The 121,302-nt window shown below is 46.7% G+C and overlaps 5 protein-coding genes across 12 annotated transcripts; 2 read left to right on the top strand and 3 right to left on the bottom strand.

Moving 5' to 3' along the window:
* The first annotated feature begins 350 nt into the window (after positions 1–350).
* KCNS1 (potassium voltage-gated channel modifier subfamily S member 1) lies at positions 351–13,980 on the top strand. 7 transcript variants are annotated; one of them, XR_011682220.1, is made up of 5 exons: positions 1,323–2,480; positions 5,630–6,622; positions 11,211–11,699; positions 11,730–11,773; positions 11,863–13,980. XR_011682220.1 is itself a non-coding variant. In XM_071446623.1 (4 exons), the coding sequence occupies exons 2-3, from the start codon at positions 5,657–5,659 to the stop codon at positions 11,664–11,666; spliced, it is 1,422 nt and encodes a 473-aa protein (XP_071302724.1). In that variant the 5' UTR covers positions 1,323–2,480; positions 5,630–5,656; the 3' UTR covers positions 11,667–11,699; positions 11,730–13,980. The 7 variants fall into 7 exon arrangements, 6 of the variants coding, with proteins under 6 accessions (XP_071302727.1, XP_071302725.1, XP_071302726.1 ...); XM_071446623.1 differs by having other exon boundaries at positions 11,730–13,980; XM_071446626.1 differs by lacking the exon at positions 1,323–2,480 and adding an exon at positions 351–760 and having other exon boundaries at positions 11,211–13,980.
* Positions 13,981–17,470: 3,490 nt separating this feature from the next.
* On the bottom strand, positions 17,471–66,744 carry STK4 (serine/threonine kinase 4). Of its 2 annotated transcripts, XM_071446536.1 has the most exons (12): positions 66,599–66,744; positions 63,815–63,895; positions 62,852–62,980; positions 60,273–60,387; positions 59,578–59,742; positions 59,017–59,184; positions 58,313–58,450; positions 57,512–57,640; positions 57,032–57,085; positions 55,045–55,234; positions 42,808–42,965; positions 17,471–20,562 (listed from the first exon to the last, which is right to left on the bottom strand). In XM_071446536.1, the coding sequence occupies exons 1-12, from the start codon at positions 66,628–66,630 to the stop codon at positions 20,404–20,406; spliced, it is 1,518 nt and encodes a 505-aa protein (XP_071302637.1). In that variant the 5' UTR covers positions 66,631–66,744; the 3' UTR covers positions 17,471–20,403. The 2 variants fall into 2 exon arrangements, with proteins under 2 accessions (XP_071302637.1, XP_071302638.1); XM_071446537.1 differs by lacking the exon at positions 57,032–57,085.
* A 32-nt stretch (positions 66,745–66,776) lies between these two features.
* TOMM34 (translocase of outer mitochondrial membrane 34) lies at positions 66,777–71,469 on the top strand. Its single transcript, XM_071446538.1, has 7 exons — positions 66,777–66,909; positions 66,990–67,089; positions 67,228–67,380; positions 67,942–68,102; positions 68,369–68,513; positions 69,114–69,240; positions 70,402–71,469. Exons 1-7 carry the CDS (start codon positions 66,786–66,788, stop codon positions 70,498–70,500), a joined length of 909 nt encoding a protein of 302 aa, XP_071302639.1. The 5' UTR covers positions 66,777–66,785; the 3' UTR covers positions 70,501–71,469.
* Positions 71,470–74,145: 2,676 nt separating this feature from the next.
* Positions 74,146–85,559, bottom strand: PABPC1L (poly(A) binding protein cytoplasmic 1 like). Its single transcript, XM_071446841.1, has 15 exons — positions 85,367–85,559; positions 84,477–84,670; positions 83,872–83,987; positions 82,991–83,130; positions 82,111–82,205; positions 81,727–81,864; positions 81,145–81,240; positions 80,026–80,292; positions 79,093–79,183; positions 78,672–78,800; positions 77,565–77,704; positions 77,185–77,278; positions 75,911–76,041; positions 75,040–75,129; positions 74,146–74,474 (listed from the first exon to the last, which is right to left on the bottom strand). Exons 1-14 carry the CDS (start codon positions 85,557–85,559, stop codon positions 75,046–75,048), a joined length of 1,908 nt encoding a protein of 635 aa, XP_071302942.1. The 3' UTR covers positions 74,146–74,474; positions 75,040–75,045.
* Positions 85,560–88,610: 3,051 nt separating this feature from the next.
* Positions 88,611–102,552, bottom strand: YWHAB (tyrosine 3-monooxygenase/tryptophan 5-monooxygenase activation protein beta). Its single transcript, XM_071447123.1, has 6 exons — positions 102,397–102,552; positions 94,658–94,958; positions 93,519–93,642; positions 92,400–92,563; positions 90,969–91,064; positions 88,611–90,506 (listed from the first exon to the last, which is right to left on the bottom strand). Exons 2-6 carry the CDS (start codon positions 94,949–94,951, stop codon positions 90,450–90,452), a joined length of 735 nt encoding a protein of 244 aa, XP_071303224.1. The 5' UTR covers positions 94,952–94,958; positions 102,397–102,552; the 3' UTR covers positions 88,611–90,449.
* Between the last annotated feature and the right edge of the window lie 18,750 nt (positions 102,553–121,302).

Here is a 121,302-nt window from a genome sequence, read left to right on the forward strand (position 1 = left end):
AAAGAGCTCTCAGTCCGCCTCGTGCAAGCCTGGAGAAGGCTGAGAGCCCTCAGGCTCCAGCCCCTCGGACCATAATCAGCAATCAGCAAGCCGATGAAAGGGACGCAGAGGGTGCTGCGAAGTCTCGCCCCGTGCGAGCCGCCCGTGTGACACAGCTGCTCTGTGCTGGCTGCCGGAGCAATGAGCCATCGCTGCGGGGACATGCAGCCCCGGCCGTCACCCTGGGAAGGTCCCTTTCCCATCCCGTCCTTCCCATCCCTCTGCTCCAGCGGCTGATTTCGGGGGCGCTTGGTGCGCTGTGTGGGGATGGCCCCGGGCGGCGGCGGCAGCTCGCTGACCTGAAAGCAGCGTGTGCCATGCCCGGGGCTCGCTGCCTTCGCCCACCTCCCAGGGAGCCTTTGGAGAGACACCGAGGAGCTCGGCAAGCCAGGGCAGCGCTTCCCCGCGGGGCTGCCCCGGTGCCCCGCACACTCCCAGCTCCAAGGAGCAGGATGGAGATGGATCGCACGGAGGGCGACTGCGAGGGCAGGGGGGCATCGTGTGCCCGGCGCAGGGCGGCAGCGCTGCCCGGGCCCTGCTCGGCCTGAGCGGGCACGGCACGGCACGGCCCGGCCCTGCCGGCTGCGGGGGCTCAGCGCTTCCCACCCGGGCAGCCTCGCAAAGACCTGGGGTAGCCCAGGGCCGGCCGAGACGGGCACCCCCAGCGCGGCTGGCACAGCCATCCTGTGAGCTCTCCCGCCTCCCAAGGCACTTCCAGCAGGTAAGACTTCAGGAAAGCCAGGGGTACCCTCGCCTGCTCCAGATTCCCGGCTCGGTTCCGTGTGACAGCTGTGGTGGTGGCTCGGCGGGGACACCGCCAGCCTCGCACGGAGCTGTGCCGACCTGCCAGCCGGTTTCACCAAATTCAGCTCGCTGGTCTTGTCCAGTGCGTTCTCCCCGGGCATCCTCAGCCCTGTGCCCTATACAGAGCTCGGCAGGGGCTGGCGGGAGGCAGAGGCAGCCACGGTCTGGAACCGGGCACTGGGAACGGGGAATCGGGAGCCGCGCTCTCCCCGCCTGCTCCCGCGCCGCGGCGCCGGCGGGCGGGCGGAGGGCGGCACCGGGAAGGGCGGCGGGCGGGACCCCCGGCCCCGCGGAGCTCCTGCCGCCGCCGCCGCCGGCCCCGCAGGGCTCGGGCTCCGCGCCGGGCGCGCTCGCTGCGGCGGGGGCGGCGCCGAGGCAGGTGAGCGGTGGCGCGGGGCCGGGCTCGCCAGCGGGGTGCTGCGGGCTCCGCCAGCGCGGGGACCGCGGCACCGGCACCCGGGGCGGGCGGGGACGAGGGCAGCGGCATCCCGGGGCGGGGTGGGGACCCGCGGCATCGGCATCCCTGGGAGCGGCAGGCACCGGCATCCCGGGGACCCGCGGCGCTGGCATCCCGGGGTGCGGCGAGGACCTTAAGATCGGTAACACAGGGACCGGGGCACCGGCAACCCGGGTACCCGGGGTACCAGAACCCCCGGGCATTGCAGGGTTCAGTAGCCTGGGGTGCGTCGGGGACTCGGGGCAACGGCAACCCGGGGTGAGAGGGCAACCGGAGCAGCGGCATGCAGGGATGAGCGGGGAAGCGAGGTACCGACATCCCGGGGTAAGCGGGGAGCCGCCGTGCCGGCATCCACGCCCCGGGATGCTGCTGGGTGCCGGGGCGCAGGGACCCTCCTCCCCGTCCTTCTGCGGGCGGGTGTAGGGGAGTCCCTCGCCCCGGAGCCTGCCTTCCCCCAGGGCTGCATTCCCCCTCCCCGGGGAACGGAGCACGGAGGTCCCTCTGGAGAGCTGTGCACGCTCAGCGTGAGACCTGGGAGTGGAGGCTGGCACAGCGCTGGGCTGTTGGTAATCACCCTCTCCTGCACCCGAGGCGAGCAGGGAGTCCCCCGTCAGCTCCATCTCCAGCCCTGAGCATCTTGGTGGCGTCTCAGCATCCAGCAGCCGCTTGTGCTCTGCCTGCAGGGAGCAGTCAGTAGTGGGAATCCCCCTTCCATTCTCCCCTCTGCCTGCCTGGCAAACCCCCGCACCGCCCAAGGCAGGGCTTGGACCTGAGCATCTTCAAGCCGATGAGCACAGAGAGGCTCAGCAATGGGGATGGGGCTCTGCAGGGGCAATTTTGGATGGCCAGAAAGGAGATGTCTCCCCAGTCCTGTCCCAGCATATGGGGACAGCACCCTGCAGGAGCTGGGATGCCACCCAGCCCCACGGGCCCCCTCAGGTACTCAGCAGGGGACTCCCAGTCCTACCCCAGTTTCATGGATATCTTGCACAGGATCTCCTCAGTGGTCTGCAGCCAGCACCCCTGCACACCTGGGACATGCACGGTCACAAGCCCCGGGTGACAGGGCATTTAGGGTAGGCTACAGGCAAAGGATAAGAGGTTCCTCCTCCTCTACGCATTTCTAATGGCTCCTTTGAGACAAGCCACACGACTCCCTGCTGGGAAGCCTCGCTGAGCTGTAAGTACAGGGTTTTTTATTTGGACTGTTAATCTAAATCCATTGTACCTGGTTGGAAAAGACCCTGTGTGCAATGCTCCCTGCACTTGCTGCATCCTCACTTGAATGTCTATTAGCACCTTCTTTCCCACTCCCCTGAGTTCCCTTTGCCAGGTAGAATAAATATACATTACTTCCATTTGAAAGCCTTTGAGAAAAAAAATATGTTGTCAAGGGAAACTCTTCTAGCATTTCTTATAGACATGCTTGATCTGTTTTATATTTTATTTTTACTGTCATAAATGCATATACCAGGGATTTTTTTCTCCACAAGATAGATATTAATTTGAACGCCCAACACCCAGCTCACACTGGCTTGTGTAATTCTGACGGTTGTCTCAAAATAGCTTACAATATATTTCAACATCTATCAGAAAGAGACTGGCTTGATCCGTTCCCTTTTCCCAATCATTCATGGAAATTTTGGGTCAACTAAAGGAAAATTTTGCAAATTCACTTTCTCCCAGACAGACACATTTGTATTCTCTGTCCGTTGTGCTTTTAAATAAAAATCACCCAAGCTTCCTAAGTGAGCTTTTGTTTCCCAGCTGATTCCCCTGCAAACGTGAGTGGGGTGCAAGCTTTGATGGTCCAACAGGGGAGATCACACTGGGTCCCAGTTCAAAGCCCAGTTCTGTTCTAAAGCTGAGCTTAGCTGCTTGTGAAACAAATAGGCAAGAGAGTTATAAAACTATTAATTGCTGCTTTAGATTCCTAGATGAAAGCTGTATGTGGGCAGAAATAATTTGGTCTATTCACAAGTGAACATCATAAAGGAACACCTCTGGCAGTTCGTGACCCTTCTCCTCAGTCTGCTTCCAGTGCAGGAGGGATGGAGGGATTTCCCTGGGCTACAAACCTTGCAGGTCCTGACACCCACCTTTTAATTTTGAGCTGGGAGAGAGGTAGGAGCCATCCCCTTCTGGCTGTCAGGGTTTGGCACGTCTCACCCAGAGCCACAGCTGTGCACTGGGGATGGTCCTGCTGAGCTGGAGGAATGCTTCAGGCTTGTCCTGCCATCCTGGGCTGTTCTGTGCCCCAGCCCAGCCCCCAAGCCACCTTGCCTTCGGTTTTAGTGGCCTCACCTTTCAGAGAGGCTGCTCTATAGGGAGGGTGCAGAGAGAGCCTGAGGTTGGTTTTGGGATCAGCTGGATCCCACAGATGCACCTCCAGGGCCCCCCATCTGTGTGTGTGTGCTTATAGCCTGAATGCATGAGCATCCTTCTGGAAGGAACCTGGATTAGTCATCCCTACCCCACAGATGGGCTGTGTGATGTCTTCTCTGGAAAAGCCAATCTGACACTGAAATTCCAATTTATCCCTGAAAGAAGGGTTTACACCCCTTCTTCTCCCTTGCTTTTGGCTTAAGCATTAAAAATGGATCCTTCTCCTTCTTCCCTCCCGTTTGAAAGGCGAGACATGGAGTCCATTAAGCTCTGAGGTTTATCACCAGCTGGTTGCCTCCTCCAGACGTGGTATGATGGAAGTGCTGGTTGTGGTGCAAAGCTGTGTCTTTAAGGAGCCCCGGGCTGGGAGATGCAGTGGAGTTCACAGATGCTTTTGCCAGGCTGTTTCACACAAATCTGGCATTTCCTGCACCCACAGCCATGCTCAGCTTAAAAAACACCTCCAGGGCTCAACCGTGGCTCCGTTACCTGTTCCTCTGCAGCTCTGCCCTACCCTACAGATTTAGAGGTGACCATGTCCCCCAGGTCCCTCCCAGTCTGACAGACCTTTCACACCGAGGTTCTCAGACTGGAAAGCAGGCAGAGCCCTGGTGTTTGCCCCATAAACCCGGTGAGATGGCTGCTGAGGAAGAACTCATGGGACTCCCCTGGGTGTTGTGACCTAGCTCATGTCCCTGTCCTCGGTGTGGGACGAGGCTGTTCTCTGTGGGGTCTGCTGGCACCTCAGCATCACTGCAGGGGCTGCAGTCTTTTTTCCCTCAGTTCCTGCTGCCTGTTTGTGCCCTCTGTCCCTGCGGCCCCTAAAAGCTTGGAAAATTCTGTGGGTGACATAAGACAGGAAAAAATGTAATTCCTCCACCAAGAGAGCAAAGCAGTGTCCCTCAAACCCCACCACTCTGTGCCAGGAGCAGGGAGATCCTGTGAGTACAGGGCTGCTCCATGTGTCCCCTGGTTGTTTTGATGAATAAGGCAGGTGGAAAAATCTGATTTCAAGGTGGTGCATAAAGATCACGATGCTTTTTATTTGCCTTTTTGCTCTAAATTTCTGAGCAAGACAGGTAAATGCATCTGCATCTGGGAATGCTCCTCTTTCTTTGATGCTTTAATGGTTTCTCATTAGAAAATAGAATTTCTGCCGCACAAAAAAGCCCAGCTCCCTGAAACTTATAAATCCCTAAAATGCAATAGAAATCGAAATGCTGGGTTTTTATTTCCCCATCGACATACAGATTTTATTCAGTCATCAGTGATTCTGAATCATGTTTTTGCTCTGTTTCAACATAATCAAAATAATCTTAGTATTTTACATGGCAGGACACACAAGAGGAAACAAAACAGGCAGATGAATTGTTTTGACACTTCTTCCTCTCAAATTCTCCCTAAAATCGACACCTTCTGTGACAATACTTTGATTTTGGCAAAACTGCCTGTGCTGCTGGAAAGATTGCACCATCTAAGGACTTTTTGACCAGGTCTAATTAGTAGCGTGGGTAGTGGGGCTACAAAGCACTTTGGCAGAATCACAGCAGTGGTGATTTGACAAGATCTAATTTTTCCTCCGGGAGACTCTTTGGGGAATAAATCTTCTCTTCAGTAACTAATTACCTGTTTGAAGAAGGAGAACCCCATGGGTGAGGTACTGGAGGTGAATTAAACTGCCTTCCTTAGGCCATTAACAACCTGCAAAGGGAGAAATTTTAGCAGGTAAAAAAGCAAGGAAAAGTTTCACATGGAAAAATCATTGGCTTTTCTTTTTTTTTAGTTTCCATACCACAGGAGAACAGCAGTCTAAAGCTGTTTTTCTCCCCTTCTCTCTCCTTGGTCCTCACTTCTCAAAATGCAAACATCCCTCCTCATTCCCCAGGGTGCTTCTGCTCCCCCACATCCAGGAGCAGCCCTCCAGCCCCGCTGTCTCATCCACAGGTGGAACCCGCTCCTGCTCTGCTGATCATGGTCAACAAGACCTTAAACTACTGGGGTCCCAGTTTTGAGGAGGACGTTATCAACATCAACGTGGGCGGTCTGCGGCGGCGGCTCAGCTCCAGCGCGCTCTCCAAGTTCCCCGACACGCGCCTGGGCCGGCTGCTCTCCTGCGACTCGGAGGAGTCCATCCTGCAGCTCTGCGATGACTACGATGTGAGCGCCAGGGAGTTCTACTTTGACAGAAACCCCGGCTTCTTCCTCTACGTCCTCCACTTCTACCAGACGGGCAAGCTGCATGTCATGGAGGAGCTGTGCGTCTTCTCCTTCTGCCAGGAGATCGAGTACTGGGGCATCAACGAGTTCTTCCTGGACTCCTGCTGCAGCTACCGCTACCACGAGCGCAAGCTGGAGAGCCGGCACCACAACTGGGACGAGGAGAGCGAGGTGAGCAGCGTGGACACGTCCCCTGATGAGATCTCTGACATCAACCACGACCTGCTGCGCTACAGCACCCTGCGCTGCGGCAACCTGCGCAAGCGCCTCTGGCTCACCATGGAGAACCCCGGCTACTCCATCCCCAGCAAGCTCTTCAGCTTCGTGTCCATCAGCGTGGTGCTGGTGTCCATAGCCACCATGTGCATCCACAGCATGCCCGAGTACCAGGAGGTGGATGAGAATGGCAACGTGCTCGATGAACCCATCCTGCACAAGCTGGAGTATTTCTGCATCTCCTGGTTCACCTTCGAGGTGTCCTCCCGCCTCCTGCTCTCACCCAACCCCAGGAAGTTCTTCAAGCACCCACTGAACCTGATTGACATTGTGTCAGTGTTGCCCTTCTACTTCACCCTCCTGGTGGACGTGACCATGGGCAGTGACTCGGAGCTGGGCAACCTGGGCAAGGTGGTGCAGGTGTTTCGGCTCATGAGGATATTCCGGGTGCTGAAGCTGGCTCGGCACTCCACCGGACTCAGGTCACTGGGGGCCACCTTGAAGGTAAACTGGCTCTCTATCTCCTTACCTACTCCTTTAGACTAGTGCCTAGTAGGGCTGAGAGTGACCTGCTGAGCAGGTAGCAGGCCAGCCAGCAGCTGCTGGGTCTGCCAGCACCAGTGTGAGTGGCTCAGGGCTGCTCCTGTCCCCATTCTAGAAAATGGGGAACCCTCCTAAGGGCATGCTGCCAGCTGACCAGAGGCCAGTGTCCAACCCCGGGTATCTGCCCTTTTAGGGAAACAGAAATCCTGCTCCAGCTGAGTTGATACTTGAATGCTTCAGGATACAGTGAGGTTGGGACTGGCACAAAGCAGCAATAGAAAAGCAACGGGTGAGTTGTTTGGCATGGGACAACCAGCCCCAGGAAGGGTCTATGCCCTCAGCAGAGCCTGGGTTTCCAGCAGTTGCCCCTCAGTGTGATAGAAAAATTGGCATGCAGGGCTGAGGGAAGCTGGTCCCAGGACCATGTGGTCCTCAGGAGGAAGGTCTGGAGGAAATGCTGAGCAAGTGGAGGATCAGGATTCAGCTGTACCTAGATGTGGCATCCCTGCAGGTCTGGTGAGAGGGTCCACATCTCCCATAACATGCCCCAAGGCTGTATTTCTCCAGACCCCCACCCACAGCACCCCTGGTGTCTTCAGACGCACCAAGGGCAACTTGAAATCTGTCCTGCAATCCTCACTATCCTGGTGCTGCAGCCAGACCTCCATCACTGCAGCTCAGTGGCGAAGCAGGAGAGCTTCCATACCCAGTGTGGTTCTGCTCACCCCCACCATCTCTCCCCTCCATCCTTCTCCTGCTGAAGACCATGTTCCTGAATCTGGGGAGAAGGAAACTCCCCTCCTGTGCTTACACAGAAAATCCAGCCTGGTGAAGAGGCCAATTAAACTCAGCCTTTAATTGTCCCTGGTTCTTGGTGGTTGCATCAACAGGAATCCTAAAGCTGATCCTTGAGCCTGCTCAGAGTGACACATGCTCCCAATGCCCTTCCACGCACGGAGCTGGTGCTGGGCATGGGGGGATGATCACCAGGGGAAACACTGCCTCTTCTTGGGTCAATTGCACAAATATCCCTGTGCTTTACCCCCTTCAAATGACTGGTGTACCACACGAATGGCCAAGGAAGCAATCTTTGTAACAGAGCCTGAAATTCAACCAAAGGGCCACTCTCCTCCCACTCAGTGCCTGGCATGGGAGGGAGCTGCAGCTCCTGGTGCCGCTCCCTCTGAAGGGCCATGCCAGGGATGAGTAGCTGGGGACACCCTGTTTTTGCTGCTGCAGCAGTGACAGGGCTGGCATGGGGTGTACTGGCCTTGGCTGCTGGGGTTGGACCCGTTCCCGTGGCTGAGTCACGGAGGAAAGCAACCATTGAGTGTGAATGGGGGTGAGGATGGGCAGCAGGAAAGGTCTTCTGCCAGCTTCTGCTCTGACACAGGATCAGCCCTGCCCAGAACTAATCTTGCAGAGCCTACAGAGCATCAAAATATTCCTGACATCCTCAAAAACTGCTGAGAACAGGGTCCAGGGTGGGTTGCTTGAAATGAAGATGCCTGAAGTCCTACCTGCATCACACTTGCTTCTGAACACTCACCTTGAAAGGGCACTGACAAGTGACAGACCCAGGTAAAACTGCTGGTGAAATTCAAGTAAACTTGCACAGGTGGAAAGGGCTTCCTAAGTCCTGCTGGTGCTCCATCCAAGCATGAACACCACCTTTCAGCAGAGCAGGCACTGATGGACTCATGTGCACATTACTAAGCACTAAAGGAGGTCTGGGGAGCCGGCAGCATCGCGGCTCCGGCCGCTGACGAGCGGCTGATTCAGCCAGTGACGTGCTGGAAAGTGCCCCTTCCTGGGGACTCCGCAGCCAGCTCTGAACGGGGATGAGCAAAGACACAAATCTGATGCAGCAGCTTGGCATTGTGATTTAGTGGGCACATAAATTACAACGTCTTGTTAATCATAATTTACTTCCTATTGCGAGAGCAGAGAGCAGGAGCAGAGCAGTGGAGGCTGTTAACAGCCAGGAAGGGGGAGCGATGGCTCTGGCAAGCTGAGTGATTGTTCCCCTGCCACCAGAGTGCTAGCAGAGGGAATTCTGCCATTTGTGCACTGTAAACCCTGAACAGCCCTCAGACTGCTTGGGGCCTGATCCACAGCGTGTTTAATTTGAGGAGAGGCTTCCTACACGTCTCTGCTCTTCTTCCCCACTATGCCCGACATCCTTTACCACTACTGCAGCTCTGTGGGTGTGGGTTTGGACCCCTCTCCCACTGGCTGTTGATAGATGTTGGTCCCTGGGTAATTACAGCACATACAGGGATCTTCAGGAGTTGTTGTCTGTCCCCTCAGGGGCATTAATACATAAAGAGGTTGGAACTCTGCACATCCCGTGTCACCCTGCTGTCACTACCATGGGCCATCTTTGCTGGGTTTCCACACTCCTATTTCTAGCAAGACTCAAAGTGGGCTCTTCCATTCCAATTCTTCTGCTGTGCTGGAGAAAAGAAGTGCATTTGGCAGCAACCTAGAGAGACTGCTGCTTGGAGGGCTTTTTGCTGGAGTCTTTTATTACCTAGCATTGCCTCCCCCAAGGCTGGCTGCTTGCTAAGCCTGCAACCCACCCAAACCCTGGTCAAAACTGCATCCCACCCAAACCCTATCCAGGCCTGCATCCCACCCGACCCTTGGCTAAACCTGCATTCCATCTGAACCCTGGCTAAGCCTGCATCCCGCTCAGACCATGGCTAAAACTGCATCCCAGCCAAACCCCAGCTGCAGCTGCCTTCCCCCTCAATCAGTGAGCAAACCAGAAGTTTTGCAGATAAAGGGCTGCAAATAGATGGCAGCCAGTGCCTGAGGATCAGCTGGGAGGTTTCTGGAGCCTTCCCTGTGCTGCAAACCCTGACCCTATGTGTAAATTGAAGCAGCAGGAGCTATGGAGCTGCCTGACTTCCCCTTTGCCTTCCCCCTCCAACACATCCCAGGGCCAGAAGTGATACTCTTTAAAAATGCATGAGGTTATTTGGTGCTGCTGGTCCCCAGCTGGGATGTACAGACCTGCTGTTAACTTCCAGCCAGGAGCAGGTCATTCTTGGCCAAGTGATACACCCTTGGCTCTGAGCTGTTTGTCCTCTCAAGGAGCTCCCCTGGCACTGCTATAGGTGAGTGAGGAGAAAGGGAGGAGAAGGAGGAGGAAGGGGAGGAAGAGGAGGTTATTTGGTATTACTGGCATTATCTGAGCAGCTTTTGCCAGCTGTCTAAGCAAAGTCTCCTCATTCCCTCCCATGAATCCACCTCCTTTTAAGTCTCATCCTAACCACAGAAGCCTTTTCCCACATCTGCTGCTGTTTGCTTTGTTCAAATGTTGTTTCCTTTAGCCGTTATGTGGTCTCCGATAAAGCATTCTCTGCTTGTTAGGAGACTGGGAAAAAATCCCTATAATCAGAGCTCTGCTTTCCTTTTCCCAAAAGATGAAGAGCAAGCTGGCAGGTCAGTGGGCAGAAACATCCAAAAAATTCACTGATGGCAGTCAAGAAGTGATTGGACAAAGCCATGCTGGGAGGATGGTGGTGGCAGCCTGTCCCCTGGCATCCCTTCCTGGCATGACTTGCTGCCTGGTCCTCCAGCTGCCCACTGCCTGTTCCCCCTGGGCTCCTGGCACAGGTTTATACTTTGTTCAAATGTTAGGAATATAAAAAGAAAGATCACAGCACAACTGTTTTAGGTTGAAACCAGAGAAATGATGTCTTCTTCAAGGAGCATTGCATACCACTGCCATCAGGGTTGGGTGTCCCAGGGCTCTATTCCCACCAAGGCTCCCAGATCCCTTGGGCTGTATCTCATCAAGCTGGGGCTTGCAGCACCCTGTAGGATGGGTGCTAAGACCAGCCCATGCTGACACTGGATGGGTCCCTGGTCTGCCCTGATGAGCAGGGATGTTTGGTTTGGTGTCAGCTCTGTGTGATGTTTCTATGTGTGTGTAACAAAGGGTTTCATGAATGCTGTGGCTCAGTGGTGTGGGGGTACAGGAGGGACCCTGGGGCTCAGGGGTCCCCAGGGAGCCTGGGCTGAGACCTGGGTAAGAGCTGAGCTGAGCCCGCAGCAGAGACCACGTCCTCTCTGTGAGCAGTGCCAGCGACTCAGGAAGGTACAAATTGCTTCTTTTAATGGCTGCTATTAGGTGGTTTCTGGGGACCTGCCAAGATAAAAGGAAAATGTGCTAAATATTGTTAGCTGAGATCAGGCCAGAGTGAGTGCTGGAGGCAGGGGAGCAGCTTCTGCTGGGGATCCCTGGCTGGGGAGCCCAGATCTGTCTTCCCTCCCAGCACTCACAGGCTGGTGGAGTGCAGAGAGGCAGCTGTGGGTGCCAGGAACGATTCCTGGCTGCACCACTTGCTCCAGGTGTGAGTCACTCCTGCCCCACCCCAGCGCACCCCTGGAGCAGGACATCCCACAGCAGAGGTGGATGGAAGCACTGGGATCCCTGGGGAGGAGTGCAGGGAGGCTGTGCAGGGCTGTGTTTGCACTGTGGGATCCCTGTGTCCTGATCAGTGCCCCTCACTCACCAAGGCTCTGCTTTGCCTTCCAGCACAGCTACAGAGAGGTGGGGATCCTGCTGCTCTACCTGGCTGTGGGGGTCTCTGTCTTCTCTGGCGTGGCCTACACTGCTGAGAAGGAGGAGGACGTCGGCTTCGACACCATCCCGGCGTGCTGGTGGTGGGGCACGGTCAGCATGACCACTGTGGGCTACGGGGACGTGGTGCCCGTCACCGTGGCGGGCAAGCTGGCGGCCTCGGGCTGCATCCTGGGGGGCATCCTGGTGGTGGCACTGCCCATCACCATCATCTTCAACAAGTTCTCCCACTTCTACCGCAAGCAGAAGGCGCTGGAGGCGGCCGTGAGGAACAGCGGCAAGAAGGAGCCCGAGGAGGGCGGCAGCACCTCCAGCCACGACCGCGACTCCGAGGCCCTGAGCGAGACCTCCCTGGACAGAGCCAGCCCCGACCGACGTGGCCTGACCCCCGGGGCCCACCCCAGCCCCTGAGCCCTTGCTCTGCAGCCCTGGGGCACCTGGGATCTGCTGGGACTCACCTGGGGCCTGCAGGACCTGCTGGGACCCACCTGGGGCACCTGGGACCTGCTGGGACCCACCTGGGGCATTTGGAACCTGCTGGGACTCACCTGGGGCCTGCAGGACCTGCTGGGACCCACCTGGGGCATGTGGGACATGTGGGACCCACCTGGGGCATTTGAAACCTGCTGGGACCCACTTGGGGCACCTGGGACCTGCTGGGACTCACCTGGGGCCTGCAGGACCTGCTGGGACCCACCTAGGGCATGTGGGACATGTGGAACCCACCTGGGGCACATGGAACCTGCTGGGACTCACCTGGGGCCTGCGGGACCTGCTGGGACCCACCTGGGGCATTTGGAACCTGCTGGGACCCACCTGGGGCATGTGGGACATGTGGGACCCACCTGGGGCATTTGGAACCTGCTGGGACCCACCTGGGGCATGTGGGACATGTGGGACCCACCTGGGGCACATGGGACCTGCTGGGACCCACCTGGGGCATGTGGGACTTGCTCATGATGAGCACCAGGACACAGCAGAGGAGCCATGGCTGGCATCACCCTGTGAAGGACAGGAGGGGTTGGAGGCGATGCCCAGGGGGTGCTGGCTGCTTCCAGACCCTGTGCCTGCCTGGATGTGTCTCAGCCTTCACCTTGCTCACCTGTGGCTGCAAAGGGAGGTTGTGGTGCTGGATACACCCCTGCCAGAAAGGGAGGCAGAAAATAAGAAATACAAGTGACCCCTGATCAGGCACTGCCCCAGGGGTATGGAGGGGGGATTTTCCTCTGCCCTCATGTTTTGTGTTGTCCAGGGTGAGGTTAAATAGCTCAAGGATGAGGCAGCCCTCACCAGGCTGGCAGCCCTTAGAGATCCTGTGCCATGTCATCTCCAGCCCTTGTCCCAGCCCCAGCAGGAAACAGGCTCAAAAGGCTCAACTGCCCCTCCAGCCATAAAGGAAAGGGGCTGGGAATGACCTGTATGGGAGGAGAGGGAGTGTCCAGCTCAGGGTGAGCCCCATGGGAGTGAGATGGACTGAACCCCACCTTCTTTCCATTGCTGGGATTTATCTGCTCTCCTGCACTGTCACTGTCAGCACCCGCAGGGATCTGGGGCTGTGCTGGGAGCATGGCACAGCTGGGAGCACTGCCCACACATGGGGCAGGGACACTGCCCACACACCTGGGGATGGCCAGGATGGCAGAAGGAACACTGAACTCTGAGGCAGCAGCAGTCAAAGGGGTCAAAGCTGGGGGAGCTGAGGAGCCAATCCCAGTGGGGCTGTCCCCCAAACCCTGGTCTCCCTCACCACAGCCCCTAGCCTGGCTTTGTCCTGCCTCTTCCCTCCCTGTCTCAGGGCCAGGAGGGCTGTAAGGAGGGGGTCACACTGCCCCAGGTGTCCTCACAGGGATCTGAGCCCCCCAAGTGCTGCTGCACTCACCTTCCCCCTGCAGGGAGAGAGCTGGGGCAGAGGGGACCTTGTACTGCTTTTGTCACCACAGCCCTGAGCCCCTCAGAGCCAGGCAGGGAGGTCAGCCTGGAACACAAACCCCTTCCTGCCTGGACCCCAGCCCACCTGAGCACTTTCAGGGCACAGCATTAATTCCCTACAGAGCTTTTCCTCACCCTCCCACCCTGTTCTCTGTTTGGAAATGGTGCAGCTCTGTTGCACACAGAAGAGTGCACCCAGCACTGCCTGTTTTGAGCAGGAGAAATGTGCATCCCACAATCCCAAACCACCTCAAACACACTTTAAAGGCTGCAGGATGACCCCAGGTACCTGGACCATGGCTTTGCTGCTGCTTTCCTGGTTGGGTTTCAGCACAGCTGTATTTGCTGGTGCTGGCTCTGCCTGTAGCAATCTGCTGGTCACAGGCAAGGAAAGCCAACACTGGTGCAGGTCCTGCTTTTCCAAGCCCAGTGGGACTCAGGGAGGCTCCCCAAGGAGTGGTGGTGTGGGATGGGAGGGTGCTCACGCTTCTGGCATCATCAAGTCTTCCAGTACCAACTCCATGGTCCTCTCTGTGCTTATTCCTGCTGGGAGCTGGGACTGGAGAGCAGCACCCTCTGCTCCAGCCAGCTCCTGCTGCACTGTTACTTGAATACAGGAAGGAGTTTCCCCTTCTCAACATAAATATTCCAGTAGCAAAATGTATTCAAATGTGAAGAGTAAATTATATCTATTAATGAAAAAGCATTATGCAAATAATTAGAAGCATGTAAATTAATTTTCTATCTATGCATGGGATGCATACTGTATATTTTATTAAAGACCTCAATGACCTGCTGTGGATGCTGGTTTCTGTTTTTGTGGCAGCTGGAAGTGCTCGTGCAGCCCACGGGCTGAGCCAGGGCTGGCTCAGGGTGAGCAGGAGCAGCCAATGCTGCAGGTCCCTGTCAGGCAGCTCCAGCCCCACCTTGGAGCCCAGCAGAGCTCCCACCTCAGCCCTGCTCTGGATGGTGGGAGCTGTGGGATGCTGTGGGATGCTGTGGGATGCTGTGGGATGCTGTGGGATGCTGTGGGATGCTGGATGCTCTCTGGCTGACAGCTGTCCTCATGCCTGGAGCACTGCTGTGATCCTGGCTGCAGTAACTCACCTTCCTGAGGCTCAGTGAGCCAGGCATTCCTGGGGATGTGTTGGAGCTGGTGGGCTCTGGGAAAAGCCACTCACAGGCATCACAGCTGGGAGGGAGGGAATCCTGGTGCTGTCTGTGGCTCTCTGATGCTCTGAAATGAGGTGGGGTCTCTAGGCTGCTGCTCTGCAGGGGCTGGCTGGGGAGGGCACCACTGCTCTCCCTGTCTGCTGGGCACGATGGGGTAAAAACTGTTCAATCTTTATTCCTTTGAGAGCTTTCCCGTAAAAAAAAATTAAAAATCCACATTCTGCCGATCATTCCAAGGCAAAAGCTGCCCTACCTTGGGGGCTGTAAGCAAGGCAGGATCTGTGAGCCCCTCTGCCCCATGGCAAGGGCACATCAGAGGGGGCTGGGGCACGAGAGCTCCGAGCTCGGGCTTGGGAAAGCCACGAAAGATGTTTTCTTTTTTTAGCCTCCTGCTCCCTGTGAAGACATTAGGATTTGTATGGCTCTGAGTAAGTGCACCAGGAAAATCCTCCCACTGCTGTGCAGGCAGATCTGGCAGAGCTGGAGCTGTGCAGAGCAGGAAGGTGCCCAGCAGCAGAGTGGGTGAGCACAGCCCACGCTCCCAGCGAGGCTGTGCAGCTCTGGGCTGCAAGGACAGGCCTCTCTTACTAGTGCTAAGGCAAGCAGGAAACTCGTGTTCTTTTGCTAATCCCTAATCAGTTTTCCTGAGTGGCTGCATTTTCATTTGATACAGTGGGTAAATCAATTACACACTTTATCAGGTTATTCCTACAAAGCTGCTTTCCACATTCACCAAATGATTGACTAAAGCATGACTCTCTTGCCTCCAGGGAATGGTGATTAAGGAGTGACCTTATTAAGCTGTTTAATGCAGCTGAGAATTAGACAACTCTGCTCAAAGAGACAAAGTAAACTTCATTACCTTTGTTTAAAACTTCTTTTCCTTCGCCAACTTTCAGATCCATGACTACCCTGAGCATGGTCTGTGCACTTGGCTGGTAATGAGAAAACCAGGAGATTTTAAAGGGCTTTATTTAGAGAAAGGAAAGACTCCTCACTGGTAGTGTTTCTGGGATCTCTCCTGCTCACAGATTCCTACAACCCTGCTGACCTCAGCAAAAATCAGTTCTCACTGCTTGAGCACACTGCTTGACATGTTGAATCAGTGTTACTTCTGTTTGCTGAGCTATGGAAGGAGATCAGTAAAAACAAACAGTGCAGTAATTCCTTTTTTTTTTTTTTTACAAAATAATGCTAAACCACTTTTGCCTTGTAGTGAGACAGCCCCAAGGTCTGCATATACTTATGGGTTCACTTTAGCCTTTGCCTGAACCCAAGTGCTAACTTAGTTGTAGGAAAAACACAAAATCAAGACTTCTATTCTAACCATCTGAGAGAGCCAAATGAGCAGCCTTGAAGGCATGGAATGAAATTAACCTAACGTGCCTAGACAGGTCACACCATTTCAGGGAATAAAACCCACAGGTCAGGCATGCAGGGAGGCACAGCATCAGCAATGCATGTTCACATCCAGACCTGCTGAGAGCAGCACAGTGGGAAAGACTGCCCCACATTTCTTTCAAATCATACTCTCTGTAGTGAAGGAATATTGGTCCAGAGCTTGTGAGCCCCTTGGGCTGAGGAAAATGCACCCTACAGCTCAGTTGTCTGCTGGCTGTGCACAGACAGGACTGCAAGAGGCTCCTGTCACCGCTGAGGATGGGACTCAGGGGCTCTGGGCTCCCTCCACGTCCAGCACTGTATTTGTTTGGACAGCAACACCCTAGAGGGGAGCAGGGCCGTCCTTCATAGATAGAATTGAATTGTTTCAAAGTTTTTAAACACATTGGCTTTCTTCCTGGGCTCTTAAATTAAAGAGCAATTAACTTTCAGTCTAGAAAGAGCTGATGGGTATTTCCTGGTTTGACTCGTCAAAATTTTGCCAAAATGATTAGTGAAATGAAAAATTGTCAACTCTCGAGGCAGGGCTGTCAGCCAACACTCAGCATTTATCCAAGCTCAGACTCTTTTGGCCTCTGGACAGCAGGAAATGGTACAAAATAAAGGTGTAGGAAATGAGTACTTGGGCAAAAAGGACACTGGCACAGCAGCTCCTGTAGCTTAATGCTTATAATTATTAAAAACTGCTGGTGCTATGGGCTTAGTGAAGAGCTGACTTTTTCCTTTATGGGGGAGGAAACCAAGGCTAACCACCAGCCCCAGCTCATGGGTAGCTGCTGTTGCTGGGTTTGTTAGCCACATGCAGAAGTTTGTGCAGCAGGTGCAGTGCTGCCAGAACAGAGGGAGTGCACACAAACCCTCCCCTGCTATGGCTGCACAACCCTCCCTCCCTTTGCTCTGGGGCTCCACAATACCCTGGTAATGCTGCTGAGAAGATGTGAGAGCTCCAGGCTTCCCCAGTTACTAGAAAAGCCCGCAGCCTCCCTCCCTTTGATTTCCAAGCTCCTTCCCAACACTTAAAAGCTCAGATCTATTTTGTTTCTTCCGGAATTGCTAACCAAAGCTGACTCCTGAATGAATTCTGTCTCTGCTCCAGTTAGTCATCCCTCCAGGACAGATTTAGTAACTGCTCAGGGAAACCACATCGAAGCCAACAGTTCACCATTGGAAGGCAGCACCCACTCACTGTCAGCTTCATCTTTCCCTGAGCTAGAAAGCTCAAAGTGCAGCAAGTGAGCCAGAATTAGGAGTGAGCCTCCAGCCTCACCTGTTGTGTAGGAAGGTGGATAGATTGGTATGTACCTAGCCCCAAATGTGCCTGCAGGCTCAGGGAAGCTGCTGCAGACAGCAAGGACTACAGCAGAGCCCAGCATCCCCATCTGCCAAAGCACCCCGTGGGGAAATCATCCCTCCTGCATGGCTGGAGCTCCAGGCAGGGCTGCCTGTGCTCCTCCCTGTTGGAACTGCCTGAGCATCACCTCCTGAACCCAGCACATGGAACTGCCCCTCCGCTCAAGCAATCTCACCCCGAGCTGCAGAATTAGTGAAGTTCTAAAACCTGTTCACTGCCCGTGCTCCTGAAAGCTTGTGCTCTCCTCCAGAACGCTGTGTAACATTGGCTGAGTAGAGGTTCATCATCTTAAAACTTGTCCTGGTAAACAGCAACACCCCCAAACACTGCAGTGCATAAATATGAGACACAACACTGATGCTTTCAGGTAGGGACAGTTTATTTGCCCCTTTGGACAAATAAGGCAAGATATTTGAGAAAGATGAAACAAAATCTCCTGTATCAAACTGAGAGGAATGCAACAAAAGTTACTGTTCCATACATATACAAACTAAAGACCCAACACTATTATATACAAACAGCCAGATCTTACAAAACAGCATTTCAAGTCAGCAGTTTTATGCCAGTGTTGCTAATTTCTTTGTTACAAAAAAAGTTAAAGCTACAAACTTCACATTTGTAAGTCTCACATGACTGACACCATCAGTATCTCTGGGTTTTAGAAGCAAAGAGAATGGTTTGTCCAGAAGCCTTTCCAAATGCAGATGGGCCCAAGGAGCACGTGAATTCTCAATTATGCAAGTTTTTTGCTTAAAACTTTATCAAAACATCCTTCCCTTATGGTACCAGCCTTGGTCATAGCTTGGAGGACTCTGAGGAATGAACAGGTACTGTGCTCCCAGACATTCTGCAAAGGGACCAAAAGGGGAAACATTTTCTCCAACAAATGGAAAATCAGTGAAGGAGAAAATAATTCCTCTGCACTACAGCTCCAAATGCAAGAAACATCATTAAGTCTCACCCACTGCAAGCATTTTAGAAAGGTTCAAAGACAGTTAAGCCATTGGACCAGTTTTAGTTATTTTGGTTCGTTTGCTATATTTTAAGACAATCACGTCAGCAAAGCAGAGTATTTCAAGAGTGCTTACATTCAGTTACAGCAGTCACAGGTTGCATATTCTGTAAATAGACACCATCTCGTGGTGTTTCACCTTAAAGTTGGGGTTTCTAATGCCCTCTGATCTCTAGAGAGTTATCTATACAGTGCAGAGGAAAAATCCTTCCAGCAGAACAGGCTTGACCCACGCCACATGGGCAGTGCACAATTTACCATTCACAGACCTCTGTGTCTGTCACACCAGAGGTACTGGGCCAGATCCACCCAAATGACTTATACAGGATCTAACACTGACCAGAGAACTCCCTGCTGAGTTGGAGGAGTTTCTCTGATGCAAAGGATGCTCATGAAAATTGCTCATCATGAAGACACGGTTAGGGCAAAGCCCACTGCACAGATTCCAGATGAGCATGGCAGGAGCCCTGATGTTCCCCAGTACCTGGGGCTGTCAGATTGCTGCCTATCCCAGGATGTGCTCCTCCTGCAGCACCCTACACACACTGCTTACTGCCTCCCTTTTCCTTAGGGACAGCTGTGATCCCACTGCATTAGCAAACTGAGACAAAGCCATGCAATGAGGGTAAGGATGGCTTGGTTCCTTTCACAGCTGTGGAGCAGAACTGTGAGCAGCAGCTAAGAGCCTGCTCCAGTGGGGAAACAAGACCCTACAGAAACATGAAACAAACACATCACCTCTGTAGCAGCATTTGATTCAGGAGACACTGCTGTTTAATCATCTGGGTGATGTACCAAGGCCTAGTTCAGAAGCAGGATGGGGAAACCATTCCCTCTATCAGAACGAAATAAAAATAACATTGGTAGAAACACTTGCTTTGCCCAAACATTCCATCATATGCTAGGCACACCTAGAACTGCACAGCTGTGCTGTCAGAGCCCAGGGGGCAGAGGCATGGCTCAGTCTCTGCCCTCAAACAGGCCTTGTTTTACTCTCCACTCTGATGTGAGCTGATTGCACCATCCCCACAGCGATTGTACGTGCTTGGGGCATTGTGGCTGATTGAGCTATGCTGGGCAGGATGGCAGGGAAATTAAAAAAACAAAAACAACACAAGAGCATCCAGAGGAGCTGGAAGAGACTGAACCTCTTCCAGCAGGACACTGGTAATTGTCTTCTCATCCAGATCAACTCCGCCTTTGCTCCACCACCATAAATGCACATCTTTGTTAATTTAACAGTCCTTACTTTCAGTTTGACTCTCCTGATGTGCTAAACCTTGCAGAAATGTGAAGGATTGTGAAATCAAGTTTTTATTCAAGCATCCAAAGGTCTAAATTTGAAATGAAGCCTATAAAATATTTCACAAGCTGTGGAGATTTTTAAGTCCTCTTAGACACAGCTGAAGTACCTAATTCCTGAGAGAGGTTCACACAACTTCCACCCATTCAAACGCTGTTTCTTTTTCCCAGCACTCCATTCTCAGCAGGGTCTCCCTGAAGGACATTTCCAAACAGACAGACAAAGGGGTATCAGATCACTGACTGGCTTTTGGTTTTAAGTGGGTGTGGATTTTAAATTACAGAATGTAATTTCTTATGGAGGCACAACATGCTTTATCTACTCGTGTAAATTCATGAAGTACACAGAATGAGGACAAAACTGAGGTCTTGAAGAAATCACACTTGCTTAAAGCACACAGTGTAAGGCATGGGGCTTATTACAGGCTTTTTAAAAACTGAGATTTAAGTTTCTTTCAAAAGGCTGGAACAGTTTGTACATGTTCTCACCTGCTCTCTTCAGTGACCTAAAACTTATCAGTACCTTAACAGTAGAAACAGTTAACAGCTTGAAATCGAGTCTGTGCATTCACAAAGGAAAACAAAAACAAAAAACCCACAAAAGAATCAGCTGTTACAGACAACCATCTGTATTAACTTAAACCAAAATAGACTCCTGAAAGTTCAGTTGAAAAGAGAGTGAGCCAACTTTCATTAGCCAATTTCTATCTGGTTCCTCTGGTTTAAAAACAACCCTCCTAAAAACAGTAACAGAACTCTTTTGGAATTACGTTTTAAATACGTGTCTAACATTAAAACATAAAATCAGGATTTTCCACGTGACGGCATTCCTGAGTTCACAAAAGGTGCTATGGAAAAATAAACGAGCAGAAGTATTGCCCTCTATTTTGCTAGCATATTTCAATAGAAATCAATCTGTTCAGTAGTCATAAAAGCAAGGGGCTGATTGTTTGAGGCTGGGGGAAGGTTCCCCCCGTGGCTCAGAAGTTCTGCTGCCGCCGCTTCTTGGCTTCGATGGCGTCGAGGATGGGCTGGCGTTTGGATTGGTACTTCTGGCGAATCTCCTCGATCTCCTGCTCCATCATGGGGTCCAGGGCAGAGAGCCTCTTCTGCAGCTCATCCACGCTCCAAGTCTTCAGCTAGCAGGGAGACACAAGAGGAACAGAGACATAAATCAGTACAACCATCGCCTGCACAGCTGCAGGGATCCTGCTGCTCCTTGGACGGCCACAGAGCAACTTCCAGCAGGGAAAGACACCCGGAGCTCTGCTCCAGGCTGCTGCCCTCAGTGAGTGAGAGTGGTGGGAGCCCCAGGATACTGCTGCTGCTCATTTCACAGGTACATTACATGCTCTGGTTGCTGGCAGTGTGAGCACACAACCAACCAGTGAAATGTTTCCCCCATGGAGTTGCTTTTTTAATGCTTTGTTTTGCAGGCTTAGGACAGAAATGCTGCACTGAGATGGAAGGAAAGCAAAGTTCTCTTCTCCTCCCCTTTCTTTGCAATGAAACCTCCTTATGCTAAAAGACTAAGACATAGGGAACAGGAAGAAAATAATATCATTGACAAAAGCTGCATGTGAAAAAAAAGGCAATTATGTACAATGAGGCTGAATTTCAGTCATGGTGAGGAATTCAGACTGCTTCACCAGAAATCCCAGAGCACAAACACACACCAGGTCACTTTGGGTCAGCCTTGTACTGATAAAATATGCAAGTACAATTTGTATTTTCCTGTACACGTGAAGAAGTCAGGCTCATCTGGACGAGCTCCCTCTCCCTGAATTCTCTCTCTCTGCCTCACCTTTTTGTTTACTGGCTATCTTTTGCTTTGTGGCAATTTGCCAAGTAAAAGTTTTGCTCTGTGATTACAGATGCCAAGTGTGGCCTGGGACAGTGTAGATTGTCCACAGCTACAGCCTTTATGTAATGTTATAATATTATAACTGGTGCAACAGACAGGATTTTAGTATAATGTTAAAAATATGGACACTGGAAGTGCTTCAAATGTTTACCTAAGCACCAGTCCTTTCCCCATCCAAGACCAAGTGATCACAGGAGAGACTGTTTTACAGGCACTCCAGCAGGACAGAAATGACTCTGCAGCACCTGCTATCACTAAACACCTGCTGTGGATGCTAAGAATATGCAAAATAATGTGGGTTCTTTCTTGTGCACAAAAAACTGTCAAATTTTTTTTGTTGTTTTCAACAAATGTCATAATTAAGTGACTTATCTTTATTTTCCTGCAAGTGGGGCTGTCCTAGTTTAGCTGTTAATTAATCAGCTGTCATGATTTTTCTTCAAGCCATTTCTGAACCAAAACATGAAGTGAAATGTTTGCTGCCTACAATAAGGCAACAAATGAATGTTTAATGGCAGTTTGCATCACTCCTTAAAACTAAGATATGGAACTCCTGATGCCTTTTCCTGAGTGGAAGAGATACCAGTCCCTAAATCACAAAGTCACCTGCTATCTAATTTCTCACAATGTCTTTTGAAGTTCTTTAGCATATTCTGCTAAATAACTTCATATTCTGCTGCTTCAAGATCACAAATCCATTTTAATAATCCAGGCACACGTGAAACAACCTTTCTGCCCAGGGTATACAGTATTTCAGCCTTTCCAATCAGGCAACTGTTCATTAGAAAGACAAAGCACTTCCTCCACAAAGATATATATTATTTATACACATTAATGCAACTTTAACAGGCAGCAGTTTAAGTTGATGCATGGCACCGGTTGCCTTTTCACACTAATTTATTAAGGAGCAGGTAATTATTCAACATTCCACTTCCTCACAGTCCAGGGAATTGAAAAGTCAAATAAAAATGCAAACCAGAAGAAAATATTAATACAAGTACTGAATACATATACTAAGCAGCTACACCTCTCCCAGTGCTGGACTGCTTAAAGAGAGTATTGGAACAAATCTAAACCACCTTGCTCAAGGTCTAAGCCAACTGTTAGATGTGAGAAATTGCCCTAGGGCTGCAATCTTCCAGAAGTGCCCTTTGAGCCTTCTCTGTCATCCTCCTGAAGTGCCTGGGTGCTGCTCAGAGCCAGAAACAAAGTGCCTGAGCTGGCAGAGCAGATGCACAGCAATGGGCTCTCTTACACGTGGAGTAAGAAAACAGTGCCCTACAGCTGTCCTTGAACAGGATGGAGCATCAGGGACATCCTCCCCTGACACACCAAGCCTTCCTGCAAAGGGTAGGAGCTGCTTGCCAAGGGACACAACAGCTTTGACAATCCCAGGGACTGTGCTTGCCAGGACAGATGGCTGAACAGTGTGGAAGATGCTGGAGCACAGCTAAGTCTGGAGTGGGCAAAGCCCCAGATTTATGTGAGTATGAGCCAACTGGAAGTGGGTTACCTGCATGATGCAGAGCACAGCAGAGCTTACAGAGCTGATCATGGGTTAAACATGGCAGGGAGGCTGGGGGAAGGAAGGGAGGCAAGTCCATGTGCCCAGGAGCCTGGGAGCACAGGAACACCTGTGTGCAGGGCTGTGACAGTGAGCATGAACAACTCACAGTTTTCACCTGGAACAGAACACCTGTGTGCAGGGCTGTGACAGTGAGCATGAACAACTCACAGTTTTCACCTGGAACAGAACACCTGTGTGCAGGGCTGTGACAGTGAGCATGAACAACTCACAGTTTTCACCTGGAACAGAACACCTGTGTGCAGGGCTGTGACAGTGAGCATGAACAACTCACAGTTTTCACCTGGAACAGAACACCTGTGTGCAGGGCTGTACAGTGAGCATGAACAACTCAAGAGTTTTCACCTGGAACAGAACACCTGTGTGCAGGGCTGTGACAGTGAGCATGAACAACTCACAGTTTTCACCTGGAACAGAACACCTGTGTGCAGGGCTGTGACAGTGAGCATGAACAACTCACAGTTTTCACCTGGAACAATGGCACACAGTCTGTGAATGCCACACTGCTCCTGCAAGGGGGGGAGAAGCCCCAGGGCAGCGCTGGTGCAAGGCCCAGGGGGCGACTGCTCAGCCCAGATGAGCTGATGGGAGACTGGCAGGTGCCCAGTGAGAGCCACGAGAGCCACCCAGAGCAGGGGACACCCGGCCCTCTGCCCCTGCTGCAGCAGCAAGAGCCTGGGGACCCGGCCTGGGCAATCACTCAGCCTGTCCTTCCACCCACACACACATCTTCAGAAGGAAACAAAACCCCAGCAAACTGTTCAAAATGTGCTGGCCTCCATTTCACTTTGCTGCCTGGCATTGCGCTGTAAGGCAATGCCACAGAAATGAAGTTTTAGACTCCAGTGTATCTGTTTCTGCACTCCTGGGACAATGACATTATTCTCTTAGAGAAATGCCAGGAGCAAAATAAGGCAAGAAGGACAAGGACAGCATCTCATGACAGACAGTTACTCAGGGTAAAGTCTCAGCACTGAGCAGCTGCAATTAGAGCTGGTTTTAGCCACAGGCTCAGTCCCATTCCTCTCCTCACTTCTCAGCATTTCCTCTGCTCTAAGAAGTCTAACTGTCTCTATTTTTGTCCATGCTGATCAAATACCTAAGACAAACTTCTAAAGGAAGGAATCTCATTTCAAATGTAAAGCTGGATAAAAAATACTTGTTCTAAGGTTGGCCAAACAAATCTATCAAAATTGTGAGGAGGCAGCACATGAAACTCTTCCAGCTTGTATGTTGAGAAAGCTAATTTTTAACTGTTTGAGCAAAAGCTGAATTTTTACTTGAGATTTTGAGAATGATCTTAACTCTGTAAAAATGCCCAACTGAAGACATATGCCAGAGGTGGAAGTGCTCATCTGAAAGCCTCTCACCCACAGCTGTTGGATGCTGTTTGTTTTCTTCAGACACCACTGACAGCAACATCTTGTTTTAACATGCTGATGATTTCTACTGTATAATTCAGAAGGACATACATAATTATATCCTTTGGAAGGACATAACCTGCAGCCTTTCCATGCCTATGCAGTAGTGATGGACAAATCAGGAACAGATAATTTGAAATACAATTTCTTCCTCAAGGAGAAGGTTTGTAAGCTATTCATGACATTCCTTTGTCAGCATTTCTGACAGATTTGCAGACAACTACCCCACTGGATAATGTTCAACTCAGCAAACTGCTTCTGAGTTGCAGTTCTTTCAAATCAGCATTTTAAAAACAGGGGGGAAAAACCCCACTTGCATTTCTTACAGTCAGGTAAAGTGTCACAGCAACATGATATTCTACTGAATGTAAAGGAGCCTAAGCAGCAAAAGGAGAATAATCTAAGCTCTCTGCAGACACAGCCATGGGTTTGGCATTCAAGGGCACCATGGTCTGAACTTTATGCCTCTGCTGTTCTGTCCCAAGCAGGACACAGCCCAAAACCCTGCCACCATGCCAGGTTTCTGTTTCACATAAAACAAAAACAAAAAATCTGTTGTAAAACACAAAGCCTAGAGAATTAACTCATCCTCTGCCCCATCCCCACGAAAACCAAACAAAACCCCCAAAAATGGTGAAAACTTTTTGAATTAGAAGCTGATGCAAATAATTTATCCCAGTCCTTTTAGCACCCAGAGCCCTCACAGCAAGGAGCAGCCGTGCTGGTTTGCCTGCAGCAAGGTCTGCAGCTTGCCCAGCCTGGGGCTTGGCACATCCTCAGGTCCTTCCAGAGCCCCTGAGCAGCACAAGGTCACCACTGCCTGGACCAGCCTGCACTACTGACATAAATACAGCTGCCCAATGACCCCTGAGCCACTTCAGCCATCATTCTGATCTGCTCCTCTGGCAAAGCCACTGCCAGCCAAACCTCCTTGCTGCATGAATTACAAGCATCAAGCAGAAATGAGCTGTTTCCCAGCAGCTTTCACACATTTCTCTCCCAACAAAGAGTTTTGGCCAAGCTCTAGTTCACTGCCTGCACAGGAATCAAAAAAATATTATCTTGGGGCAAGTGGAAAACATGTTCCTCCTGAAACTTTCTTTTTACTCACTGACACTGAATTTGACCCCTGCAAAGCCTTTTCTTTGCATGTCTGCAAGGTTTCAAGCTATCTGGGCTTTGCTTTTAAATACTATCTTTGAAATCCTGAGGCTTGTGCCAAACAGGAACCCTCCATCCCCTGGGTGGATGCAGCTTTTCTACCATCACTTTTCAAATGTGCAGATGGACCCTGGCTTCTGGAGCTAAAATTGGAGTAAGTACGACACTGGTAAGATGAAGTTACTTTCCTCCTGCTGAAAGCATTTGAACAGTTCTTCAGAAAGAGAATATTTCCAAGTCTTGGTACTACAACCAATCCTACAAATAAAATTAGGAAGTTGTTTTTCCTTAGCCCTCTAGACATATTCCTCTACCATCATTCCTGTGAGTTTGAACACTTGTCTTCCACATGCCCATGGTGTTTTCCAAATTTCCTCCCACTGTCACCAAGAGCCTGTGGCTTTTTAGAAAGAAAACACCCAGCTGTAGCAATTGCTCTGCCTGCCTTTCACCCAGAGATTCCAGGTGGCATTTACTGCTCAACATAACTTGATGTCAAACTTTTAAGTTTTATATAGCCTTTAGAAAAACTGGCTTTGGCAATTATCACTTCATAAGGGGCAGTAGGAGTTTGAAGACTAAAATACAGAAATAATAAAATTGCAGCTTCCCACGCTACACAGGGAAATAAATTCTTAGTAGAAAAGATACAAGCTAGATGGGAGCCAAGGAAAAACAAATTAATTGTCTATTTAGCACAGCTTTTATTGTTATAGTTTCCTTTTAAGCCTAGTTTTATGCTGCAATCCAACAGCTCTTGACTGCATACCCAGTGATCAAAGCCCCCCACAAAACTCATCAATGCCATCGGCAGGGAGCACAACCCATCAATTTTTTGTGTGTATTTAGACAGGCAAACTCTAAGTGTGGCTTGAGAAGGAGTTTTACCCAAATCAAGTTACCCAAGCTATGGTAAACATCAAATGCCAAACAGGAATTTGCTGTTAGAGATAATGCAAAGCATTTCCACAGTAATACAGAAGCAACAGTCTGCTTTGGAAAAACAAAACCAGAACCAACTGGGACTGCAATGGTGTGGAAACCCCTCAGGGGAGGCTGCTGATGATCACACAGCAGAAGTGGCTACATGTGAGACAAGTATAAAACAATTCCTACAAGTTCAATTAAATGTTCAGGTGTCCTTTAGGAAGGGAGGCTCTTCACAGAAGAGAATAATTAAACTCTTGCTTCACTTGACCTTGGCTATCACCAAGGCTACCAAGATGCTTCCCCACTGATAAAACCAAGGGCACTGACACTTCACCAGAACCCTGCAGGTCAGTTTGGTGTGAATCCACCTCAACTCCTGAACTCTTCTGCTGTCACCTCCTCGAGAAGAGTTTTATTTTTGGGAGGAGCTCTCCCATGCCAGCCACTGTTTGCAGCAGGCACCCTGGGGCAGAGCTCAGCCTGCAGCTGCAGGACTGCAGTGGTGCTACAGAGAGACAAGCCAGGGAGGGGTGGCAGAACCCAGGGATTCACCAGTGGGAGCTCTGACAAGTGTAAGAGCAGAGATTATCCTGGAATTAGCTTCCTGTAACTTGAAAGACTGGTTAAACAAGGTATCCATTAAATGCTCACATCAAATATACTCTGAGGACACAGATTACTCAAAAGTACTATGCACTTTTTTTAAGCCAGAAAAAAAAAGTCCTCAATTTCTCCAGCCAAAATTAAATTGTAGTAAGGTAATTTCTCAGGCTCAGCAGTGCTCCAGACTTTAGATCTTGAAGATGGTGATATAAATTGGTGTTGGAATAGCATACCATTTTTTTCCCATAGCATTTTTCCTGAAATGCTGCCTCAATATCACTTGGCATACTTTCAATCACTGCTCTAAAAATTAAGTGCCTCGTTCTCGTTTACGTTTCCAGCACGAGAAAGCTTTGATGTAATGTATGAGCAGGCATTAACTATTTATTCACTTTAAGTTGTCAAATGCAAAGGACACAAGGACCTACTGGCACTTTCTGACCATTTCTCCTCATCCATCAGGTCCCTACAACTTCACAGATCTGTCAAGCAGCCATGCTACAGAGGGGCTGCAGTAAATCAGAAGGAGCCCTTGTGCCTACACAAGCACTAATTATCTTGCTTTTCCTCCCTTTTAGCATCAGCATGTCAGTGAAGTTTCTCACTGTTATGAAAGCAGTGGATGAAATGCACTCATTGTGGGATTTCATGCAAGATTAAAAATACAGATATTAATCTTTCAAAAGATTTGAAAAATAAGTCTCAGCAGCACAAGCTTCTGCTTTTAAAGCACCTTAATTATTTAGGCAATATACTGGCAAAGCACATCATGGGCTGCAGCATCCAGCACCAGCCAAAAGAGCACTGCAGCTACAACTGCACAAAGATGGAGAGATCACAGCAGGAGCTGTGATCAGGGCACATCTGGAGACTCTTCTGAGGCCCCCTCACCTGAGCAGCAGGTGGCTTTCCACAAATAAACATCTTTCAGTGAGATCATCAGGTGACCCACAGGTCAAGTCAGCTTCAGCCAGTTAAATATTTGAGTGCAATCACAGCATCACTTTTCTGAAAGAAAAGATGGACACTACCACACACTCAGCTTTTGATCCCCAGCTGAACTGGAGAAGTGCATCTCAACAGAGATTTATATCAGAGGGGACCCAGGGGCTCTCAAGAGAAGTGTTTGGGATGGCTCTACCTCACTGGCACAGATGTGGAGCTACTAAAAGTGAAGCACTTATTGTTATGATACCAGTAAGGATCCCAGGTCATTTTCCATGTAGCTCTGCTTACTTAATTAAAATAAAGGCTCGTGACACCAGACCATGGTATCTGTACTACCCCTGCAGAATTCCTGCAGGGCCATGTGTGCCATCCTTCTCCTTGCCAGACACACTGGGAAGATCATGTCAGAACTGGAACTGCCTCTGCAGGAATGACAGACCCCTCTCCCCAGCCTGGCAGCCTGAGCAAGGCTTCTCCCAAGCAGGCACAGGATCCCAGCTCCAGGGGCAGCTGCCCCTCTGCTCCAGCACTGCTCCACTGCTGGGGTCTCACCAGGGCCTGCTGGGGCCACTGTTTGCTGCTGCACTATACCTTATTTCAGGCTACATTTACACCCATAATGTTTGATCCTACTGGTTCAGCAAGGACCTTTCTCAATCCCACCTTGAGCAGCCCATTCCTTTGGCTGCTCTGGAACAGACACACAACTGCTCCTCACCAACTCAGAGGCACCTCTGCCTTCCCACCCTCCCCACACTTTGGACATTTTCCCCTATTCCTTGAAAGCCTTTAGGAACCAGAGAGCAGCTTTGCTGTTGGCAAGTGTCCCCTATGGCAGGGCAATGTGTATTCTATTTGCCATCTGTTGGAGGTGTGGCAGTTCTCTTCTGTTCATTGGGCAGTTTTCCTTAGCTCTTCCATAAACCAGTCCTCCCTCCAGGAGATCTCTTCTGTTCATGGGCCATTAATCATTAATTATCTTCTGTTCATGGGCCATTAATTATTAATTATATTCTGTTCATGGGCCATTGAGTCTCCCTGCATGGCTGATAAAATTCCATCATCCCATGGGGAGATGCTCTGCCCAGGGGAGGAGCCAAGCATTCCTACCTGGATACAATCTGAGATTCTGGGACAGCAGAGCAGCTTCTCCACTGGATTCCCAGAGGAACAGCAGCTGCCTCTTCCCCTGGATCTTCAGAGGAAGAGACTGCACCCTTCTACAGGATCCCTGCTCCAACAGAGCCACCCCTGACACTCCTGGGGGACTGCAGCCACAATTCCAATGGGACTGCTGCCAACACCCTGACCCACAGGGTGTCAGGCTGTGTTCTGACTCTGTCAGTGTTCTTTTGGTTTACTGCATTGTTTATTTTATTCTTTTATTTTCTTCCCTAATAAAGAACAGTTATTCCTGAAAAAAAAAAAGGGGAGCAGGAATAAGAGGAACGAGAGCCCCTTAATTTCAAATTTATAATAATTCAGAGGGAGGGTGTTTACATTTTCCACTTCAGGGGAGGCTCCTGCCTTCCTTAGCACACACCTGTCTTTCCAAACCAAAACAGCAAGGTATCAGGAAATTCCCAATTTCAGAGGATCACAGCCAACATCCCATTCCCCCTGGCTACCCTGACAGAATTGTGGGAACACCACAGCCTGGATCCACAGCACTGGCATCCCTGGGCTGCTCCCAGCCAAGAACTGCACTTCACTAATCCCTGCTGTAATCCTTACAAGGCTCAGGGAAGTTTTGGAAGCCCAACCATAGAATTCTGCAAGCTGCTACCACCCTCAGCATTGCCTGAAGTATTAAGGAAGAAAACCCATCCAAAGGTCTACTTGCAGATATGAGTGCTGAGTGATCATTAAAAAAATGATGCTTTTTTTTTTTAAAAAAAAGAGCAATTCATTTTAATCTTCTAAACTCCAAGATTAAATTTCCTTTTTTAGCCTTAGTGTCAATTATGAGTGTGAATAGCCCCACTGACTTCCAAAATCATCCCAAGTCCTGTGCACACTTAGTGTAAATAAAGGAAATGACAAATGGTCATGACAACGGTATTCTGCAGTACTGAACTTCAAGAAGTCCAAACCTTGAAACCCTTTAGCAACTTAGAAAGTGGCTGACTAATCCTATAACCACAAAGACAAGTTATCTCACTGCTATTCTTTTTTCAGTAACTGAATTACAAACCAAGCTAAAAGGTCAGCCTGTCTGGACAAGCAAGCAAGGGAAAAAAAAAAAAAAAGTAAAAAAACGAGCACCGTTTGCTTTTAAAAAGCACTTGCTTGCCAGAGGTTTGATTAAATAAAAACAGCAGGGTTTTTTTCCTTCTCTAAGTGATTATGATTTAATTTTCTTAAGTAAGAGTACAAAAATACCTCTGAACATGCTAAAATAAATCATGTCATTAGGCCATGAGGATCTGGCTAGCTGCACAACTCAGCTATAAATTACAGAGCTGACCAATGTGGGCTTTTTCTCCTTTTTTTTTTTTAAGAAGAGCAATCTGTCAGAAAATGCTGATTCCTTCAAATCAAACAAAATTTTTTTTACAAATCAAACGATTTTTTATAAATTCAGAAAAACTGGATTCCTTATTGGCATTCATAACAATAAGGTGCTTCACTTTAACAAAGTTCTTCTAGGAAGGGTACATATGTCTATAAAGGAGCTCCCTTCCAATTCCAGGTACCCTTCACCCCTCTCTCCCTTGTCCTAAGGGCCCTACTTGCTGAAGGATTAACAATTAATTTCTTCATTCAGGATCACCTATCCTGAATAAAGCAGAATAACTGAAGAAGTAAGAACACCTGAACTCAGAGTGATTAATTCATACAATATTTCTCAGTATGAAATACAAATGTAACTGAAGTGGTAACCAATTAATTAACACTAAATCAGTACTTGAATACAGCCTTTACTAATGATGTGGAGTAAGAAGCATCATTAACATATCTGAAGACTTCACACACTCAAATCTGCAAGGCAGATTTTTAGGTCTTTTCACTTTTAAGTGAATGCTTAAAACACAGAGTTCCCATTTCAAAGGCTTCAGACTACATCATCCATGGCAAGCAGCCATCACAGCTTTAAATAACTTGGGCCTATTTATCTTAAGAGTATTAAACTTTATTCAACAAACACTTTTAAGTCTTAGTCTCCCATTTTAGTTCCAGCTCCAGGAGAGCTGCTGAAAGGGGTTTGCTTTCAGGAAGACTCCACATTGTCTACCCCAAAGAGGGGCTCATTAAAAACCCTGCTCCAATGCTGCTCTGCCTCCCGTTTCACTCAGGGGAAGGAGGAAACAGCTGCAACTTGAAGGCAAAGAGGACAGGAAGGAGAATTAAAAGCTTTCTGAGGAAAGACTGAATTACAGAGATTTCCAGGGCATTCTGGAAAAATAAATAGCTCAATGTCCATGCAGTTGTCTTTAAAACCAGGGGCATATGTTTAAGAGGTGAATATTTTTTGGGACAGTCCCCAAGTGAACCATCTCCACAAAATCTGTCTTGAATTAACCTGCACAATTCACTATGAAAGGTTTCCCCAGTTGTTCACTTTTACTTGTGTGTCCATTTATAGCAATCCTGCATGATGGCAGGACACAAAACAAGGAATTAAACACTTCATTCCTGAATAATATTCCTTTCAGACCGTATCAGTCTATGTGTATTAAACTGCTCTTTCTCCCTCTTCCTGAAGGTGAAAGCTTTGATTATCAATCATAAAATGGTTTGGGTGGGAAGGGACCTTAAAGCCCATCCAGTGCCCCCCTTGCCATGGGCAGGGACACCTCCCACTGTCCCAGGTGGCTCTGAGCCCTGTCCAGCCTGGCTTTGGACACTGCCAGGGATCCAGGGACAGCCCCAGCTGCTCTGGGCACCTGTGCCAGGGCTGCCCACCCTCCCAGGGAAGGATTTCACCCCAATATCTGATCCAAGAACCCCAAGGTTACACACACACACACACACACAGAGCAGTGAGTGGCAATAGCAATGCCCCAATGGTCCTGCAGGTTTTAAAGGCACACAAGAAGGGGCTGCACAAGGTCAAATGCACCAGGTCCAGCAGTCAGAGCTGAGGGAACTTTGCTCCCCTCACAGTTCATCACTTCAGGCACTGGTCCAGGTGAGAACCTGCCCACTGGAAAGTGCTCACAGAGGCCTGATGGAAGCTTCATGCCCTGACTTTTCCAGATGGTCCAGACTCCATCCCCCAAAGGCAACCCAGAGCAGCTAAAATAAACTCTCCATGCAAAGAGTCTCCAAAAGGAGCCCTTTTTGGTACAGATGAGAAAAACCTGGACAAGCTTGTCTTTTCAAGCTCCATTACCCTTTGCAAACATTTGCACTGACAGATGAGCTGGAAGAAGATTTCAGAAGCATTTCAAATAGATCTTGTTTCAGCAGCAGTGTTCTTTCTTTAAGGGAGATGCTGTGCCAAGAACACATCCAGCCCTGAAAACAGATCTCAAGGCACAACAAGGCTCAAACAGGTTTTCTGAAGAATTCAGTGTGGTCAGAGAGCATTTTTCCAGCATAACACCTTCAGCTACCAATTCTTCTCCCCTTTCTCCCAAAACAGAAATGCATGTTGCAGCCTGACATTAACCATGCAGCAGCAGTGGAACAAACCCAATAAGCACAGACCCAGGATGAAATTCTTTTAGTTACTTAGCTCATCTGCAAAACTTTCAGTCAATGTCTTAGCAGATTAAATCTACAGTAGGCAAGGGGCCTCCAAGATAGTCCAGGAAGTTGAATTTACAAGTCTGAGTACTCTGATATGAAGTTGATTTCAGGTTACATTATTTCAGTCTCCATTAAGGGCTATGACCTAAGCAACAAACTACAGCAACTCATTTTACTTCCCATTCACTGCAGGTTTCATCTAAAAGCCTCATGTCACAGAAGGCCTGCTATATACAAAAATATAGCAAAAAATGAAAATTTGACAGCAAGCTGTGGCAGTAAGTGCTTTGCAGTCAATGTCAGTTTGCACCAAAGTGAAAGCAGGTGGTGAGCAATGACCCTGTTACCAAATGGGAGAGAGCAGGAATCTATTCTCTTCCCCAGCAGAGACAAGAGTCATGTCTCTGAAGTACCTTCTTCAATTTTAAATATTGCTAACAAATTTTTAAAACAAATGTGGTATATTCTTCTTTTGTTGTTGTTATAAAGGGAATTTGGAAAGGTTTATCAAACCTACGTACACAGAACTTGCTGTGAGTCACATTGGCCACAAATCCAATGAGGTTTGCAGTGAGGTTCAGAGTGTCTTCCTCATGCAAATGTTACAGAACATTCAAGACTACTTAAACAATAAAAAGGAGAAGCAAGCTGCTCCTGGGTTTATTTTTAAAAAGATTGTTTGACTACAAGGTGACAAGAATGAACCATTTGTCCTTAATAAAGATGTCACAAGTTAAAAAGTATTTGCTGGGAAGAACATACTAAATATGCTGGAAAGGTAATGCTTAAAAGAGAAATAAACAATTAACAGAGCTTTAACAATTCTTGGCAGATGGCTGAAGAGGAAAAAAAAAGGAAATCCATTCAAGGAATGTCAGTGTTATGAATCAAGACAGGTGACATTTAAAACCAATGAATAAAACATCAGGAAAACCTGTCTCTTTTTATAAATCATACTTCACAGTGGAACTACATCTAAGCAATACACTTCAAGATCCTCCTCAATAACCAGGAGATACCATGGGGGTACAATTCAGGTTTGAAAGTTAATAATTGTCTATCCTGGACTGCCTCCTGTTGTCAGAAAAACAGTCCTTTTATTCCAGTTTGTTTATTCCTCCCTCCCACAAAAAGGAAAAAAAATAGTAGCCTTAATGCTCTCCCACAGAAAGAAATCTTTATTTTAGATCCAGCACAGCAGAAACAAGTAGCTCAAGTTTTCTTGCTTCCCAGCCAGGAGCCTGCCCTAGTTCCACAGTGCCTGGACAGAGATATCAATCAGCCATCCCAGATCTGGCCTTATCTCTCAAACTGATGAATGCCTCAGCAAATAAGTTCACTTTATGTTCAAAGTAAGACTATTGGAAGAAGTCAGTGTCTGAGAAGTAATTTTTATTCCAGTCACCGCTGGGAAAAAGGAGAGTTCATGATAGATGAAGGGAAGAAACACTTGGACAGAGAAATCCCTGAAGATTCACTCAAAGTGTTTGGTTTAGTCTTCGAAAAATGTTTTGAAAAATGTTCTACTTTAACCAAACTTTTTTATTCTTCTACACAAAACTAATGTATTCAGACAAATTTTTTGAACAATCAATCTTGATTCATCACACAAGGGTCAGAGAAACTTGCTCTCTTAGCAAATGAAGAATATAATCTAAGTTTCATAATAATTCAATAGAAGTCACAAGATTATTTGATTTTCAGTGATGCTGTTTAAATGACCTACAAATGTGCACACTCTAACACAACTTTTTTTGCTGCTGTCCAAGCAGACAGACTTTCTGGTGTCTCAGTAACCAACTCAAATTACTCACTTGAGTAATTTGTCTGGGAGAAAGGAGAAACAGAAAGATTAGTGCAGAGGCCTGCATCTGACACCTTTACCAAGCTGCTTAAAAGGCAGAAGTAAAAAGAAGATAAACCTAAGAGGATCACAGCAAAGTCAGGAAACACTGTAAAATGATAAATTATAGAAAGTCACACACCAGCAGTTTTCCCATATAATGCAAGTATTCCTAGCATCTGCCTTAACCCTGCATCCTCACCGTGCCCTCCTCCTACTGCTAGCAAAGACCCAAAGACCAATTCCAACAAAATAAGAGCCAATTATTCAGTCTGCCATCATTTTCAAAGCTGGCAACGGCACAGAAAATACTCTCAAGTTTTTAATCGATTGAACTTTTAAAAGGACAAAAGGTAGTAAAGCTATAAAGCATCAATATTAGATTGCTAACAAATGCTATCCAAATGGATGTTCAGAGAAACCAAAGCCGTTGGATGTTCCAGGTACTGGCAGACAACGAGCTGTTCACAAGACAAATGACACCTTCACAGACAGAATGCAATAAATTAGAGACTCTGGTCATTGTAAAGCAGCGTGTGTTTACTGTTATTGATAAGCAATAAATCACCTGCCCTCCAACAGTTCCTCCCCATAAATCACTTGCAGTGAAGGAAACAGATGGTTCCAGTGTGCAGCCATGAGAGCTGGGACAGGGGCTGGGCGGTGCTGAGCCATGGCCACGTCCACTGCAGGTATTGCACAGGGCAGCAGCAGCTGCAGCTCCTGCACCTGGGGTTCCACTGGGACTGTGGCTGGGTGGGGCCAGGCTGAGCAGCACCGGGTGCTCCCGAGGGCATCCTCACTGCACCTCCCTTGTCAGAACTCAGGACATCCCTCTGGCTGTCCTGGAGTGCCAGGACCCCTGCCAGGGGGCTCAGAGACCCTGGCACAGAGCCCAGGATGTCTGTGGTTTTGGTTATGACCCATGGAAAAAATTACCAACCTTAGATGAGGATCTGCAAGCCACGAAAGTCTAAGTAGAATAATAATTAGTTTGTCATGGGTGAAAAATAGATTTTTGGGGTTTTTAGAATGGGGGTTCAGGGGGCAAGATGGAGGAATCTGGGCATGTCCAGCCTTTCTCCTTCTTCTTCTTGGCCTCCATCTTCTGCTGTGATGTTGGCACTTTTAGACTGGTTTAGAGTAGAAGCTAACATAGGTGAAGAAGTAGAAGCTAACATAGTAGAAGTCTAACATAGGTGATAGGTATTGGGAAGTTATGGTAAATAATGTACATGTAGTTTTTAATATGAAAAGATAACACCACCCTGGAGGCAGGCAGAGTGCCCCTCCCTGACTGTCCTGCTGAGCAGACCTCGGCTGGACAGGAGAAAGAATTTTATAGATAAGAAAAATAAACAACCTTGAGAACGAGAACTGAAGAGCTCTGACTCCTTCCCTGACTGCCAGGCTGGGAAAAGAGACTTTCTAACACATCTTGGGGTCACTCTGAGCAGCAGAAGCCCTGAGACTCCCTGGCCTGGATTCCAGCCCACTGCCATCCCCCCTGGCTGGGTCCTGCCTGACACACACAGCACACTCTGATCTGCAGGTGGCTGTCTACCCATAAAATATAGAATTAAATACATATAAACAAGATACCATGGTCCTGGTGCTCTGGCAGCCTTGCTCTGAAAGAATTCAGCTTTCTATACACTTCAGTTTCCTGCTATCACACCAATACCTAACTTGTCTAACCAGATTCACATTCCCATTTTCACTGCAAACAAACAGCCTCTTGTTCAAGCTGAAGACACCACACACATTAGACCAACACACTTCCCTTTTTTGCTGGTAAAGATACCAGAAGTGGGTTTACTCATTTATTTATTTATTTAAAAAATCTGTTTCCAATGTAAAGTTTTTGAACTACTAAGTAAAATCACAGAAATGAGGATGTGAATAATAACAGAATATCCCAGGTGAGATCACCATAATCAATCACTGTCTCCAGTAAACAGGAAATTTTATTTTTCTTTACTACTTCAAGAAAAATAATTATATCTTCACTCAGGGAAGAGGAAGGTTTGCTTTTATCTACATTATACTTGTAAAAAAAGAAAAATCTAAGCAGTAGCTGTTAAAAGCCCTAGCCAGAAGCTGCTTAGAGACAGAGAAAATATCAGTTTCCTATCAAATAATTATAAATGGACATGCAGTTATTCAGCTATTTGAAGGAGACTGTAGTTGTGATACCTTCTGCAATTTAAGATCTCCAAAAGAGGCAAATATACTTTTGGAAATTGGACTTAATTAAATTTTAAGAGTTTCCTTGATGTTTTGCTTCAACCACTTGTCGGACCACTGACTTGGTGAGCCAGCATCCAACTCCTACAGCTTCCAGCTCCAAGGAGCCCTGGGCAGCTCTCAGGGTAAGCAAACAGAACCAGAGTCCAGTGTGACCCTGTTCACAAGGGTTTTTGGTTGAGGGAAGAGACGAGGATCTGACTCCATGTTTCAGAAGTCTGATTTATTATTTTATGATATATATTATATTAAAACTATACTAAAAGAATAAAAGAAAAGATTTCATCAATAGGTTAGCTAAGAATAGAAAAGGAAGAATGATAACAAAGGCTTGTGTCTCAGACAGAGTCCGAGCCAGTTGGACTGTGATTGGCCATTAATTAGAAACAACCACATGAGACCAATTCCAGATGCACCTGTTGCATTCCACAGCAGCAGATAACCATTGGTTACATTTTGTTCCTGAGGCCTCTCAGCTTCTCAGGAGAAAAAATCCTAAGGAAAGGATTTTCATAAAATGTGTCTGTGACAGGCCAGAGTAAGTGCTGTACAGACACTTCTGATATGAAGATTTCTCATATCAACACTGGTCTGTTTTAAGGAGCTCATTCCACAGAGAAGTCACACATGGGCAGCAAATTGTGGCCTGAGACTTTGGAAGCAGCAGGTGAAACAGCTGGGAAGGGATCAGTAGGTGGGGAAGAGCTGGGTGTGATCCCACAGCTCCTGCAATCATATATATACTGAAGCTCCTTCTCTGACAGGCAGGGTGCAGACCAGAACTGTGCCTGTACCTGGGGGCTCTGCCTGTGCAGCCCTGGTAGAAGTGGCAGCTGATGAGCTCTTGCCTTCTTCCTCCCAATTAGAGGCAATTAACACCTCCTGCTCATCTTTTATTTCCCCCTGGAAAAATTTCCTAAGCCACAGCTCTGCTGCTTGCAGGACAGCCCTCCCCAGCAGCAGCAGAGGAGCAGATGACACTGTGCACTGAGAAGTGATGCAGGCTGCTGGGGAATGCAGGGAAATCACAGCAATCTTTGCTGTCCAAAGGAATTCCCATCAGCAGCCAGGGAGACACAGCTCAGAGGGAGCTGATGGGATGAGCCAGCCCAGAGAATGGCACCCCCAGCACGGACACAGAGCTGAAACAAACACAGGTTCAGCCCCAGCAGGCTGAGGGTGGTGGCACTGTGACCAAAGGCCACGGCAACTGTCACCTTCCACAGGAATGTGACACACTGGCCACGTCTACTGCTTCCACTTCTGCAGAGCCTGACATCCCCCAGGGTATACTGTGGTATTTTCTGGGTCTCCTGGATGAAGGAGGAATTGAGAATCTGACTCCATGTTCTTAGAAGGCATCATATCATATCATATCATATCATAGTATATTATGCTATACTAAAACTATACTAAAGAATAAAGGATATTTACAGAAGGCTTAACAAGAATGATAATGAAAACTTGTGACTCTTATCATATCATATAATATCATATCATAGTATATTATGCTATACTAAAACTATACTAAAGAATAGAGAAAGGATATTTACAGAAGGCTTAACAAGAATGATAATGAAAACTTGTGACTCATATCATATCAATCATATAATATCATATAATATAATATCATATCATAGTATATTATGCTATACTAAAACTATACTAAAGAATAGAGAAAGGATATTTACAGAAGGCTTAACAAGAATGATAATGAAAACTTGTGACTCATATCATATCATATCATAGTATATTATGCTATACTAAAACTATACTAAAGAATAGAGAAAGGATATTTACAGAAGGCTTAACAAGAATGATAATGAAAACTCGTGACTCCTTCCAGAGTCTGACACAGGCTGACCATGATTGCTCATTAAGTAAAAACAATTCACCTGTTGGATAAACAATCTCCAAACCACACTCCAAAGCAGCAAAACACAGGAGAAGCAAATCAGATGATTATTGTTTTCATTTTTCTCTGAGGATTCTCAGCTTCCCAGGAGAAGAAACCCTGGCAAAGGGAATTTCCAGAAAATATGACAGTGACAGTATTGTTAGTTTTCTTTTCCTAAGGACAGAAGCTCTGCTCCAATGTGTTTCTGCTTCAATGAGAGGACCTGTGAATGCAGATCCACTCCATTAAGCCAAGGAGAGAGAAGGATGGACCCATATCAGGGCTGTTGATAATTGCAGGAATGGGAACAGGTCTGACTCACCAAGACCTTGCAGATGCAAGAAAACCAGGGTTTTCCCAAAAGAAGCAGCACACTTCTTAGGAAAGAGAGATGTAAACCATGGTTGTTATCTTCCTTCCCAGCAGGATGGAGAATGCCAGTGCAGAAAAGCAGGAGTGCCTGCAGGGGAATGGCAGTGCCCCCTCCAACAGCCCAGCTGGCTCCTGCTGCTCTGCAGGGCAGCACAGAGAGCAGCTGCAGTTCTGGAGCGTGTCTGCACCAATCCAGCTCCCAACAGGCACCTCACAAGGCAAGGAATGCCTGGCAGATCCACAGGTGCTGGAATCAAAGAAAGCCTTGGAGCAAACAGCTCCAATTCCATCAAGATTTGATGTCCTGCAGCACTCTTGCCCTAATCTCTGTCAGAAGTTCATGTCCTACTTGACTTCACATCCAAAACAAGCCCCCAGGATAGCAAAAATTCACTGATAAATGAAAAAAAATATGACTTAGAATTACAGCAAAACCTGAGCTCAACACTACAGGTATTTTAAAAAACCCACAGCCACATCATGACAGCAAAATTTGAGACTGACTGGGGCCCAAGTGCCACTGATTTTTGCCTGTGGAACCACACTCATGGAATAAAATTGAAAAGGTTTCAGTGCTGTCAAAGCTCCCACAAGCCAGGAGTGGCTGGCACCTGCTAATTTGCTAACAAAACAGGCTTTCAATAAAAGGATTACTGATGTAATACCCAACATTCATGACTGGCTGATCCACAAATATGTGCTACAATGGGTTTGGCAACACTGAGGGCCTTTCAAGCAGGGCCAGAATAAAAACAAGTGATTGTACTTTAACCACAAGTGATATTAGAATACTGACGTGCTCAGAGCAGTTAAAAGGCTTTTAAAATAGGAATAAGTAAAGGATTTGTTGTGTCTAAGGGCAGGAAACACTACACAGCTAATTTTCCTATATGTTACAGTACTACTGAAAGATTAAAGTGAAAAAATGTAGGACATTGTCTAAACAAATCTTCTAGCATTATTAAGTCTGTGCAACAGCATGTGACTAATGTTCACTGGCAAAATCAAATGCAACAACAAAAATTTTGAGATCTGATTATGGCAATTAGGAATTATCCATACAATGCAGCCTGCTTATTATCAGCCTACCCCTGCAGCAATCTCTGCTAGAGTTTGTTATGTTCTTCCTAAAAGCAAGAATTTTTGCCCATAATTAGTATTTTTCTCCCCACGTTAAATAAATCATAACGTTGTTGAAAATATTGTTCACAGTCAAACAGGGCTTAAAGATCCTTGCTCAAACATGAGAGGGAATAAACATTAACAGCATCAAGCACTGAGTAATCATTTAATAACAACTTCTACCTCAGAAATCCAAGGCTGGAAATACTTTTCTGGAAATACTCTGGATTAAAGCCATCTCTGACCACAACCAGAACACTGCCAAGCATCACAGTCAGGAGGAATTTAGGAGTTCATCACCTTTCAGAAGAGGATCTCTGGGTTTTCAGCTCTGCAGTGGTTGGGGTTGACTCAATCTAACCCTCATCTAATGTGACATTGCCATTGTGATATAAATAGTGTCTTATTTGCCTGCTTCAGAACAACAATGTTAGTCAAGAAAAGGTCAAATGGTTTTGCCACAGGCAAAAAAAGAGTAAAAATCTTTTGTAATTTAATATTGCTTTTTTTTTTTGTTTTGGAAGACAGGAGACTCCAGGTGCTAGTCACAGAGGAGGGAGAGGAATACAGAAAAGGAGAGAAGGCAAATTTATCTAGTCTGCAGTAGCAGAAAGCAATAATATTTCAATCATTTCTTAAGGCCCAGAGGAACAAAGATTTACCTGGCATCTCACTGATCTCATCTCTGCTTGGAATGCTGCAAACTATAGAAAAAGGCTGCTCAAACCTGCCTACTTTGGCAATGCAGAAATTATAGCTGCAGGCAGGTACAGAGGTACTGGATACACCTGATTAATGCCTTTTTTTTCGTATTCCACAGTGCTTATTACATTGATGCTTTCAATTAATAAATCATTAATAAACACGACTTTTACCCATAGATAGTCATCAAATCAATCAATTTTTAGCCAAATGGGAAAAATCCATGATTTTAAGTCTTTGACTACATTATACAACGTGAGCTTGCACTAAACCTCAGATAAGGGCAATAAAAACACCCACATTATTTATTAAGGCTGCTTTCAAGCAATTTTCTCATCCTACAGGAAAAAAAGTAGCTCTGTTCCAAAATTTATATGCAAGGCAGGCTGGTACATTGATACACAATTGAACTAGAGAAACACACAGAGCTGGGAAGTGAAATTTCTACAAATTCCTTCACAAAGGTGACCCAAAGGCCAATTAATTGCTCACTTCTATTGCTTCCAGCACAGTGGGAATCTGTGCACATGGCAATACTGCAGTACTAATGGAAATCAGTAAACAGGGTCACACATGGCACAGGAGTTGCTTTTCATGTTCTAAAAAATATTTGTGGGTCCTGCTTGCTGGAAAGGCAGAGAGCTTTGCTTGTGCTGCCCGTGCTGGCTGGGTGCTCCCTGCACCTACAGCTCCCAGGGGAGTGCATCCCACTCAGAGGAAATTCACTGCTAAACTTGTTATCAACCCAGTGAGAAAGTAAAATAATTACAGCAAATTTCCCCCTGGGCCATCCCCTGCAGGCTACAAAAGACTCTGAAGATCCTCTGAAGCAGCCCTTGTCTCCTGGGAAATGCCACTCATTAAAAACCAATTGTTTATCATTCAATTAAGGTACAGCATGAGGTGAATGAGATAAATGAAGTATCTGTGTGTTGGGCCCAAGCCCTGTGAGACACAGGCAGCTTGAGGGTTATTTTTGCACAAACCACATTTATGCAGTGGCTTTATGCCTTGAGACCAAAGATAACAAAGATAAGAGTGCAAAGGGCTAGGAGGGAGGGAATGCAGGAGGTCCCCTCAGCTATTCTTTGCAGCCTGAGCAAGAAAATAAGAAAAGCAGGAGCAAAGACAACAAAATAACAGCAGTAAATCTATACAATCTACAGAAAGGGAAAGAAAAGCTCCAGCTGTTATTCCAGCCTTGAAGGGAGGCATCTCCTCGAGTTGTGAACAGCAGAGGGAATTTGCTTTGCACAGTTTGGGGAGTGAGTATCACCAGCTACTGCCAGAGTGACAGCCTGAACCACTGAAAAGGCAAAAAGTGGAAGATCACTGTAGAAAAATGAGGAGAGAACAATGCCCAGTATCTCCTGGCTTTCTGAAATCAAACATGAAATTTTACATCCTCAAACATACACACACACAAAAATTTAAATCAAATTTATGAATAACAGGTCTTTCTTTAAACTTCTGAAAAGTTCCTGAAACTTCTGAGCACGTCAGCCTTAGGAAGGAAGAATGAAAATAAGGATTTGAAAAGAGAAATGAAGACAAGCTTGATGTTTGTATAATAAAACAAAAACCAGTGCCAAAGCTTGAGAAAAACAAGGAAATTTAATAGTTCTAATGCTGTTCTTTGTCAAACACTAGACACTGAGGATTTGCATTTTCCAACTGCCATCTGGAATTATTTTTTTTTAATTTTAAATGCATAATGGGGAAGTAAAGCAAGACAGCTTATACCTTCATGTCCTCAGGCTTTTTTGTTCCTTTGTTTGCTTTTAAACAAGGAACATTTACAGATAATGACTGGCTGTGATTACTGAGAAATACATAAAGAAAACCAGTTTTTCAAAATGCCCCATCCAAATGCATTAGCAATTAGAACCTCCTCAAGTTTCCATTAGTCTGTCAAAACAAGAAATAATCTCATGGCAGCTGACTAAAATTCTTCAAGATTGTCACATTGATTGAATTTCAAAGTATAGACTTACAAATTCGTAGTCTCCATCCTGTGGTACTTTCCAATCAGATGAATTTTTTGTCTGGCCAGAAACATTCTTCCCAAAGCTATTGATTTGATTCTCCTTCTCTTTCTGTTCAAAGTATTCAAGGAATGATGGTCTGGCTGGCTGCATTGTTTCATCCCTCCCTGGAAATATTAAAAATAAGAAAAAAAAAGAGTTGTTTTGAAAAATACAATTTTGGTTATACAGCCCTACATCATACCCAGAAGTGATTTTATTTTTTTAGCACACACTAAATCACACAGTACTGCTAAAGCACTTGCTAAAATACTATTTTCCAGCAGCTTTTCCATCATAAAACTGACGGCAGAGAGGGAAAAGTGGAGAAGGAGAGCTGAGAGCCCAGCACAGAAGTGATTACAGTGCTGGGGGCCTTGGCCTCTAGACCTGCAATCCATCCCTGCCAGAACACTCAGGTAACCAAGTCCATGGCCTGAGAGGCAGAACTGAGCAGCTGCTGGCCACACAGGCTGGGCTCCTCCATCCCTGCCAGGATGCACTGCAAAGGAAGCAAGCTTCAAAAATAAACAGAGCTGTTCTACAAGAAACTCACCTTTACATTTGTGAACAGAACAGGACAAAAATGAGGCTTTCAAAGACCACAAACAGCTTATAAATACCACAAAATTTGCCTTGGGTAGAGGCAGTCAACTTTTCTATATTGTTTGGGTGGAAAGGCTTATTTAGCTTTCAAAATTTGGGGTTTTTTTTTATTTTTATAAATAGTCAGTAGGTGTTCAAGTTTATTGCCGTAGTTTTTGTAAATTAGCTCTTCTGAACCAACTTTCTTAGTGGAAGAAATGCTTAGACTTGGACTCAAACAAGCCAGCTATACAGATTAACCATTCAATTCTAGGCTGTAATTAAGAAACTTGGGGTAACAAGAAATGGAAGGATGGCTTCATTTGTAGGGTGATGACAACACAATAAGGAAGGAAGTGATGAAATACGAGAGGATGGAAAGGCTAATTCCCAACACAGACAGCAACAAAAAAAGCCAAAACAGGAAGAAAACATGAAATTTAACTTCACACCAAGTCAAGGTTACAAGGCTTCCAGCATCTCCAAGGGAAGATTTCTTCAGCAGTGCAACCAGTCCAGCCCCAGATGCTGCCCAGGCTGTGCACACTTCAACTGGGCTGCCCTGAGTTTCAGCACAGCTAATTCCTAAAGAGTCTCACCCAAACTAAGAGGCAGCAAATGTGCTTCAGCAGGGCTGCAGCACAGGACCATGAGAGCTGCAGGCACAGCTGAAGGCTGCTCACAGCTCAGTGCCACTGCCCTGCTCCTGCAATCCCCAAAAGCTGTGAGCAGCACGGAAGCAAGCACTGTAACCCACTGAATGCTTCTGTTCTGTAACACAAGGTTCTCTAGAATAAGTTACTCATACTTGAAACATATGTTTGAGGTGATGCAGAAACCATAATTTTCAGAAAGCAGGATCAGGACTGGAGTTAGCAGAAAATGGCATCAGAACAGCCTGAAGTCTGGAGTGCAGAAATAAGTTCAGTGCTGAATGCCATACGTTTGAAATAAATATAATCTGTCAGGCAGGCAACCAACCAAGAGTTTAGAGCTTCAAACAGGCACACAGGGGATGTCCTGTGATGGGTTGGCAAGGTCTGTGTAATGCAGAGACTCTCCCACAAGAGTCTGTACAGAAGGCAGGCTGTCACAAAACAGTCCTCTCTGAGGACATTCAGCAGCGCTTTCCTCTTGAAAAAATATTAGCTGCTCTGGAAACTCATTAAGATTTAATCACAGAATATTATGCTTGCATATAAAATTGCCACCCAGTGATCCAGAACTTCCCTGGCAGACTCTGTCTGAACCTCAGAGAAGTGGATGAAGTCCCTGGTCAGCTACAAGATATTCTAGGAAATTATTTGTCTATAGGCATGTTAAATGCAGAACAAATTTCTACAAAGTATGAGAAATCTTGGCAGGATATTTGGGTTGTGATACTGAGAGAAGTGTGGTTCTGCACAGCCTAAATGTCATGATGCATTTTGAAAAAGCCCTGCATCTTTCTGCCTCTCCAGGGCCAGCTAAAAGCTCAAGCATGAACTGAAGTGCTGATACTTTTGGACCATGACAACTGGAGCAAAGACAATTTATTATACCCCTGGCAGTAGTTCCCCTTTTTTAAAAAAACAAAACTAAAGAACTCATCATACATAATTAGATCAGGAAAGACACCTTCAGACCAGCAGCATGAAGGTCAGGCAGAGAACACGTCTGCAAAGTGGAGAACAGCTTTGCTGTTGGGAATAATTACTGAAATACAATCACAATCCAATTACTGCTGAGTGATAAAACATTTATTTAGAATGAAGTAAACACACCCCTTGTACCCTGCTGCAGCTCAGCCTGCTTGAAGCAGGAGGTAAGTTATTATGGACAATCATGGCAATGTCTAACACCAACTAATTTTGCAGAAAGAGAGGAATTCATAACTAGTCAGGCTAATCTATACACAGCTCACTGATAGCCAGCCTGAGTCTCAATAATTAAGACTTCCTAGGGGGAGAAAAAGAGAAAATCTAAATCATGTTTGTATTTTGTTTTGAAGATCACTGTTTGCAGCAGAAGAGACTGTGAAAGCAAATGTTTCACTCCAGTGACATTGGCTTATTCAGTTCTTGTCTACTTACTTTCTAAAAAACTAAAAAACTATTCACTCAAACCAGAGCTTAATTCAGGGTGTCAGTTAAAATAACCACGCTCATTTCCTCACATCTTGTGTTTTACCAAGAACTGCAGCACTTGCACTGGGCAGAAGAGATTTGCAGAGTCCCACGTCTGCAGTGTGCCCAGGTCCCACGGGAGGGCATCCCTTCCCTCCAGCATGCCAGCTGCACCACTCAGCTCAGGGCTGTCGGTGACAAAAGGAAGAACAGGGAAAATTATGGACCTATACAAGATTTTCTTGCTGCCCTTGATGTCCCTGGCCATACTTAATTCTGTCAGGGGTTCAGCATTCCTAACGTGATCCCTGGCTGCTTGGACAATCTATGTGAATTTCCCCCATGCTACCTGTCCTTGCTTTTACTCTCTGTAAGGGTAAGCAAGGCTGCAGGCTTCCTTTTTGTGGCTGAGTTTGTCCAGGAGATCCTTGTTCATCCATGCAGTCCTCGTGGCATTTTTGCCTGACTTTCCCATTGTCAGGATGCATTGCTCCCGAGCTTGGAGGAAGTTAGCCTGGGATGTTTGAACCAGCTTTTTGGGCTCCTTGTCCCTCCATGACTTTATTCCATGATAATCTACCAAGCTTATTCCTGAAGAAGCCAAAATCTGCTCTCCTGAAGTGCAGGGCAATGAAGTTTCTGTGGGATCTCCCAGTGAGAGGACGAGGGGAAATGAACTGCTGCAAAGGGTAACTGGGCTGGGCTGAACAAAAGGAAGGAAGTTTCACAGCAAGGATGGTTGTGCAACAGAATGGGACTGGGGCGACTTTCAAGGCCTCAAGCAACCAGATCTGACTTTGCACTTGTCCCATTCCAGGGACAACTGCACACAGGGAATCAGCCTGATGAGCACCAGAGCTCCCTGCCCACCCAAGTGCTTTTGTGGCACATGCTCTTCACACCCACCATCAGACACCTCTCACCCTACAGCCACCTTAGGCCTTGCAAACACAAGCAACATTTAGTCACCAATTTAAATACATTTAGTCACCAATTTAAGTACATTTAGTCATCAATTTTAGTACATTTCCACACGTCAACACATAACACTGTGTCTTAGTGCTTCTTTGTTTTTTAACTGATATAAAGCAGAGATTGCTAACTGACAAAAAAATGGGGGAAAAAAGAGATGGCAATATAAAAGGAGAAATAGCTGTGATGCAGATCTAAGATATCTGAAATTTTAGTTGCTGCTATGATCTCTGTAGGGGTGTGGATGCAGCAAGATGGACAGAAACGCTCCTGGAGACAGAAAGACATTACACCAAATCAATTATCATCCCAGCACAACTGAACTTCTTTTCATCAATCTTAGCACTTAGCAGCAGTGTCATCTTTCCAAAGATGACCTGCTATTAATTCAACACAAGAGTCACACCACTGTATCTTTAAAATTTTGGTAACAGGCAGCCAAAGACCAAAATCGATCCCTGCTATTTGCAGAAGCAGATGCTGCTGAAAGATGACACCGCACCAAACGTGTCCGTGCCAAAAAGCATTTAACTTCCTAATTTTATAGGGTTAGGCTAAAATATGAGCATTTGACAGAAAGTGAGATCACAACTGTGGTGGAGAAGAGCCTTTTATGAGAAGGTCACCCCGTGGTGACAAGAAAGGCTTCACTGTTGCATCTATTTTGGAATCTAAAGAGTTGCTTCTAAGGATGAGCCATGAGAGCTCCCTGGAGCCATTAAAGGTCTATCATTTAGATATGCAGTCATTTTTTAGGAGCTATATTAATTACACAAATGGAACACCACAGCTCTGCTGGGGCTGGTCCAACTGACTGCAGAATTGCAGGTTCAGAGTGGCTGTGCAGAGCAGGGAGGGCTGCTCAGAGCTGCATTCTGTGATGAGGAGCAGAAACCCACCATGGAAAACTCACAGGTGTGGGCTGGTTTTAAAGTCATGCTTAAGAAGTATAAAAACACCAGTACTATTGTGTATGAGAACAGAAAAAGGTGTGAAACTAGAGGGTCCAAAGGTAGAGAATGCTCTAAGTTGTGCACAACAAATATCCCTGTAAACTTGAATTTCTGTGTTATCCTTCAGCACTGGAAAGCAATGTCCAACTCCACGTGGCAAGGTCCCTCTCCAAGCACAAACAGCCCAAACACAAGTGACAGGTACAGGCAGGGCTCTGCAAGAAGCCAGCACTTGGATCCCCTCCTCTGCCAGGCTACAGCAAGGACAACTTGTAAGGAAAAAACTGAACAACAGTCCACTCCTTTCCAAAAATGCCACCTGTCTGAATAGTTGAGGGAATGGAATGGGTCAGTCTTAGATGCTGGCTGCAGCATACAAACCACCTCACATGAAGCAAAAGATGACAAAGGAGGTGTGGAGAGCCTCCAAGTCATTTGCATTTCCATATGATGCTGCAGAGAAAGGAGAATGATAAAGAAGAAACAGCCCAGTCAATCAAACCAGCAACAGATTTACTTTTCATACACAGCAGTAAAGAATATCCATGGAACCAGATCACTTGTTATCATCTAGCCCCAGAAATAAAAAGACTCATTTTGTTGATTTTGCCAAATTAGCTCTCACAATTGAAAATTTTCAGAAGCTTACAAGCTTCAAAGGATGCTTTCAAAAAGAAAGGGAGATTTACAAAGGCCTTCTATCTATCTGAACAAGCTTGCTGAGCAATGAAACTAAAATTTCTGCTTTTCTCTAGAATTATTCTTCTCTACTCAAACTTGACATCAGAAGAATCCTTGGTTTATTATTCTTTCCTCTTGAAAGGGATTGCTAAGGTCTACCTGGGGTGAATATTCTGGAGTTACAAAGCTTGTCATGAGAGGGAGAGTAAGAGAACCTCAGGAACACATTTTGTGTGCACTTTACTCAAGGCAGCTTATATAGTTAAGACTTAAAAACTTGTTCTTGAAGTCACAATGATTAGATTTCCTCCCTGTACCACAAAAATTGGAGCTGGAGTTATGGCTGGGCACAGTCAGGAGATAATGCTACAAATTAATTTACAATGAAGCTGGCATAAATCAGCAACAATTAAGTGATCAACTAAGTGATTAGTGATTTCCAGCTAAGACATGATCCTTGGTATATGTATGTGCATTTGTCAAAAATTCAGAGGCTGCAACCTCTACTAAGCCTTAGCCCTCACTAGTCTCAGTAAGCTGCTGCTTTATATTCAATTATGTAACTTTGAGACTGAAAATACATACTTAGGATGCACAGAAAAGTGCCTGATGGTCATGTGTAAGCAACACTTCATTAATATTAAATTTCAAATGGAACTGCAGTTTTCTTTGCTTTGGGCTATTTTTTAGAGATCACAGATGAACTTTAGCAGCTGGACAGCATAATTTGTACAGTCTGAAGAGGACTGAGTCATTTTAAGCAGCAGAGCAGAGAGATGTCAAATTATTCAACCAGAGCAAAAATTGCTCCATCGTTAATAAGTTCATCCCATGGCAAGAGGAGCTGAAATTTCCACGCATTAAAAGCAGAACACGTAACACCTTTTATCTCTTTATGAGGACAAGTCTCCCCATAATTATGGCCTATCTCAAATTAAATCAAACCAAAACACTCCCAACAGCTTCTGCTATTAATAAGAAACTCCTAAATGAACATAAAAATCAACCTATGAATGAATAAGGTGTGAAAGTCATCTAAGGAGAAGAGCACCAACACTTACCCAAAGCTGCAACATCTATAGTGAGAACCCTTCCAAAAATAGGGGAGGAAATCCTCACAGTAATTGAAGGTGCTTAAGGTCAGGTTACCTCCTTTCATGTCTCCCCTGCTTTAAATCTCAGACATGATTATAAATACAGAGCAGCTTTCTCCCTCCATCACAATTTTCAGTGGCCAGCTCACGTCTTTCACCTCATTAGCCTGAATTGCTAATTCAGTCCAGCAGCCACTGCACGTGACAGGCAGTGAGATGTGAAGGTGCATCCACAAAAAGTGAACATTTCCTATTCTGCATCCTCTGGCTCAGCTCCTCATAAATCTTCATGAGAAACACCCTCATCAGCAGGGATGTAGGCTTCACATCCAGCACCTGTGGGTAACAGCTCAGGCTCCCCAGATGGCACAGAACCAAGTAAGCACTTCCTAACTCCCTTTCTATTCATAAGCCAGAAACTCATTTGCTTATCTAGAGAGAACAGAAAACAACATTGCAATGAACATTTTTTTCCCCCTGAAGCTTGAAAATCTGCTGGCAGAAACAAATTTGGTTTTGAACCTCTGCAATGAAGGAATTTAAGAATTTACACTTTTTCTTATTCCTGCTTAGGAGTAAGGCTTTCTCCAGGATTTATTTTGATCCAGTAGGGAATAAGTTTATTCTTAGAAGAGACAGGTAGGCTGCAGTTTGCCTGTATGTGCAAATGCATGAATGTGCATGGGACAGAGATGTACTTAGTAGGTGATTTACTACTACTCTGTCTCTTGGTTGAGTCTCCTGAAGCACACTGCCTCCTGTACAGTGCTCAGGACCCTGTTAATCACATCTCCCATCTTCTCCAAGAAAAATGCTTCTGTCCAGAAAAAAAAATAAAAATCCCCTACTTTCTAATTAAATACAGGAGTGCTCAATAATAAACTGTTAAAACCAGCAAAAATAGCTCTGTTAAACACATACATCCTTTCTCCAATTTCAGTATCTCTGACACTGAGATAAACAGGTAATAAACTTTGTCATGGCAATGAAGCTTTGTCAAATGTGCAGGACAACCAAAGGTGGACGAGCATCCCCCTTAGATCCTGGATTAACTTCCCTTCATTCTCCAGCCTGCCCAGAGCCAATATTTCAATGACTCGGGCCAGTGTTCCAAAAGAAAAACAAAACACACAACAAAAACCCCACAACAAAATGACAGCACACACAACACCTCCCATCCCTAAGAAATGCTGTCTTCATGTTCACACTGCTTAATACTCTTAAACAAATTTTGCTGGCCACTGCTTATGTCAAGCTTGCCAGCAAGGCTGCTATTAAAGTCAACAAGCAAGAGGAACATTTCTCTGTGCAGATTTGTATTCTCCACACCCCAAGAGTGGCAGTAGGATGATTCTTACAGCTCGAGAACAATTTAATCAATGTAGGAGTTGGTATAAGCAGCATGTTATTTAAATGCATTATAATGCTGGGAGTGTTTTATGGTTCAATTATGACTAAATGGACCAATTTGCTTTAAACACAGAACTGCACCACTGGACATTAATAACACTAAGTAGTGGGAAGCTGCTGCAAAGAGCTGTTGTTGTCCATGGAGAAAAGCAGAGGCAAAACCAAGAGCCTTTGGTCAGTATCTCTGACACACACATGATGGAAATCCTGACAAATGTGGAGTTATTCTCCACAGTAGCTGCATGAGCAATTTGGATAAAGTGCCACTGCACTTTTCTGGACAACTAATGATATTATGCTACCTCAGCTATACATCAGTAATACTTCAGTCAATTACAATATTAATGCAATCACATAATCCTCCTGCCACCCATTCTCATTCTGCTGCTCACACTGCAGGTTTTACAGCCATTGCTTTATGTGAAAAATCTCAGGTTAATTCACGGGGAAAAAATGTTTCCTGAGTCTTGGCAGAAACATTTCTCTGGCTCAGGTTTAAGTGTCACCCACTGGATGTCTCACACAGCCACCAAGATGACAAGCTTACTCTGAATCATTTTTCAAATAGGAAATTGCCAAGTTTGCATCTTAGCTCATTTAATTTGCTAATGAAGCCCAATTCCCCCTCAAAAGGGGAAATACTTTTTTAAAATGACACAACCATGCTTAGTGTGGGCATGGTAAAAGCACAACAAAACCCAAGCCACTTCAAACTGTGTAAGAATGAAGCCTGGATTTTTTTTATTTTGAACATTTACAGACTCTAAAGAATTTTCACCAGCACATTACATTATCAAGGTAGAGACAACAGTGTTATTAAAGCTTCTGGTTTATTTCTGCACCAGACCCTGTAGTGAATGTGTGCCTCATGAAGAAGAACCCCACAGCCACAATCCTTCCCCTGTCTCCAGATTCCTCATTCACCTCAACCCAAACCCCAGACAGCCCAACTCACGCTGCTGCTGGCAGTTCTGCATTCTCCAATGTAATTCACCAATTATTTGATGCTTAAACAAGCAAGATGTATTTTAACAGAGAAAATAGGGCAGACTATAGTACTAGACAAACTAGATCCAATTTCACTTGGATCTGATTGTATTGCGGTGTTCAAGGAAGGCAACATTATAATAAAATTATGTTCCACTCTTTAAATCAAAGAGACAAATTCATGCCAAGATTCCACTATCTAAACAAGTACAGCAAGTAAAGCAGAAAAAGCAAGAGTAAAAGCACAAAGAATAAAAAATGCTTCACTGTTTACTAGCACTATATATTCTCCAATAGAAAAAATTAAAAAAGGACATTTGCAGACATATTAACAGCCCAAAAGTTATTCCAGCTCTCAAGCACAATGGAAATGCCTGTTATTACAAATCATTGCTCATCTATAGTTCTCCAGCTACATTTAAAGTTTTCCTGGAATAGTTTAACTGCAATCCATAACTAATCTTTCAGCAATCGATTTCGAAGTAAAATGTGTCGCAGCACAATTTAGTACCTGCAGTCTCAGGCAATCACTTGAGTGCTTTCACAATGTGTAACAGAATGTCACAGTGACATTTTTAATGATGCCTGACTATTTATATTGAGTGCCCAGAATAAAGCCAAGCAAACGAAAGAATTTAAGCAAACACAATTACAGCTCAATTGACTGCAAAACAAAACTTCTCCCCCAATGTAAAATACTGGAATTTAAGATTCCTCTGAGCCTAAAAAGTCACAAACTGATTTATGCAAGAATCACTTTCAAGTCTACTGGAAGTTGTTTTTACTTTCAAGGCTATTGGAAGTTGTTTGCCAGAGATTTCTAAGACAATCCTATCTATAAAACACTGAAATACAACACTTTACACACTTTTTACATTAAAAAGAAATACAACCAAACAAAAAACTCGTTAAGACACAGATTTATACTTTTTAATTAGAAAGAAGGGCTAGAACACAACTTCAGAAACCTACAGTTAAAAAGCCCAGGACACCTAGGGAAGCTATAATGCCGTGTAAAAAAACAAACCAGAAGTTTTTTTATTGACTTAAAAATAGGTTCTATTGTGAGTCATAAGACAAACTGCCAAAAAAAAATTATAGGTGCCTTTAAAAATATGATTCGATGAAGCTCCTTAAAACTCAGTTGTCCTCAAACAGCATTATTATATTTATATTTAAGATTACAAAAAAGCACTTTCTCCAGAGGGTTCTGCAGCAGGCTGATGAGCTTTAGGGCTAAATGCATTTAACTGAATGTTATGAATATGTAAATGGCAAGCTGAAAAATGGAGCTGCAGGGAATCCTCACAAAGGGCAAGCTGCTCAGAGACACTGCCTTGCATCCCCAAAACAAACTGAGAAGTGCTCTGTGCAGCAGCCAGCATTTCAGAGTTACACCACCAGAGGAGGAGAAAAGGGTGTTAAGATAAGGTTATCATTATCATTAACATCAGATTTGCTGGAATGGAGCTACAAACAGGCAAAATGCAGAATAAATGGACTGAGCAGGCATCACTGTGTGAAGCCCATGGCATGGAAGTGGTCCCAGTGCCAGCCACCACCTCCAGGGCTGCTGCCACACACCTGGCTCTGGACACCTTGCACAGCAGCAGCTGAGGAGCAGGGAGCTCTTAAGGAGCCTGAAGTCTCAGGAGGGTTTAAAGTAAACCTGCACTTTGCAGTCACGGAGCTCTGGTGGTGTCAGAGCCTGGTGTGGAGCTCCCTCTGGAGGGGAGAGCCTGCCCTGTGCTAAAGGCATCGCTGCATCCCTGAAACTCCCTCTGCTCAAAACCTGAGCGTGTCCTTGCTAAAGAGAGACTCTCAAAGGCATCTCCTCAAGCCTCTGAACACCACTTCACACGCAGCACCAGGTGCTTTTGAGATACAAGCACTGCAGCCTTAAAAAGATAGTGAGAAGATAAGCACATGTCAAACGTGGACGATAAATTCAAGAGGTGCTTTACTGCCACAGTGCAGGAGCACCAGACAGCAAAACCTCTGATACTGTGAGCCATGAAATGGAACAATAATACACACTGAGGATGAGAAACTATCAGTGCTGGCTGTTAGTAAAGAAACTGCAGCTTCCCCAGGTTTATTGAATACCATTGAAATGTCCCTTTCTTTGGATGCCATTTTTGCTGCATCCATCTCCTTGCTAGACCAACATTGTTCCACCACACCATTGTCTTTGCTGCCCCAAGCTGCTACATGGACTGACACCTCTGGGTTTTAATGTGATGAATCATGTTTATCAAAGTTTGGAAAAATCTTTAAAGGGATTCTGCTGAAATGTCCCTCTCAAACCCAACATTGTTTCACAAGCTTCAAAGGGCCCTGACAGGGAAGAAGCTTTCAGCACAGATATTCCTGAGGAAAGGATTCTTCCAAACTCCTGTGAAGAACAGCTAAAGGCTCAATACCAGATGGCCAAGGAAGCCTTTGGAAGCAGTGCCAGAGCCAAAAGAACAAGCCTTGCATGTGGTGATCACACTTGAGTGTTGCTAAGCCCTCAGTCAGCACTTTCTCCAGTCCTTGAGCAAACAAACATCCAGGCTGGCCATCGAGTCATCCCTGACTGCCTCTGCCTCAGGACTGGGAGGTTAACAAACCAGTGGAATGGATTTCTGTGAGAATCCACAATTCAGAAAAATTCCTTTTCTTGTAGTCATACTTTTCTACTTCCTGCCATTTCTTTAATCAAAGAAATATTTTCAACCTTTTTCCAGCTCAAGCTGTAAGACTATCAGTCACAATTTTACATCTTACAACCTCTGACAAGGCTTGTGGCTTTAGTAAGCTCTCCTGTTTTAGGGCAGCATGGATTTCAACTCAAATGTCTAAAACAGCAACACAGCTCACTGGGCTGTCCTCAGTGACTGCAGTAACACAAAAGAAGAGCAGCACTCCAGAGAGATGCCAACCCCTCCCACTGCATGTCCTGATGTGATGAAGCCTTCAATATATTTGTCATTTCATAAATCTGTCTCTTCATTGAATGCACCACTCCTAAAACAGACTTTCTGCTTTCAGAGCCAGGTTACAGCCAGATCATCATCTAAAGCAACAAACACCTTGTGATTAACCCCTTGTTAGAGTCCCCTCTACATTCTGTGAAAAATACAAGACCAGCAAAATAGAACTGACAAAAAAAAAAACCCCCAGATTACTACCAAGAATCAGATCTCATTTGATTAACACAAAAGCTTGTGGAAAATGTGGAAATTGCACTTCAGCTATACCATGGCTTGAAACTTGGGCCTAGGAAGGTTTCTCAGAGGGCACTGACCTAAGAGTTCTGGCTCCCTACATCCGAAAGACACAATAATCAACCAAAAATATCAAAGCAGGTTGGGAATACATATCATAGCCCACATGAAGCTTTAAGCAATATTCTAGAAGTCAGAGATGTTTCCTTACTTTTCATGGTGCCCTCCTCCTCCTCCTCCTCCTCAGTGTTGATGACCATTGTGCCCAGCTGGGACTCCAGGGTGCCATCGTGTTCTATCATGGTGTTGGCTCCATCACTCATGGTGTTCACAGCTCTGATTGTGCCAGTTTCATCTCCACTTGCCCTCACCATGGTGCCCGAATCTGTCTCATCCTCCTCCTGTTCAAACATGCCACAAACACAGATTTTACTGATGAAGTGCCATGAAGAATGGCTGTGTTTAAGTCACACTAATTCAGAGGGTTTTTTTACAGACACACACAGAAGCAACGTTTGGTTTATGCACTTTGTTCTCTCCCTGTCATCTCCAAACAGGTAATGAAAACTAATGAATGCTTTTCTGCCAGCATGATAAGTAAGAGAACAGATAAATAATCAGCAGAAACTTCTCAGTGCAAGTTGTATCTCATTTCTGAGCTGGTGAAGTGTCTGTAAGAGTAGATTAGAGCACTCAATCAGTCACCAGTGTTTCTATTCATGCAGGCAGTTCTGAGAGCTGACCCTAACCCACTGTTCTCCACTGGTACAGCTCACTGAGGAGTCACCAGGTCTAAGTCTGGAGAGTATGTGACACATGGAAAGAAAAGCCCCTCATCTTGTTTTTTTCCATTTCTAACATTTAGGGAGTTCAACTCATTATAAACTTCAGGGGCACTGAAAAAAAAAATTAATTACATTTGCAAATCTTTAAAAAATATTCAAACAAATGATCAAAGTTGCATAACTTTTTTCAGTGAAAATTACTTTTTATCTTTCCATTTGCTTAAAGGGACTAATAACAAAAGTTGGAATTGCTGCTGCCAAGGCTTAGGAGACTGATTCTGTAGGAAAACACAACCTCTTCAAAGCAATTCTGGCTTGGGAGAAGAACAACTTCCTGGCAGAGTTATGTTAGCCAAAGGTGGCAGTTTCAGCAGGTGGTGTGTGCCTCACTAAGTGTGTATTGTGACTAGGACTTCATGAAGAACAGGGTCAAGATTTCCACAATCCAGTTGGTTTCTTGAAATTGTGGACCAGCTATCCAACTGCAGGAACAGAAGTCCCTTTCCAGGTTTACAGTAGAGTTTCTAGGCATCTCACCTTAGCTGAGATGCTCGTGTTTTGTTCTCAGAATGAAGTTCACATTCTTTATGTGACCATTGCCTTACTGATCTGTGTTAGTGGTAGAAGGAAAACACACAGGTGTTGCACATAAAAATCTAATATTCCATCTCAATATCATGGAAAGAGAGAAGTCACCTCTCCATGTTCTGATGTTCCCAGCATTTTACCTGTTCTGTCAAGAGTGTCTATAAAATTTACTTTCCAACCTCAAAACCGATAGCAAGAGAGGAGAAAACTACACAGATGCTAATAGAGGAGAATTAATTTTGTGTGGAGTTGAGTGGGTGAGAGGAAGTAATAAATTTGTTAGCTACACATCATTTAACAAAGGACTGCATCAGAAGTTTTCACATCACTTGGGAAGTGTTTGGGAAGCTTTTCTGCTAGCAGACATGGAGTAGAGAAGCTTCAGGAAAACACACACACCAACAGAGAGGACTTAACTCCACCACACAGACACCACCTGTCAGCACTGTGACCCCAGATCAGTCAGAAATGAAGAAAGGATGGCAAAGACAAAACTCAGGGTAGGGACAGTACTCGTAGAATTGACATCATGGCAATGTGACCAATAAAGTTACTTCCACACTGAATAAATATCCAGTCCTAGAGTGCAAAACCAGATGCACAATGTGTTCAGCACAGACACCAGGGACCATGCTGCTCAAGTGTCACCCCTGGGCAGGGCTGGCATACAATGCCTTGTGCTGCCCATTTCATTTACTCAGGCTGAAGCAGGCAGAGGCTCAAAAACCAGCTTTCAACATGCTTCCCAAATCCACATGCTGTAACCACTGAAACAGAGCCAAACTGAAATTCACAGCAAGCCCTGAACACTTCCCATGCCCTCACCTCAGGCTTCTGTCGGTTGCTCTTGTGTAGAAGAAAGTTTCTATAAGGGATGTTCTAAAGCACAACAGTAAAACAACACAACAGACTTATATCACAGTGCATCAGAAATGATATTATTATTCTGTACAAGGAGAGCAGTCTAAGACCTGAATCTACAATGAAAACATTCTCACTACTGCATAAATAATATAATCCAACTGGGAAAATGAATCAAGTCTTCTGCATACAGCACTCTGTAGCCCAGCCTCAAGCTACACTATAAGGTGAACAGTACCCCACTCATGCTGCCTGTCCCACTCAAATACAGCTTGAGCAGGCACCAACCATCAGGTTACACAGTCATAAGGTAGAAAACTCCAGAACTAAGTCAAATCCACTGGCAATTGGACAAAATGTTGCAAAAACAAAACCCGAAGCAGTTAAGCCTTCTGAAAGGAGCGAGAGTTTGGACTTTGCACACTGCTGCTATTGAATACTCACTGAATTTTCTTCATCCTCCTGATCCAGTTCACGCTGCTGTGCCTCTTGGCGTTTCAGCTTGATGTCCATTGCTTCATTAATCAGGTCTCTCAGAATTGATACTCCTTTGGCACTTTTAACAAATGGATGCTGAGAAACATTTTAAAAACAAATAAGCACTGCATCCAAAGCAGGACAGAACAGTAAAACACTGTTACTATGGCCTACTTCAAATCAAATTAAGGTTTAACTCGAAACATTGCTAAAATAATTACCCAGTCCTTCTGTTTGGCACAGGAGGGAGACCTTCCACCCCCCAAACAAGATCAAGCTCCAAGGGCACAACTGATGTGAGACCTTGGGCTCATTCACCACCCACAGCTCTAGACTTCTTTCCTTAGCTTAGCTGTCAAGAACCAATTACACAGACCATTACCATGCCTGGAACATTCTGAGCAACCACTTAGACTTAGCCTGCCCTGTTTTGTGTTTTAAGAGACACTTTCTTGGCAGTGCTGGTGGGAATTTGAAAGTAAAACAACAAATCCAAACAAAACAAAACCAGCAAACCAGCAACAAACTCTGAAAGCCAAAACAACAAAAACACCCCAGAGAAGACAAAGGAAGTTGAAGTCAGACTGGTTCTTGGAGAAGAACTGAGAAGTTGAAGTCGTGTGAAATTTTTACAACGAGTTACTAAAAAGTAAAATCTGCAGTGAGCAGGAGCAGCAAGAAACGAAACCAACATCTCAAGAGCCACACAGCACAGCCTACCCTGGGCAAGCCTCCCCCAGAATTCATGCTCTCCTAAGAAAAGCAGACCTGCAGCAGCTGTGTTGCAGTGGCTCTCTGCTCCGGGCTCTTCACAAGACACTGCTTCACAAAGTCTGTAAAATTGTCCGACCACAGCTCCGGCTTCCGGAATGTTGGAGGAGGATTGGTAGGAATCATGAAAATTGCCTGAAAGCAGAAGAGCATTTCAGATTTCCACAACAAAGCTTAAAACCAGCAATTCAACATAAATACACCCAAACACATGCTGGTACTAAAGAACAGTCTACTTTTCAAGGTGCTGCCTCTGAGGAGTTTGTGCCAATATTACACACAAATCTGCTCACAGGGATCAAGTAGCAGGAAAACAGACTTTTCTCCCTAGGTGCTCACACCTGGCTGAGCCATTATGTGCCCCAAAAGTGTGAATCTGACATTTTTCAGTCCCTAAAATTTCTGCTTGCATTAAAAAAAAAAATTTAAAATCCACTTTGCATAAGCCAGCTGAAAATATCCTTCACGTCCAACACAGAGCACCAGCTATGTCTTAACATAAGAGAATTGTGATTATTTTATTCCCATGCAGATTCTTCTTGACAAAGACCTGTTTTTAATTTAATCAACAGTACAAAGAACTGACAGAAAACAACTAGTTCTATACATTAAAAACAAGATTGCATGCTGATATATGATTCAGCCAGCTGGGATATCAAACCTTTTCCATACAGCAATACATTTAAGGCCACAGTCCTTACCCTCATGGGATGAATATCTGCATATGGTGGCTTTCCTTCAGCCATTTCTATTGCAGTGATTCCCAGGGACCAGATGTCTGCCACACAATTATACCCAATTTCCTGAATCACCTCTGGAGCCATCCAAAATGGGGTCCCTATGACTGTGTTCCGCTTTGCCATGGTGTCCTGAGGAGAAAAGGATAAAGATCCAGACAACAGCAACTGTATTAGCCACAAACAGTCATTAATGATTAATCATCATTAATTATCACCCTAATTATCTTGCAGATTATTAGACTCAGCAAGACTAGAATACAGAAGTCTGCAAAGATCAATTAAAATGTGCTCACAGAACTTATAAGTATACTAAAAAAAGCAGCAAATGCTATTGGAAACCATTAGTTAGTTGTAACAGCTTCCACAGAGGAAGATCTGCTCTGATTTGCTGCTGGTTTAGCATCTCATGGTGCAAAGTGCTAAAAACCAGCTATGAACAATTTGTCCAGCTCCACATTCCCATCACACACAGAGGTTAAAAAGATAAATTGAAATGCACACAGCCACCCTGGTTTTACTTACTGTAAGTTGTCCTGCCACTCCAAAATCAGCAAGTTTAGCATGTCCCTCTGTATTTAGCAATATATTTCCAGCTTTGATGTCCCTGTGTATTTTCCTCATAAAATGCAGGTACTCAAGTCCTTTCAGAGTTGATTGCACTATTGTAGCAATTTCCTCCTCTGTGAGCTGAAGAAGGGAAGAGTTACTGCCAACATACCAGTGGATGAGACACAGCACTACTGTGCTTTGATCTGTATTTTACTGAGATTCACTAATTGCCACGTAATTGCCTTCACTAAAGGTTGCCATACCAATGGGGAATCAGTTAGTGACTTACAGCGTTATGGAGCAGAACTAGATCACAACCAGCATACACAAATAAATAAAAACATTGCCACATTTCATATGCCATAACCCTTTCTCAGCTAGTAATTCTTATCCTGAAATAACCTAAGTAAGGCAAAGTAGGGTCTTACTTGGAATCAATCTGGGTTTTCAAGAAAACCAACATACCAATTAAATTGTCCAAAAAACCAAAACTCAATGGAATCAGTTTTCTCATTTTCAGAGTAACAAAGGACCTGCATCTCAAACTATGACCAATGGTTGTGTCAGGCACTGAACTCTGAGAATTATGCCCCAACTACTCAGCTTCCTTGAGCTGCTGGACAGCCATAGTCCCACCCCTGCACTCAAAGGAGAAAGGACACACGTACAGTTTTATTTCGTAACCGAATAATGTCAGACACAGATCCAGCACCACAGTATTCCATGACTATCCACAGGTCTGTGTTCTTAAAATAGCTGCCGTAGTATTTCACCACATGAGGACTAGGAAAGAAGAAGGATAAAACAAAGGGTCAAACACCAGGAACCAGCATCACTGAATAAGCACAATACACTGCAGAGACCCTAAGTATGTTTCAGAAACTCAATGCTGAAATGCCAACCCAGAGCAGAAGTATTCCAGAACATCCTGAATTCTGCACAGGGCTCCCCAGTCCTGCCAAGCCTGTTCCCACAGCAGGGCTCATATGACCTGCCAGTAAGTCACTCCAGGGAGCTAAACTGTCCAACAAATCCCACGGAAACAAGGGGTGATTAGCCTTCAGTCTGGTTCAGCTCCCTGAACCAGGTTACAGCAGGGTCAGGGCTGGGGCAGGACAGGGAATGGGAAACAGGCCACAGCAGCCCCTGGAAAAGGTGCTGCAGAACATTTACGAACAAATAGAAACAATAAATAAAGCCCACAATGTGCTGGAAAATAACTGTCATGCTCATTAAGAAAAATGTTCCCCCACTACCACGTGAACCTACTTGTCTCTTTGATTTAGTCCAGGATATATTTTAGGATCTCAGCACAACCTAAGACTGTCTCAGTCAGCTATCTGTCTGCCCAAAAAGCAAAAAACCTAGTAAAGTATACTGCTCAGAAAAATCATGTGTCCTCTGGAAAAAGTAAAGCAGAAGCTAACAGAAAGACTGTCCCTGATATGATGGGAATGGAGCTAAGGACAAAAACGTGTTTAATTTATTTTCTGCTGAACATTTTCTACTGAAAAAGCTTTAAAACTAGCAGGTCAGTCACACTGCACAGTGTCTCTTAATGCTTGCACAGAAAATGTGATGCTCCAGTGATTCACTCCCTCTGCTGCTCACAACTCTAAGGTCTCACTTTAGGCCTTACAATACTAATATTTAATTTAAGAGGAAGTAGTAATGCATTTCAAGTTACACAGTAAGATTTTTCAGGAACAATTTCTTTTCAAGATACACTCTGCTGCCTGCCCCTAAGTCATCTTCATGTAACTACAGTGAGAGTGGAACGCAATAGAGTAAGTGACTGGGACCACAGTTTTATACTGTTCATGTAATTTATTTTAAATGGCTTTCCACACAGGAAGTCTCCTTCAAAGTAGTGTTTCCTAAGGCCAGATTCATAACACCAGAAGAAATGAGTGTATTTAAAACCTTCAGCCTTGGACTTTGAGAGGGTCTTCCCTACCCACAAGCTCTTCACTGGCTAAGTCACTGCAGCACCTCTTCCTATAAAAACGTGCACAAAGGGGAACAACAACCATCACAGAGCTGCCAGCAGGTTATTCAGGGGATGCTCAGATCAGCAGAGAGCTTGCACTGCAGCAGAGCCTGCAGAGGCAGGAGGGGAGCAGGAAGGACAGTCCTGCCATGAGCAGGTGACAGCACGGAGCTGTGCACACGCAAGAGCAGTCATGCATTAGCAGCTCTCATCCACGCGCCCTTTAAAAAAGAAACAAAAAACCTCCCTCTGACAGTTTTCTATGTCTTGCTGGGAAGGCACCACCACCCCTGTGGGCAGGGCAGCTGCTGTCCAGCACACAGTCAAGGTCCCACTGTCCAAGAAGTGACGGTGCCCAGGCAGGAGGCAGTGACTGCTCACAGGGCTGGCTCTCAGCTGCAGCCAGTGCAGGGCTACTCCTCTCAGCTGAGTGCCCTCTCCTGCTGCAAGCTACACCTCTGCTCTTACCTTTGCACTACCCAAATGGCCAGCTAAGGTGGCTCAGTTGATACCATGTAACTTGATTGTACAAGTCCAGCCTTTCAAAAAACATTTAAGGCAAGATTGTTGGGGAGGATGAAACAGGAAAGCCTTATCAATATGATTGTCTGGCAAAAAATTTTGAGAATACAGAAACTATAAGCGAGATTGAAATGAAAGCAAGCTTTGAGATCCCTCAGTTACTGAACAACTGGAAAACAATGCTGTGGCTGGCTGAAGGTAATCCCCTTTTGGTGAAACAACACCCTCTGCTTGCAGACAGATCCAAGGGTCAGAGCAGACCCTACTAGCTTAGCAGAAGGAGCCCAAAGAGGAGTTTTTAGGGTTTAAAATGTAACACAGGATGGTAATGTAGTGATTCTTATAGGCTGTGTGTAAATCCTATAAGATTTGTATATTGTACTAGATTGGTTACTGAGAATTAGAATATTCAACACAGAAGAAGATTTATTGTATTGTAACGGGAACTTCGCTCTCTTACCCTTTTTACTCCCTTACTCTCTCACCCTCTCATCCTCCCTACCCCTCTCTTCTCTCAGTCCTGCTCTGAGCTGTGGCTGGCAGCTCCCAGCAGGGCCCTTTGCAATGAACCCCAAGTTCCAGACCTGGCTGCAGAGATCTCTCATCTCTGTCCGTCCCCACCGTCCTACCCCCATTGCTCCTACACAAGATCAGGGCTCTTATTTGATTAAATGCCAGGTCATGGGTGATGCTTTTCCTTGCATGCCAATAAAGGGTTTTGCAGCACACACTTACCTGTCACATTGTTGCATTATGGATATTTCCTTGATGATTTCTTGCAGGTCAGATTCCACAGGAACTTGTTTAATTGCAACGACTTGACCCGTTTCTTTATGGATGGCTTTGAACACACTGCCATAAGAACTGGAAAACAAAACATTGAACAAATACTAAATGTAGTAATGTTTTAAAAAATGCACATGTTTATGGCTTTGCTTTTTGTAACCACCAGGAAAATATTAACTATCTTTTTATTTAAAATATTTTGTATTTTAATGTAAATAATCAGCGCACTAGCTTTTAAACATTGTAATACAAATAAGTCAGAAAACTTAGACAGTGAGGAAAGAGCACACCATCATTACACTGACCATAGCTTTGGAATGGCCTTTCACACAAATTCAACATCTAAAAAGTCTCTTTTTCCAGCATAGAGTAAAGCTGAGCATCAGGAAGAACTACAGCTCTGGTCACAGAGGTTTGTTCCTGACAGATATTATCACTCCTATTTCCAGCTTCTTTACTTACAGCAGCCAGGCAGATTTACACCTCAGTCTTTTCAAACTGCTCAAGGCAGTGAACATGTCACTGCAGGAGTGTTCCCATGCTGCTCTGCCTCACCAAAGGGCACAGCATCACAAGTTCACTCCCACCAGGCAGATCTTCCTCAAGAGGTACCAGGGATGAACTACAAAATCTCTCGAGTTCCCACAGGGCTCTACCAACTCCAGGCTGGGATTTTGGACAAACTTTGAAACTCCCTACTGCTGACCCATAACCTGCTATTTGAATTAAGCTCCTGGGAATCAAATTCTTTATTCTGTTATTAACCAAGCAATGTAACTATGTCAGTAGCTACCTTTCAGAAAGAGGACCATGACAAAAGTGAAACATCAGAGTCCACTGAACACATCTCTGTTACACAGATGTGTTTCCCTAGAGAAATGTACACTTGGCCCACTGGAACACAACACATACCCTTCTCCAAGCTTCTCCAGGACATCAAATACTTCTTCAGGTTGTTTGGTTAAACTGTCTTCATCTAACTTCTTCAGCTGCCTGTATGGGTAAGAAGAAAGAAATTATTACATTTGATTTTATGGCAGTTTGGGCTCTGCTGAAAGAGAAGAATAAATAGCACCACTTAAACATACAAAAAGGTTGGCATGAAGTAAATTGATTATGAAGTAAGTTTATTTCACCTGATGAGGAGACCCATTATTATTAGCATCCAATAGCAAAAAAGGACTGGGAATTACAAAGAATAGAATGTGAGCAGGCATATAAATCTACAGGTCCTCTAGGCAGAAATCAGTTTCAGGATCTATATGCTGGTGGTCACATCTCAGCATGGCACAGTCTTGAAGCCATTGAACATATCTGCTGAATTTCAATATCTGGAATGGAAGGATACCTACCAAAAAAAGGGAACTTCATGGGCCTGGACATATACTAGGAAAAATCTACCAGGAAAAAGGAAACTGTATCTGACTCTCAGGATCTTGATGCCATCCCTCTTAAAGTATTGCTAATAAGAGTCAGTTGAAATAATTTCTAGGAATAAAAACCTGCCATGTGCTGTGATTCTTCACGTGGCCACCCTTTCCCCCAGTACAGCTTTTAGGGAGATCCTGTACACAAAGCAACAAGAAGCTCAATCATATTTGTTTGAGTCTACACTGGAGAGCTGTTCACCAAACCTCCTGAAACAGCTAAGGACTACATAACAAAAAGGTCTGAAAACAGTATTTTATTGTCAGTGGTAAGAGTATCCAACAGCCCACAAACAAGTGCTCTTTCATTTTCACATGAACTAAAAAAAAAACTGAAACAACAATAAACAAAACCAAAAACCAGCCAACAAAACCCCCTCCAAACTCCCTAAATCAGCTCGTTCGAGTTTTTTAAACACAGAAACCTAAAAGAGTCAGAGTTTTTAGCACTGGCTGGTGTTTAAAGTAAAACATGTGGTTGCCAGCAACTGCGAGTTGCTCCTGAAAGCTCTTAGAGCTGCTGCTAGAGATCAGGACTCCAGTCACAGGAACACTAATTTTTATACTAAATATATAACTTTTTAACCCAATTTCTTCAGAAATAGAATGAAAAACCATTCATTGACCCCTGGCTATTATGTTTATGTACAAAAGCCACACGGGAGGAACAGCTCACGCATGGAGCACATACAATGGCTTCCTGAAGCAGAGGAAACATTATATAGAAGCAGACTCAGGAAGTGGTGAAATACTGAAAGTAGCTGCTAGCTTCCCTGCTCAGATAAGCATTAAACAGAATTTACTTGTCCCTGTGAAAATGGAGAGGGAAGAAGCTGTGGGAAAAGGGGAAAAGCAAGTAACACATGCACCAGAAAACACATAAGCCACCATTTCCAAGGAGCCCAAAATGTGGTGACACAAGAGGCAGACCCTTCTTGTTTAAGTTGAGGCCTAAATTCTACTAGCATAAAAGGAAAAAAAAAGGAAAAGACTTTTCATATACCCAAACACAATAACCAGACAACTACTGTGCTTGCAGCAAACAGCCTAATTTCTACTACAGACCAGGAGCCCAATTACTTTGCATTGTCCTGCTCCATCGAGTGCACTCACTGCTGTCTGACACACTCTGCCTTTCTCCTGGATGTTTATACCACACAGATGGAACAGCAACACAAACCCAATCTCACCTCTGTTGTTATTCAGATCTAATCTTAATCACCTGCCCCATAAGCAATTATAGAATAAAACCAAGCTTGTTTTGTTTTTTAACAGAATACACATCACTGTTTAACCAAAGGGGCCAATGCCACAGGGGACCAGCGCCAGCAGCTTCCTTTGTTCGCTGCCGAAGCGTCCCCGGGCCCCAGCTGCGAGGCACTGATAGGATTCTGACACTGACACTTCATCCCAGCTCTGCCCCGCAGCCCGGCCCGGCCTGGCAGCCCGAGATACGGACCCACGGCTTCGTGCGGGGGTCGCCCCGAAACCCCCGAGAGTCCGGGATCGGTGTGCCCGGTGTGCCCGGGGTGCTCGGTGTGCCCGGTATGCCTGGTGTGCCCAGTGTGTCCGCTGTGCTTGCTGTGCCCGGGTGTACCCAGTGTACCCCGTGTGCCCGGTATGCTCGGTATACCCGGTGTGTCCGGTGTACTTGGTGTGCTCAGTGTACCCGGTGTGCTCGGTGTACCTGATGTGCTCAGTGTGCTCGGTATACTCGCTGTGCACAGTGTGCCCGCTGTACCCGGTGTGCTCGCTGTGTCCGGTTTGCGCAGTGTGCCCGGTGTGCCCAGTTTGCGCGGTGTACCCGGTATGTCCGGTGTGCTCGGTGTGCCCGGGCACGGAGGGAAGGCGGCAGTGCCAGGGTTGGGCACTGCGCCCGGACACGGCACCGGGGGCGCAGACCCGCACAAAACTCACCCAAAGAGAGACGCGACGGGAGAACAAGTGACCGGGGCAGTGTCACCCCACGGGCACGGGCACAGCACAGCTCGTACAGCCGCGGTAGCCGGCGGGAGCTCCCGCAGCAGCGCGGGCAGCGCCTTCTCCCCAGCGTTCCGGTTTCAGCCGTTTTCCCGCACCTGAGTGCGGGGCTGTCCCAGCAGGCGCTGCCCGGTGCCAGGGGCTGCTGCCCACGGCCCCGCGGCTCCAAAGAACCGAGGGGGCCGGAGCTCGGCGCGCCCGCAGCTCCGCTCCCGGCCGCGCACCGCCAGCAAGGGGGTGACACGGCCGGAGCATCCCCGCTCCCGGCAGGGACACAGCCCGCGCTTACCGGCGCGGGTTCCGCAGCTGCACCGTCTCCATGGCGGTCTGTCGGCGAGCCGCTCCGTCCCTCACTGCTCCATGGCACCGCTCCGCCGCCGCTTCCGCCCGCCGCCGGATGCCAGTGGGGAGCGCCCGCCCCGGCTCCGGCGGCAGAGGCGCGGCTTCCCGGGCGCGGCGGCGGCTGTGGCGGCGCGATGGCCGCGTCCCCCGGCTCCCCCGGTGCGCTGCGCCGGGCCGGCAACGAGGAGTTCCGCCGCGGGCAGTACGGCCCGGCCGCCGAGCTCTACTCCCGGGCGCTGGCGCAGCTGGAAGCCGCAGGTAGGGCACGGCCCGGGGCGGGCGGGCGGACGGGGACACCCCTCTGAATCGCGGCTGAATCGCGGCTGTGCCCCGCGCAGGCGATGCCAGCGCCGAGGAGCGCAGCGTGCTGCTGGCCAACCGCGCCGCCTGCCACCTCAAGGACGGCGCCTGCAGCCTCTGCGTGGCCGACTGCAGCAGGTGAGCGGCGGCGGGGCCGGGGACACCGGCCGGGGCCGCGGGGAGCGCTCAGCCGCTGAGCCCGGCGCGGTCGGGGCGGGCGGAGCGCGGCGCAGCCCCGGGGCGCGCTGGCTCACGGCGCTCTGCCCTCCTCCGCAGCGCCCTGGAGCTGGTCCCGTTCGGGATCAAGCCCCTCCTGCGGCGGGCAGCGGCGTACGAGGCTCTGGAGAGGTACTCGCTGGCCTATGTGGACTACAAGACGGCGCTGCAGGTGGACTGCTCCGTGCAGGCGGCGCACGATGGAGTCAACAGGTAAGGAACGGGGCCCGGTGCCCGCAGTTGGGTGCTGCTGCTCCAGCCGTGCTCACTCCTACTGCCCTGGCAGGACCAAGCTGGGTCCCAGGCACACGGGTCCCTGGCTGTGCTCCCTCTGCCTGCTGGTGCCTTTCGGGGTGCTGGTCGAGGTCTGGGAGTGAGTGCTGTGGGACTGTGTTTGCTCTGCTCAGTGCCTGGTTTAAAGGAAATAATGAACTAAAGTTCAATATTCTATCCTTTAAGACTCCCTATGTTTACAGGCTGCTATAGTCCTGTTCTCTTTCTGATGCCCTCTGCTTGCCAGACCAAGGAGTGAAATGCATCTCTTGCTCACCTGAGCAGTCACAGCCCCAGCCCATGTCCAGTTGTATTTTTAGCCCTGCTGGTGTGAAGATAATCTTTTTGCAAATGTCCTGTCTGTAGAATAAACCTAGCTGAGATGCATGTAAAGAAATTAGCAAACAGAGAGATGCTGTTCTTAATACACAAGCCAGGTTAAAAGTGACCTGGCTGGTACTGCATGGCCCAGCCAGGGTGACTGGGAGCTGTCTCTTCCAGGATGACTAAAGCCCTGCTGGAGAAGGATGGTGTGAACTGGCGTCAGAAGCTGCCACCAATCCCCACAGTGCCTGTTTCTGCCCAGACGAGGTGGAACGTTCCTTCTGCCCAGGCCCCTGGGGCAAACACTCCTCCTGCAACTGCACCACGGGGAGAAGGAGGTGGGAATGTGCCCTTGGGCTGGGCAGAGAGCCCTGGAGTCCCAAGGGTGATGAACAAGACAGCTGCCACACCTGCTTGGTGTGTTTGCAGCCAGGGCTGAGGCCTGCAGAAATCCAGGCCTGGTTCTGCCACAGCCTTTTCTGTTGATTCTGGTTTCTTTGATGTCTCTGTGTCTTGTCTCTGGTATGGGGATATTTGTTTTCTGTGAGGCTGTGAGATTCTTGTTGGTTTTATAGAGTTCTGTATCCTTTCACACCATTTCCAGACAAGACTGCTGCTGGCGTGGAGAGAGCTAGAGTGCTTAAGGAAGAAGGAAATGAATTAGTAAAGAAAGGAAACCATAAAAAAGCAGTTGAGAAGTACACTGAGAGTTTGAAGCTCAACAAGGAATGTGCAACTTACACCAACAGGTACTGTTCAGCTCTTTGCCCAACTGTTTCTTGGCCTGTATAAAAACCACCATGGCACTTCCTGGCAGAACTGTTTAATATTTGCTCCCAATCTAATAAATAAAACAAAACCACCCCCTCAGGTTCACCCCAAGTGCAGCTCCCCCTGTAGTGTAACATTCTTTGATCAGGTGCTACAGAACCCCTTGGAGACCCTTCCCTCTGGGCTGCCAGGGCATTTCTCCCTTGACTACTTTGTCTCTGCTGTCCTACAGACCTCAAACTGCAGATTGCTGTTCTTAAACACTCAAAGTACTTGTATGGAGCTGCAGCAGGCAGAGCAGGTGCTGCACTGGCAGAGGCAGAAACCTGCATCCTCCAAATGCAAGTGCACTTTGTCTTTAGGGCAGGTTGCTCTAAACATCTTCCTTTTTGTTTCTTTGAAAAACCATTTCCTTTTTTTCCTCCCTGTAAACGAAACAAACTTGAGTTCCAGAGTAAGATGACACAACTCACAAGGATGGTTCTGGAGCCAGCTTTGTGCTGCCCTGCCAGCTGCTCTGTTGTGGCTCTGGATGCTGCTTCCAGCCAAAGGTCTCTGAGCAGCTGTGTGTGTTGCAGAGCTCTCTGTTACCTGAGCCTGAAGCAATACAAGGAAGCAGCACAGGACTGCACTGAAGCTCTGAAGTTGGATCCTAAGAATGTCAAGGCACTCTACAGGCGTGCTCAAGCACTTAAAGAACTGAAGGTAAGTCAGGAGTTTCTGCAGGGCTTCAGGCTAGGACTAGATAGCTGTTGCTGCATGATCAGAGCCAGAGATACCCTTTAGGGCTTGTTCCTGTGCTAGACAACCTCTGCCATCAGACCTTTAAGGACCAAGAGTCAGACATCAACTTTGCTGTTTGAATCTCATAAGTTTATCTGCATTAGGTCCTATTTCTAGAGATGCTGAAGGCAACTGCTTTTCACAGAATCACAGACTGTGCTGAGCTGGAAAGGGCCCGTAGGGACCTTTGAGTCCAACTCCTCACCGTGCACTGCACCACCCCCAGCAATGATACCCTGGGCCTGAGAGCTGAAGAACCTTTTCCTAATACACAACCCAAAGCTCCCCAACACAACTTCAGGCCATGCCCACAGATCCTGTCCCTGGTCACCACAGAGACCAGGGTTGAGCTTTATCTTTTTGTCTCGTGAGGAATGCTGGAGTCAGTACTGGAGTACATATTGCATTGGTGTTGGAGTCAGAATGCACTTGAGTGATGAAATTATCATTTCAGCCCTAGCTGGAACATGTTTTAGAATAGCTACATCAATGTCAGTGCTTGAGCAGTCACAGAGAGGGAGGCACAGGCTTGACTGTGCTGTCTTTGCCTCTGTTGCTGGGCAGTAGTTCTGCCTTAGACTTTTTTAATGCACTACCCCTTCTGTCATGGACATATTTTATGAAAAATGCTTTCGATAGGATTTTTCTCCTGAGAAGCTGGGAGGCCTCAGAAATGAAATGTAAACAATGATTATCTGCTGCTGTGGAATGCAACAGGTGCATCTGTGATTGGGCTCATGTGGTTGTTTTTAATTAATGGCCAATCACAGTCCAGCTGTCTCAGACTCCCTGGTCAGTCACAAGACTTTATCATCATTCCATTCTTTTCCTTGCTAGCCTTCTGATGAAATCCTTTCATAGATTCTTTTAGTATAGTTTTAATATATAATTTTCTTTTAATATAATATATATCATAATACATCAGCCTTCTGAAACATGGAGTCAAGATTCTCATCTCTTCCCATCTCAGAGGTGCCTGCAAATTCAACACCCCTTCACTTTCTAGGATTTCATATTAATGAAATAAAATATATATGAAATAAATTATTAATTAAATAAAAATATAAAATATTCTCTTTCTAGGATTACAAATCAAGTATTGCTGACATCAAGAGCTTGTTGAAAACTGAACCAAAGAACACAGCTGCACTGAGATTACTCCAAGAACTGAACAGAGCCTAGGGTAACCAAGCAACCAGGAAAGCTTTCTTTTCCACTGCAGAGAAAAGCTTTCTCCCTTCTGCTGTTGATACAGGGACCAGTCAATGCAGGATTGGGGTTGAAATCTTCCAGTGCTGCTGAGATCTAAGAGGTTCTGTACCAGCACAGTGATTGCTAAGACATAATCTGTATCAAGCTCTATTCAGCTGGCTCTGTGATCATGCATAGCTTTAGTGCCCCTCTCCAAGAGGCATTTAGGTTCATTTTCCTGGTTGAAGTCAACTTGCCTCTAACTATTGGCCTCAGGGACTCTTTACATGTTGGCTAAGATGCACAGGAGTGGCTGTTCCTGTCTGAAGAGCTACAAGCAGAGGGGTTTTAGTCCTTATTCAGGTGGCAGTTTTGCTGCATTTGTGCTGCTATTACTGAGAGAAAGTCGCTGCAAGAGCTGCTGTAGTTGCCAGAGCACCACATACCCCTCTTGTGGCAGGGGCACAGTTACTGCACAGGGCCAAGCTTGTTCCCTCTCCCCCCGATGCCTGCTGGCCCTCAGCTGGGTTCTGCTGCTTAGTGTGGCTGGGCAGATGTTTACAGTAGCAGCTTTCTTTAATTATTCTGCACATTTAAGAAAACAGCAGCAAGTTGGGCCTGCCTTGTTACACTGTGCACTATTCTTTCAGATTCCGGGTGCTTGGGAATTTTGCAATGTTTTTTTTGTCTTGTGTTTTTTGTAAAAAAAAACCAAAAAAAACCCAAAAACACTTTAGCTCCTCTGTGCCTTTTGGAGCAGTTGCTATGGGGTGTTACAGGGAGGAAAATACACAGTAACACCCCAGCTGAGGTCTGGCTTACTACTTCAATGCATGTTTAAATTTCTCCTGATCTGATATTGATGGCACTGATTTTAAATGGTAGATAAAGAGATAGTTGGAGTTACTTTGTGAACTGTTAAAACCTGTTCTCATTAAAGCCATGTTTATTTTCACTCTAGGACTGTGGTTTTTGTGATGGATGGAATAGGGGAAGGGAAACACTTGTTTAACCATTTCATCCTGTCCCCTCTGTTTGTCAGAGGACTTCAGGCACTGTACAGGGCTTTGCTCTTTCAGACAGTGACCTCAGCTCATAGTTGCCCTGCAAGTTAGAGTTCAGAGAGCCAAAAGCTCCAGGGACACTGGGGCTGGGAAAGGCGTGCCAAGGAGAGCACAGCACTGCATCATGGTTTCCAGCCCTTGCTCAGCCTTGCCTTCTGCCTCAGCTCATAATCCAGAATAATCCAGAATAATTAATAACTCATAATACAGAATAATAAGATAATAAGAAGCTAGCCCTTGGTCAGGGTTCAAAAATATTTGTTTCCCACCTTGCCTCTCCCAGCAGTGTTTCAGGCAGGTGCCTCACTGAATTGAATTTTGGGAGCAATTGAATAGAGAGCAATCCTTCTAATGCCATTGAAGACAAAGACCTCTTACCTTAGCCTGACATTAAACAGCTTTTTGTTGTTCCCAGGGCTGTACTCCATCAGCTGAAATGTGCCAGGGCTTGGAACAAGTCCTCCCTGAGGGGCAGAAATTGCTCCATTCACTCCATTCCTGCTTCTAAGCTTAGCAGCTCCATTGATCCCACAGCCAGCCCTTGCCCAGGCTCTTGGGGCAGGTGTGATGGATTCCAGGGTGGGGAAGCACACAGCAGTACCCAGATAAGCAGAAAAGCACTAGGAGTGGGAGTCCAGGAGTCCAGAAGTAGGACTGGCTTCACTTAAGAGCTCTCCTTTTGGCAGCCCTGCTGTACCTGAGTGGCAGACACCTGCACTGTTCGACAGCAGCTCATTGCAGCACCCCCAAGCAGCAGCAGCCACCATCTCCTTCCCCTCAAAACAGCAGTTTTGGTTGTGCCTGACACCAGAGATTTCCCCAGCAACAGCAGCAGGTGGACAAAGGCCATGCACAGCAGTGAGACACCACTGCAAGCTCAGGGGCACTTCTGCCTCTGCTCCTGCTGAGGTGCTGCTGTCTGTGCTGACACTGCCCAGGTGGGCAAGGGTAGTGCTGGCCACAGGGCAGCAGAGGGGTTTTGTGACAGGGACTCACCTTCATCTGCCCCTCTCAGACACAGCAGCTGCTCCAGACTCATTTGTGTTGCTGCCTCAACTCCCTAAAGCCTCAGACTCACGCAGGACTGCAGCCAGGGAGCCACTCTGAATCATTTCCAGTGTCATCAGGGATCCAAGGGCCAGCTTCACCTTTTCTGATCATTTTGAATCCTCTTCTCATTGTTCATATCCTTTCAGAGGCTATTCTGATATCCCTGTGTTCCCGGGCCCCACCTCTGGTTTTAAGGAGGGCTCACCCAGCACAGCCACCTGGCACTGTAGGTGGTGTCACAGGCACCCCTGAAGTGCCCTGCTACACCTGAAAAAAGGCTGCAGCCAAGCTAAACAACAGCAGAATGAAGTTTACCTGTACAGCTCCCTTCCAGCTCTCCTTTTGTGCATTACACTCCTGCAAATAGATGTTTTTCCTCTAGACACCAAGAAGAAAAGCTTCCAGCCCGTGACACTTGGAGAGAAATAACAAATCAGGGTCCTGTATATTAAGTGAATTAAAGTCCTTTATAAGCATCTCACTGAGAAGATGATATTTAAACAGTGAACAGCTCAGGCTGAGGCATCCACTAGGAGGAAAATAAATATTTAAGGACATCAGAGGAAGAACTGGTGAAATGAAGGTGAGAAAAAGCAATGATGAAAAGCCCCCGTGAAGAATCCCAATGGAGCAGAGCAGACACCATGCAGGAGCAAATGTGTAAGTGGTTCTATTAAAATGCTGGAAGGAAAACAAGAGGTAGGAGGGGTGACTCAGCAGGGAGCTGAAGGGAGAGTATGATACAGCACAGAAGGAAGATTGAGACAGCAAAACCAGCAGAAGCTGCACAGAAAGCAGGTGGGTGGTGCTGGTGGAGGGGTGCTCCTGCCAGCTCCAGGGAGCAGTCAAGTGAGGTCAGTGCATCACCAGCCTTGAGCACTGAGGAGTCTCTAGGGACTGAGATTCCCTTCCTAACAAGGAAGAGCAGAGCACTAAGGCCAAGGTGGTGACAGCAACACAGGGAGCACAAAGACAGCAGCAACAGGTCCCAGCTCCCCCTGCAAGCAGGAGGTGTCCTTGTAGGACACGATGCAGTCATGAATGCTTGCAGGCTCTCCAGTGACTCCTGGGAAACCTCTGCTCAGAGACACATGGGAAACACAGCTTTGATTTACAGCTGCCTCACAATTCCTCAGAAAGTTGATCTTGTGCAGCACAGAGACACAGACAGACCCTGTGGTGAGCAGCAGGAGACACTCGAGGCCATTGCTGCAGGTCTACAAGGTTCATTACTGGAGGAGAACAGCAGCAATCCATCCATCCTGTTTTGCTTAACTCCATCCTCCTAGGGAATCAGAAAGGATTAGAGGAGCCTGTTGGTTGGCAATTTGTTAATGTAATGCTGTATGTCCCTTCTGTCAGCTCTCCAGACTGACACCCCACCAGCACCACCAACTTCAATCCCTAATTACTGCAGCCTGAGTCCATCCTTCCACCTGTGAGAAGCAAAACCTTGGCTTGTCCTGCCAAGGGAACTAACCCTTTGTGGGGGTGGAAGTATCAGCTCTTTATTAGTGTCAGCTACATGAACAAATAAAACTACAGAACCCAATAAATTCACTAAAATGATGATTCATCAGCACTCATCATTTTCTGGGCAGCTGCCCCAGTCTGGGTTCCACACCACATTTCACAAGGTGCTTTCAGTGGTGAGAAGAGATTTAATGTGAGGATTTTTACAGGTGTAGGAGGAGGCAATTCTACAGGGGTTACAATACACACAAACAATAGGATGGGGCATGTGAAGACTAGCCAGGGTCACTGTATGGGCATGATTCCAACAGCATGGTGGGGTTCCTGCTCCTGTTCTTCAGCAGCAACACTCTCAGGGCTTGCTCTCAGTCCCATAGTCTGCAAGAAACAGAGAACCCACACATGTCATTTTCAACTGCTAAAGGAAGAGTTTAATCCAGAAAACATGAAATTCACCTGAACTTGGATTGACACTGTTACTTTGATATCATAAGTCAAAAAGATGTCTGAAATATCTTCAAAGTGGTAGATACAATCTGAATTGCTTTGTTAGTGTGTCTATCCCAGCCTCAGCAGCAGGGCCAGTTCCCTGATCAAGCACACAAGGGATATTTTATAGGATATCTACCAAAAAAACCCCACTGGGAACTCCCAGGAAAGATTGTGCTGGTCTCCACTAGACCTACAGAAAAGCAAGGATCTTTCCTATATTCCTTTCTGGTAGCAGAGTCATTGCCCTCATCAACATAGAAAGAGCCCACACAGGTCTCTGCAGTACGACTAAGTCCAGAAAATAGAGGATGCAATTTAAGAAATGGAATATTACAGTCAAAGACACTGATACTGCTCATTAAACCTCGCTTGGCCTGGATGAGAAACCCAATCCCCAGTTGCAGAGTTGAGAGCCCAGAGGCTCTGAGCACAGCAGGGCCCCAGCACCCACCTGGAGTCAGGGCAGGAAGGCCCCAGCAGGGCCCTTGTGGGGTGTCTCGGTGCTCTGGTGTGCCTGGAGAACAGTCACTGCCTCCTCGATCTGACAACAGAGCACAAGGGGGAGGAGTGGAGCTGCTCCAGTGGAAAACTGCACTTCAGGTCCCAATGCAGCCCCCACACAGAGCTGCTCTCAAAAGGTAAAGAACTGGAATAATTACAAAATCCAAGCTTCTGGCAGGAGACTGAGCAGCCCAAAGACCTTCTCTGTCTCTTACCAAGGGAAATTCTGAGGCATCTCTCCTTTATTATCAAGTCAGAACTTGCTAGACAGAAGTCAGCTTTTGCAGGTGAAGCTACCTGACACCACCCAGCAGAGCCCAGGCTCCTCAAAAATACAGCAGGGGAAGGGTGAAAGCAGCTCCTGTCTCCAAGGAGCAACAAAAAGATGCAGTCAATTCACTTCAACTACTTTGATGGGAACCAAAGCTAAATATTTACCAGAAGTAAGAAGGAAACTGAAGAAATACTGCAGAGAGGCAGCAGTTTGCTGGTTTCTGTTCTGAGGAAAGAGCTGCTTCCATGCAGAGATACCACCCTGCTTTTCCCCTCTTGCTTCCCAGCCACCTCCAAACCACCCTCAAGCTTGTGCTGTGCTTTCAGGGAGCTGCTTCCAGCCTCTCCTTTTGCTGAAGGCAGGCAGACATTCAGGCACTGGGTGTGGTGACATCAACCCGGGGCTCCTTTTTCACTTGAAAATAAAACCTGCAGCTACTTGCTCTTCCTGCAGTGATCAGTGTCCTGGGCTGTGCTCCCCTTCCCTGGCAGCAGCAGGACATCAGCCCCTTGGAGAGGGATTTGTTTGGGCACTGGGTCTGTCCTACCTTGGAGCGCAGGGACTCTGGGGACTCCAGGAGCAGCAGCAGCTCAGAGTTGTCAATCTCCAGCAGCATCCCAGTGATCTTGCCAGCCAGTGAGGGATGCATCACATGGATCAGAGGGTAGAGGCGCTCACCTGCTCCAAACAGCAGCCAGGACATGAGAACCATGCAAGCCCCCAGCATTTTAACCCACTGCAAGCCCTCCTGCCTGCTCAACTGAAATGGGACACAAGGGTGGTGATGGTGGTGGGGAAAACCACTGCTCACAGGCAAAGCTGCTCCAGCACATCTCAGCCACAGGAAGCTGCCGGGTGAAGTCAGCAGCAGGCACCTACAGTGGGCACAGGGCAGTGGAGCTGTGCACACCTGCCCACCCCTGCACAGTTTCTGCAGGAGCAGTTTCCTCCTGGGAGCAAAGAGCTGGTCTGTTGTAGCTATGATATTTTCTGAAAAATCTTGTCTTTAGGATTTCTTCTCCTGAGAAGCTGAGAGGCCTCAGGAACAAAATGTAACCAATGGTTATCTGCTGCTGTGGAATGCAACAGGTGGATCTGTGATTGGTCTCATGTGGGTGTTTCTAATTAATGGCCAATCACAGTCCAGCTGGCTCAGACTCTCTGGTCAGTCACAAGCCTTTGTTATCATTCCTTTTCTATTCTTAGCCAGTCTTCTGATGAAATCTTTTCTTCTAGTCTTTTAGTATAGTTTTAACATAATATATACCATAAAATAATAAATCAGCCTTCTGAAACATGGAGTCAGATCCTCATCTCTTCCCTCATCCCAAGACCCCTGTGAACACCACCACAGTCTGTGACCTGCTGTGCTTTGGCCAGGCCAAGCAATGCTGTCCCACACCAGGGCACTGCCTGCTCCACCACAGAACACCTGAAACCCAAGGGCTGTGTGGCACAGCTGACCTTAACCCCCATGGCCACCAAGCTGTTCATCAGTGCAGGATGGTTCAGAGCTCAGGGGAACTGGAAATGCCCTGGCACAGCCTGGCAGCACCTGGATGGAGCTCTGCCTCTCTGCAAAGCTTCACCAGACACTTCTCACTGTCAGGCAGCTCATGCAGACAGGGAGTGGCTTTATTGCTCCCATCCAGTTCCAACACAGACTGAATTTATTTTTTTTTTAAGCAGCATAATATCAGAGCAATCCCACAAAGCCTTAGAGCTTCTCCCATCAGTTAATTTTGCCCTGGTGCATACAAGCCCAAATGCCCCCAGGGCCCTGCAGCTGGACCTGCTCCAGCAGAGCAGCCTGGCACCCACCAATCATTTGCTTCTGTTCCTGAGGGGGGGCTGCTGCAAGCAAGGATGCTGTCAGTGGCTCCTGCCCCTGGACATGCACAGCAGGTTCTCCCACCTGGGGGAAAAACAGGGAAGAACAGCAATCAAAGGCTGGAAGGGATGTGAGTCACCTGACTTGCAGGAATGGTGCTCAATACCAACCACAACGGGGCATTTCAGCCTTCCAAGATGCATTGTCAGTTTGTATCCAAACAGCAGCTTGCAGAAAAGCTGGAATCAAGCACTGGAGCTGTGTGGCTACTGGATCCACAGCCCCACAATGGGGATCCCAGGGCTCAGCAGTCACAATATCCCAGAGCAGGACCAGGAATGTCACATTCTGGTGGCTGCAGAGCACTTACCTGTGGGGCCATCACAGGTGGCATGTGCCCCATGGGCTGCATGTTCCTGGCAGAGGAGGAGTACTTGTACTGCTGGGCCCCCCGTGGCAGGGCAGACGAGGAGGGCATCCGGGTGCTCACTGTCTGTGTCCCGATGTTGGCTGCAGTGGGGACAAGAACATTTGTGAGGAGGGGTCCTTAAATGCATGCCTGTGCCAAGGAGGCTGAAGCCACAAGGACAGTGTGCTTGTTTGGAGAACCTGAAAAGTCCTACATGGGCCAAAGCAGCCCCCAGGTGAAAGGCAGCTTCCCCAGGACAGGCAGGCACTGCTGCCCTTGGAGGGGGTGGTCTGGTGTTGTGCAGAGGGCAGGAGAGCTGGCAAAGGCACCCACAGCTCTCCTGCAGAAACCCATCAGCATCAGGAGCCAGAGAAGGGGAACAGCTCTGGGCAGGGTGGGCTGTGAGAGCCTGCTCATCCCAAAGGGAGGTGAAGACAGAGAAATGAGAGGACAACGACAAAAAGAGAAGGGACAAGCCACAGACAGCCCTCCTGGTCCCACTGCTCACTTCAGCAATTAGACACTCAGTGACAAAGATAACTTTGGGCAAAATCCCATGAAGATGGGAAGGCAGTCACTGCCCCAGCTGGTCGTGTGTGAAGGGGACACCCCAAGACCCAGGGCCAGCCTCAGCACAGCCAGGCACTGGGGATGCCAGCACAGTCTGGGTCTCAGCTCCAAACCCCTCTAACATGAGGTGTGGCACTGGCACAGTTCAGCCTGTAAGATCCCCTTCCTGTGTCCCAAAGATCCTTTCCCACCCCCTGCCTTTGTCCAGGCACTAAGCCCAGGTGCTGTGGCTGCATCACCATCTGCTTTAAGGATCATATTCAAGGCCTAGCCACCAACAAGACCAATCTGCACATCAGACACCTGTCCCATTACCTGAAAGATCCCAACCTTCCCCAAAAAGTTACATAGCTCCTACAGACATTGCTCCAACTCCATCACACCATCAGACTCCTCCATGAGCAATCCCACAAACCAATCCATCCTGTTGGAGACCTGAGCTCACAGTAAGCACCCTTGCCACCCTGGTGATACCACGGGGGTCCTTCCCCCACTCACCCACTCTGTGGGCCTGGGGGGGCACTCGGGGCACCTGGGTGGAGGCCTGTCTGGTGGTGCTGATGTTGGACAGCAGGCGCCGGGGCGGCACCGCAGCCCTCAGGATGGGGGTGGCTTCAGGGTACACTGCTGCAGAGAGACAGAGAACACACACAGTGAAGCTGCTTGGTAGCAGAGGCATGGAAGGAGACATGGGGAGAGTGGCTGTGGCTGGGGACAGTTCAGGAGCACCTCACCTCTGGTGTCACTGCCAACATCTCACCTCCTGGTGTCCATCACCGTGGGCCTGCACCAAACCCCTGCACACTTTTCCAAGACAAACCCTCATGGTCACACACTCCCTGCTGCCTTTAAAGACCCTCAGTCCCTGACTGAGCCCACCTGGTGCCAAGAGCCCCCAGGGAGAGGCAGGCAGACTCACAGGGAGGCCGGGAGGGCTGCGCACTCCAGCGAGTGGCAGGGCGGACTGGGACAACAGGGCTGGGGCCGTAGAAGGCAGCTCTGGTTTGTGGCTGGGGAAGAAGAACACATCCAACATGACTGGGGAGCTGAGCTGAGCCAGAACTAACCCAGAGCCTCTTGGTGGCTGCTGCACACAGACAGACAAGCCAAAACCATGGCTTTGGCAGGGTGCCAGAGCACTTTAAAGACTGAGCTCCAGCCCTGCTGTCAGCATGGCCTCCAGCAGCTCTGCTTCGTGCCTCCTCAGGAGCTTCTGCACCTCTGTAACCCTTCTCCCTTGCTCTCCATGCTTCCCTCCCACCAAACTCCTCCTGCCTTCCTTCCATAGCAGTAACTATGAAATCCCAGCCCATTTCCTGCAGCACCTGCACCCCACCCATCAGATCCCACTGGCTCCACAGGGTGTGCTTGCCTCAGACATCTTTCATGAAAAATCCTTTCCTTAGGATTTTTCCTCCTGAGAAGCTGAGAGGCCTCAGGAACAAAACGTTAACAATAATTATCTGCTGCTGTGGGATGCAGCAGGTGGATCTTTGATTGGTCTCATGTGGTTGTTTCTAATTAATGGCCAATCACAGTCCAGCTGGCTCCGACACTCTGGTCAGTCACAAGCCTTTGTTATCATTCCTTTTCTATTCTTAGCTAGCCTTCTGATGAAATCCTTTCTTTTAGTATAGTTTTAATATAATATATATCATAAAACAACAAATCAAGCCTTTTGAAACATGGAGTCAGATCCTCGTCTGTTTCCTCATCCTCAGACCCCTGTGAACACGGTCACAGTGTGCCCAGACCCGCACAACCCAAGCTCTGCTCCTCAGCCCCACTGCCAGCCCGCTCCAGGGCAGATTTGGGTCCTTGTGCAAGGCTGCCATTGGGGAGCAGGACTCACCTGAGGCATGGGGGGTAGGAAGTACCCTGGGGGGGTCTGGAAAGAGCCCAGGAGAGGGCCAGGCAGGGCCCTCATGGTGGCCAGCCTCTGCATGTACTGGTTGGTGAGGATGGCTTTCCGCTCCTCCTTCCTCTGCGCCAGTGCCACGTAGAGAGGCTTGGTGCTGACAATGCGCCCGTTCATTTCTGTCACCGCCTTGGTGGCCTCCTCTGGGGAGGAAAAACATACAAACCCAAACCCTTTGCTGCGGCCACCCTCTGTCATCACCTAAAACAGGATTAGAACAAGACAGCTCAGTCCACAGATCGCTGCAGCATCCACAAAACACAGCGTGAGGGGGGTGAGTGTGATCCAGCCACAGGCAGCCCATCTCAGCCCCCACGCCCAGGGTGGGATGGATGGGACTGCGCCGCTCCCACAAACAGGTTTCTCTGGGGAAGGGCAGGAGTTGCTCAGGCAGTAGGTTTGGGAAATGAAGATGGCAGAGTCAGGACCAGCCTGGGATCAGGAGCCTGTGATCATCTGGGGGTAATCTGTGCCTCAGTCTCACAGGAGCCATGGACCAGAAATGCTCTGGTGCTTAATGCTGCAGGAGCCAGCAAGGGATGGGGATCAGTGGGACTCTGTGCCCTGATAAGGGCCAGGCAGCCTCTGTCCCTGGCAGGTTACAGGCAGCTGACCTTAAAGCCAGACCCTTAGATGTTGCCCATCCTTTACATGTTGCCTTCCAGAGAATCCTGACACCAGTGCCAGTGAAAAGAGCGATGTGTCCCTGGTGTTCCAAAAGGCCAAACACCAGCCTGTCCCCCCACTGTCCTGAGAGAGGTGGCTTGTGGTCATTTTCATTTGTACCAGTGTCACAGAGCAGCTGGGCAATACTCAGAATGCTGCAGCTTTAAGGTCCCATACCTGGCACCTCACCAGGGCTGAGGTAATTCAACAAAGCTCAACAAATATTTGCTCCTCAGGACAGTGTGAGGTGAAGCAGCATGTCCCTTACACCTGGCTTGAGATACAAGCCATCAGCAGGGAAGTGTAATTCAAGAGGATGATAATCCCTACCCATCCCCAAGGGCTGAGTGCACTGGTTTACTGACCCCAGGAGCTCCAGTCCCTCACCTTGGCACTGGTGATGGTGCCATAAGGGGAGAACTCCTTCCTCAGCCTCTCATCATCTATTCCATCATCCAAGTTCTTCACATACAGGTTGACCCCCTGCACAGAGGTGAAAAAAAAGCAGCTTGGGATCCCAAAGTTTACAGCAGTTTGTTACACTGGATGCACATTTCACCAGCAGCTCAGATGGAGGGTGGGACATCCCACACAGACATCCCTTGCAGGAGCAGAGGCACGGAGAGCGGCCAGGATTGTGTATTTTGAGTAGAATTTATGCAAACACCCCAAGGGAAGAGGGCACCCACACCATCACTGGGACCCTGCTGAACCTCATGAAGCTGTCTCATTTCCAGACTGATATTTCTGGAAATTGGCAGACCCATGTGTTCACCTCTCAACACCACCCTGGGTTTAAATCTTTCCCCTTTCCTGATGTTGCTTCCCAGGACATTCCCAGGCAGTGACTGACCCCTCATTGCAGGAGGTGCCCACCCTGCTGATCTGCTCTGGAGAGCTCTGTGCTGTCCCAAGCTGAGAGCGCCCCTGTTGCAGTCCTGCAGGATGGAGCCCCCTGCTCTCTCTTACCTGGTACCTGTTCACCCTCTCTTGCTTCATCTGCTCGAATTTCCTCTTGAGCTCGCTCTGGCGCTCCAGCCGCTTCTGGGCGCGGCCCACGTACAGCACCCGCCCGTTGAGCTCCTTGCCGTTCATGTCAGCCACGGCCTGCCGGGGAGGGAAGGGCTCTCAGACAGCGGGGAGCCCCTGGCCACAGCTCTGCTCCTCACCCCCCACCCCAGGGCAGCCCCAGCACAGGCAGAGAGCTGCTCCCCTTGCCAGGCCCTGCCCACCCAGGTGCCCAGTACCAGCTCCCAGACAGGCACAAAGCTGGTGAGGTTCCCCCTGAGGAGAGGTGGGGACATCACCAGGTGACAGTCTCAGGAGGGAGATGGGCAGTGAGGAGTCTCTTGCCTTCTGGGCTTCCTCGTGCTTCTCAAAGTTGACGAACCCAAAGCCCTTTGAGCGGCCAGTGCTGTCCATCATGACCTTGACACTCAAGGTCTTTCCTGCAGCAGGGAAGGAAAGCAGAGTCTGAGGGGTGCCCAGTGAGGGGGTGCTGCCAGGGTACAGCACTGTGCTGGGAACCAGCAGGAGAGACCAGCCCAGCAAGGACCCTGGACAGCCAGGGCAGCTGGAAGAGCCCAGCAGGAGGATGGACAAAGGGATCCCCGAGAGGCAGGGACAGCAGGCTGTGAGGTTTGGTGAGGGTTATCCCTCCAACCCAGGCTGCTGCTCTCATTGCCCTGGCCTCTTCAGCCTCTCCAGCCAGTGCAGTGAATTCCTTTGGCTAGAAAATCTCATCTTCTTTATATATGAACACAGATTGGGTTCATATGAAGGATAATCACAAATTACTTAGGATGACACTGACCAAGCATGGACAGTATGGCCCATGGATTAGCACAACACTAAAACCCATCACAAGAGGCATCCTCCAGTAGTGACTAAACTGAGAAACCTGTTTTCCTTACATTCAGACTCAACAATTCTTATTCCCAGGGTTCCTGTAACCCCACAGTATGCTGTAAACAAGACAATTAAAAAAAAAAAAAACTATCCAAGAAAGAAAAGACAGCACCAAGTACAAGTTATCCTCTGTCACAGCAGGAAAGCACATGTAACATCCTGACAAATGAAGTGACTGCAGTCCTTTTATGTGGGGGATGTTTAAACACGTCACATCTCACAAGAAAAGGAGCTGCTATTTCAGCCAAACACTCCCCCCACTTCATTTTAGGTTGCCCCAACTCCAGTTTATCAGACATGAGGACATTTCAACAACTGCACTCACCAAACTTGGAGAATATTTCCCTCAGTCTGTCATCATCCATGTCATCCCCGAAGTTTTTGATGTAGACATTGGTGAATTCTATTGCCCTAGCCCCAACCTCTGCCTCGCGCTCTTTGCGGGATTTGAAGTGTCCAACAAATCTGTGGGAAGGAAGGAAAAGACCTCAAACCCTGCATGTCCTCTGCAGAGGGAAGATGGACTCAGGCACACCTGTGTCAGCACAGGCCAAGAGAGACCCCATCACCTCAGGCCGTGCTTTGCTCACCCACAGACTCACCACGAGTTTCACATACAGCACCTTCTGCATGTCCTACTCTGGCATACATGGACCCAAACTCCCCATTGCCACTGCCAGAAGCAGGGATGTGTCACCCCAGGGGACATCAAAAGACTTCAAAGGAGGCCACCACCACAAAAGACCCCAAAGGATACCACCAAGTGCCAGCTCTCTTCCTCCAAAGCATTCTCCAACACTCTGTGCAGCCCTTGCCTCTGTGGGATGTAGAGTGAGATGATACAATGCAAACAGAGAGAGAAACAACAACAAAACCTCTTCCTGCCCAGATTATCTGATGGCAACAGCCAAGATCAGGGACCAGCTCCACTTTGTGGGCACTCATTACACCTCCTCAGCAATAAAACCCAGCCTGGGGCTGGACTCCTTCCCCACCATCTGGGAGCAGCTCCAAACCACTATCACACTTCCCCCAGCACCCACCACAAGTGACTCACTGTCCCAGAGAGCAGCAGAGCTGCCATGCCCAGCAGGGATGGAAAAGGGAAGAACACAGAGCAGCAGGAAGGGGATGCCTGATAGTGCCAGAGAGAGGAGTCTGGGCTCTGCACTTGGCTCTGCTCCTCCCTTGCCTTGATCCACTTACACCTTCCTGTCATTGAGCAACATCCCATTCATGGTCTCAATGGCCCGAGTTGCTGCCTCATGTGTCTCAAAGTGGACAAAGCCATAGCCACGGGATCCATTTTCATCACAAACCACCTACAAACACAGCATGAGGGGCAAAGGAAAGAGACAGACACAGTTTTTCTCCATGTTTGTACATGAGTACATCACAGGAAAACCCAGCCCCGTTTTCCAGGGGCATTTTCCCTCCCCAACATTCTGCTCCCACTGCAGCTGAGCTCTTTAGGGTTGTTGGCAGCAGGTCAGGGAGGTGGGCAATCCCAGGACCAGATCCAGGCTGCTTTATATGATATCCAGGAACTTGTGGCTCCCCAAGACCCACATGCCACTGGTGCACTGAGCTGGGACAGGATGGCACATAACATCCCTGTGCAGGGACTGGGGGGAAAGCCCCCATTCTGAGAGGAAACATAGCAAAGCCTTCTGGCTTCAAAGCAGCTGGGAATTGAAAGGAGATGTGGGAAGTGAAATGAGAAAGGGAATTCCAGCTGGGTGGAGCATGCTTCCAAGAGTGAGGGCAGCTCTGCAGCAAGTCCTCTCCTGCAGGGCCCTGGGCACACGTACCTTGCATGACAGGATGTTTCCAAAGGTAGAGAATGTGTCATACAGGGCTTTGTTATCAATGGAGTCATCCAGGTTCTTGATGAAGACGTTTCCAACCCCTGATTTCCTGAGCCCGGGGTCCCGTTGGGACCACATGATGCGGATGGGTCGGCCTTTGATCACCTCGAAGTTCATGGTGTCCAGGGCTCGCTCAGCTGGCAAAGGAGGGGGAGGAGAGGGGAGTAACAGACACAGGTCTGCCTCACATTCTGCAGCAGCTGAGATAGGCACAGGAATCGGGGCCAGGGGCTTGTTAACCTAAATGGGATAGGCAGCTCTGCCTCCCCACCCCTCCAGCCACACCACTCTTTGACTAATTACTTCTTTTCTCTCCAAAGGCACGCCTGACTCCCAAGGATCAACCATTTCACAACAAGCTCCAGTCTGGCAGATGCCCAGCTAATTTACCCAGTAAGGATTTTGGTCTCTAGGGCAACTAAATCAACACCTTCCCATCATTACAGCCTCACTTCAGTGTGGAACACCTTCCAATTACAGCACTGTGTCATGGTAATGCCTGCCAGGGGAGTGGCCTCACTTTACACTGTGAGCCAGTGGGCAGCTGGGTACCCCAGGGGAAGGGCAGAAAGGGTTTTGGTGTCCTTCTCTGATAGGAGAAGAAGGACAGAGGCAACTCTTGCAAGTCACCAGAGCCCAGCAGCTGCATCCTTTCCCAGATGCTAAGAAGAGATGGAAGCAGGATGGGTCACCATCAGAGAGCAGGCTGGGATTAGTGAGAACCAAGCCCCCAACAGCAACACAACCATTCAGACAACTGCTCCCCCCTCTCCCAAGGCCCACCCAAGTCCCTGCTGTGAGGCAGTTCCTCAGAGCTGCTATGAGGAACCTACCATCCACAGGCTGCTGGAAGTTGATGTAGGCGTAGCCCAGCGAGCGGCGCGTGGCCACGTCCCGGCACACTCGGATGGACATGATGGGCCCAGCAGGGGAGAACTTCTCATACAGCATGGCTTCAGTCACATCTGGGTGCAGGTCTCCCACATAGAGAGAGGCTAAGGGGTAGCCAGGGCCACTGGCATTCATGGTCACCCACAGAGCTCAGCTGCAGGAGGAGACAGACCCGAGGCTGCAGGGCACAGGTTTCAGATTGCCTGTGCAATCACAGACCCACACTGGGGCTGGCCCCACTGCAGCAGCACAAGTCAAAGCAATGCCCTCCCCTTCCCACCAGCAGCACTAGGATCAGGAATGCCCCAAGGAAGCTGCAATCTCAAAACTTGCCAGGACATAACAATTTTGGTACAAAACTTGAGCTGGAGTGGTCTGCACCTCACAGCCCTTACACACCCTGGAAGGATGCAGTGGGACACTACACACACAGAAATTTGCTCCTTAAAACACTCAAACCCCAAGAGAAATAAAATGGAGTTTAATTTCTCAGAAGGTAAACAGCCCTTCTCCACCAGAGACTTCTATTTTAACTCCTTGATGGCTCCCTCCAGCTGGGGCAGACCCAAGGAGTGGAGGTTTGTACTGATGGCCAGGGAGCAGAACTGCAGCCCACGTCCTCCCTGCAAACAGGTCCATGTCTAACAAGGCAGACAGAGGGTTTTAGCCATCCCTTCCCAGTTACTCAGCTTGTTGACTACTGTTCCCAGAGCAGGCAAATTGATGCTCAGTCTCTGCCTGGTTTCAGTTGAGTATAAAGTTCTGTGTGAAGACAACAGACAGTGCTTGAGACCCCTGGGCTACTGCCTAGGAAACACAGAAACGCAGGTCCTGCCCAAAAAGCATATAAATCCATCCTTGGGGCTCTTACCTTAAAGCTCAAAAGTCCTGAGACACTTGTTTAGACACCTGTAGATACCCAAAATTAATACACATATATAGGAGAGGTGTATCGAGCAACCCCCCGGCCAAAGGCAGGTCCCCATGGCGGAGCCGCGCACCGGCTCCGTGACACAGCCCCGCTCCTCGCACCGCCCTGAGAGCCCCCCAAAAACAAACACAGGGTAACAGAGCAGCCCCAGCGCCCCTCCAGAGCCAGCGGGGCACGGAGGGAAGGGAGCTCAAACGGGGAGGAGGCGGCCGGAGCGACGATGCGGGGAGCGGGCGGGCAGAGGCGGCACAGCCCCGCCGGGAGCCCCGGGCAGCGCACAGCGCCGGCCACGGATCGGGGCCGCCCGAGGAGCGCTGCTCACCCTGCCCGAGGCCGCCCGCCCCGGAGAACCGGCCCCGCACTCACACCGAGCGCCCGCCGAGGCAGCACCGCTCCACTGAGGCTGCCGGCACCGGGCGCCTCTTCCGCGGCGGCCCCGGGGGCGGGACGGGACCCCCGCCCACCGCCCCACCCCGGCCAGGTGCGGAGCGGACACCCCCGCGGGCAGGGCAGGGCAGGGCAGGGCAGGGGCGGCCCCCGCGGGGCTGAGCGCTCAGGGGTTCAGCAGGTGCAATGCAGCTCCTCATCTTAGCGAATCGCAGCTCCTGCGCATCTCCTGCCTTCCCAAAGGGGAATTGAGCTGCGCGTCACACTGGAACACTGACAGCGTGTCCCACCCACGCGCTTTTGGGAAATCGCATTCACCTTCTGACTTGTAATTCTCTGAAGTTAAGGAGTTCAGGCAGGAGCCGTACACAGCTGGGTTACAAATCCCTCATCACCGGGCACTCGTGCACTTCTGAATTCCACAGCAATCTCCCTCAGGACCCAACAGAGTGCCAGGGAATATGGCCTCTGCCATCATCACCTCTTGTCTGTATGGCCCAGGGGCTCTGTAAGCTCACTTTCACCCACTGAGATCGCACCCCAGCTGTTCTGGACGTGATTGTGCTGCTGAAAGGCCGGATGAAAGCACACAGGAACCTCGAGCCGCAGGCAGTGAAACTCCAAAGCAGCTCCCCCAGCATCCGGCTCCACCCCATCCTGCACCCTCGGGAGGGTCAGTTGCGAGGCAATCAGAACCATCACCTTCACAAAAGCTTTCTGGTGGTTTACCACACCAAGAGGCCTCACCCGAAGGTCAGATCAGCGTCAGCACCGAGAATCTGCAGCAGCAACAGTTGGATGAGTTGAACATGTTGAGTGCACCTGGACTCTTACTGTGGCTGGGCCAGCTGCAGTGCCCTTTCCCAGAAAGACAGAACTAAACAAAAATGGAGACACCCCCTCAACTCATCACTGCTGCAGACCAGCCTCCTCAGCTGACGATTTCCCCAAAAGAGACAGCCAGGATGAGAGATGTTATGTGAAAGGACTAAGACAGGAGGGGGTCTCTGAACAGGAGCAGCTAGCAAATGCAGGGATTTTTCTTCTCAGAGCTGACAATGCCATCAGCATGAGTCAGGCTGGGAGTTGGTGCACACTATAAAAAAATTTGTGTGGTATGTGCATACATTTAGGTATGTCCATGAAGGCTGAAGAAAATGACAAAGTAGCAATAATTCCAGACATGGAAGGACCACGCACAGCCATGGCACAAGGCAGAACAGTGGTCAAGCAACAGCTGGTTAGATTTTGTCCTAATGCCTTCATTGGTCAATAAAGAGCAGCCAAGTGACATTTTCCACTGTGCACACTTCTGTGTTGCCACACTCTGGGAGCAGGACCAAGCTTCCTTGAAGCTTTCAGGCTGCCTGCCTACTGCCATCCATCCCTTCACGTGCTCTTATGTCCAGTGCACCTCTGCTATTTTGCACTCTTGGTGTTCCTTTAGCACAGCCCAGTGTGAGACCTCTGTGTGTGCAGAGGTGAAGCCAGTCCTGTGCACAGAGTGGGTATTTAAAAGGTTCCCTAGAAAAATCTCTAAATGTAACCAACAGGCTTTTCTCATTTAGTGTGTTTGACCCTACAATATGTAATGACTCGTGGCAAGTTCAGTGGTTATTTAGAATTGCATTTAAGCACTGCAATGGCAATGTACTACAAGTATGCCCTTGATGAAAAAGAGAAACAATGTTTTCTCCTCCAAATCTGGGAGGGTGTGTGGGAAAGTCTCTCGTTAAAGGAATGAGTAACTCAGTATTTGTAAACCATGAATCAACTCACACAATCCACGAACTGAAAACCGAGTACAAGTGGTGATTTTACTACCACAGGTTTCGGCACTACTACAGCAAAGACAACAGACAACCAAATGATAAAATTTTTTTTTTATTATTCACTTTTGAATTCTTTTACACTTTCCTGATTATTTTGTGTAAGGTGAAACTAGAACTGTTTAAAAGACATACACAAATCTAGTACATCAATAACCAGGTATTTCTTTTTGCTATACTATTCTCACAACCACGTGTGTGCTAGGCAATATAACCGTCACAGAAGCAAACTTTAGGCAGAATACTGGTCAGTAAAAACAAAGCGAAAAGAGCTACCAGATATACAGACAGGCTCGGTTCCACATTCACTACTGCATTTATCAAGCGCCAAGTATTAACTGCACAATTTGTTCAGCTAGTAGAGGGGAGTTTTAAAATCAGTGCATGAAATTCTCTTCAGCAGACAGATGGACAAACAGATGGATCCTATACCCAAGTGGAATGTGAAGGCAGGGGATGATACCACAGGACTGATAGGTGACTATTCCTAATCTTTTCCACTGCATTATTCACGCAACTCTTACTAGGTTTTGTTTAATGGGACATGTTTGAAACATGACAAGGTGAGGACGTTTGGAGCTCAAATATTACAAGCATTACAGATGTGTAGGTCTGCATTCCAGTATGAGATGGGAAATCCTGAATATTTGAGCCAGTACTTGAGCCAGTTTCCTGGTACTACCAAAGAATGGCAGACAAGAGCTGAAGAACACAGCAGCACTGGCAGCTCTTAAACACCCAAGGAAGAAACCTGTCCTTGGTGAGGTGCAGGCCTCATCCACCATCCTGACATCACCAGGAACCAAAGAAAGGATGATGCATATGGGAGTCCAAAACTGCTTTAATGGAGTTTAAACAGGTGAAAGGGTCAAGGATGAACAGAGTCCAGTGGGAGAATAAAGTGAACTAAAAGATGGCTCAGTGGATTACTTTAAAAGTTTTCAGGATAAATTGAGAATGGGAATACCATGGAGATTTTGATTTACCTAAGAGTAAAGTAATGCAAAAGTGGCAGATCACTTCATGGTATCATTCAAATTAATAAGGCCATTCAAAAAATTGAATCTTCTCCTATTGCAAGTCCATGGCAGCGAACCAAGAATATTTACTACTGAAGAATATCTAAATTGTAACTAGGTAAAAGTTATTGCTGTGGGAAGGGGCTTAGTCATGCATGTGGTATGAGCATGAAAGCACTTTGAGAAGTCAAACCCCAGTTATCTGCCAGTGTAAAGAGTTTGGAAATCAAGCTGCTAACTCCCCTGTTTCCCTCCTCCCCAAAACAAACCCCATCCCCAGAAAGACAGGATTGACAAAGTGAGCTTTTGACTGGAAGTGGTGCCTCAGACTAGGTTACAAATGTCTACAGAGTGTGCCTGTTCAACTACCTCATAGCAGTGTCCCTAACTGAAATGCCATACATTGGATTGTTTTCCTTCCATGCCCCAGTGTCACAATAGAATCTCTATAACTTTCTGTACAACTTTACAACAGAATTGTACTTCAACTATTTTGGTGCCAAATTAAGCTCGCCAGAGTTACATAATTGATGTCTACTTTTCTACCAAGAAGAGTTTTGTAAAGTCAATTGCAATCACAAAACCCTTTATTATTATTATCATCACAGTGTTCAGTTAAAAATATAAACACGGTAATCGGAACTGTAAATGTTCAGAATAGGAAAGTTCGGAATGCCATTGGAATAACCGACCTCCGCTCTAGGTACACAAAACACCAACCAACCGGTTTTACCCCACAGACAGTTTTTGCTACGTTGAGGTTGTGAAAGTCAATGTACTATTCTTTTTGCTTGTCGCACAAAGGGATTATGTGTAGGATACAGGGTGACATTGAACATATAGTGAAGCGTGACAGCCATTAGTTCTCTCCCTCCCCAGCATCCCCTTCATCTCCCTGGTTTTCCGACGTCCATAGCTGTAAGGAAATACAAACACGTGTTTATGCTGGAAGCACAGTTAATTACAATTGTCAGGAAAGGGAAGACAGCGTAATTAGTAGTAGCTGTGCAATTTTCTCAGCTAAGAGCAATGCAGAACTGAACTTAATAGTAAAGCTGAAGAATAATAAACTAGAACATGAATAAAAGATAAGCAAGAAGCTAGCACAAGCCAGGAAGTTCCACATAAAACTGTTGAGAACAAACTCCACTCTGTGTTACAAAAGGAATCTGAGTTTGCTACAGCAGTTAACAAGTGATTCGTAGTTTGAACAAGCAAGTCTAACTGGTCTGGTTACAAAAAGCATCGCAGTTAACACATGCAGTTAACGCCTCAGAAAAAGCTTTTAACGGCACAGAACCGCATTAGCTTTCAGATGCTGAGTCCCACTTCAGAGTGCAGCAGCCTAGAGTGCAGTGGTTTGCCCCATGGTACTCACAGTGAGGTTGTCCCTAAGCAGCTGCATGATCAGGGTGCTGTCTTTGTAGGACTCTTCATTCAGCGTGTCCAGCTCTGCTATCGCTTCATCAAATGCCTAAAAACATAAACACAGCCCTTTCACACTCAGCTTCCTGAAGTCACTTCTGCTTATACAGAGCTTAAAATTTGCCACATTACTATCCACATTCTATAAAAAAGCTTCCAGTATTTTTCTTTCCCACCACAAGAAGAAATGTAAAACAAAGAGCACCAGATCCTAGACAGCCCAGGGAAAACAGAAGTCTTCAGGGGTGTCCACTTAAAAGCCCAGAAAAATGTTACTAAATGCCAATACCAAATACTGAAGAGGCAAGAGCACTCTATGTGTCATGCTGAAAAATGGTTCACATAGCTTGAAGTCAGGTTTAAGACAACATTTACAAAAAAGGGACTTTCATTAAAAAGTAAGGTCTCCCTGGTCTAAATAAGCAGTGAAAGACAAAGGTACCATTACTTGAATGAGTATATATTTATATATATTGCACATGAGTCAGTAGACAAGAAAATGGAACACGAGACTTTTCGACAGTGGGGAGGACGGTTTCCAATTTCTTTTCAAAACAGCAGAGGAAATCAGGTATGTTCCACTAGAGATTAACAAAGCCATTCTTCCCATCCATCTGTTGCCCTTGAAAATCAATACTGTGAGTCTGAGAGCCGTAGCTGCTATTTCTTCATTCAGGTTTCAAACAGATGTAAGCATTTTAACTAAAAAAGGCAAGAACAGCAGCAGCATTTTACAGCACAGCATCACTTCTTGCTACAAAGTCTTACTGAAGTGCATATTAAGAACACAAATATTCACCTAATGCCATATTATTCAAGTTACTACCAGACAATTTTCACAGACACAAAAAGTTCCATTTAGAAGACTAATCCCATTTTAGGAAAAAGGCTAAGGAAAAAATGACTGGCTATTTGTTTGCCACAACCCATCACAAAAGCTCTTTTTGGTCTCTGGAGAGAGAGGCACACATGCATATGGATAACAAGGACATTTAGGGCTACAAAGACTGGCACACAGACAACACTTCATGTACTGGCTAAGTGCTTCAATTTAAATAAATATTTCACTTTAGAATTGCTAAATTAATTCAAGTGTTTTCAATTTTGACACAAACACATTCTAAGAGAATTAGGTGGACATTAAACAGAGACAATTTGTCTTCCCTGTCACTGGAACAGCTGCAGTAGCAAATTATCTTACCCAAAGCTAAGCTAGTCCAGCAAACCAACTTACCTGAAAATATACTACAATGACAACCATTTTATGACAGCATTTTTAAGGAATTTGATATGAGAAAGCATAATCATCTACAAAGTGCTACTGTAACCATGTAATTACCTCCTCAGCCTCCACAAAAATTGGTGATATGAAGAGTCTGCTTACCGTCTTTGCCAGATTACAGGCTTTTTCAGGAGAATTTAGGATCTCATAGTAGAAGACAGAGAAATTTAGAGCCAAACCGAGTCGAATGGGGTGTGTTGGCTGCATCTCTTTCTTGCTAATTTCAAATGCCTCCTGATAAGCTTGCTGGGAGTTTGCTACCGTTGCTGCAAAGAAGCAATTACAACCACATCAATAAACAGTACATCCCTCTACTTCACTGGGGAAGCAATTATATTCTTAGCCTAGACTACCACACCACCAGAAATTCATACAATTACCTATGCACATACACTTCTTTCAATGTTTTTACAAGCAAAAGCCTTCCACTTGCTGAACAACTAATGCTGAAATAGATTTTTCAAATAGAAACTTAAAATAAAATTTATTCAACAAATTCCAACCAATCTGAATGGACACAAACTCTACTCAAGTGTTCTGGTTTAAAACATTCATTTTCAGCCCAGCTGAAGAAGTCACAGTTATCAATAATAAATCCAGACAAAACCATATGGGGAAGAAGAGGTAACTAAACTGCTGTAGTTAGGTCATGAACTTTGTATTTCAGGTTGGCAAAGCCAACAGTCCCTTCCCAGCTAATGAGTAACAATAAGCTCCATACTGACATCAAGCTAAGTTTGCAATTCATGGACTACATCAGACACTCTCAGGAATTCAGACAGTTCAGCACTGCTTTCCCATTTCAGAATTTATGACTTCAGAATCCAGAAGCCCAATATACCAAATTTGAATAGAGAAAGTTTGCAAACAGTGAAGACTTGAGCTGAATTCATAGTTTACACATAAGATCAAACAAACTAAGCATTTTCTATGAGAAAGAAACCTATATTCTCCAGGAAAATGATTTTACACTGCCACATATGCTTGAAAACTAGCTACTGTGGTCAGGGGCTGCAAGCAGAGTTTGACTGTACTGATGAACATCTGCCAATTAATTTCAGTGAAGTCTTTCTCCAAAAGTGACTTGCACTGCACCTATCTTCATAACTACAGAGCAGCAGTAAAAACAAATAAATACAGGATGTTGGGGAAAAGAATACAAGTGGGTTTTATACTTGATTCTGCTTGCTCCACAGAGAGAGAGATTTCATTTCTACTTACTTTGCTTATTGTCCCCAGATGCCACCTCTGAGAGGTATCTGTAGTAATCACCTTTCATTTTCAAATAGAAGACCTTGCTTTCTGGCTGTGTGGCATTGACAATAAGGTATTTATCCAGGAGTTCCTGAGAAACATAAAAAAAAAGTAGTGTTTCCTGAGTCATAAAAATAATGTCTGAAACAGAGCCTTTGTTACAATGGTGAGCATGAACTGTTCAAACAGTAACAATGACTTCTGTCATGACTTACGCAGACTCCTGTGTTAATCTCTTTGCCTACTGCTGTCTAAAGTCTGGGAAAAAAAAGATAAACCACTTGTAGCCTAATCTATGGAGAGCTGAAAATGTGCTATGTTGATCCTACCCACAATTCCCTCCTGCAGGATCTGAAGGCTATCAGGGCTTAAGCCTGCTGATGCAAACCCACATCCATGACCAAACTAATGAAAAGCAGCGGCTGGAAATTAGCACATCTGGTCACTTTTGCTGCCACAAATTTGAATTCTGTGCAGAGCTGTGAAATTGTCCACAATAAACTGATTCTATCTCCAGCTTCAGCTGAAAAGTTTGACAGTGGCATAGGCAGCACATGTGCACTCAGAAAGAGATGCAAAGATTGACTGCACTGACATCATCTGCTCCTGACTGATCTTATGCAAATGGAACAAAAATAAAAGGAATCCCTCCTGTCTGAGTGAAAGAAAGAGCAAAATCAGTCTGGAAGAAGAACTGCACACCTTCTCCATTAAAAAAAGGTACTAAACAAGACTTAGGACATCACCATTCATTAATTAAGTAATTTAAACAGCAGGCCTTTTAGCAGGACTCATGTCAGTGCCCTAGATCTAAATTTGTTTCCATGGTGAACCCCCTCCAGCCAGCAGCCAGGGGTCTTTAACATGGCCTTGCTTGCTATTTGCTGCTAAAAAAATTACACTGTTTTATAACAAATATTCCCTAAGAAGCAAGCTAAATGACTTAGCTCCATTCTAGGAGCTAGAATTGGACCCAAATATGTAGCTATGCAAAATTATTCCCCTGCTAAGGTGCTGCAGTGTCTACAGCACCACTAAAATTCCTTAAGCCTCTCTGAAGAATGCTGCAGTACTAACTACTGTTATTTTTGCTGTTGGATTATTACCAGAACATCATTGCAGATATCCTGCAATTCAGCCTCAATTTTCTCACGATATTCTTTTCCCATCTGCTGTTTCTTCTCATTTCTCTCTGTTTTCTGTTCGATGCTGGAAATCACACGCCAGGACGAGCGGCGGGCACCGACCACGTTCTTGTAGGCCACGGAGAGGAGATTCCTTTCTTCATTGGACAGTTCATGTCCCTGCTCAGTGACAGCCTTCATAGCAGCAGCCATGTCATCGTAACGCTCGGCCTGCTCAGCCAGCTTGGCTTTCTGTACCAACTCACTTTTATCCATGGCTGTCCTGCAATGAGCGAGGAATAAAAAGAGAGAAAAATGTCTCCGTGGTCTGCACTGGGAAAGTTCATGCTGAAGCAGATCTCACAGTTAGTAATAAAAGGGAAATCTATCAACTGTAATAAAGTAATACAAAGGGGTTCTTTTAAAGAATGTATTTGACCTTTTGCCAAATGTGTATAATTTCCATGTGTAAATGACTAATGACAATCCTGAAGATATGAAAGCATCATTCTTCAAAATGCAGCAAAAGTCATTTTGGTATTAAGCACAGTCCTATGTGAATCTCTCCTCTTTCTACCAGCCACAGCTCACTCAGCTGGGGAGATACTAACCAAGAAACCACCAGGTTGCTGGGGCTTTTTCAGGTTTGTTTGTTTCTTGTTGCTGTTGTTGTTTCCCTCCACTGCAGTACAAGAGCACCTACTTAGGAGCACTGAAACACTGGACAGCTCCTTCTGATACTGAAGATTTTTGCAAAGTTAGAGGAGATGTTTCTGTGGGTTTACATAAACCATACCCAGGAAAGCTGTAGTGTTGGCAACTGTGGAAAGTGCATTTATAATGTTCTGCCAGAAAATAACGTGGGTTATTTTACATATGCATCAACATACACACAATGGACGACTCTACACAGCTAGGGTAGCTGCAGTCTCCGGTTTTCAAGACCTTTTAAATAACATTGACATTCATAAAATCTGAATAGGACGTGGCCCACACAATGGTCACTGCTACAAAGCAAATTGCTTTTATGGAATCAGCTTGTTTATCATTTCTCATAATGCAGTTTAGCAACCAAAGCTGTGAAAGCACTTCACATGGCCACAGGGTCACTGAAGAGCTTATGCAAGGGAGAATAAATAAACTACCCAGGGCCAGGTTCACAGGAGAAAGTAAAGCAGCTTCTTTGCCTTTATCAAAATAGACCTCATTACTTCACAAACTTACAGACAACCCAAATTAATCTGTAAAATTTCTCCAGGTGAGCAGGTTCAATTTTGACACATCCAGTACTGTTATTCTCATCAGTACTGAGCATAATTATCCTCTCCCACTCCTAAATCCTAATCAGGGCTCTCACTATCCAGGTAAATTGTCAGGCTGAGACTTACAGCCTAAAAACCACTTCTAAAACAAAAATAAAAACCAAACAAGAACAGTAAGTTTTCATTTGTATTTCACAGACTTCTGTTCATTACAGAAGCACCTACAGTCCTATTAGAAAGAACCAACACGCTGAAAGAGATTGCTGCAGCCTTTTTCCTGGCTCTCATCTTTGAAGATTCCAGTCTGACAGGCTTCTGATGGAGAACATCTTGCACACACTGCTCAGCTTGTATTTTACTCCAAGGATCACCTACCACACTATTATAGAGGAAAACCAGTCCCCTGTACCAAATCCTCAAACAGGACAATGAGACACAGACCCAAATTCCAATTGTGATACATCCCCAAATTCACACACTGCTCACACTGCTGAGGATGAGTCCTAACTACAAAATTATTTTGAGATGAGCACATTCTGTACCTCCAGCTGACGATATTCCACTTTAGCAAAAAAGAAAAATCACCCAGGATATCAAGTCAAACATTGTTATTTCACATAAAAGTTCCTGAAGTAAACCCAGCAACCAAATGTACCTGCTCTGTATCTGCAAGTCACACTCACTCCTGCTTGTGTTTGATCCTTTATAGATTCTAATACATCCATCTCCTTAAGGCACTCAAAGTATACAACCAGCTTCCTGGAAAGGGATCTTTTACTGGTAAATAAAGTTGGGCTCTGGTTCAGCTCCATTTCAATTGCTGTGTTTAAACCAGTGGATTCTGGGACCTATTGAAAGGTGCCACACAGACTTCAGATCAAAGCCCTCAAATTTGTTTTCATGACAGGGTGACTGTGGGCAGCAGAGTGACAACTTGTGGTAAAGCATGATTCATTTGGTTCTCTCTTCTCCAGTAAGCTTTTACCCTGGGGATATTACCATTGGTTTCCACAGGCTTATCAAACAACTAGCTCCTGATGATGGAAAAGGTTAAGTGGGATTTGTGATGTGCTTTGTTTCTTCCTACTTTAAAGGCTATCACAGCACCAATGCAGAACAAGCCCAAGGAAATCATCAGACCATTTCCCCTTGAGATAGCCCATCCCACTTTTCCCTGTTGGGTCTTTCAAACCTTGTAAACCATTCCCTTAACTCAGCACTATTTGCAGACTATGTGCTCAAGGCAGGAAGTAATTTGTGAGTGGCATTTCTCTAGTCACTCACTAAAATCTGAACATGAGCAAAGTACACCTGAAGAATGCTTTTTACATTACAAGAGCCAACTTTAAACAACAGGACACTGAAACTAAACCGTTTCAGAGCACTTTTAGTTTCTTCATTGTCTGCACAGCTTCTAGAAGTATTTCTACTGCAAACATTTTATCTTCTCCTCTTCTTCTCATGGAATGTGATTGTTATGTGGAAGCAGACTGCTTGTTGAAATGCAGAGACAAGCAGCTTCGACTGAGTTTACATTTTGCCATTGAAAAGTCACTTAGTTTTATCTTTGATCTGCACTTTGCCAATAGTGGTGTAATCTGTAGACAAGTCATCTGTGCAGAATTCTGTTTACAAACAATATGGTTTAGTTTTGAAAGGGTGCAGTTTGTTTTATCAAGCTCACTAACATATTTATATTTAGATGCAAGACAGTTCACAGGAGTCAATTGGTTCATATAAGGACACATGAAGGAAATCACAAAGGGAACTGCACATGAAGGAAAACACAAAGACCTAATGGATAAAAGAGATCCAGAAACCAGTTTAACATATCAATTATACAAGTAAAATACCAGCACAAAGATTAGAATGTTGTTTCTCATCAAGCAACTTTCCTCAGCAATGTAACTAATTTATGCACATGAAAGTCATTTATGCATATATGAAACTCAAACTCATCATTAAAGATGGAGCTCCTGAGTGCTTCACTGGCTTAGTTTTGACACAAGAATTCAGTGTACAGAGGCTTGATTTTAGTTAATTTGTGTTAATATCTGTACTGTTAGCAGGCTTGCTATGAAACACAAATATTATTCAGTAACATGGATTTAACAGAACTCAAATGCAGTAAGAAAATCATTGCCCACACCAAAATATCTGCCAATGACAGTAAGCCTACCATTACTTCCTTCCCAGGATGCTGCATAAAGGAACACTTAAAATCCTCATTTGATTCTCCATTGCTTACCTTGTTAGAAGCTTGGAGAGAGCTTTGCAGAGCTATGCTGGCTTGAGCTCCAAAAGAGGGAAGTGTTTGCCAGAAGGAAAAAAGATACAAGGAAAGGAGTGATGTTTGAAAAGGCAAAGAAGCAACTATCAGTTATAACTGGTCCCTCCCAGAGAGGAGATGAAAGCCACACTCTAACAATGGACCAGTGTGCCACAGTCTGAAACAAGCAAAGCCTAGAGCTAAAAATACACCTAGGCCACACACAGAAGCCATCTACCAAAGGTTACCTGCAGCTAGGAGCAAAACACACAGAGGTGATGAACAGGAGGCTGACAGGAATGGTCTATTCTAGCACTGATAAAGCCATGCCATGGTGGCAAAGGGAAAAGAGGGAAGATGGAAAAAGGAGCAGAGACGTGCAGATCACAGCCATGGAGGAGTCCTGAAAGTTGCCTGTTCTAAGCAGAAGATTCTGATATTAGATGCATTAACACAGCTCAAATTCTTAAGACACTGTCTTCTTAAGAATCTGCCTGACACGACTTAGCAGCCCTCAAAAAAGAAGTGGCTGGACATTGTTCACAATAAGGAATGCCAACCACTGCCCAGCAGTCACAGCCAACAGCACCAGCTGCCAGAAATTTCAGTCACCTGTAGTCCCACACTCAAAATGCAATTTTTTTACTATTTTTCCCCTCTATCTCCCATACAGCCTAGAGTTCTTTCAATCTCTCTTACAAATGCAGAAGAGTATGTGTGCAGGCACTGTAAGTTACAAGTGCTTACTCACACTCCAGAAAAGCTATACACCCGTGTGGAAAAGACTGAAACACATCACAAAGCACCAAAGGTGAAGGTCAGGACCTGCAAAACTCGACTAGTTTGTAGCTGCCTGCATCTTTCAGTGAGTGGAAGATGCAGTGAGAAGGGGATGGTGTGGCCAGCCTGGGAACAGCACCTGGAATCAGATCCATGGATCTTTCAAGAGTGGATGGACACACAAAACTGGAGGTTTACATCCCATTAACAGCTGAGGGATAAAACATGCAGCTACTGTACTCCAGAAGACTGATTCTGAGGATTTTGAGAACTACAGCTTACTCCTTAGCACTTATTCCATCTGCTCTGTAGCCTTTATTGGCTCCCATTCATATGGGCTCTTTAGGACAAAGCCAAAATGAATCAGAACTAACTGTGCTTAAAGTCTGTAAAAATCAAATGAAAACTGACACTGAAAATAATCTGGCTTATATAACATATTGAACTGACAGGACAATACTAATAAGCTTACATTGGTCTGAAGTCTGCTGCTCTTGATGACCTGTTCTTCTGATGCTAATTAATTCATTGATTTTTGTGCACTGTTTTTCTCTCTACAGCAAGCATGAGAATCTATCAGACCAACACTTCCACTTTGTAGAAAAGAACTGGTGAGAAAGCAGTGTAGTTATTGGTTTGACATTCTGGTCCCTAACAAGTTGAGCAGAGCTGCAGGTAACCAGACCTGCATATTTCACTGTGAGAAAGGAATACAAAACGAGGTTTGGTGAAATGGGAGGCAATCATACCTCCCAGTCATAAGCTCTATAAGTCCACTCAAATTCTAACAAAAGAAGCAGCAGACTGGTACAGAATTTGCAGTTCAGTATTCCAACAATATGTGAACACACCTTATTTGATTTCTGGACAGGCAATTCATTCTGAAAATAAACATTCACATGAGGTGAGGTGGTATCTCAAATTACAGTTCTATAACTACAGAGACTAAGAGCTCTGGGGACATTATTTCTAAAATAAACAGAAAATCATTCTCCACCATTCAGGTACACACATGCTGACACAAGTACCTGCATGATGGGGATAGCATTCCCTGTCAACTGGACAGTGCTTCCAACATTTATTTTTTATAGGAAATGGAGTGCAACTCTTTCAGTTGAGTGCAAGGAACCTTCCTTGCTTTCTTGCAGTATGAGGCATTTGATTTTATTGGTTGTGTTTCTCTAGATGGTTCTCTCAAAGGCTACCATGGGTTGTTAAATAACTGATTAGAAAATGAATGGCTCTGGTAAGATCTGAACAGCAAAATCTTCCTGTCAGAAGCTTGGGTATAACAAGTTCAGTAAAATATCCTGCAAACATAATGAGGGAAAAAGGAACATGACTTCACAGCTGTGATATTCTTGCTGACCTTGTGCAGCACATAACTTCAGCCTCCTCTGCATCTACCCTGGCCTTCAGCTCAAATCTCTATGCAAATGTTGAGATAAAATTAACATTCTATAAAGCCATGCCTCACCCTGCTCTGGCCATCTGCTGCCATCATTACTTGTTGCTTCGTAAAATTGAATAAAATGACACTCAATGGTTTTCAGTCTCCATAGAGAATTATAAAATGCCTATCACCACTACCAACAGCATGTGGGGACACTGATATTGTATGGACATCTCAAATTTAGTGACAGCAGCCTTGCTCTTCCTAATGCCAGGCTGAAAAGCAGAGCTCTGCTCCTGCCTATGGCCCTTTGCTCAGGACAGCTGCAGGTGGAGACATGCTGGCACTTCCACAGCACAACATCCCCACATGGCAACACCTTTTTGTTCCAACCAAAATTGGTTTTGGCTAGAATCCAGGTGGAAATTGTGAGTAAACCCAAAAAACCTTCCCCCAGGCATAAAGTTCACGCCAAACTAATGTATTCATATCACAGGTAAATCAATTTTGTTAATAATAAACTGACAGTATTTATATTACAGGGTGGGGCAAGAAATGTGGCCATGTAACAGACACACTACTGTAATGCCTGGTATTAGGATACCACACGGATCAGAGCAGGAGCTTTTACCTCATTAACCAAATAATTATTTACTGAGCTCCTCCTCATCCGAGTTTATTCACATGCATCACAAAAGGCTGCATACTGGCACAGGCCTGCTCAGGAAAAAATAAAACGACTCAACATCAAAATAGCAGAGATCAGAACATGCGGTACTGACATAATGAGGTTGAGAAAACTGCACCAGGCCCATCTGTGCAACGAGTCTATCACTTTATTGGTACCCATTTAATAAACAAAATATGATACAGGGGATATTTTTGCAGTCCTTTAATATGAAGGGAGAAAAAGGCACTTGTGTTCTTGTTTTCTTTTCTAGACCAGATTATATCTCATTATTGCTTTAAAATAAAAGCTCATTTTTTCCATATAAAAATATTACAATTTCTGACTGAGGTATCCTGTGTTAGTGAACATGTGAAAACACAAATATTCCTACAGCCACTGAAGATACAAACCATTACAAACATTGCCAAAGTCTCTGATATTTTTCCATGGGAATTTAGCTTTTATGGTGCTACATGACATATTTTTTTGTTTTCCTATCACTGGAAAATGTATTTTAACTATTAATAAGGAATCTATCTAAAAGCAACCGATCTATATTGTGATCTTTGCGTGAGATGCATTTATGCCAATACAATGGTTGTGTTCCACTGTTATTTCAACATCCCAATTAACACCTGGTTATACATACCTCAAACAAAACCCATAGCCATTAGATCTGGGCTACTGCCCAACCTTTTTGTAAGCTGGGACTGGCTTGAACCAACCTTCTTTCCCTGTGGAGTCCTCCCTAAACGCATCCCTATTCCCAAATAGATACGAATGATCAAAATCGGAAAAGAACAAACGCATTTTGTTCCCTTCTAAAGCGCTCATACAGGGCCATGACCACCTACGTGGGCCGGCTCACGGGCACGGCCACGGCAGCTGCGCTCTCCGGGCTGGGCACGGAGCTCCCGGCGTTGGGAAGCCCGGGGCCGGCCCAGCCGTGCGGCGGTGCGGGCGAGCTCCGGGCAGCGCCGCTCGGGGCCCCGGGCTCGCAGCCCTTCCTGCCGGGCGGGCCCAGGTGAGCGCGGCCGCGCCCCGGGCACCGAGTGACTCACCGGGGCGGGGCGGGGCAGCGCCGGCCGCTCGCCGAGGGGCGGCGCCGCCCGCCCGAGCCCGCCGGGCGAGGGTCGCACCGTTACCCGGCCCGGGGGACGCAGGAGCGGGGAGGCAGAAGCGGGGACCCTCCCGCGGGGACCCCCGCACGGCGCGCCCGCCGCGGCCTGCGGCTCCCCGCGCGGGGTGGAGCGGGCGGGGGCAGGCCGGGGCGGGCCGGGCCGCGGGTCGCGATGCCGATGCCCCGCGATGGCGATGCCCACCGCGATGGCGGCCGCGGGCCCTCACCTGGCGGCGCGCGCGGATCCCACGGGCGGAGGCGACGGCAGCGGCGGCCGCTCGCACGGACACGCGCACACACCCTGCGGCGCTCGGCCCCGCTTCCGCCGCGCGACACGCCCCTTCCGGCGCCAGGGGGCGCCACCGCCCCGCGCACCGCCCCGGCGGGACGGTCGCCATGGCGACGGGGCTCATCCCGCCCGGCCCGGCCCGGCCCGGCCCGGCCCCGGGGCTCAGCGGGGCTGACTGGGACACGCTTGCGGTGTGAGCGCACCCCGAGCGGGGAGAACCCTCCAGACACGGCCCGTGGTGCGCTCACACCCCCGCAGCCGCCGGTCTTTGTCTCCGCGGAGCTCCCTGGTGCGGCGGGAAGCGCTGGGGTGGGAGTTCGGGCAGGGGGTGCTGCGGCCTGGAAGTGCAGCAGTTTCTCCGGCAACAAAAGAAAGAGTTTAAGAGTTTCTGGTTTTCTTGTCTTTTCGCACTGCTGTTCTTTGGCTGGACCTCACGGTAGTCACAGAATCACAGGATTGATTAGGTTGGAAAAGACCTCTAAAATCATCGAGTCCGACCTATAACTGACCACCTCCGTGCCAGTTAGAGCGTGGCAGGGAGTGCTGCACCCGGCCTGAGACACCTGCAGGGACAGTGACCCTACCGCCTCCCTGAGCGCACCATTCCAAAGGGACATAGAAGGGACATATCCTCGGAAAACAGGAACTGCGGTTATTCTGTGCACCCTCAAAATCAAATTTCACAAATGCTTTGAATTGCAAAATCACCTTTAAATGCTGTTAGTAGTAGCAACTCTTCCCTACAACAGTGGCATGTTTTCCCTGAAAAATGTCTTCCCTTCAGTTGCATGTTTTCACTGAAAAATCAAGATCCTTACTGGCTAGATAAGTTTTATGCAACTAATAAACTACATTTTCTAGGGAAATGGCAAAAGAGAACATTTTTGGGGCATGAGGAGAAGTCTAGCTTGGTCTCCAAAAAGGAATCCAAGTAAAGTGATTCAGTTTTGTAATCCATATAATCCTTTTGGATAAGAAGTGACAGGACACACAACTCAATTGCGCTGCACCCAGATCTCAAATCTATGGCAGCAGCACTCGTCAGTGTTATTATTTGGGCTCAGTTCAATTACAGCATCCCAGAGTCCAATTTTCTCTTCTACTTTCAGATACAGTCCTGGGCCCATCAAAGTCACTGTCAGATTCCTTTTTGGTGATGGAAGGACTTCATTAATTTCCTGCTTAGTCTCAGTCCAAAGGTTAATTACTTTGGAAAGTCAGAAGGAAAATTACTTGGCACCCACAAGTTATCTTAAGCTGCAAACACTGATTCAGCTCCATTAGTTGCTGTCATCACTCTCTTTTTTCTTTTCTAGGCAAAACTTGTTTTTTCCCCTGATCTTCCCCATAGTCCTTATCTTCTCAGTTTCTATTTGGGCCATTCCCAGTGCTCTTGCTGAGGCCTTGGGGGTGCTGATTCATGGCAGAATTACTTGGTTTTGACACTCCTTGCACTCCTTGCCTGCATATCTGTGTATCATACTCAGTTTGCAGAGGTGTGCTGTCGACACCTGTTCATTTAGACTCCTACTGTGCCTCCCTCACCCTTCTCCCCTTCCTGCCTGTGTTATCACAGCTCATGCCTCTTACTTGCAGTGAGATGCACTGAGCTCCTTTCATACAGCTCCTCCAATTTGTCCACACAAAATTCTCATCATCACCGCTGAGGTGCTGGCAGTCCTTCTCAACTGGTACTTTTGGAACATGCAATCTCCACCACGGTATCCAGGTGGGACAGTTCCATGCTGTGTAGTCATAGAGGTGAAGCATCAGCCTCTGCTTTCACTGAGCTCCTGCAGCTGGGTCCCTGCTGGCTCAGAGGCCACTGAGACATAACTGTGTTAATGATACAGATCATTTCTCCTTGAGCTCTTCCTACCCTGGGGCCTTCCCAGTCCTGTGGCTGCTCTGGTGCGAGAGATAAGCAGGGCACCCTATTGTAAATAGGGTCTACTGATGAGGGAAGATAATGATGCATCTGACTCTATGTTCTTGAAAAACTAATTTATTACTTTATTATAGTATATTAATAAAAATACTACATTAAATAATATAATATTATTTAATATAATATTATATTAAAATACTATACTATACTAAAAATACAAAAAAACCCTTACTAAATACTAAAAAAAAATAATGAAAACTCGCAATATTGTACTATACTAAAAATACAAAAAACCCCTTACTAAATACTAAAAAAAATAATGAAAACTCGTGATATTATACTATATTATATTAAAAATACTATACTATACTAAAAATACAAAAAAACTTACTAAATACTAAAAAAAAAATAATGAAAACTCGTGACTCTTTTCAGGGTCCCAACACAGCTTAACTCTAATTAGTCAATGAGTTAAAACAACTCACACCAAAATCCAATTAAGCAATCACCTGTAAGTAAACAATCTCCAAACACATTCTAAATAAACACAACACAAGAAAAGCAAATGAAATAAAATTTGTTTTTCTTTTCTCTAAAACCTCTAGCTGCTTTTCAGCTTCCCAGAAAAAAAAAAATCCTAAACAAAAAAATCATGTCCAAAAAATGTGAATACCACAGCACCCTGCAGTTCCTCCAGGGATGGTGAAGGCTGATACCAGCACCAAACCTCAACTCTGGAAAAGCTTGCACCAGCAGCAAGTGGTTCAATGTGTCACCTTTCAGAGGAGGAAGTGCACATCAGCTCAAAGGATCTAAAACAGGAGACACCAAACTCTGTGCAAGAACAGCCTTTACCTCAGGAACAGGCTGGATCCATGAGTAAACAAGCACAACAGAGAGGCCAGCCTGCCTGGCTCTCCAGCAGAAAACATCCTGCTGTGTGTTTTTTCCAAAGAGCCACATTTCAGGTAGATAAGTGTGAGATATAAATGGAATTTGGCTTTAGCAGCTGGTCAGTGTTAACCCTGTCACTGCCATGGGGAGCACAGAGCAGCTGCCCTGAGAGAGTGCTCACAAAGAGTAAACCAGAAGGGAGGAGATCACGGGATTTGCTCTGAAAGAGGAGACAGCTCCTGGCCGAGGTGGAGTCCCTTTGCTGGAGGAGAGGTTCTTCACAAGGACTGTGAGACCCGAACTGTGGGAACTCAGCACATCACTCCGGATGTCCAGAGTTACCGAGAGAACCCTTGGGGGTCTCGGAAATCCTGGAATGTTGCCAGGAGTGTTTGGTGGCTTGATTTTGATCCATCCACAGAAGTGACAGCAGTTTGAGGACATGAGAATCACTTTGGAGTGAAGAGTGTAAAAAAGACACATTTAGAGGGTGAAATATAAACTTTAAGGTTTTTGGTACAGGGGGGTTATGGAGACAAGATGGAGGGATCAGGGCATGTCTCGTCCTTCTTTCTTCTTCTTGTCTTCCATCTTCTGTGGTGATGTTGGCACTTGGGGATTGGTTCATGGTGAAGGTGCACTTGCCAACATGGGTGAAAAGTATTGGAAAAGAAAGGTAAATATCATGTACGTAGATTTTAGTATAAAAAGACATGACCGCCCCGTGGGTGGTCAGAGTGCCCTTGGCTGCCTTGCAGGTCAGACCTCTGTTGGGCAGACAGAAAATTTTGTAGATAAGAAACAATAAACAATCTGAAGATCGAAAAGCTGAAGAGTCCAGACTCGTCCTTTGAAACGCGTGCCACCCAAGAACCACCCTGCCCGTGTTGGGGCAGAGACAGAGAGCCGGACCGGACACCGAACCCTTCCCTGGCTACACCCCAGGCTTCACCCTTCAAAGGAGGCTCTGCTGGGGCTGCAGGGACACTTTGTTCACGTCTTTTGCAAATGATTCACTAGAGAGAGAGAATTTCCATCTCCAAACCACTTCTCTAGCACTGAGTTAGTACTTAACATCAAGAGCAGGTAGAAGAAGTGGAACAAGCTCTTTGACAAAGATGTCAGCTGCCAAACAGGGAGGGCTGGCTCCACTCCCGTGCGAGCAGCCGTGTCAGAAGAACATTCTGATATCTGTTCCCAGCAGATGGCACCAGAGCTCGAGTGCTCCAGTCTCTGATCTCGGCAGCCCGTATCTGCCCTCAGGCGTGCGGCTGCTGGTACAGGAAAAATGAACCCGAGATTTGTACTAAAATAAGTGCATAAAGCTTTGTTCAAAAATGCATGCTGACCAGTCGCTCAATTTTTGTGATTTTTTTTAGGTTTTGGTCATTTGTGTTGAAAGTTGTAGGTCTCAGCTGCTGTGGGTACCAGAAGCAAACAGTTGATGGCAGTGCATGATCGCTGTCCCTGCAGCTGATCTCTCCCTAAAGCCTGAGTGAAAAACGAGGGTGTTTCACTTCCAAGCTGTACGAAAGACACTCACAAAATGCAATCGCCACCAACTGAGTATATTTTATTTCTTGACTGTCCTGGTACTCATTTTCCCAATCTTCTGCTCTGTGTATGAGAGTGTACAGCCAGATGTTTCAGTTATTCTAAGCTGGATCTCCCAGATCACTAAATAGTGGATTAGGTGATGGATCCCACATGGAACTGGTGTAGTGGTTTGTGGCAGCTGACACAACTGACCTGCTGGAGCTGACAGCTGGGATGTTCACCAGAAGTCTCATCAGAATATTAAGAATTCCATCATTTGCTGTTTGTGGTGTACTTTGAATTGCACATGATGGCTCTAAGAAAGGAGACTTGTAAGAAATCAACAAGGAACGTGAAAGAGCAAAACAGTATTTTTAAAATTAATATTTCTGCAATAGGAAATTTTAAAAAGCTCCAAGGGAAAAAACTTCTGCATAATGTCATGTATTTTCTGTGTGCATAGGCTGCTTGTGACATTACAGACTACTGTGATGAAATTAAAACTAGAGTTAGGTTAGTTAGAACTAAAATTACAACTAAACTGGGCTCAAGCATAAGCATTTTGCATAGGATAGAACTATTAATAAGTTTAATTAAAGCAACCTTTAAAGCAAAGAGCATCAGGTTTTCCTCATGGTCCCTGCCAACTAAATGCTAGACTAAATAATACTTTGTTTGGGCATCTTTCAGTCCTTCCTTCTGTCCAAGGAATGCAAGTGGTTTAGTGCAGCTTCTCTATTAAATGTGATTTGGACAAAAGTCAAATGGTTGTTTTAATTTGAAGGTGTTTAAAGGTCTGAAGGTGACATTAGAGAACTCAGTTAAGAGCATAACTGCAAAGCAACTTACAAGAAGTAACTGTGGGAGCATGAAAATATAAATGACCTAAATAGTATAAAATAGTATGATGGGAAATGTGGTTGGAACAAATGTCTTGGATGGGATAGGAATTCAGCTCCAGGAATGCAATTTTGGCAGTAGTGCCCCAAACAGAGAATGCTATTTCTGGGGAAATGCACTGAACTCTGGGTCATGAATTAAACTCAGGTAATTTATGTTCTGCTCATAAAAAGTGGCAGTGTAAAAAAACAAGGAGAAATGGAATGGAATATATTGCTGTAAATTTTGTAGCTGCTGGGACCTGGAGAGTCAGTGTGTACTTCTGATGCCAGGTAATGCCTAAGAAAAATTCAAGCCAAGGAACACATAGCAAACCCTTCAAAGCTGCCAACTCAGTGACCCTAAGGAAATCCAGTTTCAAAGCAGCGTATGAAGAGAGGTTTGAAGAGGTGACTTCCCAACCCCTGAACTTTATTTATTAGCTGTTTCTGAGAAGCTCTAAAGAAAGGCAAATGTCTTGATATTTTGAAATTGCATGGCATGTGTTCATTTTCATAGGAAACTCTGATCTTTAGGAAATACCAATATTATTCCATTTCCTGATTTCTCATTCTTTTCTCTTTTGGTATTTAATACCAGTCTGCTGTGTAGAACTTCCAAGCCAGTGTCTCTTCCAAGCCTTGGCTGCCTGGGTCCCACAGAGCTCCAGCTTCCTCACAAGCAGCTATCTTCAGGTGCCTTTGAAGTGGGATTTCTGCTAGAAAAGCAACTTTGGGAGGAATAACCCTCCCTGGGGTAATGACAGGTAGGTCGGCTACGGTTTCGATGCTTCACTCCTCAGCATGTGCAGGTCAGCTGGAATTCTTTATGGAAAGATGTAGCCAGATGAGGAGCCTCAACTTGGCAGAGGGATGGGTCCCTTTGGGATTTGGTGAGATCAGCTTGGACAAGTCCAGGCCCCTTATGGAAAACTGGGAGAAAAATCTCCTTAATACACAGAGTGGTGGAGCTCCTTCTTTGGTATAATGCATAGGGGAGCCTGGCATGATGTTTTCTCTGGATGTCTCTGGGGAAAGGCAGCTTCTCTCCCAGCAATATGGATCTGTTTCAGGCCATACTTCAAAGTCCAGCCTGGGTTTTTGGTGTTTGCTTTTCTCCTTTTAAACAGGAACTATCCAAAGGGCTAAAAATGTGAAGTTTAAAGAACTATACAAGCTGCCTGGAGCTCCAAAGTGTTTCTTTATAATTAGTATAAATGCATTAAATATTTAACCTTCATCCTGTGAAAACCCTGACTTTTAAAAAAGAATTTACAGCACAGGGTGGAGTTTTATCTGCTCCTAAATAGGACAGCAATTTCCTTCTTTCCATTTCTGCCCCAAATCCCAAATTCCAGAGTGCAATGAATCAATTGCAGAGGAGGAGATGACTGTTCATCCACCTCCCCATGCAATTGACTCTCAAAAACTTGATTTTTCTCAGACGAGTCAGGGTGAGAGTTCTGAAGTAGCACAACTCCAGCTGGATATCTATTCTTTATTCTGGCTTGTGCTTCAAGGTGTCTTTTTCTTAATAAGCACCTACCACTAGACTGTTAATAGTTTAACAGTTCACAGCTTCCAAGGAAATGCTTGCCAGCAGTCAGAGCTGGAAAATAACTCAGAGAATGGCATAGGCCTGATAAAAGGATTAATAAATCATAGCCCTGAGAGCTGTGAGTTCAGTTTTGTCTGACACTGGCTCCACGGATTATTCTGTGCATTCAGTGCTCTTAATTGCTTTTTCTCCCCGGAAGTTTGTGTGCAGCTCTGGGATAGATTTGGAGAGTTTTCCCAAACAAACTGAACTAGATTTCTTCCTAAATTATATTTAAACTCTGGTCCTTACAGTAGACACTTTTATTTGAGCTGTACTGAGGGGGCTGAAAAACAGAGAGGGGAAGGAGTGACACGTCTTCTCATGGCAAAAGTAGAATATTTTTGCAGAATAAAACTGCCAACCATTTCAACCTAGCTCTGCTATTCCACTTTTACTGGAATTGTTCCGTCTGTTTCTCTGAAAATGAAAGTCTGTTTCTACTCCTGCCACCTGCTATTTCCATATGAAAAAGCTGTTTGGTTATAATGAAGGTACCATTTCTCCCAAGGGCGAAGTAAGGACATTTCATCACACTGCACTTCCTGAAATTTCACTAACCAGATTCAATATGTTACTAGATTTGATCTACTTTTCCACAAAGCTTAAAGCCTTTAAGGGAAACCTCAAGTTCTGTGTGAGTATTTACAAAACAAAATGTCATTTCCCTGCTGAACTGTAAGACAGTCTGATCTGGCAAAACAAAAAAGAGAATCCAAAACCAAGATTCACTTTAGCTTTGAGACTTACCCAGTGACAAGCTTTTGGAAATCACAAGGATTTCCAAGCACAGAACATATTTTTATCCCCGGCAGAATTCAACAACAGCATAAACAAAAAGTTCCTTCATGCTGACCTTGATGTGAGCAGTGGGGGGCAGTTGAGATGGCCAGAATTTGGGTTCCTGAGCAAGTCAGCATTTTGCAGATTCATTTGTGTTTTTAAGGAGCTGTTTAAACAGTCCCTTGACTCCAGGAGGATCTCTCCAAATTAGTCACTTTTGACATCCTTTTAATGAACCCTTTGACATCATGAGCATTGTTCTCCTGCTTTCCAGGAACAGAGCAACAAAACAGTCTGAAGGCTGATACTGGGCCACCTGAGTTTCCTCAGCAGGATTCCTGGAAAAGAATCATGGAAAATTGATCCTGCTCTTAACATTTGTACAGCTGACTCAGTATCTAACCCATGACAAACTGTACTCTGGAGTACGTGACACCCAGGATTTTATAACAAAATTAATTTGATCTTGCAGACCTGGGTTCACTGCAGGAGATTCCCAAATGGCTGATAAAGGATTTGGCAAGGGAAAGAGCAGGGGGTCTGCCCTGGGCCATTTGCTGCACTTTCAGCTGTGCCTCAAGTCACATTTTCAGAGCAGTGCAGACACAAACATGAATCAGAAAAGATTGCACAGTTACAAAGCTCTTTCCAGCACTGAATCCTTTTTCCTGGTAGCGTGGCAATCTCCTGGGCTGAAATACACTCTCTGCTTTGTCCAGGGCTAATAGGTATCATCAGGGATGGAAAGGTACAGGCTGCATTGAAGACTGAAGAGAAGACATAGCTGAATTTTTTCTCAAATCCCCAGAAAGCCATCAACTGTGACTAGAGCTCTGGTCAGGATACTGCAGCTCCTTGGAGACTATCCAGGCTCATAAAACACACCAGGCCTCTTGCTGCTTCTTTGACTCCTTTAGGTTCCAGTCTAAGTTTAATCCTGAAAGAATAAGGATTGGGCCCCATAGCAGACTGAGGCTTTCTTGAAAATCCCAATTCACACTTCTCTATTAATATTAAAGATCTGTCTGGTTTTTACAAGCCATCTTTATTTCAGGCCTGATTCATTTATCAAATGCTCACAGATCAGCCAAAGGCCAGGGCAGTACATGGGAATGTGTTAACACATTCACTCTTGGATTGCCAAAACATTATCCAATTATCTATGCTAATGCCAGCTGCTTGGAACATGGCAAGCCTTTAATACAGAAAAAACTGTGGGAAAGAAACAATGAAATGAGAACAGCTGAAGATGTCTTCCCAGGCTGGGTGAGACAGAGATGCAAAGGAATCATCACAAATGCACACCTAAACATTTTGCAAACATGAATATATCAAGGGATGAAGTCTTTGTAGTCCCAGGAATAGAGGCAGCATGTGTCTTTTTGTTTTAAATTGGTTTTCTGACAGATTTCTTGGGGGAAGCACCACAAAACTGCTGTAAGCCCTTAACTAGAAGTGCTACCAGCCACTAGATGTCCCAGAGCTGCACTCAAACTGCACCCATCAGCTGCAGACAGAGGGAGGGCAAACTTGGCAGTGCAGGAGACAAGGTATAATTTAACAGACTCACTGATTTGTCTGGAATCAGCACATATATGTCCTTCTTTGGGGCTTGTATTGTACCTCTGATGGTGCAAAGAAATAAGGGATCTGAACACATGGATCTGAGGAAGAGTTTCCACATCCCAAAGCTGGTCTTTCTTCATTTATTGTTACCTTAAACAAGGGTACAGCAACACTGCTGCCACAACAGGAAAGCAAGGAGGGGTGGGAAAGCTGACACTTCAGTGTTAATGAACTCCTCAGAACAGCAATATGGAAGAGCAGAAGGCAAATATTTCTGATCTTGTCAAGCTGGGGTAACTGTGGGATCTGCACGTGCACATGAAGGTGCAATGTTGAGTTGCTTTTCTTTTCCTGTTCCTCATTTGTGGTTTAGCATCTCTGCTCAGCAAGCTGCAATGATGCAAGTTTCTGTACACACGTGCACTGTTCTGTGCCCACTGTTTCTCCCTGCATTTAATAGCTTTGCTATAATGTTCAGAAGTGTTGTGATTCTGCATTTGACTCAGGAGAAGGTTGTGAACAGCTCACTCAGAGGAAAAAATCCAGAAAATGGCTCAAGCATGGCTTGTGCTCCTTCCACACAGAAGTGGTTTAGAAACATTCACTTTTCTGACATCCTGATGCCCACAGGGCCTCCTTCAGCCTATGTTTAACCTCCCTTCACCTCCAGTTCTTGGCAAATTCTTCTCTCTGAACAATCTTTATGATGATCAGCCATGTCTCTGCTTGTATGAAGCCTTCTGCAGCACTGGAGTGTTGTGTTAGGGCTCCCCTATTTCTCTTCTCCATGTTGCTCTGCTGCTTGATCCATCTGATACAGCCCAAGCAGAACAACTTTACCTGACATGCACAGCATACCCTGGCACTGCTCTGAACACACCCCTCACACATGGTTGGGATTTTGGGGTGCTCAGAAACCCTGGGGAAAAATCCTCAAAGCCCAATGCTCTGCTTCCTTCTTGAAGTCATCTCCTACACATGATTTTTTCCTGTTTATCAGGGAAAAGAGAAACTGTGCTCCTGCAATGCTCCCAAATCTGCCTCTTTCCTATGGCACTCACTTGCCACACAATTGTTATTTCTTCTCTGTCAGAGCAGTAATTTAATAACACATGCCAGGATCCAGCCAGCATGTCCAATAAAGGAACAGAAGCAATTTAATGTGATTCATGGTCAGGACTAATCATGACACAACTAATTCTTTGGCATTCATTCCTCGGAGTAAAGAGTCAAGGAAAAAATATATTCTTGATTAGATTCTAAGAAAGTAGAAGAGTCTACAACCTCTTCACAGGCAGAAAGGAAGGGAAATGAATCCAGGACATAATTTTTTTTTGTAAGTGATCCCCTGCGCTGCTGGATGAGGAGGCAGAAAGGATTGTGTCAGAGAACTGTGGTGCTGCCACTTGCCTCCTCTAAACCTTTCCTGCCAGAGTGTAAAAAATTTCAGGAGACAAGGCTGGATGTGACAGTAAAAGGTTCTTGAGGTACTGTGGTATCTTGCTTGCTTCCCCTTGATACATCAACTACTAAGCAGGGTGAGATAGAAATGGGGTTTTGGATGCAGAAAGGTTGCATGGGGGCATCTGCTCTCCATTCTGGTGCAGAATGGTGGTGTCATTTGTGCTTGGCAGGTCCTGAGGATGAATGAGAGAGAACTAATGAGAACATCAGAAAGAAACCATTTATTAATGCTTCCCTTGCTAGGAAAATCCATCGTGTCAGTCTCCTGTTCCTTCTACCTTACTTACAACTCTGTGACACTGGGTGACATTTTTATCTTAGTCATCTTATCAAGGCTGTGAGATAAATCACTACCCAGTGCAGGAAATGAGCTCAGCAACATTTATAGCAGTGTGGGGGTCTCATGAAATCTTAATTTAATGACCTTTGAGTAAGAATAGAGGCAAATATACACCCCTGTCAGGCGACCACATCCTGGACTCAATCAAATCCTGCCATCTACTGCTGTGGCTGTTCTGATCCTGTGCTGCACACCAGCCCAGGTCTCATTTGATCCTCTGCTTCAGTCTAATGGGAGTGCTCAGAGAGTTCATTTCTGCAGCCAAAGCTGCAGGCAAGAGGGATGAAACCCTTTTGCAGGGTGCAGCAGTGCTGGTGACAGAGCTGTCAGTCAGCAGGACTGCCAGGCAGCTGATGGTTAATGCCATCTAAAGAAGGAGAGGCTGCAGCCCTGCTCTTCTGAAGCCTGTCTGTGACCATAGGAGCCACAGTCAAGACCTGTTACAGCATTATCACATCACATTCACATGACAAAGCTGTCATTTTGCACTTTGGGGCTGGGGAAGCCCCATGATGGGCATTGTCACATCATGCATAGATCAAGGCAGCCAAGCCTTGATCTATGCGAGATGTGACAACCCTGTCACAGTGCCTAGGGACCTCCTGTGGCATGTATGGCCCTGTGGTTAATGGCATTAACCCAGGCAATAACTGTGAGGGATCAGGACAATGTCCTGGGAACTGCACTCCAAAATCTCAGTGATGACAGGTCCAGAGTGCAGCTGCAGATCTTGTGACCAGCAGGCAGCAAGACAAAGCATAGAGTGGGCTCCTGAGCAGCTGAGCTCAGATTGCCCAGGCTGTTACACTCCTCTGGTTGTCAGAGGACTGGTGTTATGGTCCTTCATAACACATCCCTTCAGTGCCTCTTTATCTGCCCACTTCTCTTTCTATGGCCAAGCCTCTGTGCTCTTCTCTTCACATTTATCTAAATAAAGGAAGAAATCAGAAGAAACAGTGAAGCAGCAGTGATGCCACTATTCCCATGATCATCATTATTTGTCATATCTACCATCAGTTATGGTTTGTTTGTGCTGGGTTTTATCCAAAAGCATGGGAATAAGATCTTCCTCACCAGAGGGAACACAGAGTGCACTTTAGGATGTGATGCAACAGGTGGGGGTGTTTCAGGCTGGCAGGGACCATCACTCCCTGCTTGGCTGTGTGGCAAATCTCTCTGGCCCTGGGCAGGAGGCAACCAGGGAGCCTCTCACCTGCAAGGAAGCAAAGAGAAAGGGTTTGGTGTCCACTCAGCCTGGTGACAAGGACAGGAGCACTCCTCAGAAATGCAGGAGTGGCTTTGCCAGGAAGCTGAACTCCTGGGTGGTGGGACATGGCTGTCAGGAAGCCTGGCCAAATGTCTCAGAGAGCCTGTGACGTGGCACTGCCTCGCCACCACACACACACCATCTGCCACCAGCCGTCCCCAAGCACAGCCTCAACGTGTGCCTGCTCTGCAAAGCAAGGCTGCAATTAGCTCTGGGAGAAGGAGGCTGGTAGCAAATGCCACCCCATGTGGGCTCTGAACTGAGGTGGGGGCACTGCACAGTGTCCTGGCCACCAGTCTGCCCAGCTCACACAACCACCATGTCCACGGGGCAAAGTGACTTCCTCATCAGTGGCTTCCTCACAAAAGTCTGAAGAAACTTCCCTAAAGAGAGAGAGGAGAGAGCTCACACTGACAGGTTGACTCTGGGCTGTGTTGGGGTGGTGGAACATGTGCACGTGCAGCTCCTTGCACCTTGGTTTGTTTGAGAAGATTTGGAGCCCAACTCCCCAGCCAGCACAGGGTCCATCAAACTGCTGATTCCTCTGCCAACCTATTCCCCTTCTGCAGCTCAGACACCCCTGGTTTCCCCATGAGAGCTGCAGGGATGACTCTCCCTTCCATCCACAGTGTGGCCATGGAATGCACACTGGTCCCTGCCATGGGTGCACAAGATAGGCTGGAACTGGTGTTTGCTTTTTTATAGGGTCTGTCTCCCACATGTCCTTTGCTTTCTTTACTGGTAGAACTCTGCCTGAAGTAGAAGAATTTGACATTTTAAGTGGAAACTATTATTGATGAGCACTAGGGTGTCACAGAATTTACTGTTCTCTATCTTCTCCCTTTCCTCTCTTAATTTTCTTGCTGTTGGAGACAGCCATTTGCTCTGCCTGCCCCAGGCTAAGCTCTTGGGATTATAATATCTCCAAGCAGTCCTGAATACAGGAAAGCTATGAACCAGTAGACTTTGTGAGCACCAGAGTGAGGAAGTCTCATGGGAACAGAGTGAGAAAATAGCAGGCCCAGCCTAATCATCATCTTGGAGCTCTCCCCTCACTTGGGAAGCTGAGACCAGCAGCGGAGAGAAGCTGCTCTGTGTAATCACTGCTGCACATGGAAAACCTGTGCCAGGCATCTTTCTTGGTTCCCAGGCTGCTTGGCACCTGTCTGCCACCCAGCTCAAATCCAGAAACTTTGCAAAGAAAAAATGCAAATCTTCTGAACTGCTTAGTAGTGAGTTCCTTCCCAAGAAGGAAAATGTGGCTTTCAATGCAGCTCCTGTTCTCCAGGGGTTTACGGTGATCAGCTGCAGCCTGACAGCACCATGAGGACTCCAGCAAATACAAATCTGTGGCACAGTCAGCAGAGGCTGGACAGAAAGAGCTGGAAGTTTAGGATTGCCCCTTGCCTGTCCTTCTGCAGACTGGGGCTCTGGTGCAGGTGCATGGGGCTGATAACTGGTGACAAGGACAGGACAGGCTCCAAATCTACTCAAACAACATGGACCTGCTGCACTGCTTCATGGGCACCTCACAGAGCTGGAGGGATCGAGCCCCAGGACTCTTCATCAAAAGGGTGGAATGTCAAGTCCAGCCTGGCCAGGACAATCAATTCCTTCCTGCCCAAGGGCAGGGTGAGCTCAGCAGGCTGTGCAGTGGACATTTACTGTTTCTTGGAGAGTAGGGTTGAGCTCCACCATCCAGGACATTTTCTCTCCTCCCTCAGGAAACAGAACTGTGCTCCACTTTTTCCTCTAAGAACTTTCTTTTCTCCCTGCAGTCTAACTAACGAGACTTCCCCGCTCCAGAAACTCTGAAAAAAAAAGTAAATTGTTGCCAACTTTCTTCAAGATTCCGTTACAAGGAGTCCAATAAAGCACAGGAATAGATCTGATTTGCTAGAAAGTAGGACTTTTTTTTCCCCTAGAGCTTGTTCCTATTGCCACAGAGAAAGCTCCAGCACAGTGATCCACCTGCACCTGGGAGTGTGGTAGGAACAAGCCCAGAGGCAGGTGGTGGATCCCTGGCTCAGCAGAGCTCCTGGAGTGCTGGCAAAGGGCTCTGTGCTACTGCTCTGTTCACGATCACCTGGTGGGATTTTCAAGTAGGGCAGATGCACATGAACTCTGTTTCTCTGACCCTCCTGTCAGGTATTATCTGTACATGCTGGAGATTGCATCTGTAAAGGATTGATGTCAACAGAAGAGGTGACAAGGAGTGAGCCATAAACAAGAAGAGGTGACAAGGAGTGAACCATAAAGAGCCTTCCAAAGAGGGAGCTGAGGGTTTGGGAGTTTTCAGATCCAGGCTGAGTGTTGTCCTGCTAAGGTGGAAATATGGAAGTGCCACAGCTCCACACCTGTTCGGGTCACTGTGTCCAGCCCAGGAGGAGCTGGAGCCCACCTGGAGTCCCTGGGGAGGGCATCCACATAATCCCATGTTTACAAAATGCCCACGTAGTGCTGGAGCTGGATGAGTGCCTCTGCCAGGGAAATACACTCACTCAGGGTGACAGGCTGCCTGCAGCCCTGCACAGGCGTGTAGGACAGGAAACCAAGGAGAACAAATATCCTGTTCAAATACTGGAAGACAGTGTGTAATTACCTGAGCTGGGAGCTGGCCAGGATTCCAGGAGCCATAGTGCTGCAAGAGCAAAAGATGAAACACGTGAGGGAGTGATGGATGGGGGAGGTGGGTGGGCTCTCTGTACGAGAGAACCAGGCACAGATTTTTACTCTCTTTAGGAAGGCAGCATCTCTGCACTGTGCCCATTGCTGGGGCTTTGACCCAGCAAGGATGGAGAGAGAGATGTGTGTGCCTGCTGCACCCTTTCCAGCCACTCCATTGCCCTGCAGAGCTGGGGATGTGCCCAGGGGATGCTCTGGGCCAGGCACCCCTTGTACCATCCCTCACTGCTGTGTCCCAGCCATAGCTTCTCACACAGAGCCCTCAGCAGCTCCACAGGACTCTGTGCTCTGGGCATACCTTGTGCCAGACCCAAGGTGCATCCACACCTGGGCACTGCTGGAATGGCACATAAGCATTTCAGCCAAAGCAATCCCAGAATCTGGTGAGGAAGATGCAGAGGGGTTGGAGCAATGCATCATAAAACACTTTGGGACAGAGCAGGGAGTCACAGCCTTCAGCTGATGGTAGGAAACCCCTGTGACAGGCCTGTGGTGCTTGCAGAGACCAGCCCAAGTTCCCTCTGTGGAGAAGTGTCAGCCTCCACCATCTCTTCCTTCCCATCCACATCTCCACATATCCCATCACACTTTTCAAGAACCATTTTTCTCCTTAAACACCAGCCCCAAGTTTCAAAGTTAATTGGGGCTGGTGAGGTATAAATAGATGCTGGACCAGATGGAAACTCTGTCGTGATTTATAGCTCACTGAGCCATCACATGTTCCACTTGTACTCTGAGCAAGGGCACCATTAATTATGACACTGCCCAGGCAGATCACAGGGGAGGTTACAACAATGATTTTCAAGCTGAGGACTTAAATATAACCAGGTTGTGACGTTTTGCTGAGTGTGTGAGATGCAGACAGGACCTGCTTGTTGCAGTGGCACCGTTTCCAGAGCATTTCTCCAGTGAGCCCTAGGGGAGCTTGTGAAGCAGCTATTTTGGTGACTTTTGCATGGACAGAGCCAACACAGCCAGTCTTTTGCAGGGTCTTGTCTTTGTCCAGGCAAACTGCAGTAAAGCTGAAGGATATTTTCAATAAGTCCTGGGAAGGGAGAACTTTGCATTCCTGGCCTGAGGAAACCAAAAAAAGAAAGGAGATGTGGGCACCCCATGCTACAAGCTCTGTGTCCTTGTCTCCATGGACCACCATGCATCAGCCCCAGGGGCTGCAGTCCAGGCTGATGAGGGACATCTCCTCAGCAGTGTTTCCAGGGGAATGCAAGGATCAAAGGACTTGCTGGAGGTCATCTAGGAGGGTCTGGTGATGCACCAGGTCTCCTGAGTTTTTCAGGCCTCTTTTTATCACTGCCTGTTTCTCCTTGTAGCCCACGCTTAAAACTTCTATTCAGTTATCCATTGTGAATTGGGATTTTGATAATTACGGGAAGAAAGGGAAGCTCAGGGCAAAGGGGGTGACTAGTCCTGCCTTTCCCCAAACCCATTCTGCCTCAGGAACACACTCCCCATCACTTGTGAAGCACCCAGTTCAACAACAATTTGCACTTGTCCTGATTTTCCTGGGACCTGCTGCTCAGAGGTAAAATGAGAACACAAGCCCCAGCCTCCTCTTGCTTTTCAAAAGTACTGACCTCTTGCATTCCCTGCACAGTGCAGCTTCAAAATTCAGACATGTGTCACACCCTACTGCCAGATATGGAGAAATCTTTACAAAATCTTCCTTGGGAACTCTTTGCATGACAAACTGAATAAGATGTGCAATTACAGAGCCATGATTAAAGAACTTAAAACCCAGCTAAGCTCAATAGAAGGTATCAGACTTAAAAACAATACGTAGGGAGAATTTAATCTTGCAGGGACTGCAGTTATTTGAGGGGAGAGATTGTGTTTGGGATTAAGAGTCAAATTACTCCACAAGTTTTTATTAAACCTTTATATTTTCAGCTGTACCTTCTTACAGCTGTTTTGGGACAGGAGCTTGATTTTATGATGGGCATAAATCCCCCTGAAATAGTTTGGATTCTCTGAAACAGGAAAAACATGAACAAAATGGATTTGGACTTTATCTGGGCTGCTGACGACTTAGAGCCCACACACAAGCATTTCATTAAGGCATGCAATTTTCCAGAAAGCAAAAAGAGGTCTAAAAAAATATTTAATTTCCCTAGTGTTTCTTAAAACCCCAGAGAAGCCTTGAGCACATACACACACCCCTCGCTGTTCTGCATGCACACTCCTGCTGGGAAGTGCATGTCTGAGCATCCCTGTTTTGACTGGATCCCAGCACTGGCACACCACAGAAACATTCACTTGGGGAAGCAACATCCTGATTATCTTAGTGCTCCAGACAACACAGCCCAGCTCCTCTGGGGGGATGCTGGGTGGGATGAATGCACAGACAGGGCTCTGCCAGTGCCTGGATCTCAGAATCTCTGCTGGTCACAGTGACTCTGAGATACCTACAAGCCTCTTTTCCCAGCCTGGCTGTCAAAGAAGGAGTCAGAATTCTTCTGTTCTCGTTCTTAAGGTTGTTTATTATTTCTTATCTATAACATTCTTTCTCTGACCCGCTGCAGGTCTGTCTGGCAGGTCAGACAGAGGCACTCTGGTGTTATCTTTTTATACTAAAAACTATATGTACATTATTTACCATAACTTATTTATGTGTAGCAGGTCTGTCAACACCAGGTTGAGGCACACTGGTGTTATCTTTTTATACTAAAAACTCTGTGTACATTATTTACCATAACTTCCCAATACCTATCACCTATGTTAGACAGTGAGCTTCTACTCTAAACCAATCTAAAAGTGCCAACATCACCCAGAAGATGGAGGCTAGGAAGAAGAAGGAAAAAGGATAGGGCATGCTCAAATTCCTCAATCTTGGGACCCTGAGCTCCCATTCTAAAAACCTCAAAAAATCTATTTTTTCACCCCGTGTTAAATTCACTGTCATTCTACTTAAACTGTTGTGGCTTGTAAATCCTCATATAAGGTTGGTAATTTTTTCCATGGGTCAAGATCAAAGGCACAAGGGATCCTGGGCTCTGTGCCAAGGTCTCTGAGTCCCCTGGGCAGGGGCTGGAGCCCTCCAGGGCAGCCAGAGGAATTTTCTGGGTTCCAGCACCTGGATGGTCACAGCCCTGGCTGGACACATGATGTGCATCAAATACAGGCTGACCCCTGCATCTAGGAATGATGGGCTGATTCAGAATGCTGAACAATTGCTTTATTAAAACAATATTATATTACATTAATACTGTAACTATAATATATTAAAGAGATACTATACTATACAAAAGATACTAAAGAAAAACCTGTGACTGTCTCCAGACAGTCAGGACACAGCTTGGACCAGTTGGCCAAGGAAACAAAACAACCCTCAGCAGAATCCAATTGACAAATCACTTCAGGTAAACAATCTTCCTAACACATTCCACAGGTGCAAAAACAACAGGAGTAGAGAATAGAGATAAGAATTGTTTTCTCCTCTCTCAGGCTTCTCTCTGCCTTTCCCAAAAAATATCCTTGTGAAAAGTTGTGCCTGCTTGCTCTCAGTGAAGAGAACTGTGGTTGCAGGTGTGGTGTTATGGTGGTGGGGGGCTCAGGGGCTGCCAGGGGCTCACACCTGTGACTGTATCCACAAATTTCCATCTTCCACCTGACAAATTAATCCAAGCACACAGATATCATGTCCTGGTGTGCAGTGGATACAAGACAAATGGTTGGTTTTGAGTGAGCATCATTGCTGTAGCAGAGAGGGCAGGAGCTGGGACAAATGCTTTTCCCCATTGATGTCTCTGATTCAAAGTGGTTTTATTCAGCTGGCAGCCAACTCTGGGACTGGGAGCTGAGTTCAGAGCTGAATGGAGCTGGTTGTCCCCAGCTGCAGGGTGGCATCCCTCTCCAGCTGTGTGAAGGGTAATGTCATGCTATCAAAACATCCCTGCCTGCAAAAATACCGGGGAAAGAAAAAATTGGTGTC

The sequence above is a fragment of the Agelaius tricolor genome, unplaced genomic scaffold (assembly GCF_023055355.1).
Source record: "Agelaius tricolor isolate 1412-34295 unplaced genomic scaffold, bAgeTri1.0.p SCAF_23, whole genome shotgun sequence".
Lineage (NCBI taxonomy): Eukaryota > Metazoa > Chordata > Aves > Passeriformes > Icteridae > Agelaius > Agelaius tricolor.

What these genes read in the sequence shown, in the direction of transcription:
- KCNS1 (XM_071446626.1), top strand. Translation starts at nt 5,657, where the DNA reads ATGGTCAACAAGACCTTAAACTACTGGGGTCCCAGTTTTGAGGAGGAC. An exon ending in CACTGGGGGCCACCTTGAAG is followed by an intron (nt 6,623 to 11,210) that starts GTAAACTGGCTC and finishes TTTGCCTTCCAG; the next exon opens with CACAGCTACAGAGAGGTGGG.
- STK4 (XM_071446536.1), bottom strand. Translation starts at nt 66,630, where the DNA reads ATGGAGACGGTGCAGCTGCGGAACCCGCGCCG. An exon ending in CAGCTGCGGAACCCGCGCCG is followed by an intron (nt 63,896 to 66,598) that starts GTAAGCGCGGGC and finishes TTACCCATACAG; the next exon opens with GCAGCTGAAGAAGTTAGATG. An exon ending in AGGATGGAGACTACGAATTT is followed by an intron (nt 20,563 to 42,807) that starts GTAAGTCTATAC and finishes TCTCCCTGCTAG; the next exon opens with CTGAAGACTTGGAGCGTGGA.
- TOMM34 (XM_071446538.1), top strand. Translation starts at nt 66,786, where the DNA reads ATGGCCGCGTCCCCCGGCTCCCCCGGTGCGCTGCGCCGGGCCGGCAAC. An exon ending in TGCGTGGCCGACTGCAGCAG is followed by an intron (nt 67,090 to 67,227) that starts GTGAGCGGCGGC and finishes CCTCCTCCGCAG; the next exon opens with CGCCCTGGAGCTGGTCCCGT. An exon ending in GCGCACGATGGAGTCAACAG is followed by an intron (nt 67,381 to 67,941) that starts GTAAGGAACGGG and finishes TGTCTCTTCCAG; the next exon opens with GATGACTAAAGCCCTGCTGG.
- PABPC1L (XM_071446841.1), bottom strand. Translation starts at nt 85,559, where the DNA reads ATGAATGCCAGTGGCCCTGGCTACCCCTTAGCCTCTCTCTATGTGGGA. An exon ending in CTTCCAGCAGCCTGTGGATG is followed by an intron (nt 84,671 to 85,366) that starts GTAGGTTCCTCA and finishes CTCCTTTGCCAG; the next exon opens with CTGAGCGAGCCCTGGACACC. An exon ending in TTGCTCAATGACAGGAAGGT is followed by an intron (nt 83,131 to 83,871) that starts GTAAGTGGATCA and finishes TCCTTCCCACAG; the next exon opens with ATTTGTTGGACACTTCAAAT.
- YWHAB (XM_071447123.1), bottom strand. Translation starts at nt 94,951, where the DNA reads ATGGATAAAAGTGAGTTGGTACAGAAAGCCAAGCTGGCTGAGCAGGCC. An exon ending in ATCTGGGGACAATAAGCAAA is followed by an intron (nt 92,564 to 93,518) that starts GTAAGTAGAAAT and finishes GCTTCTTTGCAG; the next exon opens with CAACGGTAGCAAACTCCCAG. An exon ending in CCTGTAATCTGGCAAAGACG is followed by an intron (nt 91,065 to 92,399) that starts GTAAGCAGACTC and finishes TTATGTTTTTAG; the next exon opens with GCATTTGATGAAGCGATAGC.